This window comes from Triturus cristatus, chromosome 8, assembly GCF_964204655.1.
Source record: "Triturus cristatus chromosome 8, aTriCri1.1, whole genome shotgun sequence".
In the NCBI taxonomy this organism is placed as follows: domain Eukaryota; kingdom Metazoa; phylum Chordata; class Amphibia; order Caudata; family Salamandridae; genus Triturus; species Triturus cristatus.
The window spans coordinates 78,575,196-78,719,374 of record NC_140591.1 but is presented as its reverse complement, the minus strand read 5'-3'; the positions used below and the strand labels follow the sequence as shown (position 1 = coordinate 78,719,374).

At 47.4% G+C, this 144,179-nt stretch overlaps 1 protein-coding gene across 1 annotated transcript; it reads right to left on the bottom strand.

The window, feature by feature from the left end:
• Positions 1 to 79,454: 79,454 nt before the first annotated feature.
• Positions 79,455 to 128,008, bottom strand: LRRC58 (leucine rich repeat containing 58). The gene is made up of 4 exons (XM_085621047.1): positions 127,028 to 128,008; positions 104,126 to 104,254; positions 100,902 to 101,179; positions 79,455 to 84,608 (listed from the first exon to the last, which is right to left on the bottom strand). The coding sequence occupies exons 1-4, from the start codon at positions 127,645 to 127,647 to the stop codon at positions 84,409 to 84,411; spliced, it is 1,227 nt and encodes a 408-aa protein (XP_085477173.1). The 5' UTR covers positions 127,648 to 128,008; the 3' UTR covers positions 79,455 to 84,408.
• Between the last annotated feature and the right edge of the window lie 16,171 nt (positions 128,009 to 144,179).

Sequence of the window (144,179 nt, the reverse complement as noted above, 5' to 3'; positions counted from 1 at the left end):
TCAAGATCCAGCACTACGGCTAGTCTACATTTCATTATCAGCACTTTAATGGAAGTAAAATTGAGATAAATCTAACACACTATTCAGAAGTTGGTGGAAACTGCATATATCACCAGTATTCCCGCGATAAGTCCTCCAAAATGTAAGACCATGGTGGACTTCCTCAAAATAACAGTAATAAGAACAAGAAAGAGTTACACAGCAGCTAAGAAAACAACCAGAAATGTTATTATTTTTTTTTTCAAACTTTCGTTTTTTAACACATATCAACGATAAAGTAATAAAGAACATTTATCAAAAAAATACAAAATAACAAGGTGAAACACTGCTGTGGGGACCATGGATGTGGACGACAGAGCCTGGAAAATAAAGCACAAAATAAGGACGTGTGTAATGCGCATATCAAAGGAGAGAGACATAGAGAAAAAGAGAAGGAAAAAAAGTCAGAGAGAAAAAGAGAGGGAAGGAAAGAAAGGGAGTGAGAAAGGGAGAAGGAAGAGAGAGTTAGAGAGATAGAAGGAAAAGAAGGAAGAGAGAGAGAGAGTGAGGGAGAGAGAGAGAGTGAGAGAGTAAGAGAGAGAGAAAGAGAGAGGGGGAGAATGAGGGGGAGAGAGAGAGAGGGGGAGAGAGAGAGAGAGAGAGAGAGAGAGAGAGAGAGAGAGAGAGAGAGAGAGAGAGAGAGAGAGAGAGAGAGAGAGAGAGAGACACTGCCACCTCTGCGCATCCATGAGCAAATAATTACCTGGTGCCACTGGAGTGTGCAGCAGTGGGCACTCCACGTGCCCGTCAAAACTCATCCCAGATATGTCTCTGAGTCCTGAGTAATGAATGGCGGAGACCAAATCAGGTGCTTGGCGGATCGCACAGATGTCGCTGAGTCCTGAGTCATGAATGGTGGAGACCACATCTTCTCCACGGCCCAGCAGATCTCACACATGTCGCTGAGTTCTGAGTCATCAATGGCGGAGACCACATCAGCTTTTGGGGCCGCTAAGCCTGTGGAAGTTAAGTTCGTGCCACGTGGGGGTAGGCCCCTGATGGCCATATGTGCTTCGGGTGGCACTAACCCTGTGCATCTGAAGTCCACACCAAGGGGGTGGTAGGCCTCTGAGGGCTATACAGATTAGGGTGCGAGTAACCTTCTGCGCAAGTTTTGAAAGACTCTTTATGATTGAGACACGTGGAGCGTCCGGCATCTTGTCAGCACCGGCAATAAAGGATGTGATGTTGTCGATCTATTATATTTGCGTGGTCACATGGCCTGTGACGCATGTGCCGGAAGGGTGTGGTGTGTTGGTAAAGCTGCCCTCAGGGAGTGGGCGGGAGATGTGGAGAACTAGACCACTGACCTGCACAGGAACAGCGAGTACGTGGCGTACGATGGAACAGAGCAAGGATAGCTACAATGGCTCGGACGGCTTGTAGGACTGCGTCTGTGAGTGGGGTGGACAGGCCGCAGCTGTCCCTCTGCGAACCTGGGTGCGAACTGTTCATAACTCACACTACATAAGTATTGAAAAATCATTTTGTGATTCAGTCCGTCAGCTGGCATTTGTCCGAGGTATTTGTGAAAACATATCGGAGTTCTTTCTGTGATAGATACCCCTTTGACGCTGCCTCTCCCCAAATCAGCAGGTAACGCACCCTCTTCCCACATTACCATCATACCCCCAACAACCTTCTTGGGCCCGGAAGTGTCCCTGTGCGGTTGGACAAAGAACAGTCTTAGACATGTATAGATTTACATATAAAAAAAATTATTTAAAGAAAAGAACAACAAATAAGACTGAAGGGAGACTGGTGCTGTGGTCGCTGCCACGAAGTTGGGGTGACTGCCATTCAGGACTCAGGACACAGTTACACATGAGGGATCGGTTTTTGTTAAAGAGGGTTAGTGGCACGACGTGCTGTTGGCCTTGCATATGGAAATACGCCTCACTGATCAGAGGGAGTCTGGTGCTGTGGTCGCTGCCACGGACTTGGGGTGACTGCCATTCAGGACTCAGGACACAGTTACACATGTGGGATCGGCTTGTGTTAAAGAGGGTTAGTGGGACTAGGTGTTGCTGGCCTTGCATATCGAAATATGCCTCACAAATCGAAGGGAGTATGTTGTGTGGTTGCTGCCTCGGACTTGGGGTCACTGCCATTCAGGACTCAGGACACAGTTACACATGTGGGATCGGCTTCTGTTAGAGAGGGTTTGTGGCACCAGAAGTATTGAGAGTGTATGAGGCTGTGATGATGCTTGGTGTGGACGGGCCTCACTGCGAGCAATGTGTCTTGGCTATAGGACTGCGTCATGTGGAATCACGACTCTATCTGAATTGTGAGGCCTGCTGATCGTAGTGTAGGCCAGATGTAGCGGTGAGCAAGGGCCCACAGCCACGTGCATACGTTGGTGGCCTCACCGGCCTGCGTAGTGAAGGTTTAGTGGCACCACTTGTCGCCAGCTTTCAATATGAAAATACTACTCACTAATCAAAGGGAGTGTGGTGGTGTGGTCGCTGCCATGAAGTTTTGGGTCACTGCATATGGAAATATGTCTAACTGATCAAAGAGAGTTTGCTGCTGTGGTGGCTACCACGGACTTGGGGTCACTGCCATTCAGGACTCAGGACACATTTACACATGTGGGATCGGTTTGTGTTGAACAGGGTTAGTGGCACCACGTGCTGTTGGCCTTGCATATGGAAATATGCCTCACTGATCAGAGGGAGTCTGGTGCTGTGGTCGCTGCTACGGACTTGGGGTCACTGCTATTCAGGACTCAGGACACAGTTACACATGTGGGATCCGCTTGTGTTAAAGAGGGTTAGTGGGACTACGTGTCGCCGGCCTTGCATATGGAAATATGCCTCACTGATCAGAGGGAGTCTGGTGCTGTGGTCGGTGCCACGGACTTGGGGTCACTGCCATTCAGGACTCAGGACATAGTTACACATGAGGGATCGGCTTGTGTTGGACAGTGTTAGTTGGCACCACGTGTCCAAAATTCAAATTGCGAGGTCTGCTGCCAGCAGTGTAGACTGCTGAGTGTTCGTTTGTACTTGAAAATGAATTTGGTGATTGTACTAAAGGTATAACTGATATAAAAAAATTTCAAGAAGAAAGGATACTAAAGGGATATTATGTAGATTTGAGGCCTGTAATAGTTACTTGCCTAGTCGACTCTGTAGTGAATGAATGAAGAAATAATTTCCATTGGGAGCCCTAGTGAGTGCAGTGAAGGCATATGATGAAAAGATTAAATAAGTATAGAATACACTGACGAAGTGTTGTATTTTCTGAGTGCAATCTTGTTGTTAGAAATTAGCATTTAAAAATGGAATTGCGAGCTGTACTGCCTGCAGTGTAGACTGCTATTCCACTTTAGGTTTCATTTGAAGATTAATTTGGTCATTGTAGTAAAACTATAACTGATATAAAAAAAGTTCTTGAAGCAAGGATACTAAAAGGATAATATGTAGGGCTTAGGACTGTGATACTTACTTGCCTACTGGAGTCTGTAGTTGCATATGGAAATACCCCTCACTGATCAAAGGGAGTGTGGTGGTACGGAGTTGGGGGTCACTGCCATTCAGGACTCAGGACACAGTTACACATGTGGGAACGGCTTGTGTTGAACAGAGTTATTGGCACCACGTGTCGCCGCCGTTGCATATGGAAATATGTCTAACTGATCAAAGAGAGTATGCTGCTGTGGTTGCTGCCACGGATTTGGGGTCACTGCCATTCAGGACACAGTTACACATGTGGGATCGACTTGTGTTGAACAGGGTTAGTGGTAGTACATCTACATTCCTAGTTTGAATTTTATAATGAGTACGTTGGCAATAAATTTAAACATAGGGGCAGATTTATGTTCCCTGGCGCATCCCTGCAAATCAGCATGGATGCGCCAGGGAAGATGCATCACGCAAGTTTGCCCTTGCGCCACCGCAGATGCGCCGCATTTACAATGCGGTGCATCGTGGCGCAAGGACAAGCAGATACGTGACGCATCTGCCGGCGTAAGGTTGGCGCAGTGCTGAAGTTGTAAATGTAAATGTAAATGTAAATTTGATACTTGTATAGCGCACTACTCACCCGCAAGGGTCTCAAGGCGCTTGTACGAATACCGCAATGGAACCCATCCTGGCTTTCCCTGTGAGGCGTCCACTCCTGGGCACCCCCAAGGTGGAGGCCAGGCATCCTTAGCGTTGTGGGGGCCGTTGTGGAGATTAAGCAAGCTATTGCCCAGAGTTGCAGAGTGGGACTCCATGATTGGAATAAGCACCGAGGCGAGAATTATCAGGTCCGTGGATTTTTTGAGCCCAAGACCCGCCGAGGCGGGGAAGTGAACCCTGGTCCCGGGCTAGACCTCTGCATCAGGGTCTGCCACTCTAATCATTGAGCCACACTTCTCCGCAAGCGCGACGCAACTCCAGCACTGTTCCAACCTACCCTATCCCTAACATGGTGCGTCAAGCCTTACGCCTGCTTCAAGCAGGCGCAGAGTTTTGACGCATCAGCGTTGGGAAAGTGACTCAGTGAAATCTTATAGATTTCACTGAGTCACTTTTCAGGGGCGTTCCTGCGACGGAACGCCCCCCCTGAGTAGAAACGCCCACATGAAACCTGACGCAGGTTTCATGTGGCGCAGGGCTTTACACCATGACGCATCTCCATAGATGCGTCACGATGTAAATGGGGCGCAACATGGCGCAGGGTTTACGCCGCCGCTGCGTCACAAGAGTGACGCAACGGCGGCGTAAAAGTGGCGCAAGTCTGATATAAATCTGCCCCATAGTTGTGATTTTCACCAGAAACTACTTTAAACTTTATTTCTATTTCAAACTTCACAACAGTATTATCTTCCATTTGTTGATCAACACCTAGACATATCAAACTGTTATTTTCTGTACAGTTCTCTTGACTAGCAAAGAAACGTAAGTCTATATTATCACAAATTTGTTATATAACATTTATATTAAAACTCGATGTTGTGCCTCAGGACAACCTAGACTTATCCAAATGGTTCCTGTTGACTTTGAATATAAACTTGCAGATGTCTATCGATCCGAACATTGGTAGGATCCAATTTCTCGATGTGAAAGTATCTTCAAACTGAAGCTGTACATTTTTTTACTAAGTGTCTTCTCCTGTGAAATTTCTTCCCACATTTCTTTCAATTCTGTGTTCTCAGAGTTGGTAATATATGATGTGACATAGTGAGAAACAGCAATTGAGTTATGTGCATCATATTGTATGTTCAGATTTGCATTTCACATCTTCAAAAACTCCGTATTGTAATCATTTTTTTTTTTTTTTTTTAAACCGTTTTTATTGCAGAATCACAGGATTATCACTGTACATACATTACGGGCCTGCGCCTCAATCATCGGTGCCAGTTCTTTGCTAGGCCAGGAGGCATTCATACACAGCTTATTAGCCCACATCCCGGAGGCCGGGCAGCGTCAACATGTGGGCCAGTGTCCCCAATCTACATCAGCCGCTAGTGTCGTTAGTATCCTCATAGGACGTCTACATTCCGCTTTGAAGTTTTTTCGCCCCCCCTTGCCCCCCCACCCCAACAAAACCCTTCCCCTATCCCTAATCGCCCTTACCATCCCTCCCCACCCAACAGTGCTCTCGTCGACGACTGGTGGCGGCTCGAATAAGTGGTCTCGGGTAAATTTCTGCAGTGTATACCTATCTACTGTGTGTGTGCGACCGGAATAGTCCGGGGGCTATCCTCACTGTCCGATGGACTCACTCCGTCCTCATCCTCACTGTTGCGCAGGGCCTGCACCAACACCTCCCACGCTGTGGCCGCCTCCAACGCCTTATCGTCCTCCCTACGGCTCGCCAGCTGGTATCTGATTGTGCTTTCACTCGCCGCCCATTTCTGCAGCTCCTTAAGCCGTCTCCTATGTGTGGGACCCACCTTCGATTTCCACAGTCTCGTCACTTCCCTTTTTGCTAAGAGGAGGCCCATGTCTATGAATCTACTCGTGGTCTTGTTCTTGGGAGTGTGTGGGAACCAGTGCAGAACGCAGACCGCTTTACTATATTGCAACTCCCTGTCCGTTACCTCTGTCAGCGTCTTGCCCACTGCCCTCCAATAGTCGCGCAGGGGGGGGCAGTCCCACAGCATATGGCCTAGCTCCGCTCCAACCGTGCCGCATCTAGGGCACGCCGCATCCTCTGCTCCGAAATATTTCCGAATTTTACCTGGTGTGAGGTAAGCTCTGTGGAGGATATAAAAGTGGATCAGTTGGAAGCGTGCATTCCTTGTACTCTTTCTGGTCCTTCTAACCAAGCCCGCCCACGTAGCGTCGGGTATCTCTGTCTGTAGATCCGATTCCCATTTTTCCTTCAGGGCTGTCATCGGCTGTAATGTTTCGCTCAGCATTCTGGAGTACAGACAGGTAACCGCCTTGCGGGTGCCAGCCGACATCATAGCGTATTGGCAAGCCGCAGATGTAGGAGGCTCACGGAGCCCCTCCCCCCAGTACTCTTGCATCGCCCCGGTCACCACCGCGTGCAGCAGGTAGTCCCCCCTCGGAAGGTCGAACCGCTCCTGCAGCGTTTGATAAGGGAGCATCTCCCCCTCCTCGTACAAATCGCCCAGCATTTGGAGGCCCGCCTCCTCCCACACCTGTAGGCTCGACCAATCTCCCCCGTGCGGGTGCGCCGTCACCATACCCAACGGTATCTCCGGTGCATATGGGCGCCGCCCCCCGCTCGACGCTGCGATCGATTCCAACATTGTCGGAATGTCTGTTCCTCCATGAACAAGTCCCTAAGAACCAAACGCTACTGCAGCGTAATATATACGCTAGCACATGGCGGGGAGTGCCCCCCTCTCTGTCCCGCTCCGGGCCCCGGTATACTCTGGCCACCTCCTGCGTAAAGATCTGTAGCTGCGCCGCCAGATAATAGAATTCGAAGTCCGGGACCGCCAGGCCCCCCTCGTCCTTTGGCCTGGTCAGGGTTGCCAACGCGATTCTGCGCCGTCCCGAACCCCAGAGGAACGACACTAATAAGGAGCGCAGCTGCCGGAAAACCGGACTCGGTATCCACACCGGGAGCGTGCGGAAGTAGTATAAAAGGCGCGGCAAGGCGATCATTTTCAATAATGAGATGCGTCCCGTCACCGAGAGTGGGAGAGTGGCCCAAAAGGCCATGCTGCCCTTCAGTGCTCTTATACAGCGACCCACATTACCCTCCAGCATATCAGGAGCGGAGTGGTATACATGGACCCCTAAATATTTGAGGCAGTGAGGCTCCCACTTGAGCATTGGTCGGACGTCCGGCCTCGGTTCGCCCCGGCGCAGCGGGAACAAGCAAGTCTTGGACCAGTTGACCTGCAGTCCCGACAACTTGCCGAACCTCGCTAGAAGCCTCTCCGCGCCGGTCAGTGCGTCTGCAGCGTCTTCCAAGAACATAAGCAGGTCATCAGCATAGAGTGAAATGAACTGCGGGGTCCCTCTGTAGACCAACCCCCTGTAGCAACGGCCCAACTCCGTTTTGTAATCATTATTGTACTTCGATGCTTCTGTTCTTTTTAAATTATATGTATTTTTGGGTGATTTTCGACTGATGGTATGTCTCATTGCTGACATAAAACTGTTCACACTTCCTTTGGAAATTACTGGACGTGGAAAGGGAAATCGGCAGTTTGTGTAAAATTTATCTTTTGCGTTATCTTTTTGTCGGCAATACTTTCCACATTGATGACTTCGATATGCAAATACGCCACACTAATCGAAGGGAGTCTGATGCAGTGGTCGCTGGCAAGTTGAGGTCACTGCCATTCAGGACTCAGGACACAGTTCCACATGTGGGATTGGCTTGTGTTGAAGACGGTTAGTGGTACCATTTGTCGCCGGTCGCCCACTGTGTAGGGCAGAGGTAGCGGTGAGCTAGGGTCCACAGTCACATGCATACTTTGGTGACCCAAACAAACCTTGCGTAGTACAGGTTCAGTGGCACCACGTGTCGCCGGTCTTCCATGTGGAAATACCCCTCGGTGATCGAAGGGAGTCTGGTGCTGTGGTTGCTGCCATTGAGGACTCAGGACACAGTTACACATGTGGGATCGGCTTGTGTTGAACAGGGTTAGTTGACACCACGTGTCGCCGGACATCCACAGTGTGGGCCGGAGGCAGCGGTCAGCAAAGGCCCACAGGCAGGTGACGTTGACTTGAGCTGCACAGATTGGGAGCATTTGGTCTTGTTAACGCATTATAGTCTCTTACACAATTTGCGTCGATACTAATGTTGAATTGTGAACCATGTAAGTCCAGTGTAGGGCGGAGGCAGCAGTCAGGATGGGCAAACAGCCACGTGGCGTTGAGTTGAGCTGTACAGTTAGTGGCACCTGGAGTACTCCGCGTGTGCGCACCCTTCGATGAGACGTGGTCCCGGCGGGCCGCACTGGGAGCAATGTGTTTTGTCTAATGAATTCTGCGTTGATGAGGCCCTGTGGCTATGACTGATGGTGCAGTGAGCTAGTAGTACCTGAAGCACACAGTGTGTGCGCACCCTGCGATGATGCGCGGTCTGGGTGGGCCGCACTGGAAGCAACGTGTCTTGCGAACTGGACTGCGATATCTGCAATCGCCCCTACATCTGAATTGTGAGCCATGCTGTCTGTAGTGTAGATCGAAGGCAGTAGTCGGTACAGACATAAGTCTGCGGTGCTGTGCCGCTGGGTTCGCAGGGGCCCTGTGTCGACGAAGCCCGCGGTTATGGCGGCTGCCATGTGCCAGGGTGAGGGCTGCCGTTCTGACAGACTCGTTGGTCTTCCCACAAGTGAACCACGCCTATGGCCTGGTCTATTTATTCATACTCCAACGCTGGAGTGGCGTATGTTGGAGCAGCCCACTCAGCTTCCTCTTCCAGGGGGGACAACACAGCTACATGACCGAGATCTTCCCTACTGCCTGAGGTAACATGGTTGCGTCCAATGTGCACCACACTACAAGTATCAATAGTATATCTCCACATGGAGAGGCTTGCGCTTTGCATAGTGAGGTCTGTGCAGCACATGAGCGTTACACTTGGCATTGTGTGCTTTATCAGTGATGGGTGACTTGCCTCCTTCATATATAGTTGGTTGCTCATCTCCCAACATTCAGCTATTGTGTGGCTGAGGGGCATGGTGTTTTTGGGGGGTCTGTTGTTCTGTTTTGTTCAGCCTCGGTAGTAGTAGGGGGGGGGTACTCCGGGGGGAGGTTCTGGTGGTGGTGGGGCTGGGTGTTGTGGCGTTGTTGGGTGTTGAAGCTGCATGATCAGTAGCTGTATCACGTGTTGGTCTTTAGATGAGGCTGTGAGTTGGGTCAAAATAACGGAGTAGATAGTTGACCTCCTTACACCAGTTAAATGTTGATGTTAATTTGTTACTGCTAACTCGGCTTATCACCTGCTTTTTGGATCGCATTGCAGATTTGGCTGGTCGTTGAAAATATGGGGAAGTGGTGTTTTCCTGTTTTTTTTACACGGGAACGCCTACTGTGCATTTCATTAGCGTTAGATGTGGCTCTTGTTTGTGGCGATTTTGTTGGTGTAAGGTATTGATGGAAGAGTGGTGAGATTTGCAGTTTTCACAAAGTTGAGAATGGGATGATAATTAAAAAACACAGAAAAAAAGATAGGTTTAATGAACGTTATAAATAGAAATTAGCATTTAAAAAATCTTTGAAATTCACTGAAAAAACGATAGGTTTCAGGCACGTTATAGTTAGAAATTAGCATTTAAAAAACCTTAGAAATTCACTGAAAAAGCCATAGGTTTCAGGCACGTTATAGTTAGAAATTAGCATTTAAAAAACCTTAGAAATTCACTGAAAAAACCATAGGTTTCAGGGACGTTATAGTTAGGAATTAGCATTTAAAAAAACCTTAGAAATTCACTAAAAAAACATAGGTTTCAGGGACGTTATAGTTAGTTGGACATTTGACTCACATAAAACCAGAGAAATTTGCCTGTTATAGTTAGTTGAGCTAACTATAACTCGCGCCCCCACAATGCACTGCTGATGACGTCACATATTACATCACTCATGACATGGTCAGTGATGACATCACTGATGAAATCTCAAATTACATCATCCACGTGAAAATCAGATGCACCTGATCAGAGCCTAATATAACACTTGATCGCTGCTGGGGGCATTTGCATACCTGTGCTCTGTCGTATCTGGAGGGGCTGTGCTTGGAGCCGCTGGCCGCCGCTGAGGGTGTAAGGGGCTGCTGGATGGACTACAGCTCCCAGGAGCCCGTGCCTGACCGCACCTGAGTCGCGGCCCGCCCACCCGCCCACAAACATTTAAAAACGCTCGCGGAACCCGCTGGCGCGGGTCCCGCATCGCTGCTGGGGGCATTTGCATACCTGTGCTCTGTCGTATCTGGAGGGGCTGTGCTTGGAGCCGCTGGCCGCCGGTGAGGGTGTAAGGGGCTGCTGGATGGACTACAGCTCCCAGGAGCCCGTGCCTGACCGCACCTGAGTCGCGGCCCGCCCACCCGCCCACAAACATTTAAAAACGCCTGCGGAACCCGCTGGCGCGGGTCCCGCATCGCTGCTGGGGGCATTTGCATACCTGTGCTCTGTCGTATCTGGAGGGGCTGTGCTTGGAGCCGCTGGCCGCCGCTGAGGGTGTAAGGGGCTGCTGGATGGACTACAGCTCCCAGGAGCCCGTGCCTGACCGCACCTGAGTCGCGGCCCGCCCACCCGCCCACAAACATTTAAAAACGCTCGCGGAACCCGCTGGCGCGGGTCCCGCATCGCTGCTGGGGGCATTTGCATACCTGTGCTCTGTCGTATCTGGAGGGGCTGTGCTTGGAGCCGCTGGCCGCCGCTGTGGGTGTAAGGGGCTGCTGGATGGACTACAGCTCCCAGGAGCCCGTGCCTGACCGCACCTGAGTCGCGGGCCACCCACCCGCCTATTGGCTCCAGTATCCCTTAATTTTATTCGATTCCGCAGCGCGGGACGCACCGCGGGACGCCCAGGACGAAGCCCAGACAAAGGGCGGACAGTCTGTGACAGTCCGGGACAGGAGGGGGTAGGAGGGGGCCATATACAGGCTTTTTTGTATGTTGTGAACCTGCCTAACCTGTTGTGTGATCCGCCGCAACGTAACTGCTATCAGGGTAGGGCAGTGAGTTATATGGTGGTATAACGGGAAGTTATTATTTGTGCTAGGCAGCCATATACAGCACAAGTTTATAGGTTGTTGCATATTGTGGTGTTAATCTGTTCTTGAGTATTGGTACTGGTCTAGCCCGGCTTATAAATGTCTAAAGCCAAACCAGCGGTTGTGTCGACCACTATGGATAACTATCTAGTTAAGATGGTGGATAAAATCAACCAAGAACGGAGGAAGTCCTTAGGACGGCCGGGGCCACAAAGCTTGTGCCCTTCCTCTCTTAACCGATCGGCCACTCAGTCAATTACCAATCCTGATGTCAGTGTTTCCTTAGATCCAATGGATAGTCCCATCTTGGTTGATTCAAATGATACCATAAGCGAGGCTATTGTTATTTCCGGGCCCCCCAATGATTTAGAATCTGGTCCAGAAACTTTTATTGATCCAATAGTTCCAAATGTGCAGGCCCCGAGGCCACAAAGATTAATACGTTCATGCAGGAACAATAGCAAGATCAATCAGCCTAAACGAGGGGGGAATCGCCCCGCCAAAAGAGACGACCCTTCATTGTCTAATGCTCAACGTAACCAAAAAACGGTACTGGATGGTACCACGATCAGTTTAGACAATGAGCAACTTGATTTTTTGATTAATGCTATTGATGCCAAGCTTGATTTACTTGTTAAACCCCTATTGACCAAACTTGCTACAATTTCAGATGAAGTAGTCAGATTGGGAGGTTTAGTGGATGCATTCATTAATGCCGCCACGGGAGTAAAAACTAACGATAATGAATTTGGACCTGTTGAGGTTCCCTTTAATACTCCTAATTTAGTTCTAACGTCGGCCGTGAGCAGAAATTTTAGTTCTGGGAATGATTGCGAAGCAGTTCCTGCTGTCCCCAACCCTCTCCCGCAGTTGTCGGCCCAAACTAAACCTTCCTTTAGCTCTGTACTAAGGAAGCAGGTGGGTTCCAATGCAAATTTTAATAGTTCTAGTAGCCCTCAGCCGGATTTACCACCGATCTGTGCACCTTTTGTGGCAGTTTTAACCAATGTTCCTCCATTAAGAGTGTCCGGAAGCAAACACGGCTTTGATGAATCGCATTCATCACTAAAGAATAAAACTGTGGATTGGCTTCACCGGCAGTGTGGCTTCCCCGTAGCTCTATCAGGGGATATCTTAAGCACTAGAAGAACTAATTGGGTGGGGAAATCCCGCAAGACCTGTGGAGGGGACTGTATCGTTATCAATTTTCGAAACCCACAACTTACCTCCACGGTGTTGATCAAAGCCGCATCTCTTCCTATACGAGATCAAGGAATTTCTCTACGTCCCCTTGGGTTCTTTTATAGAGACTATGATATTCAACCTGATGTTGAGCGTCACCGAGGGAGGTCCAGAGATTTGAACATGTGTGCTGGTCCTACCATCCCCACGTCTAATAGATTCCAGCCCCTGAGTGGGCTTGATTGTAACGACTGACTGGTATTACCTTTGGTGGACCCAGGGACTGTGGTCGTTCCCTTGGGAGAGGGGAGGCGTAGTGTGGTCCCCGGGGCTCCAGAATCAGTGGAGGCTATTGGTATAAATGGTTCCAGTGTCAATCATATTGATGTCCCAGTCGATTGTGGAATTGTAAGACCGACCACTGGCGATAGGGATAGGGTTGTATCAACTAAGCCCACTGTACCAGACAATAGGGGCCGGTGTTCTATTGCCTGTTGGAATGTTGCTGGTCTCTCACAAAAGGATGTTTGTTTAGGATGGTTTGATTTTATTAATAATTTTAATATCATTTGCTTTCAGGAAACCTGGAGTCTGGACCCCATTAATTATATGGGTTTTGTTTCTTACCATCTGCCGGCTGTGGCTTCCACTTCGGGCAGAGCTAAGGGTGGGCTTTTGACTCTGATCTCAGTGGAAGTACCACTTATTGTTAAGAAATACGTACCCATTGGGGCCCATTCCCAGATTTTATGGCTTTATCAGGAGCTGGGTAGAAATATCCTTTTAATTAATTTTTATAATAATGTATTTGATAATACTAGGCAGCAGGTAGTGTTTGCTTTAGAGTCCGCTTTGGCAGATATAGTTACGGGAAACAACATAGTGTTTGATTTCATCTGGCTAGGGGATTTTAACACTGCTGTGTGTCCATCCCCCGCCCACAGGGTATGTGGTTTTGTAAATTGCTGGGGGGAAGGCGTCTCTCATTTTCCCCATAATCCTTATGGAGATTCATTAAACAAAATCTTGATGACTTATGATATGGAATTGTTGGAGAATTTGAAAGGTGCCTCTGGTGAAACCATCCCTACATTCACGGGCCGAAATGCAAACACGGTGATTGATTTTATTTGCATTTCATCTAGCCTTAACCCGTGGTGTACAGCCCCTTTGGTAGTTGATAATTTAATTAGCGATCATAACTGCCTAACTATGGAGGCCGTGCTCTGGAAGGCGAAACAAGGCCCCAATTTAAACATAATAGCTAATATTGAACCCCACCGACCAAATGGAACCAGAATTAGGTGGAAGGGGGATAAAGCTGATATTTTGTCCAACTTCATTATTATTAAATGTGTAAACGAAATTGCTGTTATTTTAGAGAGCAAAGAATTAACGGATGTAATTATACCCAAGTTTATAAACATTAATCTCATTATTGATGCTAAATTTACCAAGCTTCTTAAGGGTAAGTCGTGCGGGCAAAGGGGGTGGTTCGACCACGCTAGCACTATTGCCCTTAAGGGTCTCAAAGAGGCACTTGTAGCCAAACCAAGGGATATAATTTTGGTTAGGGAGCTCAGAGCCACCTATCAGGCTGCAGTTAAAAATAGGAAGGCCGAACTAAGACAAGAGGCATGGGACAAGTTAGACCAGGCGGCTGAAACTTCGGATTCCTCCCTTTTCTGGGCAACAGTTAATTGTCCCTTTCTTAAGAACGAGGAGACGCCTGAACTGACGGCAAATGTTAGTGCAGAATGTTGGGTCTCCCACTTCTCCATGATTTTTGAATCTTTGGATGTAGGTGGAGGTGACTGGCCTGTCATTCCTTTAGATATATCCACTTCCGAGGTTCAGGATTGTATTTCTGTTAGTAAGGGAGGAAAGGCCCAGGGGCCTGACGGGGTGCCCATAGATGTCTACAAAAAAGAACCAGAGATATGGGGCCCGTTATTAACTAATGTGTTCAATGCAGCGGTCTGTTATGGTGTCCCACACACCTGGGAGGAATCTATTATAATCCCTATCTATAAGAAGGGAGAGAGGAGGGACGTTAAGAACTACCGTCCAATCTCCCTTCTAGATTCCTCTGTGAAAATCATGAGCAGGGTGCTTCTGGTTAGACTAGAAGAATGGGCCGACTCAAACAACATATTGGCAAATTCCCAATATGGTTTTAGGAAGGGACGAGGGACAGTAGAACAGTGCCTCAACCTAGAACTTCTTATAGGGAAGTATACGAAGGCCAAGAAAGGTTCTCTTTTCCCCTGCTTTGCAGACTTGAGCAGTGCCTTCGATATGGTGAACCATAAGATCTTATGGGAGAAATTACTAGAAATGGGGGCACCGGAGGGCATTGTTTATTTCTTGGCCCGGTTATACGCTAACCTTAGATCAAGTGTTCGTTACGGCCCGGGAGGGGAGCGCACCCCTAAGTTCCTTATCAGACGCGGTATTAGACAAGGGTGTGTGCTTGCCCCTCTACTTTTTACACTCTTTATTAATGAGGTCGATTCTGTTTTAAAGACTGTTGTGGCTGACGCCCCAAAAACTCTTGATTTCCACGTCCCAGTTTTACTTTATGCGGACGATGCCGTTATTTTATCTAGGACCCCTATTGGCCTTCAACGCCTAATGGACAGGTTTTCTCTGTTCATTAAGGAAAGGAAGTTGAAGATTAATAAAACAAAAACTTTTGTTATGGAGTGTGGTAAGAGCTGTAAAAAACCGCATTCGTTTTTTATTGAAGGGCATAAGGTCCAAACGGTGGACTCTTTTAACTACCTAGGTATTACCTTTTCCAAGTCAGGTAGCTGGTCCAGTGAGATCAACCATGTCAGGGCTAGAATGGCGAAATGCGCCCACGGGGTGTTTCAGTTCGCATCTAAAATAGGGGATAAACGGCTTAAAGACATGCTGAAAATCTATCAAATGAGGTGTCTCTCTATTGCTCTTTATGGTGCTGGTATTTGGGGGCATGCTCCGAGTGGAAGTCTACAAGTGGAGGAAAATCTCTTCCTTAAAAGACTCCTAAGTTTACCCATATCGGTTTCTACCGATTTGGTGCACAGGGAGTTTGGAATTCAACATCTTTCAGATTCTGTCGCCCTCAGACCACTTATGTTGTGGCGTGCAATCTGGGCAAAGGAAGAGACCTCCCTAAATAGAGCTATCATTAAAGACTGTTTCTCTATTGATAATCATCTAAAGATTCCATGGGTCAAATTTGTCTCGGGTAGTTTTTGGGAGATCTGTGGTCTTAATGTAATAGAGGATTACTATGCAGCCTCTAGTTTGATCAAAAATGAGATGAAATCTGTTTTTATGAGCCATAAGACTGAGAGGCGTGGGTGGGCCAGTGGTAATTTAACTACCTGTTTGTTCTACAGAAGCTTCTGTGAGACAACAGGGTTCCAACCGTATTTGAGTTTTGTTACCAGACCCTCCCATCGGTTCGTACTGACAAGATTGCGTTTTGGGATTGTTCACCATTTGGTGGCATTTCCAAGTATCAAAAAACACCCGATTGGTCCTTGCCCATGTGATAATACTACCGTACAAAGCACCATGCATTTTTTATTGTTTTGTCCACTTTATGGCAATTTTCGTTCAGCTTTTTTTAAAACCTGTTTTTAAGAAGTATGGAGTTAGGATTGTAAAAGATACCATGAAATTGTTATTTAACCCGACACCCGATGTCTGTTTCTTTACTGCTACTTTTCTTCTTCGGGCCATCAAAGCAAGGCCTAGTATGATATTTTAAACTGTCTTTTAATGTATTTTTAAGTGTCTGATTGATTTTGTTAAAATGATGTTGTTTTATAATGCAATGTATGTGCTTTTATGGACTTTGTGTTTAAGCTCCGAATAAAGCCTTATGAAATGAAATGAAATGAAACACTTGATACACCCAGTCTAAAATACAGACTATAATTTTCGAAACCGTGAACACACCAAAACCAGTTAGTGCATATCCACTCTCTAATTTGTAGGTCTACACACATCCATTCATTCACCTATACACTCACTCATACATACAGTCAGCCATCAATACAGAATTAGCATATCCAGTCACATATCTATACACACACTCCCACACTGCATCTCATTCTTAGAGTTATTCACACACCAAGTCAGTAATGGAAATAATCAATAACACTTTCATTTACTCACCTGTACAGTTATACAAATACCACGTCACTTATTTAAACATATACTAACACATACTTACACTCCAATACAATAACTAATACAAGGACACACTGATCCATACAGGCACTCTCACAATCACTCATTCTCACATATAGTCATTTATATAGTCCAACACTCATATATACTGCCTTTCACATATGGAGTTACTCACATGTACCACTGAGGCGTCCATTCACTCACTGAGACACTCATACACACACTCACTCAGTCATACAGACCTTCACAGATACAGACTTGAACACATATACCTAGTGAATTAGCCACTCACACATCAATGCAGAGAGTCACACCCCCCCACCCACCCGCGCAGACACTCAGGTACTCAGACAAGCAATGAATAGCTCATATAGATCCTCATTTAGTTGCTAACCAAACCATGGAACTGCTTACACATCAACTAACAACCTAATCTGTGTGAATGTCTATATCAGTCACTAACACATGCATTAAGCAAGACACAATTAATTAGTCTCTTATACAGTTAGTCACACACCTACTTAATCATCCATCCTGAGTCTTATACACTCATTCATTCTTCAATACACCTTGGCATATATATATTTATAAAACATATTTAAATGTACAGACACACACATTCACTGGATGATGTCATCAGTGATGTCATCAGTGATGTCATTTGAGATGTCATCAATGATGTCATCAGTGATGTCACAGGGCTTGGTCGCCCCACTCACTGCTGCCGCTCCTGCCTGCCTTTGCCGCCTCCTGCCTGCAGATTCCTTCGCTCGCTGCCCGCTGCTCCTGGGAATTTCCAGCTGCTCCTGGGAATTTCCCGCTGCCCGCTGCTTCTTGGAATTTCCCGCCGCTGCCTCTCTGCGGCCCCGCCCCCGCCCCCCTGTGATTTCATTCGCCGCCCCGCTCCCGCCACCCAGCTGCTCCTCCCTCCCGGCTCCTTACTTATGACGCTCCCAGAGCGACTGCGCAGCGGACGCGCGCAGCGGGAGCGCCGATTGAGCGCCGAAGGTGCGCCAAAGGTAAACCCGTCTGCGCCCGTCCGCGCCTGGACCGCGCCCAGCGCCAGACCCCCTGGTCCTCGCCCTCGCCAGCACACCCTGCACATCTACGATGCCAAAACCCTCCACGCACTCAACGCTGGCCGAAACACCGCCTGCTACCGAGCCACCCCGAGACGCACCCACGGACCCTTCACCTGCCTGACCTGCCGCTTCACCGGCCTCCGACCCAACACCACACCTGCTAAACCGAGCCCCTGCAACAAACACCTGATGTGCATTCTGCTCAACACCCGCTCCGTTCACAGGCATGACGTCGAACTCTGGAACCTCTTCGACTCAACAGCACCAGACATCGCCTTCCTGACGGAAACCTGGATGAACGCCTCCTCAGCGCCCTAAGTCACCATCGCCGTTCCGGAAAGCTACAAAATCACCAGGAAGGACCGCGTCAACCAGACAGGAGGAGGCATCGCCATCATCCACAAGAACACCATCCACATCAAAACCAACTCCGATGACACCTTCACCTCCGCCGAACACCTCCACTTCCAGATACACACCGACCCCAAGACCACGCTCAGAGGCACCCTCGTCTACAGACCACCGGGACCACGCACACAGTTCAGCGAAGACATCACAGACTTCGTCAGCCCGCACGCCATCAATTCCACCGACTACATCCTCCTGGGGGACCTCAACTTCCACCTGGAGGACAACAAGGACCGCAACACCACTGCTCTGCTGGACAACCTGGCCAACCTCGGACCCAAGCAACTGGTAACCACCCCCACCCACTACGCCGGCCACACGCTTGACCCAGTCTTCTCATCCAGCAAATACGTCACCTTTAGCCACTCCACCAATCTCCAGTGGACTGACCACAGCTGCGTCCACTTCAGCTTCAGTAAAACGACGACCCACCACCACCCTCAACAAGCCCCCCGCAGGAGCTGGAACAAGATCACCGGCGACCAGCTCACCACCTTCCTCAGCCAGAACCCCCCCCACCAGCTCAACGGACCCCAACGAAGCCGCCAACAACCTCACACAGTGGATCACCAACTGCGCAGACGCCCTCGCACCACTGAAGAAGAACCCCCCCAGCAGACGCGGCAACAAGAAAGCCTCCTGGTTCACCGACGAGCTTATCACCTCCAAGAAGAACTGCCGCTCCCTGGAGAACACCTGGCGCACCAACCAGACCACAGACAACATGACGGCCCTCAAACACGCCACCCGCAAACACCACCAAGTGATCCGCGCCACAAAGAAGACAGCCTTCAAGGAACGACTGGACAACAACACCCACAACAGCAAGGAACTCTTCAGCATCGTCAAAGCGCTCTCCAACCCCGACGCTGGAAACAATGAAATCACTCCCTCGCAAGACCTCTGCGACTGCCTCGCAGCCTTCTTCCACGACAAGATCGCCAACATTCACAACAGCTTCGGCCCACCAACCACGAACCCCACCACCGAACCGATGCCCCCTACCGCCACCCTCCGCACCTGGACCCGAGTCAGCACCGAAGACACAACACGCACAATGAACACCATCCACTCCGGATCCCCTACGGACCCCTGCCCACATCACATCTTCAACACGGCCGACCACATCATCGCACCCCACCTCCGCGACATCATCAATGCCTCCTTCAACACCGCCACCTTCCCGGAGTGCTGGAAACACGCCGAGATCAGTGCCCTGCTGAAGAAACCAACTGCAGACCCCTCCGACCTCAAGAACTACCGCCCCATCTCGCTCCTCCCGTTTCCTGCCAAAGTCATCGAGAAGACCGTCAACAGACAGCTAGCCGCCTTCCTCGAGACCAACGGATCCCTTGACCACTCGCAATCCGGCTTCCGAGCCAACCACAGCACGGAGACCGCCCTCATCGCAGCCACAGACGACATCAGATCCCTAATGGACAACGGGGAAACTGCAGCCCTCATCCTCCTGGACCTCTCCGCAGCGTTCGACACTGTCTGCCACCGCACCCTGGTACAGCGCCTGAACAACACCGGCATCCAGGAGAAGGCCCTGGAGTGGATCACCTCATTCCTTGCCGGAAGAACCCAGAGAGTCCGCCTCCCCCCGTTCCGGTCAGCGGCCACCGAAGTCATCTGCGGCGTTCCACAAGAGTCATCGCTCAGCCCCACCCTCTTCAACGTCTACATGAGCCCCCTCGCAACCATCGCACGTCAACACAAACTCAAGATCATCACCTACGCCGACGACACCCAGCTGATCCTCTCCCTCACCAGCGACCCGGACGCCGCCAGAGCCAGCCTACACGAAGGGATGAAAGACGTCGCCGAATGGATGAAGAACAGCCGCCTGAAACTGAACTCAGACAAGACGGAGGTCCTCCTTCTGGGATCATCACCCTCCGCCTGGGACGACTCCTGGTGGCCCCCCGCCCTGGGAGCCACCCCCAAGCCAACGGACCACGCACGCAACCTAGGCTTCATCCTGGACTCCTCCCTCTCGATGACCAGACAAGTCAACGCCGTCTCGTCTTCATGCTTCAACACCCTGCGCATGCTTCGAAAGATCTTCCGGTGGATCCCCACCGAGACCAGGAAGACGGTCACCCAGGCCCTCGTCACCAGTCGGCTGGACTACGGGAACGCCCTCTACGCCGGCACCGGCACCAAACTCCAGAAGAAACTCCAACGGATCCAGAACGCCTCAGCACGACTCATCCTGGACATCCCCTGACACAGCCACATCTCCGGACACCTGAGAGACCTGCACTGGCTCCCCGTCAACAAAAGAATCACATTCCAACTCCTCACCCACGCACACAAGGCCCTCCACGACCTGGGCCCCAAGTTCCTCAACAGCCGCCTGACCTTCCACAAGCCCACCCGCCAGCTCCGCTCCGCCAGCCTCGCTCTCGCCACCGTCCCCCGCATCCGCAGAGCCACCGCCGGAGGAAGATCCTTCTCCTACCTGGCAGCCAAGACATGGAACTCCCTCCCCATCCACCTCCGGACAACGCAAGACCATCTCACCTTCAGGAAGCAACTCAAGACCTGGCTGTTCGAGCAGTAGCGTTCCCCACCCCCCAGCGCCTTGAGACCCTCCGGGTGAGCAGTGCGCTATACAAATGCCTATGATTGATTGATTGATTGACCATGTCATGAGTGATGTAATATGGGACATCATCAGCAGTGCATTGCGGGGGCGCGAGTTATAGTTAGCTCAACTAACTATAACAGGCGAATTTCTCTGGTTTTATATGAGTCAAATGTCCAACTAACTATAACGTCCCTGAAACCTATGTTTTTTTCAGTCAATATATATATATATATATATATGTATATATATATATATATATATGCACAAACAGAAGTCTTTCACCATAGAACCGCCAGGCAGGCAGCAACGAGGAAAAACCACGCAAGTCCCAGTCTTCTTTCGGCAAGTTTATTAAAAAGGCAAGTTCACCAAATCTGACGCGTTTCGGGCGTCCGCCCTTGGTCACAGATCGTCAGGCAAATGAAAGAGCATCCCTTTTAAAGGGTACATTGCACGAATTTAATTGGTGATTTTTTTCTTTTTGCAGCACCATGTGATTAGAAACTAAAGACTGAGGACACACTACATATAGCTAACATAGATAGTCTGTTTTCTAAATCACAATTTGATATATATAAATCGAATAACGGGAGGTATAATTACAGTATTTACATTTTGTTGCCCAAATTTGTGTTAACATTCCATTGTAAGTTGCCATGCTATATATTTTGTTAATTTTATATCAAACAATTATTGTCAGTGTGCATTGAAAATGGCACATGATATCCGCATAAATGCGCTTATTTAGTAGATTGCAAAGAAAAACACAGTATTACTGGTGGTCATTTGTCATGAAAAAGTGCAATGTGCGTAGATAAAGTGCAGATGCAATTGTGCAAATAATGCAAAATATTCTGTGCAAGCATAGCATATAAATAAATATAAATATTTATAAATAATTTCATTTTAAAATCATCTAAGCTTCTCAATTCATGAAACCTGATGCTAGGCATATGACCATATAAAAATATCATCTACGTTTTATTCTTTTGCAATCTCTCAATTAACTGCATGAATGCAATAGACATGTAACAACAATATGGATCGTAATGATGTACACACAATTTCTTTGTATATATTCAAATGAAGCAGCAAATATCGACCACCTCCCAAAAAAGATTTTACTCTATACGTGATTCCAAAGGAGGAAACAAACTAGAAAATCTATCTTGATGTCTGTGTCCCAAAAACTTAAATGGGATAAGTAATGTAAATCCATTGAACCAGTGAAAAAAATCAAATGTGCATGTGATAATAAAAAAAGGAATGATATACAGTGTGTGTAATAAAATTCATAATGAAATTAATAGGGTAAAGGCAGAAAAGGCAGAGAAAGCAAATAATGGCCCAAAACAAATCATTAAACAAGGATTGGTTATAAAAAAACATGTAAGTCTTCCGTTGTGTTCAATCCATTGGGGAATCTGCTGTCTAACTCAATAATGAATTGTGACTCAAGTCTTCTGAGCATTTTTTCCCTATCGCCACCACGTCTAGATTTAGGGACTGAGGCAATGACATAATATTCCAAGCATTGTAGGTTGTTATTGTGTCTTGCCTTGAAATGTCTGGCAACAGGATAGGTGCCATCGTTATTAACGATGGCACGTAAATGCTGGAGTATTCTGGCATGCACCTGTAGCTTAGTGCTGCCCACATATCTGAGGCCACAGGTGCATGTCAGAATGTAGACAGCAAAATCAGTTTTGCAATTGAATGTGCCCTTGATGTTTTTGGCAATAGGACTGAACGGTGTCAAATATTGGGAAGTATTTCTTCCAAATTTACAAGCTCTGCAAGTTGAGCAACGCTTGAAACCCGGCCGGGACTTTAACCAAACCTCTTGTTTTGCTAGCTCAGGGAATTCGTGACTGATCTGGGTTTTAAAGGAGGGTCCCCTCCGATAAGTAACCACAGGATTGTCTGGAAGCCTGGGGGCCAGAACCAAATCTGTTTTTAAAACAGGCCAGCGCTGTTTTATGATGGATTTAATTTGTCTGGCCTGTTTGCTGTACCCGGTGATAAGTCTGGGAGTTTGTTCCTCCCTTGAATCAGTTGATGCAATTGATTCACTGTTGGTAAACAGAGACTCACGGGTTCTAGCATTGGTTTTCTGGATGGCAGTTTTTAAGACTGATTCTTTATATCCCCTACATCTGAATCTGTCTAGGGCTTCATTTGTGCAGGCCTGTAAATCTAGATCAGTGCTGCAAATTCGTTTCAACCTGAGCAACTCCCCAAATGGAATGTTGTCAATCGTGTGTCGAGGATGTGAACTACTGGCATGCAAGATGTTATTGCCAGCAGTTTTTTTTTCTATGTAGTTTATTGACAAGACGGCCATCTTTAACATATAATTTGACATCCAAGAATTCAGCTTCATTTGCGCTTACGTTAGAAGTGAATCTTAAATTTTCTTGGTTGTTATTGATACAAGCCAGGAAATATATATATATACATACGTACATTACCATAGGAAAAACGCTTTTTGTTTTGCCAATAACTTTAGCGCCGCTTGACAAATCTACTCTAAATTTTTACAAAACCTCCCCTTTTTGGTTCAGCTGCTGTGTTGAAAGTTTCAGACTGATCTGTCAACAGGGGGCCAAGATAAAAGGGAGTCCCAAAACGCGTTCCACCCATGTTAAGTCTATAGGGATTTTTTAAAGACGACAACAGCCTGAACTACTGAAGGGAATTAAACCAAACATGGCAACAAGCTAGATGTTGGTCCAGAAAGCATGCGTTTTGTGCTTTGGTGTAAATCTGTTCAATAGTTTTTAAGATATCTATCTTAAAAAAACAGATAGAAATCTGGGGACGCGAGTCTTTGCAGTGGACTCACACATCCTATTAAAATTTTATTGGCTGCCAACACTTCAACCAGGAAGCCAAGTCCCAGTAAAAAAAGAGAAGGGGCAGGGTAGAAATACCCGGACCCCAGTTATGGTGGGAGGTAGTCCCTCAGAGACCATGTTGGGGGCAAAAAGTATTTTTCTTTTTAATTTTACCGCAAATCCGCGGCAAAAACAAAAGCATGCGCGGCTTCCGTGCACGCTTTAAATTAAAAAAAACACAGGTAGGCCAGGTCCCAGGGGCATATGGCAATTATAGGAGAGGGCGCACGGGACCCCCCTCCTAGGGTTTATCAAAGCCCCGGGGCTATTTTCATTATGAATGTGGGCTGGCCCACTGGACTCCCCACCCCACAGCCCCAGGGACTCCCAACTCCCTGGAGCTATTTCCTATTATGTGGGGAAGCTCATGGAACCCCCTACCCCAGGGACCGCCACCATCCTGGGGCTAATTAAAACAATATGGGGGCCTCACAGGCCCCTCCTGCCCTGGGACCACCACCTCCCTGAGGCTAATCTCAATAACAACAAGGGGCCCCCCTGGGACCACCTCCTCCCAGGGGCTAATTTCAATATTAAGGGTGGGACTCGCATACCCCCCTGCCCTGAGAACACCCAACTCCCCGGGGCACAATGTGTCATTAATTAATGCGGGGGAGGCCGTAAGGCCTTCCCAGCTGCCCCGGGAACTGCCACCTCCCCAGGGCACAAATACATTAATGAAGGGGGTCCGTACTGGCCCACCGGCTCTGGGGACCACCACCGCCGCAGTGCAAATTTGAATATGGGAGGAGGGCCGCACGGCCCCCCTCCTGGAGCCCTTGATGGCTCTGTGGACCGCCAGCCCCCAGGGCCTGCTCCTGGAATGTCCTGGGGTGCCCACCCATGAGACATTGCACTTTGCTATGGCATGGCGGGAGCCCTGCTCCCACCATGACATAGCAAACAGTATGCTCTCTCTTGCTCAAAGTGGAGCAATTTGCTATTACACACGGGGGAGCTGCATGTCAGCAGCTCCCTGTGTGTAAAAGTATTGCCGGCTCCCGCAAGAGGAGGGAAGCCGGCAAGACTGCGGGAGCCTTAAGGCTCACCCCGCAATCCCCAGGAAGAGGCCTGGCCCCGGGGGATGGGGTCCCGGGGGCGAAAATGGCCCGGGAGGAAGGCCGTGAGTCTCCCCTCCCATTTTTTTAAATTAAAAAAATGACAAAAGTGTCAGGCCCCAGGGGATGGGGTCTCTGGGTCTCAAAATGGGAGCAGGAAACAGGGCCCATGCGACCCCGTTCCAAAAATTAAAAAAAAGCCAGCAACTCACCGGAGGCACCGCCCCCTTTCTCCACTACTCTGCAAACGATCCTCGTGGCATGCTCCTGATTGGGGGATGAAGTCCCTTTTCCTGCTGAGAGCCATAAGGGCCAGCAAGATCTCCTGTTACCTCCAGTAAGGTCCACACAGTGGGATTGCTGAGAGGTGGTTGGAGGCCATGTCCTCTTTCTCCACCACTCTGCAAACGCACCTCTCAGTTCACTGCTGGTAGGGAGATGAGGTCCTCTTACCTCCTTAGGGCCTCAAGACTACAGTGGACTTCTTCCCCCAACGGGTAGATCGCCAGGATGCGCATTTGCAGAGTGGTGGAGAAAGGGGGCATGGCCTCTAATGACCTCTCAGCAATCTACATGTGTGGGTCTTACTGGAGATACCAGGAGGGCTAGTTGGCCCCAAGGACCCTCAATAACCAAGGGTACTTCATCTCCCAACTCGTAGTGTGCCAAGAGGTGCGTTTGCAGAGTGGTGGAGAAAGGGTGCACGGCCTCTGATGACCTCTCAACAATCTACCTGTGTGGGTCTTACTAGAGGTAACATGAGGGCAAATTGGCCCCCAAAGGCCCTCAAGAGCGAAGGGGACTTCATTCCCAACTAGTAGTTCGTCATGAGGCGCATTTGCAAAGTGGTAGAGAAAGGGGGCGTGGCCACCAGAAACCTCTGAGCAAACCCACTGTGTGTGGGAGTGACTGGAGGTAAAAGGAGGGGTAGTTGGCCCCCAAGGACCCTCATTAGCCAAGGGGACTTCGTCAGCCTACTAGGAGGCACGTTTTATTTTTTGTTGTTTGATATAAATTTTTTAACACTATCAAAAATGTGATATATATATAAATATATATGACCAAGACCGCGAGAGAGGTCGAAACGCATCTTTGTTTGTGCCATCAAACCCTAATTTTGCATCTCTACAATCGGAGTGGCTCGTTTCACTCACTGGAGCAGCGGGAGGGAAATATATATATATATATATATATATATATCAAAACACCAGTCCATGTACATACCCCGCACAAAACTGGTACGGACTCCGATATTTTGCTGTTCTTGAAGTTAGAAGTTTATTTTTCTCGTGCAGCCCATGATGCTTTTCGGCCACGTCCTGTGGCCTTGATCACATGATCAATAGAGATATATATATATATATATATATATATATATATATGTGTGTGTGTGTGTGTGTGTTTATATATTTTCACTGAAAAAATCCAAAATTGAAAGTAACGCTATAGTTAGGTAAGATAACTAGATCTATTTTTATTTAAAAGCAAAAAACCTTCGAAATTCTCTGAAAATACGAAAGGCTAAACTAATTGTCTAGGTAGGCGGAATTGTCAGATACAACAATAACACTTTGAACTAAAAGAAAAACTGTAACTTGGGTCCCTGCCATGCACTGCTAATGACCTCACATATTACATCACTCATGACATGTTCTATGACATCATTTATAGCATCACTGATGACATCATCCAAGCTTCTTTTGTAAACATTGCTCTATAAATGGGCATAGCAATAGAGCTCTGAATGTAAAAGCAAAATAGCACAGAAGAATATGAGGCATCATTAATGCCATCAGAGAAACAACTCCCGTAGGTGTAGAAAGCATGGGTTATGTGCCACATTGACTCTATACCATAAACACAGAGTTCAATATCAAAGATCTATGACGTATTCAATACCTCTGTACGCCTACGATGCATTAGAAGCGCATGCGTTTTGTAAAGTAACACCGATTAGCTCGACACAAGCTGTATAAAGTTAGATAGAAAAGAGATTTGGTAGTTACTCGCCATTATGTAACCATAAAAAACTAGGCAAACACGAGGAGATGATGGACGGACTGCTGAAACTTTTCAGACACTCACCCCCAGTCACAGCCACCATCGTTCTTTAGTTCACCTCACCATCTCAGTTCAGACACAGCTATATGCAAATAAATAATAAATAAATCCAGTATTTGTAAAGCGCACAGCTACCCATAGGCATACCGGCGCGGGGGGCCATCGGGAAGATTAAGCGAGCTATTGCCCAGAGTCACATGGTGCTGGGCTGACCTGCCGCCGGTGCCGGGGATAGAACCATGATCCCCAGCGTCCAGCGTCAGTCGCCCTGGCCGCTGCGCCACACCTCTTCTCAGTCTTGACCCTGTGTCTCATGGGAACAGTCTAGCCCGAAGAGCCAAACCAGCTCTTCCCTGAACCGGAATCAAGCACACATTTGATGATGTCATCAATTATGTCATCATTTTGGCCATAGTACGTCATGAGTGATGTAATATGTGAGGTCATAAGCAGTGCATACTGGGGACCAAAGTTATAATTAACTCTAACTAGATAGGGTGAATTTGTTTTTGTTTTTTATTTGAAAACGTTAATGTTGTCACTGACAAATTCACCTAACTATAACGTTACTTTAACCTTTGTTTTTTTCAGTGAATTTCTATGTTTTTTTTTAATATAAAGTAATATTTTATTACCATATGTAAACCCAACTCCCGGCCATGCCCGAAGAGGAGTTGGCCACAGGGCCTTATGTTTTATAAAGTAAAGAGGGTCCCTTCCTCTAAGCCTAATTAGGCCCGTTAGGCCCTGCGGACACTAGGGCATTACGGTTTTTATAAAAGGGAGGGTGGCAACAGCCCTCTCCCCAAGCCTTATTAGGCCCTGGGGACACTAGCCGACAGAGCCTTTTTTATTTAAAGGGGAGGGGGACTGGGTGACCCATTCCTCAAGCCTTATTGGGACTTGGGGACACCATCCCCCAGGGCCATACATAAGTCAAAAGGGGAAGGGGGCTGTGAGGCCCACCTCACCGAGTCTCTTTAGGCACTGGGACCCCATCCCTCAGGGCTTTTTTTTTAATGGCTCAGGGAAGGCGGACGCAGGGCCGCCATCCCTATTTACATTAATTTTGGCCCACGGTGTGGGCTCCCTTGGCCTTAGGATGGTTGGAGAGGGGGGGCCAAGCAGCCCCCCCTATGTTAAAGAAAGCGGCTCCGGGGGGGATCCTTCGGACTTCTAGAGGCCCCTCCCCTGTCTATAAAATTTCTCCCTGGGGTGGGCTCCCCATGGCCTTAAAATAACGAATGCTTTTTTTTCCCGATCCCACAGGAGTCCTGCGGGATCGCTGCACATTTTCCCATTTTTTTTTCTTTTTGGTCCTGGGGCTTTGAGGGTCCTCCTTATGCTCTGCCCCCTGTATTTTTTTACCTGCAGCACAGGCAACTAAATCCCAGAGTCCTATAATGGCTGCCAGCAGCATTTTTCCTTATGTGGCTGTCAGCTAATCAGAGCGCTTGCCCCACGGGAGTCTGGCTCCAGTAGAAGCGAAATAAAGCCCCCTGGGCTTATCAGAATGGCTCTATTTTTTAAATTGGCCCTCCCGCAAGAGTTTCTCAAGACTCTCACTGACCCAACTGTCTAGATATACAATTATTTTTAACCTTCATTTCTAAAAGAACTACTAAACAGATTTACACCAAATCACAAAAAACACAATCTGAAGACCAAGGTCTAGGTTATAGCCAAAGTTAGTGTAATTCTGTTCAACAGTTTTTGCTGTAGAAGTCTACAGAAAATATATAGGGATTTTGTAATTTGGGACCCCCTTTTTTCCAAGCCCCTGCTTGATGGATCACCTCGAAACTTTCCAAGCACAAACTTGTCAAAAAGTAGCACCTTTTTGGAAAGCTTTGGGGAGATTCGTCAAACGGTACTAAATGTATTATCAACACAATACCCGGGACTCGTTATTACAATAAATCACCTGTTTTCAATCGGCCTGCTTCTTCCATCTTTCAGCCAGTGAACAAGAGCGGCAAACACGCTCAAAACGCGTATGGCCTGCATGGAGAGCTTTGGGGCATGCTGTCAACAGAGCTACCTGTGGCGATTTGTGCTTCAACCCCACTGTGTGCGGCAGGTTCTAAAAGGGCAACCTTGCGTATGGATATATATATATATATATTAAAGGCCAAATAATCAAATTTATTTGACATTATTGTGTATGGGGTTTCATTTTAACTCCCTGATTCAATTATTTTCTATGTGAGCGTGTTGCAGTACTTGTGAGTGGCCATGTGAGGCACTAGACTTACTCCAAGGCTGGGCTTTAGTAGTGTAGTTAGTGAATACCAATGGACTTACTCTTTTGTGGTGGGTAGTTCCACAAGCAGGTTCCTTTCTGAATCCCCATCTTACCCTTCCCTAAATCACTCTTATTTGTACCTATTTGTAGTAAGTATTTCCCACATTTCAACCACTTTTCTTAGCCCCCCCCCCACACATTTACTACAAAAATGTATACTTACTTGCGAGGAGATATTTGCCGATTTGGCGGAGGTCTCCACATAGAAAAGATAGGAGAGGTGGAGGCAGACATCTCTGTTTGCAGGTTAGTGAATATCATTTTGTAGTAACAAAGCAGTACTACTTCACATACTATAAAATGCAGTTTATAAGTAAATTCACATATAGGCAATGTGATACTAAGTCCTGCAGGTGGAGCACAAGTGAAGCGATGACCACCCCTTGCCTCTCTCGCCTTCAGATGCAGGAGCCCTAAATGAGAACCAATCAGACTTTGACTCCCTCATGACTTTTCTAGCACCTCAAGTACACTCACAGAAGAGAATGGGGGGATACTACAACTAAGTTAGTGATGTGCATTAGGAAAAGTTGCACCGCCATTGCCCACCTCCCCACTGATGTACATGGCATGTGCCCTAAACCAGCAGTTCTTACACTTTTGAGGTCCCTCTCTTAATCATTACTGGAATCCGGGCACCACCACTGAGTCATTAATGGAATCCCAGGAGGCCCACCGAGTAATTATTGGAATCTGGGGGACGCCCCACTGAGTCATTTTTGTAATTTGGAGACTCCAGTCTAAATAATTTAGACAATATGAAGCTCAAAATAATACACAAAACACAGAAAAACAACATTCACAAAACAAATACACAAATGATGAAATAGGTTATTCAATTCACACTTTTTTTTAAATCACAGTTTAACCTTAATGGGAAAGTTGGAGCTTTTCTGAATTCAATTGCTATCCTTCCGAATCCAAATAACTCACTAACCTATCCACCACTTAAATTACTTTCATATTTCACTATACTCATTCAACACTAATCCTTTATGGGTCCCGGAGTAGTGTGCTACTCACCGAAAAAGTGCTTCAACGCCTCGTCAGGAGTAGGAAGCACTATATAAATGCAATTACAAAACAATACAATTGGGGCCACCCATTGTCCATACTGTGCATTCTGATGCACGTGCTCTGCTCCCACGAACCAATCTGAGGCTACCAACTTAGGGTCTGATTCACAAAGGTAAGCTTCCACGTTTGTGTGTTTACTCTTTTTTGGTATTCATAAAACTGCATTTTAATAGTACGTTTAAGATTGTGGAGACTCCGCAGTTGGCGCAGAGAACACTGTACATAAAAATATAGGCATGCCCTGCAACCACTGCTCAAATTAAGCACTGTGTGTAACACATATTGCGAAGCTTAGACTGACGCCAACAGACTCATGATAATGAAACGTGCTAATCTCCACAAAAGTAGCACAACTGTGACAGCTAATAATATTATGTGGCTGGAACTGCTTGGCCCAGGACTCCTGGAGCTTGTTTGCAACTGATAGAGATGTCTAAAATAGTTCTTCTCTTGGAGGTTTTACATCCTCTTACACACCATATATTTTTTTTACCTCTTTCTACTAGCCTCTAGTCATGTTACCAATCTATGTTGAATTTGCTTATCACAGAATTGCTATGCTACCCGAGCCCATGGGGCAGTGCAAAAATGTTTTTGAGTTATGTATACATCTGTTGGACAAAAAGGAATAAAAACTTTTTTTTTTTTTTTTTTAATGGGCACCGATTCAAATTAGAATGCTTAGGTTTTATTTTTCTTTCATGAATAAATTGTTGGTAGAACAATGGACTACGGGGAAGGCCGGTGAATTTATGGGATTCTATGGCTGCAGCATTTACTGCATGAGTATGTGTTGAGCGTATTTGCTACATAATTTACAGATTTTTCAAAAAATGCTTTTTTTTAGTAGCTTAAATGCATGAAAATAATACTGCTAGAGAATGTGCTACATAATATGCATTTTTGCTGCATAATTTGGAAAACTTTGCTGCATAGTTTGGTTTTCCATGCAGCATAATCCTTGTAAACCGGACAATGGTTAAACTGTGAGGGGGGGGGGGGGGTTGGAGGCCTGTCATTATGCCTAAGAAATCCATAATTTACAGGGAAGTGTGAAATGTTTTCCATATTTCACTATTCACTGTAAAGTAGGGTTTGATATATATCTATCTAGATGTTCTCACAGGAAAAACAAAGGTTAAAGTGAAGGCATGGTTAGTTTTCTTTATCAGACCATAACACATGTTAAAAAAAAAACTTGGAACTCAACTGTAAGAACCACAGTTAGACTGAAGTTACGGTTAAAGATAAAACCGTAAACCACAGAAATTCGTCAGTTTTGGTTAGGTAAACAAACAAATTGCACTCTTGTCATGCACTACTTATAATCTCACATATGACATCACTCATGAATTGTTAAATGGCATCAAGATGACATCAATGATGATAAGTTGCATGACATGATTGATGCATCATATACGACAACATGCAATGGGTACTGCTGTTGACACTAGGTTTTTACTTTATAATGACAATAATGATGAATTTGCTTATTAACATTATGAGTAAAATCTTTTTTTGAAACAGTGAATATATTTATTTAAAGTACAGAATAGATTTGTATTGGATATGTAAGAACAGGTGAATGTTTGCATGTTGATTGTATAGGTATATCTCGCACTGTGTGTGATTAGATACTGAGGTGGGTGGTTGGGGTTAAGACGCTACTTTTGTGTTTGTTCGGTGATGTATAATTTATTGTATATTACTAGTGGTAAAGTCTAAAATATATATTCTCATGCTTGTCATAGACTGGTTGTACATTTGTTTTTGTGTCCTTATCAGTGGTTGTGTGGTCTTTTGGTATGGGTGGAATGGATAAGTTACTTACCTGTAATCCTAGTTCTCTTCCAGGGGTATACTCATCAAAGTCATAAGCACTGAATAATCCCCACCGATGTGCGGGACCCCGGAGCATATACAACAATACATATATATGTGTATGTTTAGAACAACAAATACATAGTACTATCCAAACACACATATATACATGTATAAACACATAAATATGCAGCCTACTATATATCCAATAGGCTAGGAAGCCAAAATTACATGTTTTTCTATAGTGTGAAAATATCACATACAAATACTGCAATAGAGAACATGCACTGCAATAGTGATCCAGAACAACCTTTTATTTTCAGAAAAGAAAACAGATAATAGCAGGCAATTAGTCCAGAGGCTGCATAGATAAATAACATCACTGTTTAGAAAACAACTGGCACCTTGCCTTTAAGGCTTTCAAGAACCTGGATACCGTGCCTTTAAGACCTCCAGGAGCCCCCTGCTCCCATCATGCACCACAGGTGACAGTTAGGTCAGTTCTTTTTTCTTTTTTTCGGTGTATAAACCTGTAGGAGCCAGCATATATGATACAAGTAACTCCGTATAGTACTGTTAATGCTCGTCCAGGGAGGCAGGAGGGTTGCTTATGACTTTGATGAGTATACCCCTGGAAGAGAACTAGGATTACATGTAAGTAACTTATCCTTCTCTTCCAGGGGCTACTCATCAACAGTCATAAGCATTGAATAGAGTAGCAAGCCCATACCCACTACCTCGCGGACGAGCAAACAGAAACAAGTAGAGTTAAAGAAAACATGTTACAAGACATTAACCAAATACATTTCTCAGAGAGGCTTGCCCAAAATGCCTGTGTGTCAGAGTCCAAACAATAATGACGAGTGAAAATGTAAACTGATCGCCATGTGGCAGCTTTACAAATCTCTGCAATGGGCCTTAGGTTTGCCCGGGAGGGTTTTGTTGGCCAGTTGGTATGACAATGATATGCAAGACACTATCCACCTAGAGATAGATCTTTTGGAAGCTGCAGAGCCGGTGTTTATGGAACCATAGTTAATAAACAGACAGTCCAATTTTCTCAGTTCCTTTGTTTTCTCTAAATAAAACTTCAGAACCCTCTTGGGTTCCAGAGAATGGTGTGACCTTTCCGGAGGATTTGAAGGATTCGGGAAGAATGCGAGAAGTGTGATTGCCTGATTTATATGGATATCCGGGACTACATTAGGTAAAAAACTCGGATGCGTTCTTAGAACCACTCTGTTAGCATGAAACACAGTGTAGGGCTCTTTACAACACAGCGCCTGGATCTCACTCACTCTGCGAGCAGATGTAATAGCCACTAGAAAGGCGGCTTTCCATGTCAAATGTTGCAAAGAAGCTCTATGAATAGGTTTGAAAGGAGCCCCCCATCAACTTTGTTAAAACAATGTTAAGCTCCCATGGAGGAGAAGGAGGCCTGATTGGAGGGTGAACCTTTCTCAAACCCTCAAGTAAATATTTGACCACAAGAATTTTGAAAAAGGAAATCAGAGTAGGGGACTTTCTATATGCTGTGCTAGCTGCAAAATGGACTTTAATAGAAGAGAACTGGAGACCAGATTTGACCAAATGCAGCAAATATGGTAAAATCACCTGTTCTTGACCCCGGACGGGATCATATACATTGTTCACACACCATAGGTAACAAGCATTGGCATAGCCAATAGGTCTCGCCTTTGGGACCTTATAAGTGTTTAGATATGCAGCACAATATCCTTGGTACAACACGTATAAGGTCCCAAAGGCGAGACCTATTGGCTATGCCAGTGCTTGTTTTCATCATGCCTCCTAATTTGTACTTTAACACTATGTTCACGTTTTGTTAATATTATTTGGCAACTGTATTCTCTAGGTGCATCATACCATATGGTAATGTGCATTTATATCTAATGTACAATGAGGTGTAAACTGTGATTATTATTTTTTTTGCTGAAGTAATTTTGCATCATTCATAGAACTTAATTACCGGACATCAGCACTTCAAAGCTTGACATCCTCGACTCGACAACGGCCTCGGTGATAAACTGCGCTATGAAGTCAAAATTTAATTTTATGAAAAGATGGTGCCATTTTAGTCGGCTAGTATGACCTTTTGTGTGCCACGCGCATCGCTAATGTCACTGGAGGCCGGAAAAGGCATTTTGTTCTCCGCCGAAGCAGGATTTTACTTTGCAGCATCGAAGACCACCTGCCTTCTACAGATTCATATGAATTCTCGATGCACTTTACACTCTGACAATTCAATGTAAAACATGAAGATCTGGAAAACTGCGGCTTTCATACATTGTTTGCAAGAAGGCGATGGATTCTGATAAGGGGTCTGTGGCCCTGGCAGGACGCAGAAGCACTTTGTGGGCTCGACAGGGAGCTAAAAAAAAAAAAGAAAAACGCCGATAACACAGCAGCCTATTTATTACCTCCCTCATGGTTAAAAGCAATGAAGCATATTTGACAGCTGCAATGAATGTTTCAGGGAAATAGAGGTGAACTTTTCGAAACAATAGAGAACAAGCAGCGGCAGAGGGGCCATTCAAAGTGTATTTTAAAAAAAATAAGCAGGATGTGGGATAAGGGAGGGGGTAGGGCACGTCACGCGCACTAAGGGAGAGAGGCACACAGGCTGGCAGAGCACTTTCGCGGCCGCTTTGAAGTTCTCAGTGGCCGCGCGGCTCACTGAGAACATCAAAGCGGCGGGGAAAGTGATCACCCAGGCTTCCAAATGGTGCGCGTGCCCGGCGCACATGCACTGTATTTGGAGGCCTGAAAAGCACTAGTTTACACTTCCAAATCCCCCGTTTACTAAAGCTCTCGCCAGACCAGCGCTAAAGCGCTGGCTCAGGCGAGACCTAAAAACGCTTCCACTTGAAGGCATACGATTTCCTACTGGAAGGTCTCTTTGAGAATGTCCATGCATTCTGAAGTCAACTGTAGATGGCCATACTGTAGGACTTCAGGAGCCATGCCGTCAACCCTAGGGATGAGAAATTGGGATGAAAAACCTTCCCTGCATGCTTGGACAGGAGATCCGGATGACCTGGTAACCTCTTGTGTGGTACTTCCGAGAGCTGAAGAAGGTCCGGATACCACCACTGACGAGGCCATACCGGGGCTATCAGGATCATTCTGGTGTTGGTCCTGTAGAACTTGTTGATTACTGTGGGAATTAACAGAATTGGTGGAAAGGCGTACAGTAATGTCTGAGACCATTCTATCAAAAGGGCACTTCCTTGAGAGCCTGGCTGGGGAAACCTGGATGCGAAAATGGAGCATTTAGCATTTACCGCATCTGCTAACAGGTCGATGTCTGGCACTCCCCAGGATTGAAAGATGTTTTGAGCGACTTCATTGTTGAGCACCCAGTCGTGAGCTTCGACAAAGTGTCTGCTTAGGGCATCCGCCTGGGAGTTGAGAATCCCCGGGAGATGAATGGCCACAATCGATAGGTCTCATGCGAGAAGACAGTTCTAGATGGTCTGAGACTCTATGGAAAGAGGTCTTGATCGGGTACCACCCTGTTTGTTCAAGTAATACATCGTCACTGTATTGTCAGTTTGAATCAGAATGGACCGAGACTGGAGCGAAGGGTACAGTGATTTGAGAGCTAGATGCACGGCTCTCAGCTCTAAGAGGTTGATGTGGTAACCTCGTTCTGTTTCTGACCACAGACCTTGAACTTGCAGAGGACCCATATGAGCACCCCATCCTTGGAGTGAGGCATCCATGACTATCGTCCGAGTAGGGGCATCCAGGTGAAAAGGAACTCCCTTCATCAGGTGGGATCGCCTCATCCACCATCTGATGGAATCCCTGGCTGATTGATGGAGAAACACATGATCTTCTCAGCGTCCTGATACCTGCATCCTCTGGTCTTCCAGACATTGTTGTAGAGAATGCATGTTTAACCTTGTGTTCGGTACGATGAAAATGCATGATGCCATTGAGCCCAGCAGTGATGACACCTGTCGGACTGTAGGACGTTGTGTGTAAAGGAGGTTCAGACATTTCTTGTGGATTTAGGATAACCTCTCCTCCGAAGGACACACGCTTGCTTTTTCGGTATCCAGGGAGGCACCCAGGTAGTGGATCCTCTGTGTTGGATTGAAGATCGATTTCTTGAAGTTGGCATGAAGGTCCAACCAGTTTAGTAGCTGAAGACAGCACAAGAGATGAGTCTGCAGCAGGTCATGGGATGAGCTCTTCAGGAGCCAATCGTCCAGGTAGGGATATATGAATATCCTGTTTGCGGAGAAAAGCTGCCACTACAGCTATGCATTTCGAGAATGTTCGTGGGCCCGATTTGAGCCCGAATGGAAGCACCATGAATTGGTAACGCTGGAATGAAACCTGAAATCTTAGAATTCTTGGACACTGGAACGTGGAAGTGTGCGTCCTGCAAATCGATGGAGCATAACCAGTCCCCTTGATGAAGTTGTGGGAAAATTTGATGCAGTGCCAACATTCAAAACTTTTCTCTGCAAATGAATTTGTTCAATAGTCTCAAGTCCAGTATTGGTCTGTATTCTGTGGTGGGGCTTCTTTTTTGTATGAGGAAATAGTGTGAATAAATCCACCGTTTCCTTTGTGGAATGGGAACTTTTTCTATGGTGCCTTTTTGAAGAAGAATGTTCACCTCCGCTTGTAACAAATGGTGGTCGTGGAGAGATTTCTATCGTGGCAGGATTGATGGAGGTGGAGATTTGAACCTGAACAGATACCCATTCTGCACAATATTGATTACCCACTTGTCCTTTGTTATCTTTTTCCACTCCTCCAGATGTAAAGAAACATTTCCTCCACCGGAGTGGTCAACGGGCATGGAGGAAGCCACACCTTCATTGTTTTGTTGGTGGTTTAGGAGCCGCTGACTGCTGCTTCTGCGTTCCTCTCCCTTGTCCAGGTCTCCTCTGTTGGTAGTGAGACCTTGATTGCATCTGACTGGTTTTGCGTGTTCCAGTGAGGGGTTTGAACCCTCTGCTGAAAGGAACGCCGCTCATAGGGATGGAACATTCGCCGGAGATCTTTCCGCTTTTCCAAGCCAACAGCCTTTAGAGTGTCCAATTCAGTTTTCATCTTGGACATCTCGTCATCCGCGTGGGACCCAAACAGAGAAGAGCCATTGAAGGGAAGGTTGACAATCTTCCTCTGTGCATCAGGTTTGAGACCTGTGAGACGAAGCCATGCTGAACGCCTTGAGCAAATGTCATGGGAATATCCATGGGCCGCTAAATCTGCTGTGTCCGCAGCAGCACTGATTACTTGATTTGCCACCAATCCACCCTCTTGCAGGATTTCCTGGAAATCAACCTTGGTCCTCTTTTGGTAGCTTGTCCGTGAACCTTGCCAAAGAGTCCCACAGTGATCTGCCGTATCTACCCAGCAGGGCGGAAGCACTAGCCACTTTCATGACTGACGCAGAGGTATTACACATTCTTTTCCCCAAGGAATCCATATTTTTACTCTCCTTTTCTGGAGGAACAGAGGAGGTAGAAGTAGCAGAATGTGCTTTTCTGGCCGCCGCCACTATGACAGAGTCTGGAGGGGGGTCAGCACAAAGAAACAACGGGTCTTGTTCTGGGGCCTTATACTTCTTCGAGATCCAAGCGGGAGCGGAGCCCACCGTGGCTGGAGTTAGGAAAGTCTGCATTGCTGGTTCTAGCAGACCTGGGACCAAAGGAAGAAGAGGTCTGGCCGAAGACCTATGATGCAGGGTTGCAAATATGACGGAATTTGAAACTGGTGGTGCAGTTATATTGATGTTCAACTTGCTGGCACCCCTGCAGAGCACTTCATTGAAGGTCCCGATATCGTCAATCGGGAAACCCTGGATGGCGGTGTAGAAGATAGGGTTGGTGAATAGTCCCTAAAGGAAGACCTGGCAGATGAGGATGTTGATGGAGACCTCCGTCTCCTCTTTGGAGTAGGAGAATGGCGAGATCTTGAGCGCCCTCTTGAATGTGAACGCCTTCGTGACATAGATCTAGATCGTCTCAGAGACCTGCGAGGAGAGGGTCTCGAGGATTCTGTAGGAGGAGGTCCCTCAGAAGACCTAGGAGGAACTTTCCAGTGCCTTACACTTTCCAGCCATCTTTGTGACATATGAATTGAATGAGACTTTTCTATGGGAGTTGGAGAGCCCTCCGGCATAACCTGGATGATGGTGATGCCAGGTGACGAAGATGCTCCTCTCGAAGTTGAGCGCAGGGATCTCGACACCGATCTAGGCTTCTCTGGTACGTCCTCAGCAGAAATGGCAGGATTTCTGTCCCTCGACGTCGAATGATGTCTCGATGACGACATGGAATGTGCCACCATCGACGTCGACTGATGCTGCGGAGATCCACTTAAGGATTCACACCGTTGTGGCGAAGCTCTTGACGTCGGTCTCTTCGACGTCGACCGTGAAGGTGTTCTCGACATCGACCGTCGGTGTACATGCGGCGTCTTCGACGGTGACAGTGCGCTTGACGTCGACCACCTGTGGCTCCGTGAGGATGATCTTGCCGTCAATCCTCTCGGCGTGACCTTCGGGAAAGAGGCAGAGACCTCAACGTCGACCGGTGTCTTGACGTCGAAGGAGGCTTCGACGATGACTTAGGTCTGTCGTAACCATACTTCGAGCCCAAAGTAGTGTGCCTCGATGTCGCTATACTTTTCGTCGACGGATGTTCTCTTCGCGTCAACGGCGATCTGTCCCTCGACGTCGAGGAGAGTCTCACCTGTTGTTCTGACGCTGATCTCGACGCCGACGGCTAACACTCAGGAATTTTCTTACTTTTGGAGGCTGGTGAGGCAGATCTTCGCCGCTTCTCCTGTTTTTACTGGGAGGAGGGCTTCTTAGAGGTAGGATTACTCTCTAGGCCACTTTTATGTTGTTTTCCTCTCTCCAACGAGGCAAGAAGCCTGATCTTCTCTCTGTCTCGCAGAGTTCTTTTTGAAAATTGTTGACAATGATAACAAACCTCTGGGTTGTGTAAGGATGGCAAGCACACAATGCACACAGAGTAAGGGTCAGATTTAGCCATCTTCTTCCCACAGGAGGGGCACTTGTAGTATAAAGCTGGCATTTCTGACCAAAAAATAACTGCTAAGTTGTCAGAAAAAAACTGGAAAATAATCCCAGCAGCAGAAAACGTTGAATAAAGTTGTTAGAAACCAATTTCTGACTAGAAAAGTCAAAAACTCACGAACTCAAGCTCCAGTATCCTCACAGAAGGAGCCGGAAAAAGGAACTGACCTAACTGTCACCTGTGGTGCATGATGAGAGCAGGGGGCTCCTGGAGGTCTTAAAGGCACGGTGTCCAGGTTCTTGAAAGCCTTGGTGCCAGTTTTTTTCTATACAGTGATGTTATTTATCTATGCAGCCTCTGGGCTAATTGCCTGCTATTACCTGTTTTCTTTTCTGAAAATAAAAGGTTGTTCTGGATCGCTATTGCAGTGCATGTTCTCTATTACAGTATTTGTATGTGATATTATTTTCACACTATAGAAAAACATGTAATTTTGGCTTCTTAGCCTATTGGATATATAGTAGGCTGCATATGTATGTGTTTATACATGTATTTATATATGTTTGGATAGTGCTATGTACTTGTGGTTCTAAACATACACATATATATGTATTGTCGTATATGCTCCGGGGTCCTGCACATGGGTGGGGATAATTCAGTGCTTATGACTTGATGAGTATCCCCTGGAAGAGAAGTTTATATTATATAGGAGTGAGTGTTTATATATCATGGGTGGTGTGTTGCAGTAGGATATTGAGTGTTCTAATTTTTTCATTTGTGTGGTAGATTGTGGTTGTTGCTTCATGCTGTGAAAGTACATGTACGGTGGTTAGATTGTTTGTCATTGTCTAGGTTTGCTCTTTTAAGTTGGTTTCTGACAGTCGAAACGTGTTTTAGAACAGTTTTTTGGTATGATTATAGTGGTTTAATGGCTGAAATAAAGTTGTGTTTCTGTAGTAGTAGTTATTGTATTATTACATGGTGTACTCATAGTACACTAATGAATGGTAGGCAGAGGATTGACAGTTATACTATGAGTTTCTCATTTGTTATAATAATATGCTAGGTTAGACATTTTGGGGCAGATTAAGTTTGGTGGCTAGGGTACTCTGTCAAAAATGTGACAGAGTAGTCTGTCTGCAAACCCTCAGCCCGCCTGCCTCATTTACAGACAGACCTTCCGCGTTCCCTTAGCGGAGCTCTCATTGGCTCCATTGACAGAATGTTTCCTCAGGTGGCCTATTGGAAAAGGGCATTACTCCGCCTGCCCTGTTTAGCGTGGCAGACGTGATGCCTTTTTTTCTATTTATCATAAAACAAACCATGACCCCCTACACCCAAGGAAACAACTTCCTGGGTGTGAGGGTCAATAGCTATTTTTGTTTTCAATAGCAAACTCAGACTTTGGGGGCGTATTTCTTTGTTTTTTTTTTAAAACCAAGAGTCATCCACCAAACATTTTGTGTCTTGAGGAACCGCCATGATGGTGGTTCTTATAAAGGTACAGAGATCACTGCTAGGCCAGCAATGATCTCTAAATTTGAAGAAACGGTACTCCGTCACAGTGGCAAACGTAATGTCCGCCATCATAACAGACTGTACTCTGTCCGTCAAACTTTAAATCTGTCTCTAAGTAAAGTTCTGCAGCGAGTGTATCATAAGTCATAACAGTATTGTAGGTGAGGGACTTAATAAATGTTAATTTCTTAAAAATACTTGAAGAAACGGTACTCCGTCACAGTGGCAAACGTAATGTCCGCCATCATAACAGACTGTACTCTGTCCGTCAAACTTTAAATCTGTCTCTAAGTAAAGTTCTGCAGCGAGTGTATCATAAGTCATAACAGTATTGTAGGTGAGGGACTTAATAAATGTTCATTTCTTAAAAATACTTTTCTTAAAGGGAAATGAGAAGAGTATTGGACTAAAGGATGCTGTTTTGATTGGAGTCATCAGCGATATTATCAATTATGTAATTTAACATGCCATGAGTGAGGTCATATCAGAGGTCTTAAGCAGTGGATGACGCAGGCACAAGTTATGATTAGTTTACCAGGGCCTAGCCCATGCCCATACTCTCAACCACACCTTCTGTGAGCGGCCAACCCCACTGCACACAGCATTTGGTCACGCACGGTTGGGTTTGACGTCAGGGACAAGCTCTTAGCCCGACACTGCGCCCAATACTTCATGAGCGGACAACCCCTGCAGCGAATGGCCTTCGGTGATCCGCGGTAAGCTGCAGGGCAGCACCTTCCCCACCACTCCGTTGGTGAGTGACCCCCACTGTGCACTGCCATAAGGCCCTCTTTTACTGGTTTATTTTTACTTTTTTTTGTGGTTTACGGACCCTAATCAAGGGTTTGCAAACCTACCAATGTCCTGGCCCCTGGTTGGACGCCAAAGGAGAATTAAGATTCATGGTTCAACTTTAGGGTTTGAGAATGACAAAGGGAGGTTCAACAAGGGACCAGGAGCTCTTATCACAGGTTTGCAAGCATGCGACTAGTTTTTAAAGACCACAAGCTCTCCAATAATACCTGTGAATCCTGGTACGAGGTCCAGAAGCCCCTGACCACACTTTTTTTTTAAATTGTGTTCCGTGGTGGGACTGAATCCCCGTGTGCTGTAGTGGCGGCTGCGGCAGATTTTCTCTGTGGTGGCCAGACAATCAGCTAGCTTTGGGTCCGCAAACCCTACTTTGGATTTTCAGAAATGAATGGACCATTTGGAAAAGAAGTTCCCTCATCTAATCAGTTGTAAATATGTCTTCAATTTTGGGCTTGCAGGAGTTCTCTGAACCCAGGATCATGGACCTTCCCAGATTAAAAGCCCATATATCGCTATGATTTAACCTCTTCGTGCCAGACTAAAAAATATTTCAATAAACAGATTTACTTTAAACCAAGAAAAGGCACTTCCTTGAATAAAGTTCTATTTTTGGGACTAGTTTGGTGTAATTTGGTTCAGTGTTTTTATTCTTTCCTGTACCAAAGAGCAAAGAATCCAATGGAAGTTAAAAAGGAAAATGTATTGATCCCCTTCCCTTTTGGCCCCAATACACAGATGAACAAAAAACATGCCATTCCGAGCCCAAATTGGATGAACTTTTGTATTGAAAGGTTTCATGCAGATTCATTGAACAGCACCAAAGTTAAGAAACCAAAAGACACATTTTTAATAGAAACTATGAACAAACCATTTGCCAAATTTGCACAAACCTTGGCAGACATTTGGCATGCTCAGATCTCTTAGTTTTTTCAGGTTTGTGCTAATTCATCACGGGGGCACGGTTAAAAGCGGGCGCAAAACAGTGATCACTTACTAATACCTGGGATAATGTTTCACAAATCAGCATTACATTTGGTAAATCTTTAGCACGTGTAGTTTCTGTTGACATGACAAGTTTTATGCAGATCAATCAAGTGGATGCAAATTCAAAAAAAGGGAATCAATTGATTTGCTAATAACGTTGGTGCCGTACCACAGATCAATGCGAAATTTGCAGATTCTCAGCACGGGACAGTAAGGCAAAAAAGTTGTTCATTTGCTAATACCTTTGTTTCCCAATAAGGAAAGTAAATGGTATTGGACAGGCTGAAAGCAAGATAACCACATAGAAGGGCTCCCAGGTTTCAACAGGATCTGACAAGTGGTGAAAAGGTAGAGAGAGCCATTGGCAGCAGAGGTTGGCTAGAGGCCGTGCAAGCAGACGTGAGTGAGCAAGTCCCCGTGGCACGCGTGTGGATCTAAAGACCTTGGGCCAGGCGCTGTGCTCAACCGGCCATTGGCTTTAAACCCCCGCTGTGCACAGCCTTCAGCACTATTTGATTATATTTTTAAGGTATCGTGGATCCTATTTTGGAGTTCAGAGACCCAACTATGGTGCCATGGACATAAAATGGACAAAGCCAATAAAATAGATGGGGGTTCAATAGGAGCTTTTAGTTTCAAATTTAGGTCTTAGGACAGTCTCCAAACTTTGGTTCAAGGCCTGTCCACAGACCAATGGTCCAGATATCTCTCACTTGTAACCCTTCCCACCCATTTTTATTAATAATGCTAACTTCTTGACAAGTACTGAGCGGATTTACACCAAATCAAGCAAAGGCATTTCCCTGAATAGAGTTCTAGTTTTCTGCACGTTTGGTGTAATTCCAGATTTTTGTTTTGCTGTAGGACAGAACAAAGATTACTATGGAGTCACAGTGGGAAATGAAGCTTCTTTCACCAGCTGCGCAGGTGTTTCCTGTTGACAGATTTGCATAAAACTCAAAATATCAAGAGTAAGCTAAACATGGTATGTTTCTGCCAAGTGTTGTACAAAGCCTTAAAAATGCAGATATTAGCAAATATTTTTTTCAACCACCCATGAAACGTAGCCCACCCCCTTTTCTGAACTCCCTGAAACCCAAGAATACTGCAAGGAGCTTGACATGCTAAGAGCCCCTCTGGAATCATGCAGCTTCATTAAAGACACCAAGGTTATTAGCACATCAACACGTATTCTATGGCAGGAACGGAGGCTTCGTATTATGCTTTCTCAATTCCTTTATTGAACTCAGCAGCCAATGAAAAGTGAACTACATGAGTAAAAAACATAACAACCTATGAGGCTTTGAACCACGCCTCCTCGTAATAGCCAATAGTAATCAGACAAAGCATACAAATCAGAGAGACACTTCCTTGTCTTCCTCTTTCTTTGCTGCTCCGCAGTCAAGATAAGTGTCTCTCTCTTTTGTATGCTTTAATGCTGAAATTTGTTTAGGATTGACATCGCTTTATGCAGGCTTTATTGTACATGCTGTATGTTGGGTTTTACCTCTCTGTCGGACGAGTGTTGCGGTTTTAGGCGCGGTGTCTGCGTGCCGCCTCACTCGCGTCTAGCGCTAGGCGCGCGTTGCCCTTGCCGGCGTTTCTTCTGTCGTTGTATGGTCCAGCGCGTGTTGCGCTGTAGGTGCTTCTTCACGTTCTTTTGTCTTGCCACACTGCCCCGCGCTGCCGCTGACACTGTTCAGTATTACGATCGCAGTACGCGATCGGAGGGGTTTGCCCCCACAGGGAGCGAGTCGCATGCCGAGGCCAGAACGGCTTCCGGCGTGCGTCTCGGGAGCGCGCACGCGAGCTTTCCTACGAGTGCCGGACTTGACGCCCTGCCCCAGGCTGAAGTGGGGGTTAACGCAGCTGGTGAATTAGGAGCGGAGTACAGGCCGGATAGGTGATTCATGCAGCGCTTGGGTTTCTTGCTGTCTGGTGCACAGTAGCCCTCAATACTTGGCCTGGTGGCCTCAGGCAATAATTTTTGGACCCTCTAACTCACCCAGGCTGGAGGGGCTCTCCCCCCCTCCATTACTCCTCAGTGGTGCAGTTTTTTCTTCGCACTCCCTTTGGGATTTTGTGTACTCCCTAGCTCCTTTTTTGCCCCGGCATTTGCTCCCACCTGACACCCTAGCCTTTGGAGGTTAGGGTTAGATAATTGAGCTTCCCTCTGGGGATTTACGAATTGAATACAAGGTATTCACCTGAGGCATGGCAGAATACGATTTCTACCAGGAGGAGGTGGCTGCGTGTGAGGACCAGGGTGATGATGACTATTATTACGACGATTCCATGGAGGATTTAATTGACAAAAAATTGGATGCCAAGTTAGACAAGGCGCTCTCCTCCGCCTTGTTGCCTATTGCTCAGTGGCTGGATCGTCTGGTTGCCCCGACCCCGTCCCCTGCTGGCTCTGGTCCTGCTCCGACCCCCCCCCCCGCTCCTTCTGAGCCCGTGGGTACCCCTTGGCCGCACGCGCATTCCTATTCCAAGCTTTATAAATCTAATGAACAAGTCCTCGCCGAAGTCCCGGCTTCCCTGCCCAAGCCTTCCTCTCCCATTCCGGTAGTAGACACCACTTCAGGTCCTGACACTGACACCGACTCTTCAAGGGAATCCAAGCCTCGTAAACGCGCAAAGAAGCGCAAACACTCTTCCTCCCCCGCCCAACCCTCTCCCTTCCTGTTCGACCCCATAGATATCGTCCATCCTCGCTCTGCAGACTGGGTCTCACCATCAGCAGTGGCTGAGTACATGCAAATTCATTTAAGAAAGAGCTTTGATAAGGAGGTGCGGGCACGCCTGAAATCTGAATGCCCTCGTCCCGACTTGCCCCATAAGGTAGCGATTACTCCCGACATAGATTCCTCCATGACCACTTTCCTTAAAAAGTATAAAAAAGACCCCAAGAAAGGGATCGATCGCGCCCTTTGGGCGTGTCAAGATAAGGTTCTTGACCTTGCGGGCCCCTTAGCAAAAATACTGGAGTTGGCCCTACAGGCGAAAGAGACAGGGGCAGCCATCCACCCTGAGGTGTTGGCTGGATGGGCTCAGAGGGCGATTTGTATGCTGGGCAATGCCAATTGCGCCTTGGCTTCCGAGCGGCGCAAGTCAGTTCTTTTAAGGATCGATCCACAACTGGTGGAATTGGCCACGGCGGAACCGGGCCCACTGGCAAAAGGTCAGCTTTTTGGTGACAAATTCGTGAAGGACATTGCTAAATTCGTGAACACTTTTGCCTCACTTGACAAGTCCCAATCATCCCTGAAGAGAGTGTTTCACCAGGTCTCTGGTAGGGCCGGACGTGGTAGAGGACGCTCGACCGGCCGCTACTCCAACCCCAGTCCTCAGCGAGGTTTCGCGCCTAGACGCAGGGGTTATACCCAAGAGCCAGAACAGGCTGGCTTCTATCCCTACAGATCCCGTGGATACAGGGGCCGCTTCAACCGAGGGGTCAACCGTGGCTACAAAAACTTTGAATCCCAGTCTTCTGGTAAGTCCTGTGTACCCTGATTCCCCTGGGGGGCAGATTGTTGCATTTTGTTGTGAATTGGGCTCACCTCACCACAGATGTTTGGGTCTTGCAGACAGTTCAGGGATACCAGATAGAGCTTCTGGAGCCGCCAGGTCAACTCACAGCACCTCGACCTCTCCCTTTTTCCCTTCTAGAGCAGAATTTTATAGACTCAGAACTTCTAGAGCTTTTGGACAAACAGGCTATTGCTGTAGGACCTTTCAGTCCCGGAGGGTTCTGCAGCAACGTCTTTTTGGTACAAAAGAAGGGAGGAGGTCAAAGACTGGTGTTGAACCTCAGAGATTTCAACCCCTTCGTCGTCTACAGACACTTCAAGATGGAGGGCATCCATCTGCTCAGGGACCTATTGCTGGAAAACGATTGGATGGTCCGTTTGGACCTGAAGGATGCTTACCTCACGGTCCTGATTTGTCCCTCTCATCAGAAATTTCTTCAATTTCAATGGAAGGGACAATGGTACCGGTATCGTACCCTGCCCTTTGGTCTATCGTCGGCCCTGTGGGTTTTCACAAAACTCCTGAAACCTGTGGTCTCCCGGCTAAGGGAAATGGGAGTCCGCATGATTGTCTATCTCGACGACATGCTCCTCATGGCCGAAGATCAGAATCTATTGCTCACGCACTTGGGGTGGACAATGTCCCTATTACAGAACCTGGGGTTTGTCATCAACTTCAAGAAGTCATTGATGACTCCAAGCCAACAGATGGAATTCTTGGGTTTCCAAATCGATTCAGTATCTGCCCAACTTCTTCTGCCTCTGCCCAAGAACAGGTCTATCAAACGGGAAATCAGATCCACCTTATCCAAGCAGAGGATTTCCCTGCGAGTTTTGGCGAGGATAGTGTGCCTACTGGCCTCCTCCATTCAAGCCATCTTCCCGGGCCCCCTACATTATCGAGCCCTTCAGAAGCTCAAGATACACTACATCCAGAGGCAGTTTCACTACGATCATCTCATTCCCTTATCCCCAGACGCTCGGGGGGAGCTGCAGTGGTGGCTGGAGCACATGTCGGCCTGGAACGGACGGGCGATTTTCGGCGCCGCTCCGGATGTCATTTTCGAATCCGACGCCAGTCGCTGGGGCTGTGGCGCACGGTATGGAGACTTTGCCACAGGAGGACAGTGGTCTGACGACGAGTTAAGGCTGCACATCAACTGCCTCGAGTTGTTAGCGGGTTCGTTTGCGATACGATCGATATCTCCCCTGAAGAGCAATTGTTGCATCCTCCTCCGGATGGACAATGTGTTGGTGGTGAGATACATCAATTGGTTAGGGGGGGACGAGGTCCCAGAGGTTGGTCAACATCGTCAAGGAGTTCTGGCAATTCTGCCTCAATCACAAAATCACGGTCATAGCGGAGTATCTGCCGGGCAAGCTCAACCAGGTGGCGGATTGGAACTCCAGGTTCCTGCACGATTACAGCGATTGGAAGCTTCATCCCTCGCTGTTCGCGGTGATCATGAGTATGCGAGGCCCCTGCAAGATAGACCTTTTTGCCTCTCGCCTCAACGCACAAATCCCGTTGTTCTTCAGTTGGAGAGCGGACCCGATGGCGATGGGAACGGACGCGTTCCTTCAACATTGGGGCCCACAAAGGAATTATGCCTTCCCTCCGTTTGCCCTGATCCCGAGAGTGGCGGCCTTTGTCCGTTGTCAGACGGCTTCAGTAGTGTTGGTGACGCCGTTGTGGAATACTCAGTCGTGGTTTCCCACACTATTGGAGTTGTCAGTGGATCTTCCTTTTCAGCTCCCGATTTTCCCAACGATTCTCCCGGATCCAGTGGGAGCTTGTCACCCGCTGATCCTGCAGAACCAACTCCCTCTCATGGTGTGGACATTCTCAGGAGACACGAGAGTATTGAGGGTCTTTCGCAGGCAGCTGCCGGTTTTATACGACAGGCTTGGGCTCCGTCCACCCGGAAACGATATTCAGCTTCATGGAAGCGATGGGTGGGTTGGTGCCTTCAACGGCATGTGGATCCCGTGGGATCGGATGTGACTACGATTTTGAATTTTCTTTCAGAATGCGCTGAGTCTGGGCTTGCTTACAGGTCAGTTAATAATTTTAGTTCTGCTATCTCGGTGGGCCATGACGCTATTGATGGTAAACCAGTGGGGATGCATCCCCTTGTGTGTAAGTTGCTTAAAGGGGTTAGAGTGGCCAATCCCCCTCGACCCAGGTACTCCACCTTATGGGATGTTTCGAAGGTACTCTCTTTGTTGGAGTCTTGGCCTGATAATTCAGCGCTCTCCTTAAAACAATTGTCAGCCAAACTCACTATGCTGTTGTGCTTGATCTCCTGTCGTAGAGTCTCGGATGTGCGGGCTCTGGATCTGGCAGGTAGAAGGTTTTCTCCACAGGGTGTCTCTTTTATCATATCACAGAGGACAAAAACTATGTCACGTTCGGTAGAGTATCCTGCTTTTCTTCACAATATTAAATTATGTGTTTAACAGTGTCTGAAAAGCTATGAGGAACGCACTCTTGCACATAGGACTGAGCCTATGGGGCAATTGTTGATTGCAATTCAGAAACCTTACCGACCGGTATCAGCAGCCACCTTAGCCAGGTGGGTTTGGTGGGTAATGTCAGAGGCTGGTATCGATGTTTCCATTTATGGCGCTCATTCCACTAGGGGAGCGATGGCCTCTAAAGCGTATATTTTGGGATCTCGTTTAGAGGATATTCTGAGGGCGGCTGATTGGTCCACGGACTATGTTCAAAATGTTCTATTATAAGCCTATTTCTCATGTTTCTTCTGTTGTTATTGAGGAGCTTTGAACCAGCATAATACGAAGCCTCCGGTCCTGCCATAGAATACAAAATTTTCTAGCTATCGCAACAAGAATTTTAGATTCTATTAAGGACACGGAGGCGAGGATTATCCCACCCATTGGGACTGTTGTATCAACTGTTAAGTTGTATTGTTGTTATATTTCTAACAAAGTATTGCCCACCCTTAAGGACTCTGGTTTGTGGGTTTTTTCCCCTTTTTTCAACCTTGTTTCTATTTTCAGGAAATGACTCTAACAAGAATTGAGGTGATGCTCTGGCTGGAGATGACTTTTCCCATTTACGAAGCGGCTGATCTCAGGACTGGGACAGGACCATAACAGGATCTGAAGTTCTACTTCAACGGAAGGCGGATTTCCCCCTTTGGTGAAGCTGATTTTTTCTATGGACTGGGTGACTATATTCTCTGTTGAGAAACCTAAAGAAACTGTTTTTTACTCTCCGTTGAGAGTTGATGTTTGTCGTTCGGACTTATAGACTGTTTTTCGCAAAGAAAGAGGAAGACAAGGAAGTGTCTCTCTGATTTGTATGCTTTGTCTGATTACTATTGGCTATTACGAGGAGGCGTGGTTCAAAGCCTCATGGGTTGTGATGTTTTTTACTCATGTAGTTCACTTTTCATTGGCTGCTGAGTTCAGTAAAGGAATTGAGAAAGCATAATCCTCGCCTCCTAATCCTTAATAGAATCTAAAATTCTTGTCGCGATAGCTAGAAAATTTTGTATTCACCCTCTCCCCTTCAACCTTGCCCCCCCCCGATGTATCAGCACAAAACTTTCCATACCTACAGAAGACTAAACATGCTAAACACCCACTAAATCCCATGTGGATTTGCCAAATGGTGCCACATTTATGAACATATGGTGCCTGATACAGGGTGCATGGGTGTTGGAGGGTGCCACGTGTGCCCCACGGAAGAGACAAGGGGGACGTGGTCCCTGCTTGGGGCCCCCTAAGTCCCTTTCCGTCTGCCTTTTCCTGGCAGTTGGATCGCCATGAAAAGGCAGAGGGAAACGGACATCGTAATCCCTATGGCAGTGCCTGAGCGGGCACCGTCCCTGTTGTGGGGATTACGGTCCCACCGCCGCCCTGAGAGGCTCCTAGATCCAGTCGGAAAAGCAGCGGTCGGTCCCTCTGCCCTATGCCACGGGCCGCCGGATCATAATCCAGTGGTCAGGCCGCTTCTGCAGATGTTGGTGGGCCCATCGTAATGAGGGCACAGGAATAACGTGGATGATCAGTGTGAGCAGCTGCTGTTTGCGGTGATCGTATTTTTTTTTAGCAGGAAATGTGTCCTCGCAACCAAAGTGGATGCGAGGATGCATTTGGCACTAAAATATTGTGCCAAATGCAGGTTTTGCTTTCATGTAATGTAATTTTATGTAATATTTCTTGAAGAAGCAAATCCGAAACGCAGGACTTTTGCATACCCTATAAAAAGAGCAGGTACAGCTTGTAGCCTGACACCGGGCTGTGCTGTCGCTCTTGTGAGATAAAGGGGCCATGGACTGCTGACTGTCCCCATACAGGGCCGTCACTGGTGTCAATCAGCAGGACACGCCCCTTTTGCTGTGGGGTGTGGTTCATCCTTCAGGGGTCGATACAATGAGTACCATTGAGTTGGGTAACAATAAACATCGGTTTTTCAGCGCCAAGAGGCCTGTGGGTGAACGTGCGCTGTACAAATCCACGCTAGGTTATGTAAAATGCACATTTGATATGATGCTGGCATCAGCCAGGCCTGACCTAGAGGAGTGAGAGGTGCACCCGGGCAGGGCAGTGGCTGGTGTGAAGTGAAGGCGTCCACGGCCAGGGTTGGCTCTGGTGTGAAGGGCACGTGCTGCCGTCAGTCTGTCGTGAAACGCCTCCATGCAGGAAGATTGATGAGACATTGTTCCCTGGCGTGTTGCTGTCTCTGTAACCGTGGCGCCTGAAACCAAACCCAGGGAGGCCACACGGGGCCTCTGCCAGGGCTCACATACTGGCACCGGTCCAGTTCCACTGACGACTGCCCCCGGTGGACTTAAGGCTCAAAGGCACCCACGCCGACAGTGCCAGGACACGGGTTCAGGATCCATTAACCTGGAAGGTTCTTTCACTGGACCCGTCACCGCAAACACACACAGAGACAGTGTCAGGACAGGGGTACACGGTCACACTGAGTGGCAGCTTCCTTCACCGGGCCTTTCACCTCAAGGACACACGGCCACAGTGACCACTTCCTTCACTGGACCTTTTACCTCAAGGACACACGGCCACAGTGACCACTTCCTTCACTGGACCTTTCACCTCAAGGACACGGCCACAGAGACCGCTTCCTTCACCGGGCCTTTCACCTCAAGGACACGGCCACAGAGACCGCTTCCTTCACCGGGCCTCTCACCTCAAGGACACGGCCACAGAGACCGCTTCCTTCACCGGGCCTCTCACCTCAAGGACACGGCCACAGAGACCGCTTCCTTCACCGGGCCTCTCACCTCAAGGACACGGCCACAGAGACCGCTTCCTTCACCGGGCCTCTCACCTCAAGGACACGGCCACAGAGACCGCTTCCTTCACCGGGCCTCTCACCTCAAGGACACGGCCACAGAGACCGCTTCCTTCACCGGGCCTCTCACCTCAAGGACACGGCCACAGAGACCGCTTCCTTCACCGGGCCTCTCACCTCAAGGACACGGCCACAGAGACCGCTTCCTTCACCGGGCCTCTCACCTCAAGGACACGGCCACAGAGACCGCTTCCTTCACTGGACCTTTCACCTCAAGGACACGGCCACAGAGACCGCTTCCTTCACCGGGCCTCTCACCTCAAGGACACGGCCACAGAGACCGCTTCCTTCACCGGGCCTCTCACCTCAAGGACACGGCCACAGAGACCGCTTCCTTCACCGGGCCTCTCACCTCAAGGACACGGCCACAGAGACCGCTTCCTTCACCGGGCCTCTCACCTCAAGGACACGGCCACAGAGACCGCTTCCTTCACCGGGCCTCTCACCTCAAGGACACGGCCACAGAGACCGCTTCCTTCACTGGACCTTTCACCTCAAGGACACGGCCACAGAGACCGCTTCCTTCACCGGGCCTCTCACCTCAAGGACACGGCCACAGAGACCGCTTCCTTCACCGGGCCTCTCACCTCAAGGACACGGCCACAGAGACCGCTTCCTTCACCGGGCCTCTCACCTCAAGGACACGGCCACAGAGACCGCTTCCTTCACCGGGCCTCTCACCTCAAGGACACGGCCACAGAGACCGCTTCCTTCACCGGGCCTCTCACCTCAAGGACACGGCCACAGAGACCGCTTCCTTCACCGGGCCTCTCACCTCAAGGACACGGCCACAGAGACCGCTTCCTTCACCGGGCCTCTCACCTCAAGGACACGGCCACAGAGACCGCTTCCTTCACCGGGCCTCTCACCTCAAGGACACGGCCACAGAGACCGCTTCCTTCACTGGACCTTTCACCTCAAGGACACGGCCACAGAGACCGCTTCCTTCACCGGGCCTCTCACCTCAAGGACACGGCCACAGAGACCGCTTCCTTCACTGGACCTTTCACCTCAAGGACACGGCCACAGAGACCGCTTCCTTCACCGGGCCTCTCACCTCAAGGACACGGCCACAGAGACCGCTTCCTTCACTGGACCTTTCACCTCAAGGACACGGCCACAGAGACCGCTTCCTTCACCGGGCCTCTCACCTCAAGGACACGGCCACAGAGACCGCTTCCTTCACTGGACCTTTCACCTCAAGGACACGGCCACAGAGACCGCTTCCTTCACCGGGCCTCTCACCTCAACAGCACCGACAGTGCCAGGACACGTGCACATATGTCATTGACAGCTTCCTTCACTGTGCCTTTCACCTCAAGGACACGGCCACAGAGACCGCTTCCTTCACCGGGCCTCTCACCTCAAGGACACGGCCACAGAGACCGCTTCCTTCACCGGGCCTCTCACCTCAAGGACACGGCCACAGAGACCGCTTCCTTCACCGGGCCTCTCACCTCAAGGACACGGCCACAGAGACCGCTTCCTTCACCGGGCCTCTCACCTCAACAGCACCGACAGTGCCAGGACACGTGCACATATGTCATTGACAGCTTCCTTCACTGTGCCTTTCACCTCAAAGACACCACCATCTGCCATGGCAGCAGACAGGCTCGGTCATAACATAAAACATAACATGTGTATTTGTAAAACGCACGTTCACCCAGATGGGTATCTTGGTGCCGAATTACAGATGTTTATTGTTACCCAACAAAAAGGCACTCATTTTATCGACTTCAGAAGGATGAAAGGCCGAGTGGACCCACCGGAATTTAAACCAATGACCACGAGGTCAAACACAGGCCCCTACAGAGGACGCATTTGTCCACTGAGCCACCAAACCTGGCATAAGTGCGAGAGCTTCTTTCAATGTACCTCTCACCTCAACACAGTCACACTCACTGATGGCCTTCCCCTAGCGGTCAAGACTCCCCTCTCTACTACCAGCATACGGCACATGGCCACACTGCCAGCTGCGTCTGCTGCACCTCACCATGAAGGCGCCCACGCCGCCACTGCCATCACACAAAGGCAATGGCGGGCAGCCCCGCCGCGCTGCTTACATCAATCAATCAATCAGGGATTTGTGAAGCGCACTACTCACCCATGAGGGTCTCAAGGCGCTGGAGGAAGGGGGGGTCGTGCAGCTCCGATTCAGCCAAATAGCCAGGTCTTGAGGCTCTTCCTGAAGTTGTGCAGAGTGAGGGGACGTCTGATGTTGAGCGGGAGTTCGTTCCAGGTCTTTGCTGCGATGTAGGAGTAGGCTCTTCCACCCATTCTGGCTCTGCGGATGCGCGGGGTTTCGGCCAGGGCGAGGTCAGTCGAGTGGAGGTTTCTCTTGGGTGAGTGGAAGGAGACTCTTTCGTTGAGGTATTGGGGTCCGGTGTTGTGGAGGTATTTGTAGGAGTGAGTGAGTAGCTTGAAGGTTACTCTCTTCTCGACGAGGAGCCAGTGGAGGTGTTGTAGGTGCTGGGTTAGGTGTTCATGTCGTGAGATGCAGAGGACAAGCCTGGCAGCGGTGTTCTGGATGGTCTGGAGTTTCCAGAGCAAGGATTTGTTGATTCCGGCGTAGAGGGTGCTTCCGTAGTACAGTCTGCTAATTATGAGTGCATGGGTGACAGTCTTTCTGGATTCGGCGGGGATCCACTTGAAGGTCTTGCGAAGGATGCTGGGGGTGTTGTAGTACAAGGAGAAGACTGCATTGATCTGTCGGGTCATGGTGAGGGAGGAGCAGAGTATGATGCAGAGGTTGCAGGCGTGGTTGGTGGGAGTAGGGGGGCTGCCAAGGGTGGGGGGGTCACCAGGTGTAGTCCCATGCTGAGGGGGTGGGTCCGAGGAAGAGGACTTCTGTCTTCTCAGAGTTGAGCTTCAGACAGCTGCAGCTCTTCCAGGTTGCTACGTCTTTCATTCCTTCCTGGAAGCTTAGCCTGGTGATGTTGGGTTGCCTCGTGAGGGAGAGGATGAGCTGGGTGTCATCAGCGTAGGATACTCTGCTGAGTCCATGTTGTTGGACGATGGCAGCGAGGGGGGCCATTTAGACGTTGAAGAGCGTGGGGCTGAGCGACGATCTTTGGGGTACTCCACAGCTGATCTTTGTGGGTTCAGAGAGGAGAGGCGGGAGTCTGATTCTTTGGGTTCAGCCGGTGAGGGAAGAGCAGATCCAGTCTAGGGCAGTCCCCTGTATGCCGGCATCACGGAGTCTGGCGGTGAGTGCGGTGGGAGACCGTGTCGAAGGCTGCAGAGAGATCAAGTAAGATGAGGGCCGCCATGTGGCCCTGGTAGAGGAGAGTGCGGATGTCGTCTGTGGCGGCGAGAAGGGCAGTCTCGGTGCTGTGTTTGCGGCAGAATCTGGATTGGGAAGAGTCGAGGATGGAGTTGGCTTCGATTAAGTTCGTGAGCTGGCTGTTGACAATCTTCTTGGTGACTTTAGCCACGAAGGGGAGGAGAGAGATGGGTCTAAGTTTTTAAGGTCCGTAGGTTCTGAGGAGGGCTTCTTGAGGAGGGGCTTGACTTCCACGTGTTTCCAGTCGTCGGGGAATGTGCCTGATTCAAAGGTGGCGTTGATGGGGTGTCGTAGGTTGGGTGCTATGGCGGCGGCTCTATGGAAGATGTGCAGTGGGCAGGGGTCCGTGGGGGCTTCTGAGTGAACGCTCTTCATTGTCGTGGGGGTGTCTTCGGTGTTGACCAGGGTCCAGGCGGCAAAGGTAGGCTAGCTGGCGCTGCTGGGGGGTGGGCATGGTTTCGGCATCAGGTGTCTGTTCGTTGAAGTTGCCGTAGAGGGACTTGATCTGGAGATGGATGTAGGATCCGAGTTTGTTGCAGAGGTCCTGGGAAGGAGTGACATCCAAGGCTTCGCTTGGAGGTTTGGTGAATTCCTAAATGATGCTGAAGAGTTCCTTCAGAGGTGCCCACACGTGGAGAGATGGCTCCCAGCACCGACCGCCTGCTCCCCTAATCCTTTCATGCTTGTGCTGTATTTAAGAGCAGACTGCTTTACGGTTATTTAAATTAAACGCAGCATCAATGTATTTATCTAACGTGGTGTTCTTTATCAGGTCCGCCATGTTTCCATGCGTGTGAACAGCCCTCAATGACTGGTCTTTCCTCCCGTTCCATGAACAGACCCTTCTTGACCTCGACCCCAAGTGTATGACGGTAGTGAGATTTATGTTTGGGGGTGTTGAGGCTTACAAGCAGGACCAGGACCTTGGCCAGAGTCAATCCTCTTACTGCTATCCTTGACTCCCCCCTCGCCCCCTTCTCTCGTCATGAACACATGCCTTCCACATATGATCCATTTGTGTATATTGAAGTGCTTTTGACTTACATGAAACAATTGACATTGTTTCAGTCGAAAAGTCCCACATGAAGTGGGCCGGCCTTCGGCATGGGTGAGCTGGGCCCAGGCCCGGGGAGCCAGTATTCGAAGGGGCGCAGCAGGGAACTGCCCGACTTAGTCATGCAAACAGCAGCTCTCCATCCCACTTGGTCTCAAGTGGATCCGTTAAAGACTTTGTAATCAGCCCTTTATGCACCTCGGCATAATTGTTAGAACCCCATCAACCCCCTGCCCTTCTCCCGTCTTCCTCACACCTCCTGCCAACACACCACAACGACCTCCAGTAACAAACACCACATTTACTTTTAGTCCATGGTGCTGTCCCGGTCAATTCGATTTAGGGCTGGCCCTGCTTAGGACCACCCACAATGCCAGGGTAGACTTGGTCACTACTTGCTGCTGCATCCAGTGTGAGACCACCTCAGTGCAGCAGAAACTAGAGAGATGATCACGGAGATTGTATTATAGTATTAGAGTAGCCCGTGACCCCCTGGTCTTGCGCCGCGCCCCGCTGCCTAGCTCCTCACTCGGTCGCTTCGCTCGCAGCCCAGAGACCACTGGTTCCAGTCCTGCAGTCCCACTGACAGGTGACCGCCAATCACCGATATTGCCCTTCTGTTGGCTTTTGTCTAACATTCCAGGGACTATTATTCCCCTGGGCACGTCTTAGGTGGTAATTCTCTTTTTAGTGTTTTTCACTGGTGTAATTGTTTTTTTTTTCTCTCTTGTTTTTTGTGTTCTGTGCTATTTCCTGCTGTTTTCTTCCCGCTCACGCTGTATCTTAGATTAACACCCTCCCGCCTACCAGCCAGCCTCGCCCAAATCCCAAGACTACTTATGAAGGCCGCTGCGAGGCCACACCACTGGGTTCCGAAGGGAAGTCAGTCTGCCTCCGGGCTGTGTCCAGTGCCAGGAACTCTGGCCCTCTGCACTCCCACGGGTACTCTGCCACAAATCTCCATGCCCTGCACCCCAGAAGAAACAACCGCTGCTGCCTCGCATCGCCCCACAGTGAGACCTTTCACCTGCAGTCGCTGCCTGTTTACCTCCACCCCAGCGCCAACCACCATCACAGCAACCAGTGCCACGCCAACCACGGCGGGCGTGACCTCCCCTGAACAACTCAGCTGCCTCCTGATCAACACCAGGTCATTCTGCAAAAACCCCACACAAGTCTGGGACACCATCTCCACACTCGCTCAGACGTGACCATCACAGAGACTTGACACCCCCTCATCCGCCCGGACATTGCCACTACAACAACAATTGGCTACAGGATGAAACACCGCGACCGCGCAAACAGACCGGGGCGGCATCGTCAACATACACAATGAATCAATCACCTGCACCACCACTGATGAGACCATGCCGATCATGGAAAACGAAGAGTTTCTTGCCTGTCGGGGTAGTTTTGCAGCTTGAAGAATTTTCTGTATTCACTATGCTGTGCTTTATTCTGCCATCTAGTGGTTGGGTCCGGAATTGTATTTCTTCCCTTTTGTTTGCTGTTGGTGGGCGTCGACGACGTAGTACCATTAGGAGCCCTTCTGTGACATCGACGGGCTTCCTCCGGAAGCTCCCATCTTCGGATTCTTTTTTTCTTCTTTATTTTTTTTCTCTTTCCTCCTCTTAGTTATCTTCCTTCGCCGAGGAGGGTGGGTTTGCTAGTGAATCCAGAAAATTCTTCAAGCTGCAAAACTACACCGAAAGGTAAGAAACTATTCATTTTGCAGCGTGACTCTTTTCTGGATTCACTATGCTGTGCATAGACTTTGTAGCGGTTTGCTAGTCTTGTGGTGGCTGGGTGGAAGATGAACTTTGGTTTGTAAATAGATGCTGTAAGACCTTTTGTCCAACTTGTGCTTCTTTGCTCATTTGAATGTCCACACAGTAATGCTTGGTGAATGTGTGTACAGAAGACCATGTTGCAGCCATGCAAATATCTTGAATTAGTGTGTTAGCAAGAAATGCAAATGTTGCTCCTTTCTTCCTTGTTGAATGCGCCCCTTGTAAAGTCTGTCCTGATAGCTTGTGGCACAATTGTATGGCTTGTGCTATCCATCTTTCGATTGTGCTCTTGGTTTTTGGTCTTCCAAGAAAACTTTTTGCAAAGGATACAAATAACTGTTTTGTTTTTCTGTATTCTTTAGTTCTTTCCACGCAATACATGACTGCTCTTCTTGCGTCAAGTGTGTGCAAAGCTCTTTCCGCTTTGTTCTTAGGAGTTTGAAAGAAACTTGGGGTCATATTATCAAGACAGGCGATAAAATTATCGCCGCTTTAGCGGCAGAAAACTGCCGCTAAAACAGCGATAATAGGCTTGATAATATGCTCTATGGAATTCCAATTGAAGCTCAGGTTAGATGTCCTTCACATCTAACATGGGCTTCAATTGGAATTCCATAGAGCATATTATCAAGCCCATTATCGCTGTTTTAGCGGCAGTTTTCTGCCGCTAAAGCAGCGATAATTTTATCGCCTGTCTTGATAATATGCCCCTTGGTATTTGTATACTCCGATTTATGTGCAATCTTAACACAACCTTTGGCATGAATTGCGGATCTGTCCTCATGACAATCCTTTTACTATATATTTGAAAGTAGGGTTCTTGTAGTGTTAGTGCCTGCAATTCGCTAACTCTATTTAAGGATGTTATTGCCACCAAAAATGCAGTCTTTATTGTAAGCATTTGTAACGTTGCTTTGTGTAGCGGTTCGAAAGGTGCTCTCATCATTTGTGCTAGAACTATGTTCAGATTCCAAGTTGGTGCCATTTTTGGTGGTGCAATCCTCTTTGCACCCTCTAGGAACTGTTTGACCCCGTTTCCCCTCTTGTGTACGCCACAATTGCTGCTAAATGTACTTTCAGTGATGTAAAACATAATTTACTTTGTAGTAAATGTGTGAGGTATTTTAGCACTGTTCTTTCTGTTGTAATCTTTCTTGAAAGACGCCTTTCAAGACACCGTTGTGTGTACCTTTTCCATTTTGCTGTATAAATTTTTCTTGTTACTGGTATCCTAGCTTCTCTTAGAACAGCCATTGTGCTTTCTGGTAGTTTGAGATGTGCAAATTCTAAGTCCTCAGGTCAGGAGCCATGCCGCTAGTCCTAAGCTCTCTGGTTCTGGATGAAGCACTTTCCCGTTTTGCATTGTTAGCAAATCTTTTCTTTTTGGAAGTCTGTGCATTGTTCCCTGTGAAATTTCCATTAGTTCCGAGAACCATGTTTATCTGGCCCACTGTGGTGCTATGAGAATCATTGTCATTTTGCTGATTCTGCATTTGCTGATCACTTTGTTCAGTAATGGTATTGGGGGGGAAGCGTACCCAAATATCCCTGACCAGTCTATCCATAGCGCATTCCCTAGGAACTGGTTGCAAGGTAGTCTGGTTGCGAAGTTTTGGCATGTTGCATTGTGGGGCGTTGCAAATAGGTATATTTGTGGTGAACCCCATTTGTTGAAAATTCTTTTCACTTCTGTTTGATTCAGTTCTCACTCGTGGGATGATGTTGTTTGTCTGCTCAGTCTGTCTGCTTCTACATTGTCCTTCCCTGGTAGGTGTATTGCTAAAATGTCTATTTGTTTTGGGATTGCCCATCTCCAAATCTCTTGTGCTAGAGTTGAGTGCTACAGACTGAGTCCCTCCTTGTTGGTTTATGTAAAACATAGTTGTAGTCTTGTGTGTTTGTTCCAACACCCTTTTCCTGTATAGCTCCTTCTGAAAGGATTTTAAGGCTAACAACACAGTTTTCCAAGATATTGATGCGTTTCACCAAATCCTGTGGTACCCACAATCCCCTAACTTTGAAATTGTCCATGTGTGCTCCCCATCCTACTACGGACACATCTGTTGTTATGGTCACTGTTGGAGTTGGTGGTGTGAAAATTCTCCCCTGTGCTAAGTTTGCTTTGTTCCACCATGCCATCTCTTGATGAACTCTGTTTGTGACAACCACTAGATTCTCCCAACTCCCTGTCGCTTGTGACCATTGTGTTTGGAGCCATTCTTGAAATGGTCTCATGTGTAGATAAATGTTGGGAACTAAATGAGTGCATGAGGCCATCATTCCTAGTAATTTCCCCACTGTCCTCACGGTCATACGATGCCCCTTCTGGTATAGATGAGTCTCCTTCAATAGAGCTGATCTCCTTTTCTCACTGTGGAATGCTTTCCCTAACACAGTGTTTATCTCTGCACCCAAGAACACCTTTTTGAGTTCCGGTTCTATTGATGACTTTTCCCAGTGTATGGAGAAACCCAGCTGAACTAGTGTCTCCATCACTGACCCTGCTCGCAGGCAGGTCGCCCCCAACGCCACCACACAGCCGCCTCGTTGCTCCTGCCGCCACAGTCTCCCGCTCCCTCATTCCCGCCGCTGCGTCCCTGCGGCCCTGCCCACCTGACACCCATTGGCCACCCCGCTCCCGCCTCCCAGCTGCTCCTCCCTCCCTTTCTACCTCTTAAGAGGGCTGTGCAGTGGCGCAGGAGCGACCTCTGACCCTGCTCACAGGCAGGTCGCCCCCATGCCACCACACAGCCGCCTCGTTGCTCCTGCCGCTGCCGTCTCCGACTCCCTCGTTCCTGTCCCTGCGGCCATGCCCCCTTGACACCCATTGGCCACCCCGCTCCCGCCTCCCAGCTGCTCCTCCCTCCCTACCTCTTATGGAGGCTGCGCCCGTCCGCGCCTGGACCACGCCCAGCGCCAGAACCCCTGGACCCCGCGAACGCCACACCACCAGACTCCGCTACGACGCCAGCACCCTCCACGCACTCAACACCGGCCGAAACCACACCTGCTTCCAAGCCACACCAAAACGGACTCACGGACCTTTCACCTGCCACACCTGCAGCTTCACTTGCGACAGAACCACCAAACCTCCAAGGACCGGACCCAAACACCTCCGCTGCATACTCCTCAACACCCGCTCCGCAAGCAAACACGCCGTCGAGCTTTGGGATCTGCTCGACACCTCCGCCCTAGACGTGGCCTTTCTGACCGAGACCTGGTGGAACGACTCCTCGGCGCTCGACATCGCCACAGCCATCCCGGACGGCTACAAGATCACCCGCAGGGATCGCACCAACGGAATCGGAGGAGGAATAGCCATCGTCCACAAGTCCATACTCAAGGTCGCCACCCACACAGACACCCTTAAACGGCCGAACACCTGCACTTCCGGATCCACACCGACCCCACCACCCTCAGAGGAACACTCATCTACAGACCACCCGGACCCCGAGCACAATTCAGGGACTCCATCGCCAACCTCGCCAGCACCCACGCACTCGCCTCCACAGACTACATTCTCCTCGGGGACCTGAATTTCCACCTCGAGAACAACAACAACGCCAACTCCGCCACCCTGATCGACAATCTCGCCAATCTCGGCCTCAGACAACTCGTCACCGCACCCACCCTCGCCGCTGGCCACACACTGGACCACCATCTTCTCCACAGGCACCCACGTCGTCTTCAACCACACCACCGAACTCCACTGGATCGACCACCGCTGCATCCACTTCACCTTCAACAAGCCAACCACGCACCACCACACCCAACAGCTGCCTCGCTGCTGTTGGAGCAAAGTCACCGAAGACCAGTTGATCACCACCCTCGCCCAGAACACACCCACCGACCCCACCAACCCAGACGCCGCAGCCCGCAACCTCAGACAGTGGATCGACGACTGCCCAACACCCTCGCCCCGCTCAAGAAACCCTCCAACAACCACGCCAGCAAGAGAGCCACCTGGTTCTCCAACGAGCTGCAGACCTCCAAACGCGCCTGCCGGAAACTGGAGAAGATATAGCTCCACGAACACACTCCGGACAACCGTGCAGCCCACAAGGACGCCACCTGCAGACATCACCACCTCATCAGATTAGCCAAGAGAGCATCCTTCAAAGAGCGCCTAGATAACAACGCACACGACAGCAAAGAGCTCTTCAGCATTGTAAAGGAACTCTCCAACCCCAGCGCCAACGACATACCGCCCTCACAAGAACTGTGCAACTCCCTGGCCATCTTCTTCCACCGCAAGATCGCTGACATCCATGACAGCCTCAACACCATGACCACCCCGACTACGCCAGACCCCACCTCCCCTGTGGACACCACCAGCGCCAACCACCTGACCTCCTGGTCCAACGTCAACGACGACGAGACACGCAAGGTCATGAACTCCATCCACTCAGGATCTCTGTCAGACCCGTGCCCACACCACGTATTCAACAAAGCAGATGCTGCCATCGCACCCCAACTACGGAAGGTCATCAACATCTCCGTCGAAACTGCGACTTTCCCGGAAAGCTGGAAACACACCGAAATCAGCGCCCTCCTCAAGAAGCCCAAGGCGGACCCCAAGAACTTCCGGCCCATCTCCCTGCTACCGTTCCCGGCAAAGGTCATCGAGAAAATATTCAACATGCAACTGGCCCGCCACCTGGAAGACAACAACATCTCGGACCCGTCCCAATCCGGGTTCAGACGAAAGCACAGCACCGAGACAGCCCTCATAGCCACCACAGATGACATCAGACACCAACTAGACAACGGCGAAACATCAGCCCTCATCCTCCTGGACCGGTCAGCCGCCTTCGACATGGTCTGCCATCGCACTCTAAAGACATGCCTCCTACAAGCCGGAATCCAAGAGAAGGCCCTTGACTGGACCAAGTCCTTACTCTCCGGCAGAACCCAGAGCGTCCGGCTCCCACCCTTAAGATACGAGGCCACCGACATAATCTGCGGCGTCGCCCAGGGCTCATCCCTCAGCCCGACGCTGTTCAACATCTACATGGCCCCCCTCGCACAAGTGGCCCGCCAACACGACCTCAACATCATCTCCTACGCCGACGACACCCAGCTCATCCTCTCCCTCACCAAAGACGTGCACACCGCCAAAACCAACTTCCACGAGGGAATGAAGGCCGTCGCCGACTGGATGCAGAACAGCCGCCTGAAGCTAAACTCGGACAAGACGGAGGTACTCATCCTCGGACCTACCCCCTCAGCCTGGGACGACTCGTGGTGGCCGGCCACATTGGGAGCAGCACCGACACCCACCGACCATGCACGCAACCTAGGATTCATCCTCGACTCCTCCCTCTCCATGTCTAAACAGGTCAACGCCGTCTCCTCCTCCTGCTACAATACCCTCCGCATGATCTACAAGTGGATCCTGACCGAAACAAGAAGAATGGTGACACAGGCCCTCGTCAGCAGCAGACTGGACTACCGCAACGCACTCTACGCAGGAATCCCAGCCAAACACCTACGACGACTACAACGCATCCAAAACGCCTCTGCCCGACTGATCGCCAATGTCCCCCGCCGCAGCCACATCACCCTCCACCTGAGAAACCTACACTGGCTCCCCATCGACAAGAGGATCACCTTCAAGCTCCTCACCCACGCACACAAAGCACTCCACAACGCCAGACCAGCCTACCTGAACAGCAGACTCAACTTCTACACCCCGACCCGCCAGCTCCACTCCGCCAGCCTCGCCCTCGCCGATGTCCCCCGCATCCAACGAACAACCTCCGGCGGCAGATCCTTCTCCTACCTCGCCGCCAAGACCTGGAACACCCTCCCTACCCACCTACGACAGACCCAAGACCTACTCGCCTTCAGAAGGCTCCTCAAGACCTGGCTCTTCGAGCAGTAGCGGCTCCCCCTCCCCTCAGCGCCTTGAGACCCTCACGGGTGAGTAGCGCGCTATACAAGTACTCTGATTGATTGATTGTATATGCTGTTTTCATAGGCTGTAAGAGTTTGCTCTTACTAACCAGTCGTCTAAGTAGGGGTAAACATAAATTCCTTGCCTTCTGAGATGTGCATTAACATTGTTTTTTTTTCCATTGGGATGTGTAAATACGCATCCTTTAAGTCTATTGTTGCCATGTAATCTCCCTTTTGTAACTGAGGTAACACCTCTTGTAGTGTAGACATCTTGAATCTTTGAGTTTTTATAAACTTGTTTAGAAACCTTAGGTCTAATATTGGCCGTAATGTTCCATCCACCTTTGGAATTAGGAAGTATGTTGAATATACTCCGTTGTTGTTTTCTCTGTGTGGTACATGTTCTATTGCATGTGTTTCCTGATGTTCTTTCATCTCTGACTAGGTGAGATAATTCTCTTTTGAATGTGTCCTTTGCTTTGGCCTCCTGTGTGGAGACTGTTTTGTTAACTCTATACAGTAACCGTACTGTATTATTTTTAAAATCCACTTGACTGTGGTTATTTCCATCCATTTTTTGCTGGCAAAATCTTAGTCTGCCTCCTACTTGGGTGGTATGTTGGAGGAACTGTAAACTAGTTTTCTTTTATTTGTATAACTGCTTTTTTGCGTGTACTCTCATTGCTGTTGTTTGTGAGTACCTCCTTGTGAGTGCAGTCACTTCGTAGAGGTTTGTTGTCCACCTCTTTGTGGCCGACCTCTGCCACGGGGATGCCCTCGAACGGATCCTCTTCCTTGATATTGCCAGCTTTGTTGCTGTCCCTGTTGTGTGCCCTGGTTTCCAGCTTAGTATGTCTGTTGGTAACCTTGATGTGAGGTAGCAGGTTGCTGTGTACCTCTTCCAGCTGGTCTTCTTGATGGTGTGCCTTTACGTATGCCTCTGAACTGTAGAGCCCCCATAGATCTTGCGGTTTCGTCGTCCTTCTTGAGTTGATTTAGCTTTTCATCAACCACAGTACCAAACAATTGTTCTCTGTTGAATGGTGAATTAATGATGTTGCTTTGTACTTCTGGCTGAAGCCTGAGATTCTAAGCCATGCCTTCCTCCTTTACGTTATGCCAATCACCATTTGCCTGCTAGACGTTTCAGCAGCATCAAGGGCTGATTTAAACATGTATTAGCAATGTTTTTACCCTCTTCCACCAGGTGGCTAGCTCTTTTCAGGAATTGTTCTGGTAGGTTTTGCAACAGTTCTCCTACCTCCTCCCAATGTTGGTACGCATGCCTGCCCAATAATGCATTTGAATTTGCTATGCGCCACTGATTAGCTGCGCTTCTCTCCACCTTCCTTCATACGAGGTCCAGCCTCTTGCTTTCCTTGTCTGGAGGTGGTCCCACTGTAGTTAGTACATTTGCTCTCTTTCTTGCTGTTGAGGCATGTTGGAAATGGCCCTTTTTGCAGGGCTGTCCCCAAACATTTAGCTTCTTCCTCCTATATTTTCTTGACCTGTTTGTGTTGGTTTTAGGACACTGGGCACTTTACCACTACTGATCAGTGCTAAAGTACATATGCTCTCTGTATAAAATGTGTTAAGTATTGGTGTATCCATGATTGGCCTGTTTGATTTATGGGTCAGTCCCTAGTAAAGTGCACTGCATGTGTCAGGGCCTGTAAAACAAAAACTGTTGGTGGGCTGCAGCACTGGATTGTGCCACCCACACAAACAGGCCGTAAAAGGTAACTCGGTCCTGCCATTGCAGAGCCTGTGTGCGGTCTGGTACCACCATGTCGACTGGCAAGTACACTTGCCCGCACCTAACCTTCCCTTTTACTACATGTCAGGCAACCCTAAGGTAGGCCCAAGGTACCCCTGTGGGCAGGATGCAGTGTATGTGAAAGGTAGGACATGCCCGGGTGTGTGGCATGTCCTGATAGTGAATTACTGCCAATTTCGTGTTTCACTATTGCAAGGCTACCAGTTCCCCATAGGACAGAAGGGGAGTTTGTTTATAATATCTTATAAACATAACTGGCCCGGGGAACTAGGTAGGAAAATGACGTTTAATACGCCTGAACTCAGAATCTAAAGATGCATCTTTTAGTAAAGGTGATTTTTTTCTGTGTTTGAAAATACCACTTTTAGAAAGTAGGTATTTTCTTGCTCAGTCATCCCGTGTGCCTCTGTTGGAATGTGGATTGCCTGTCTAGGTTTTGGTTGACAGAAGGCTGGGGAGCAGGAGTGGCTCCAGATAGTCTAGGTAGGTCAGGAAAAGGCTGAATAGACCTGGGCTGCAATTGGGGAAGGGGGAGGAGATTTCCTTGCACCTCAAAGGGCCTGGTCTGCCTCTGACAATGCAGTCTCCACCTCCTGCCAGGAAGTCACACCAGATAGGGCAGAACTGGCCTAAAAGATCAAATGATTTTGGGATACAAGTATTGGGGCCCAGACCCCTAAACTTTAGAACTCTTTTGGACCAAGAAGACGGACAAGAAGAGCTGGAGAAGCTGTGAGGAGGGTGTGCTTTGCTGTGTTGGCCTGCAGTGGCTGCTTCTGTCTAGGGCAGTGAAAGGACTGGACTGAACTTTCTGCAATCTACTTTTGTGAGTTCCTCCAAGGGCTTGAGGTAGAGCTCGACCCCTGTTCAAGAAGTCCCAGGAACAGCAAAGACTTCAAGTTCTTCTGCTCTCAGCACTGGGGACTGTGTGTGTTTTGTGCTGCAACAGAAGAGAAAGCAACCCGATGCCATGTACGACGCCGCAGCAGACTCCGTGTCCTGAAGGCACTGCAGAGGGCACCGCCGGAATGCGCACCGCAACCCTGGTCTCACCAACGCCGCCTGCTGACGCCACCACCGAGCCGCTGCTCGCACCGCGACCTGTGAGCACAGCACTCCTCACCGCCTCACTTCACGACGACGCCTTGGTATCCCCGACGCTCCACACCAAAATCTACGCTGCTGCTTGAACCGTGGTTCGAGGGCACCGCTCGTAAAGTTACACAACACACCACCCTCGTCCTGCCCTGCAGCCTTGGCCTACCGACACCGGCGCCATCAACTCCAGTTTGCCAACCGGCAACGGCGCTTCAGCAACGACGCCGCTCCTTGCACCGCGACCTGCCAACACCGCGACGAGCACCGCATTCACTTCGCACCGCGACCCTGGTCTCACCGATGCCACCATCTGACGACGCCGCTGCTCGCACCGCGACCTGAGGGCACCACACGCCACACCTCAGCACCCGACACCTGCGCTCCTGACTCCAACAAAGAGGAGTTCAATCTGCAACGCGTGTGACTTCGAGGGCCCCAACGACTCCCGCACCGACCTCCGGAACAGATGCCTGCGGACGCTGTGCTTTTGGAAGCTGGAAGCTCAATGAGAGGTTGCAGACGCCCTGCATTTCTAAAAGGTACTGTTTGCGGGTCTTCCCAACACCATAGCTGGCCTGCGACGCAGTGGTCAGCCAGAACGGTTTGGATTTGTTTGCTCACAACGCCGTGATAGCCCCGGATTGAGCTGTTGACATCAAGGAAATTTCTTTTTCAAGCATATTTTGATAACTGAGGATTTTTAAGTACTGTATTGTGGATTTTTATCGTTTTTGGTCTTGTCTCAAGTACATAAAAATATTGGATATTTTTCTAAACTGGTGTGGTGTCCTTTTGTAGTGCAGACACTGTATTACTGTTAGTTCTGTGCAAATGCTTTACACACTGCCTCCAAGATAAGTCTGACTGCTCGTGCCAGGCTACCAAGGGGGTGAGCAGGGGTTAATTTAGGAGTGTAACTCCCTTTTCCTGACTAGAGTGGTGGTTTCTGCCTGGCTGTGGCACATGCCCTAGCCTACCAGAAATCCCATTTCTAACAAGGCAATGATAGAGTCAGATGGCACTGATGCCCTGATGTACATAGGGTCTTTGGAGTGTTTATACTTCTCTGCCCTTGGTGTTATAGTCTTGCATGTAGCAGGTTCTTTGAATGCCTCTTTCCCCTGGTCTAAGACACTAGGCAGCATTGGTAGGAATGGATTCCTAGATTGTGGAGGCATCAGAATCTGTAATAAAAAAACATGACTTTCTCTAGCTGAACCCCACAAGTTTCTGCAGCTTTTTTTAATCACCTAATTGTACATGCCAATGTCATCTGGGGGCGATTGCCTCTAAGGATATGATTCCACAGCCTCCTCAGGTGATTCGGCTTCAAGATCTTGCCATTGGAGGTCTTGATTCTCCGAGTTCGCCGATTCTGCGTATGGTGGTTAGTCTTCTTCGACGTCTTCCCCGAATAAGAATGAAACTTCCTCTTCTTTGACGATCTGTTCGGGGGTTCTTGGTGGAATTGGTTCTTGGTGAAATTGGTTCTTCGGCAACCCTTTCGGCTTCCGTTCCGGCGGTATCTTAAATTGCTTCACGCTTTTGTCGAAGTCTTTTTTGCGTTGAAGGATATTCGCCATTTCGGCTTCGAGCCTTCTTCTCCATCTCAGCAGCGTGTCTTTCGGCGTGGAGATTTTCCGCTTTCCAGCTGACGATGCCGAACCGGTCGTCAAGGTTTGTTTCGGCCTCTCTTTCTTCAACGCCGAGGCATCCTTTTCCAGACTGTCGTTCGACATCTTTGTCTTTTCGAGGACCTTTGCCGTTCCGGAGTCCTTATCCAAGGATCCTACGGTCTGTTTTTATTTGAATGCAGCTGCAATCGCCAAATGCTTCGACGCCGAGGATCCCTTCGGAGGTCTAGAGTCTGATTTTTGATACTCTTCTAGTTTTTTCGAGTCGACGACTCTTACCTCCTTTGAAGTCTTCTTCTTGACTTCCACGACCAAAACTTCTTTCCTCGTCACCTTCTGGTCCTTCGGCGACGTTATCTACCTCCTCACTGGAGAGGCCCAAGTCTCACAGCGATGGCCCTTAGCCTTGCATGTTGTAATTGGCTTGTTGCTGCCTTTCTCTTACCCTCAACGTCTTCGTGGTGAAGAGGGAGCAGGCGTTACAGTCGTCACTTTGATGATCCAGCAGCAGGAACAGTTTGCAGACCGGGTGAAGATCCTTTTGAGTGTATTTGTGGTGGCAGTTCTTACAAAACTTGAACGGTGTCTTGTCCATTACTGAGCCCAGGGAGCCCCCTGCATGCGCATTCTCCGATCGTCGACAAAGTTCTTGATTTCTTCCCTTCGAACTGCGGTCGTCTTCGATTTAAAGTTGAAAGTGGAAAACACCATTCTACCGATTTTCTTTGATTCTCCTCTCCGATTTTCCACGATTCTTCTCTCCAATCTTGGGAGCTTCTCCATATCGATCCAGACCCAACGGCGGAAAAAAAGAATCTGAAGATGGCTACCAAAGATGGGAGCTTCTGGATGAACTGTAACACTGGACAACCTGGGTCTAGTGCTGAGTCAACAAAGATAAACAAAAGGCATATCTACTAGTTCTGACATCTCTAGTTAGAGAAGAACCCTTTAGGGAACAGAACCCATCAATCACCGAGGAGTCAGTGTGTTGTCATCATCTGGGTCTGTTTCTCTTGATACACCGCACCAGGTCTAGATGGAACGACCTGATCGCGAGTAAAGAGAGGTGGCATACAAGGGTTGTAATCAGATCTCCACCAGATATGACGAAAAGGTGAATTCTCCTTCGCGTGAGAGGGGTTCAAAAAAGTGCAGCACTAAATCAAAAAAGTGTGAATAAAAATGGCTAGAGAAACTCAAAAGTGCTTTAATCGATAGAGTACCTCTGCCAAAATTAAAAAGCAAAATGGCAATTTAGCATAAATACATCGTCATTATGCTCATTGTCCATAGTATCTGGTCGACATGTTTCTGCCCACTGGGATCTAAATAGTATCAAGGGCATTCATCAGGACCTCAATTTTGCTGCTACTATGAAAAAGTGAAAGTGTAAAAATATTTATTGTATTACAGACATTCCTACCACCGGTTGAACTCCGTGGATGTCAAAACCGGGTACCTAGGAAAGTGGAAAAACATAGATAAGGAAATGCGAAGAGCTATCAATGTTAACATGACCAGCAGACAACAGTATAAATATACCGTCATAAAAAACACAAATTAGTGTTGGTTACATCCAATAGTGTATTAGATTGCACTTACCCTACAGTTCTAGGTGATACCCTCACCTCAACCTGGTTTCTACTCAGGGAAGGGGGCCCCGCTCTGATAAAGGGGAGAAGAAAAAAGAAACAAGGCTGTTGAAAAACATGCCTAAATCTTTAAGCTCCCCATCATAAATGACTAAGAAGTATAAAGTTTATCCATGTCTCTAATCTGTTTAGTCAGATTTGGCCCCCCTTTTCATTTGCCTTATCTGTGAAAATTGCGTATATAGTTTGTGATACGGTCAACTCGAGGGTCTTCAACACATACATAATCTACTATATCTGTGAATCCTTCGTTGAACTTGTTGCACTTACACATTGAACCAACCATAAGGCTACCGCGACATGCCAGATTAAAATCCAGTCATAATAGTTCCTCATCTTTCTGTTTCTACCGGTCTGACAAAGCCCCACCTGTCTTTGCTGAGATTGACATGAGCCCATGCTCATCGATTAAAACACGCTTGGGTGAGGGGTTTAGTTCACATTTTTATAGAGGTTGTTTGATCTATATGATGTCCTTTCAAAAGCCCTCACGTTTTGTTTTAAAATTACAATTTCCATCGTGAATATAATTCTTACAGTGACTAAAGCGGTTATCTACTTCAGCCGCTTTTGAAACTAGAAACTGCCGAAATCCCTTTCTATCTATTTAGTGTGGGAATCTAGTACAGGCGCTCTACAATATTAGAGATGTACTACCACATCGTCTCTAATATAACACATGCGCACTCTATCGCGCTTTCAATGCATGCGCAGTACTCGATATCGGCATTAGAGATGTACTAGATCAGCGTCTCTAATACAACACATACGCACTTCATCGCGCTTTCAACGCATGCGCAGTACTCATTATCGGCATTTGGGTCCTCACGCTGTTACAAACATTACAGGCTTTACCAAAGCCACCCCGATGTAACAGACCCACCTGTTTGCATTAGAGATGTACTAGATCAGCGTCTCTAATACAACACATACGCACTTCATTGCGCTTTCAACGCATGCGCAGTACTCATTATTGGCATTTGGGTCCTCACGCTGTCACAAACATTACAGGCTTTACCAAAGCCACCCCGATGTAACAGACCCACCTGTTTGCAATCTAGTACACTATAAAACACTCCCTCTCTGCTCGCGTCGGTACCTCCGGTCTTTACTCATAGACCGCCCTGGGGTACCGACGGAGAGGTAAGCTTAGCTCTTACTCTGGGAATGCCTCAGAATCTTTTTCTGAATCTTTTTCTGACAACATAAGAGTCCTTAACACTAGCGTTTTTCATAAGAGCCTTCTGGGTCTTTCAATGGCTTTTTAACTATATCTATCTATGAATTGTTAGGGCTCTTCCTTTTTTTCTGATTAGAAGGCAGGGGTAATTTACCCTTATAAGGACATCACTGCCATGCTTTGTGCCTCCACTTATTTTTTAGAGACATGGATAAACTTTATACTTCTTAGTCATTTATGATGGGGAGCTTAAAGATTTAGGCATGTTTTTCAACAGCCTTGTTTCTTTTTTTTTTTTTTTTTTTTTTTTTTCTTCTCCCCTTTATCAGAGCGGGGCCCCCTTCCCTGAGTAGAAACCAGGTTGAGGTGAGGGTATCACCTAGAACTGTAGGGTAAGTGCAATCTAATACACTATTGGATGTAACCAACACTAATTTGTGTTTTTTATGACGGTATATTTATACTGTTGTCTGCTGGTCATGTTAACATTGATAGCTCTTCGCATTTCCTTATCTATGTTTTTCCACTTTCCTAGGTACCCGGTTTTGACATCCACGGAGTTCAACCGGTGGTAGGAATGTCTGTAATACAATAAATATTTTTACACTTTCACTTTTTCATAGTAGCAGCAAAATTGAGGTCCTGATGAATGCCCTTGATACTATTTAGATCCCAGTGGGCAGAAACATGTCGACCAGATACTATGGACAATGAGCATGACGATGTATTTATGCTAAATTGCCATTTTGCTTTTTAATTTTGGCAGAGGTACTCTATCGATTAAAGCACTTTTGAGTTTCTCTAGCCATTTTTATTCACACTTTTTTGATTTAGTGCTGCACTTTTTTGAACCCCTCTCACGCGAAGGAGAATTCACCTTTTCGTCATATCTGGTGGAGATCTGATTACAACCCTTGTATGCCACCTCTCTTTACTCGCGATCAGGTCGTTCCATCTAGACCTGGTGCGGTGTATCAAGAGAAACAGACCCAGATGATGACAACACACTGACTCCTCGGTGATTGATGGGTTCTGTTCCCTAAAGGGTTCTTCTCTAACTAGAGATGTCGGAACTAGTAGATATGCCTTTTGTTTATCTTTGTTGACTCAGCACTAGACCCAGGTTGTCCAGTGTTACAGTAATTCGGTTAAGGGGATTCACAACCTGCTGGTCTTTAAAATCTCTCCCTTGGACCTTCTCCCACGTTTTCTTGTTGTTAGCTTCTGGATGAAGCCCGTCGACGTCACAGAAGGGCACCAAATGGTACTACATCTTCGAAGCACACCAACAGCACACAAAAAAAAAAGAAGAAATACTACAATTCCGGACACAACCACTAGATGGCGGAATAACGCACAGCATAGTGAATCTAGAAAAGATTCACACTGCAAAACATGAATTTTCAGGAAAGCACAGACAAAACAATGATCAAAAGGTACCCTCATCTACAGACATTACCCAGGACCACAAACCGGACTCAGCAACGCCATCGCTGAACTCATAATACCACTCGCCATCGAATCCGAACACTTCATATTTGTGGGAGAGCTCAACTTCCACCTGGACGACCCCACCGACACCAACACTACGACCTGCTGGATCGATTGGACAACATCGGTCTCAAGCAACTGGTCACAGACTGCATGCACAAAGCACGACACACTCTGGACTCTGTCAACAGATCCAAGTACAGCCACACCACGAAACTCACCTGATCGGACCACTCCATCTTACACTTCACCATTGCTGGACCTCACCACACAACATCCAACCACTACAGAGCCCCCTTACGCAGCTGGACCAAGGTCACTCAGCACCAATGGACCAATGCCCTCAACATCAAGCAGCCCACTCTCACCACAGACCTGAACCAGGCAGTTGAGAACTTCAAAACTTGGATCACAAACACCGCTTACAGAGTCGCTCCAACCAAACCAGCCAGAACACAGATTCACCAAACGAGCCAGTTGGTACACCCCAGAACTTAACACGTTGAAACGCAGATGCAAACAACTGGAAAGAAAGTGGTGAACCAGCAGGAACAACCCTGACCGAGCCACTTACAAGTTTGCCCTCAAAAACTACCACTGCCAGCTCAAAGCCATGAAAAAGGAGGCCCTGGCACTGGATCGAGACCAGCGTCAACCAAACCAAGGAACTCTTCACCATCGTCAGAGTTTACTTGCCCGTCAGCCACCGAAAACTCGATCCCTTCCTGACAGGAACTCTGCGGTGCCCTCGCCAACCACTTCCACAACAAGATAGCAACCACCTACAGAAGTTTTGTTCCCTAGCCTACCGACCTCCTCAACATTCCATCAATCACTGCAGCCGCCATGGGAACAGCTCAGCACACCGAACACAAACATGCTAATGAACTTCATCCACTCGGGAGCACCCACCGAGCCATGCCACCACAGACTTTTCTACCTCGGAACAGAAGAGATCAGTCGCCAGCTCACCACCATCCTCAACACCTCCATCGCCACTTTCCCCGATGCCTGGAAACACAGAGGTCAGACCGCTCCACAAGAAACCCTCTGGAGACCCCCAAGTGAGCACCAAAACTACAGTCTCATCTTCCCGCTTCAGTTTCCCGCCAAAGTCCTGGAGAACATTATAAACTAATGGTGTAGCACAAGGTAAGCCACAGGACCTGTGTAACGTATGGTACATGCAACAATGTGGTCAACTGGCAAATTATTTAAAAGACAATACAAGATATTAAAGAATGTATTGTAGTCATGGTGCGAGATAAGTAGAAAAAAGACCATACAAGGAATATTCAACTCAATTAAATTTATATTTTTCTTTTCCGAAACCTTCCTAATTAATGCATACTTATGTTTAGATAAATCATATCACGGTTGCTCCAAAAGGTGCATAAAAAAAGGGATCATAGAGATAGGTGCTCATGTGCAAGGTGACGTAAAGAGGAGGAATAATGCTTCACCCAAAAGGTTCAATAATACAATTTGCAACAATGGCGAACGTGCCTCAACTAAGCCACTATTATGTGCCTGTTTGAAAATACAATTATCTATTAAAAAATTAAAATCCATTGCCAAGAGTCAGTGGTCATTCAATCCTAACACACCATTCGTAAGGATCTACGTATTCAAACCAGGCTAGAAAGAAAAGATCAAAGTTTGGACCAGACTGTTTCATGTGGTGAATTAGTAATTCACCACATGCAATCTTGTAAATAATTTACCAGTGGATCACAAAGTCCTGGAGCAGGCCATCACCCTCCAACTCACCAAACACTGGGAGAGAAACAACTTGCTGGACCCTTCCCAATCAGTATTCAGAGCCAATCAGAGCACCGAGACAACCCTGATTGCCACAACAAAAATCCACACCCTACTCGATAGAGGAGAATCAGCTGCCCTAATCCTACTCAACCTCTCCACAGCCTTCAATAGCCTTCAATACCATCTCCCACCAAACACTCAATCGACTGCGCCAGATCAGAATCACAGACGACGAGCACAAACGGATGGCTTCCTTTCTCACAGAGCACACCCACAGAATCCGTCTGCCTCCCTTCACCTCTCAACCCAAGCGCACCATCTGCGACTTCCCTTAAGGCTCATCCCAACCCTCTTCAACATCTACATGACACCACTTGTGGACAGCGTTAGAACCCATGACCTCAAAATTGTCTCCTATGCCGTTGACACCCAGATTGTCTTCTCGCTCTCAGCGGACCCCACCGCGACGAAGACCAACTTCCACAGCTGCCTGAAGAACGTCTCAGCTTAGATGAAGAATAACTGCTTGAAGCTCAACACGAACAAAACCGAAGTACTGATCTTTGGCCGACACACCACCCTCTGGAACGACTCCTGGTGGCCATCAGAACTCAGAACCACTCCCACTCTGAAAGACCACGCTCGCAACATCATCATCCTTGACAGCGAACTCTCCATGAAACAGGTCAACACTGTCTTCTCAGCCTGCTTCCAAAATCTCCGAATGATTAGCAAAGTCTTCAAGTGTTTCCCCATCAGCAAAACTGTGATTAAGGCCGCCATCACCAGCTGGCTGAACAGCAACACACTGTATGCAGGCGGCACAACCGCTGAACTCATGCAGAGACTCCCGACGATCCAGAACGCAGCAGCCAGACTATTCCTCATGCTGCCAAAGAGGACCCACATCACCCAGCATGAGAAAGAAAGACCTCTACTGGCTCCAGCTCCACAAAAGATGCCAATTCAAGCGCCTGACCCACGCCTACAAAGTCCTTCATGACCTATGTCCTGCCTATATGAACCACTGACTGAACTTCCACCCGGGAACCTTCGCTCACCCCGCCCAGGTACCAAGCATTCACCGTTGCCGCACCGGGGGATGCTACTTCTCCCTCCCCGCCGCCAAGTCCTGGAACACTCTTCCCCTCCACCTCTGCACTTAACCCTCGTTGACCCACTTCAGGAAGGGACTCAGGACCTGGCTCTGCAGTACAGTGCCTGGATGAAAGCTTGGGCGCTAAGCAGCGCTTTATAATTACCAAATGATTGATTGATAAACTTAGATTGACAATTGACACAGTATGCACTACAACATTTTGGTACTGAAATAGTAGGGGCTTTGCAAACACCTATACAGACACAGGCTATGACCATTAATCTGCAGACGATAAATATATATATATATGGGGAATTGCCCAGCCAAATGAAATCAAATACCGTTTTGGTTTGCAAGAAAGACTAAGGAGGAGGAGTGTTTTTCTCCTTTTATTCTACATGATAATCGCTGAATTTTAAGTGTATACTCTGATGGGTATGGTACTGAATGTATAACAGTGTCAGTCATGATGAAGTGGATTTACTATCCTATACATGACTATGCATGGTGTGCCTTTGATTGTATTCGAAATTAGCATCCTCCCAGCTTACAAAAAGGGGATGGAGTAGAAAAAGAGATAAGCCCTATACTTCCGCCTCACCCAGAGGTGAGAAGAGGAGGAGCCTCTTTTTTTAGTTATAACCCTCACCCACCCTAGTAGTGGCATTCTTCATCATCAGGTTCACCCTGACTCTTAAAGGTCAACAATTGTGAACAAACATCCTCTCCTCCAGCAAATTAAATTTAACAAAACCTATGTTTTCATTCAAACGAAACAGGAGCATATGTGACACTCATCCATAGTAAACTTCCATCCGAAGAGGACCAACCACAGGGCACACTTTGGAGTCTACCCCAAGTGAAAGGGGTAGACTCCAACTGCACTTCATGTGCCCCTACTACATATACACGTACTCTCAACTTGGGCTTGATAATAGTCTGGGAGCAAAGACACCACACTAACTGCAACAGCAGTAATGTTGTACATATAATCACATGCCCCTGTGGCTTACGCTACATCGGCATGACAACAAGGAAAATCAAAATACGAAGCAGTGAACTTAGAAGAACAATACGCTGCAAGAAACAAGCTAGTAAACTCACTGCACATTTCATCGAAAACAATCACTCCGATAAAGGCCTCCATTGGTCCATTATCGAGAAACTGACACCATTTCACAATACAAGTAAGGGACTATTAGAAAAAGAGCAAAGATGGGTATACAAGCTATAGACAAATATCTTGGGGATTAAATAACTATATCCCATGGCACCAACTTGACCGTTGAGCTCTTTAAGCACATATCCAAAACTATACCTACAGAAAAAGAGGGACAATACCTGGGAGGCTAGTAGATAACAACAAAGCTTGGAGAAACTTAGGAACCTTGCACATATAAGAAATGATGTGCCCGGAAAGTACGAGACACAATATAGGTCAGCTGCCCTCCCATAATAACTTGAAAACCCATACATCGCTGTACAACTCATCTAAATATACAGTAGACATGGACATGTGGATAATTTCCCATACAAGATCAATAAGGAATGGTAGTCATTAAATAAATGTGCTTATGTAAAAAGTATGGTTTCTCTGCAGACGTTCACACTGAGAACTACACTTCCCATACTTCACTATGTAAGAATCATGTTTTTTAAATAAAGGTTTCCTCCAAGTTCGTATTTCTGTAAAAAATAAAATTAAAAAAAAGTGTAATGGTCATGTATGCACGACTACGTCACGCATGCACGATTACGTCACGAGACACGTGACCAGAAATCCGGCATTGGAACAACAGAAGCGGGATGTTAAAATGCGCTCTGCTCCAACTCCATACCACCAGGCTAGGGAGCGGTTCGGTAACATAGGGTCACCGGCGGGCTGGGACCCTTGGAGTAGTAAGTATGGCTTCCCCAGCCCCTGTAATACGAGTGAAGGCGACCTGAGAAACACGGCTGCTCGGAACCGAATAACGATCGGTATGGCTCACTCTCGCAAACTTTTTTTCCATTTCAATACTGGAGTGAGACTACGGGACCTGCCACCGCTGCTCCCCGACAAGTAATTCTTTATCGTAGCTGGGGTAAGTCAATCAAGTGTATGCATCTGAAGATACTCAACATCGCAAAAATGCTTAGATCAAAAATGTAGAAAAACGTGCACGTTATAAGTCTTCATGAGTATATCGCTGCTATATTTCTGCACAAAACCTTTACATTTCACTTTGGTACCACGTTTTTATAAAGCCTGAGACACTAAAGAAAAACCTTTCTGTCTAGGCACAAATCATGACATAGGGACATGAAAGCAGGTTTATAAAACATGCTATAATCACAAAAAACATTGTTACATTATAATTGCAAAAATACATGTTAAAAATCTATACACCTAGCATGGGTGTTGAGAGTGTGGCCGAGAATGATTGAGTGAAGTGAGATACTAATTAGGTTAATGTCCCTACTGTGTTTTCATTCTACAGGAAAATCCAGAAAACGCAGCAAGTACTTTTTCTTTCTTTGTTGATTTGGTTGCCACAGACATCCTTTGGCACCAAACGTTCGCTTTGGTAATAATCACAAGGTGACGTTACTGGGGGATCTCTTCTCAGGTACCGCCCTAACGAATGCCCCGGTCCCAATGGGTCAGTAGAATAGGGCAGAAACATGTTGGCGATGTTAGAATAAGGGTCATAGGACCACAACATCCTTATTGCCCTTTCCCATAGTTTTTCATTTCCCCACTCTCCCAACTAATAAAGGGATACCTGTGGGGTGGACGAGGGCCTTCTACTGTAAATGTAAAAAAAAAATTAAAAAAAAAAAACACATCACTAATTGTCTTTTAAGTGCCCCCTGGAATACGGTTGAGCCCAACCTGACCTTTAGGAGTAAGGGTGAACCCGATGATGAAGCATACCACTACTGGAATGGGTGAGGGTTATAAATAAAGATGTTTTTCCTCTTCCCACCTCCGAGTGAGGCGGAAGTATAGGGGCTTATCTCCTTTTCTACTCGATCCTCTTCTTTTTGTAAGCTGGGAGGGTACAAATTTTGAATACAATTTCAGCGGGAGTGTGTATCCCCTCGCCTTTCTTTTTTTAAAGGATCCCTCCAACCTCTATGGGTTTCTGAGGTACCTTCCTCAGACCTTAAGTGTTGCATAAGTGCCTTTGATTGTGCAATTGCCAGAAGTATTGTAACCAATAAAAGAAGAGCGCGGAGTTTCACCTGCAGTGGATGTAGGGATCAAACTTGTAGGTAACAGTAGCTGAGATGGTTCCTGGTAATGTCAAACGCGATGCAGCATTATTAGCTATTCGCCGAAGATACACTGCTACTCCACAACTTCAGAAGGAGGGGGCGCTGTCAAAAATATCTCAAGTTTGTCTCTGTAGGGAAAGATACCTTAGGAGTGAGTCCACAGACACCCCTATGAAGCGCACACCTAGTAAGCTATGCAGCTGCTAGTGTTATGCTCATGCGTCATGTCATCGTACATTTTTAGGGGCTACCAAGAACATACAGGGGCTTGCAGCCCGGCCTGTGCTTACTATTGGATAGCTTTTCTGTCACACATGTGACTGCTGCTTATTAGTGTACCAGTTTGTCAGTCTGTTTGTTCTTCCATGGTGCATAGCCTCAAACCTATTGATTGGCTGGATTCTATGCTTCCTCTGCTTGCTGTTCAGGCACCACAACCTTTTTTATTTTGGTTAAGCACTCCAGGAGACATACATGTGTTTTACAGCGGTCTACCTCATATTTTTCCCTTTCCCTACACTTCATGTTACTCAGTCACCTGTCTGGTTCTCCTCTACCCTCTCCATGTTGCGCTCACTCGTGACGTTCTCCTTCGCTTTCTCACCCATGTGCTTCTTTCCCACCCACTCCATGTTGATATCTCAGTGTCCGCTCCCCCAACATCGCCTCGAGATCCTCGAAGCACCCGTGCTCCTCAAATCACGATTGATAGAGCGCACGTCTACAAAATGACCCTGCCCTCTTAATTTTCTTATTTAGCTATGCTGCACAGCACTGAGGATGCTGTGCAGCATGGCTAAAAACCATTGACAAAGCTAAGGCGTTGCCAAGGCAAGACCTTTGCCAATGCTTGTAATTTTCTTTGCTGAGGCTGCAGAGCATTAGCAAAGAGCATTTTGCTGATTAATCAGTGTTGCACACAATCGGCAAAATGCACTGGCAAAGTCAATAGGTCACAAAGGCGAGTGTGGTTGTGGGTGTCAATTATTCTTGAGTGAGCGCTCCACATAAACTAACGTGCACCTCAAGAAGGGGGAATGGTGGTGGCTGCCATAGGGTAACTTTCCACAGCCAGTGCTGGAAAAGAGGGAAATAAATTAGATAGAAAAAAAAAATGGCTGGATGATTCACTCCGCTAAAAAGAGTCCGTTTGCAGCTTTGGACACACCACATAAAGCTGCGCAGCAGTAATAAATGAATAACACCATGAAACCGACTTTGAATTCTCGCAGTTATAAAGTCTGAACCTTACTTGCTACCCATGGACGCCTAGCAGTCTGCTCCTTGAGGCAGGCAGCTTTCAAAAAGTGGAGGTTATTTGAACGTTTTTTCTGGAAACTAACCTCTACAGATCCACTCAGATATTAACAAAAAACAATGGAAAGCAGTTGATAAATACCTTATTTTTTATTTATATACATAGTACATTTTAAAATAGCATTTAAACTTTCTGCAGAAAAAAACCTACTTCAAATGACATTTAGAGCTTACTGAACTGAAAAGCAAGAGTTTCCTTCGACACCATAGAAGGTTGATGAATTTCGGGACACAAGCCTTAAGTTAGAGGGTGCACGTCTCAATTCTAAATGAAATGCAAGGGACTGTGCTACTGTTAACACCTCAAGGCCCCCAGAAAGATCCCGAGGCTCTGGTACCTATGAGATTACACAGCAGACTTCTGTAAGCAGCAACACAAACCAAAAAAATAATTTAAAAAACACACGCAGACCTGCAGCAAGAGGTGGGCTAAGAAGGTGCATGGTGCAGAAGGCCTACACTGCATGACAAGACATAAAAAGGTATATACATTTTTCACTACAGGGCATGGGAAACAAGCTGCAGGGCATGAGCACCTAGCGTCTGCTGTACAAGATAGAGGTGTCTTCAGCAATTGGGACTGAACACATTTGCAAATACAAAAGGCACAAAGTCGAGCTTTGTTCTCAACAGCCATCAGGCTAACAAGTAAATGGGAGAGGAAGTATGCTGATGGAAAACTGCACATATTCAGGCAATACAAGGTCAGCTCTAGATTACTACCCTCTACGTGGTTTGGTCATTTAACTTGGTTTTGGTTATTCAGATGGACATTAATGCCACGTACCACTTCCTTTTAATTCGGTAGCAAAAAGGATAGGTTTTCCATTACTTAAAACAATCTCTACTTAAGTAAAACTAGTTTTGAATCGGTTATCCCACATTTATTAATAAGGAAAGCAGAACAAACCAAGTAGTCCTGATTCGAGAGTTCAAGTGAATACTGTTCATAAACCCAGGCTGCGAGCACCTCCCGTTCTAACAAGCTGGCATGACCTAGAAGCATAGACGCAAGTACTGTTTCTAGCCAACTGCATACGTCACTCTAGAGGAGCCATTTAAAATCCTAGACACCAACTCCCTCCACCACTCTAGATGGCAATAGATCACAATAAAAATATATACCTGAATGCTCAACTGTGTCTGAAAGTTTACATAGTGCTACCAAATGTGTTCTGAATAAGGGAACATAAGTGTAGACTCATAACCAGACATGGTGACCAATTGGAAGAAAGTCTGGAGTTCTGAAGCAAAATATTGCCTGAGCATGTAAATAAGGAAGCCAGAATGCTGGTTCAATAGCTCGATGACTTGTATATTTCCTGGAACTATAAGAAAACAGCCTGGTTACAACTACTCTGAAAGGATTAAGTAATGAAAAACTACTTGATTCAGACCTGTAAAATGTGTCTTACGAGCAGTCTCAATTGATAACTTAACGGTGTCAGACAGCATAGCAAGAAAGTTGTGTATAGACGGGCAGTGAAAAAATAGTATTATTTTCCATGCCACCTCTTACCGCACTTGGAACACAGACCTACATTCAGAATTCAACAACAAACAATACTTGCTATGGTCTGCAATGCTGTGCTCAAACAGGAGGCCCAATTGAAAACAGAACTTAAACCATTGACCACCATAGGCTGGTATGCAAAAAAGCATAAATGAATGCAAGGGTCTTCATTGTCTCGACATAACGTGCACCTCCAACTCGTTCCCCAATAACACAAAACAGGATACTTGCATCACAAAGAGCCACTTACACATGACTACATGAACGCAGGTAGCAATTAATAGAAAGGACTAACTCCAATATTTTTGGCAATTACATTTTAAGCTCAGTTTCAACAGTTTGGCACAAGTGAGTTAAGATGCATGTTAGTAGTAGGCGCAGTGTTATTCCAGATTTCCATTTGAAATATGGCAAACTATCCCTCTGCATTTACAAACAGGGTTGGGTTATGGATTCAGATATAGAACGGTTATTACAGGACAGAAACAGCAACAATTGGGGTATAAAAGTCCCAAACCTCACAAAGCACCTGTCCATGATGAGATCAGAGGTGTAATAACGTTTGAGGCTTATTACGGAGTGAACATTCACAAAGAAACATTGAAGTGAGTATCAGTAGAAACCAATGGAGAGATTTTAAAGGTCCACGGGCCATCACAATGATGATTTCAAGACCAGGGGGATTCATGAGGATATATTATTAAATAAGACCTACAGATGATGCACACCTGAGTGTACAGCTCAAACAGGAGTGAAAATGGCAAATCACTTTCCATAAGATTGTGGTCAGTGCATAACACCACCACACAACACAACCCAATACTCAAAACAACGACAATAGGAAACTCTGAAGCTGTGGGGTGGATGGTCAAGAGCAGAGGAACAAACTGCTGTACTCGTACTGCATTACCACAGAAGGGAACATGGACAGTCCAGCCAAAGGGCTTCATGCTCCCAACGTGGCCCTAGTTTAATTCTAAGCCAGACAGCTGTGCTCATGATGCATTACCACGGAAGGCAACATGGACAGTACAGCAGAAGGTCTTCCACCTACCAATGCCCCCTCCCCCCCCCAGTTTCATTCTAAGGCAGAACAGACAGCTGTGCTTGTATTGCATTACCATGGAAGGGAGCATGGATAGTCCAGCAAAAGGTCTCACAGCTACCAACGGGTCCGCAAATTAGTTCTAGGGCAGATTACTGTGATTGTACTGCATGACGGGGAAGGGAGCGTTGCATTACACAATTAAAGGAGGCAGCAAATGAGACCAGGCTTGATGTCTTCAGGAGACTTTTCAGGCGGCTGCCGGTGTCAAAATATATAAAATGCAGCGAATTGTCTCCTTGTGAAATACAGGACAATGAAGAACATGTACAAGTAGAATTGTGGAGAACATGGACTGAACATGCCTAGTGTAAGGTATTAGTCACACTACCAGATATCATCTCCTGTGTGCAGAATCCCAACCTCATCCACTGGAGATTCAAAGGTTGGCAGAGTCAGTCTTTCTTCTGAATGCCTGCAACTTTGGAAGTCAATTCAGACCACGTCAAAGGACACTCGCTCACTTTTACTTTCATCCAAGAGACCAAAAGGAGGAGGGAGACATTCTGAGGATAAAACACTCAACTATACCGTAAAAAAAAAAAAACTCTTAGAGGAAGGAATGAGACCCAATGCAGAAGGCATTACAAGGGAGGGGGATCTAGTCCTCTATAAAATAGGCTGACTGGTGGTGTTGAGGTTTAATGTGAATATGTGCACACCGATGCATTCACATCACAGTAACAGACTGATACAAGGAGAAACATATCTGGGGCGGGGGGTACATGGACGACATAAGAATGCAAGAAGTCATAGAATAGCATGGAAAGAAGGTGTGCCATATCAAAATGAATCATGGCTAAAGAAGCCACTTCGCCATAGAGCAACGCTCATTTCCATAGTTGTCAGAAGAAACAGACAAACTCCCACAATGTGATATTTTCCTTAAAAACGGACAAATGAGATACAACTTTCCTGTATGAGTCCACTAACATTGCTCGTGAAGTTAGTGAATTCTCTGAAACAATGACCTACGGTACATTTGCATCGCCGCATATAGAAACTGATTTGATTAGGTATTACCTATGTACATTCACTACATACATGGGCCACCAAAGAGTTAGTCTGTGCTGATTCCCATAACATAACTGTCACATGGCCCCTCTTTATGGGAAGAACAGCCGAGGTTACCTAGTCATTTGAAAGTTTCATTCACAGGCAGAACAGTGCTCTCCAGCAGGATCACAGGCGGTCCTCGTAGGCATGCCGCTGGAGGAAATAAACATTTAGTTATTGCTAGAAATACTGACTATGACTGACCCAAGGCTGGTTCTGATTGAAATATGCAGCACAGAAAGCAATGTGTCAGTCTTCCTTCGTTGGAAGAAAGCAACCCCTAAGTTCCAACAACTCATTATTTGCATCTCTGGTGCACCAAAAGGAAGGCGAACAGAATCTGTAGCCCTTCTGTCCTTCACAAGGAAGATTCAAGTCTTTGCCAGTGAGGGAAGTGTTATTTAGGATCAATTCTTAGGATCAGAAGTGGAAAAAAAAAAAAAAAAGAGGAAGCATGTCAGCTATACATGCAAACGAATGCATAATATAATCGGGAGTGGGTAATCATCTAATGAAACCGTTACTAGCTTCTAAATGTTCATGGTATACCCTATCTGCAAGTGTATGAAGGAAAATTCGTCCATTTCTCTATATATTTGTTTAGCCTAAACTGCACATCATCTCAGTCACTTGGGGGTGAGGAGAGAGAGAGAGAGAGAGAGAGGGAGGGATTCAGTATCATATCCTACTCCAGCCAAACTAAACCGGGTCTCAATCCAGAGTCGTTTTATTTGTGCAGGCAGATATTTATTGTTAGTGGACTTCTTTTCAACACTAGTTATTGCAAACCCCACATATTAAAGTGAATAAAGCCAAGTAAAATCTCCGGTCAATAAGCTTTTTTTATACAAAGAAAAACCTTTCTTTCTTGATCTATTGTGGAACTAGAAAAAGGCAAAAGGCAGCATGGTGACTTAGACAATAAATAGGAATCCATCACTTGGCGAAGATCACAGAACATGTGATGCTCTATGTCCTCGAGTCCAGGGCGCAGTCTACTCCAACCTCGCACCTCAAGTTATGGAACGGCATTGGATTTACATCAGAGCGTTCAAAGTAAAGTAAAACAATATCTATAGTTAGCAACACGGTGGCCATATTTTTTGGAGCCTGTCACACCCAATCAAGAAAAGCATTATAAGAAGAGTCACATAAGAGGTGTGTCATCTTGTGCGGTATCCGATCAATGCTTTTGTCATTTCCCTAACAGCTGTATCGCCGGAAGTGAAGTGCTCTCCCCAAGGGTCTGCTCCCTGCTTCAGCAGATGGAGCTCAAGATAGGTTCTTGCCTTTTAGCAGTTCTCCAATTGCTGGCTCAACTCTGCAGTTCATCTCCTTGGCTTGGGTTATCTCAACCCAGAAGAACCTTCTGCATGCGGCGAGCTGCCTTGCTAGTCTCGTCCTCTGAGTCCGACTCGCTCTGCGAGGTTGAACTGTTGCTGCAGGGAGAAGAGCATTCCGGGGAGCACAGGTAGTGCATCAGGGGGAGCCGATACTTCCCACAGAAATCCACAAACTTGATCTGTCGGACACAACTGTCGAAGTAGACCCCTGCAGGATGGAAAGGACAGGCATTTAGTGAGAAGAAAGTTCATTTTACTAAGACAATGTTTACTGTCTTGGTTGCATCCCCAGTAGTACCCTCTACAGCAACAAAGGACCAGAGATAGAACATAACTGCTAACAGAGTAGCATCGGACAGAGGATCGCAATGCACTCTTGCATGCAAAAGCCTGTTGTGTTCTGTAGCAGGGAAGGTGTTAGTCAACTACCGCTTTCAGCTTAAAACAAGGTTAATGAATTTGTACCCAGAATCTATCTGCACATTAACACATATATATATATATATATATATATATATAAAGTCCAGCTCCAAGAAAGTCCTCTTAAAACAACCCTGCACACTGTCCATCTATGTTCTACCATGACCAACTAGAGTTTGAGCTTAATGTACATCTTGTATGGATTAAACCGACCAATGAACATCCAAAATTGTAAAGATGATGCATGTATGCTGCCCGTTATTGTACCTCTGGAAGATGGCTAATAAGACCCTTGGAGGAGGATGCATGTTCAATGTCAACAAGAACATCTGCAAATAAAAGGTTAGTACCCATTAACAACGGTGTCTCTAAGGGTACCATTTGAACATCTCCTGTAATTAGGCATTAGTACTTTGCTAAAAAGCCTTTAAGTGGGTTTGTAGTAGACAAGCTTTCTCAAAGTTTGATCAACCGGAGCATTCAAACTTGAACTTTGTAGCAGCATGTAGTGCTGACATAAGGGGTGTTAAGCAGTCAACACGTAGAGCCTAAACTAGTGTAAAGTAACAATTGTTATTTACAACACTTTGGTGTGGTTTGGAGTACTGTATAAAAAAAGGAATTTATCATCTACAGGGACAAGATGCAGGAAACCTATAAGCCTCCTTGGCTCAGACAGCACATGCTTACAGAGGTCGTTCATTCCGTTGCTGGACTTGCTCATATTCATTCATATGTCAATCCATTCCAGCTTTACAGTGCTAAATAATATTTAGAAGTATAACCTGCCTTTTTATATAGCACTTCACACCACACTTCTGTCATTTCTGCACACACTAAATAAGGATTATGTTACTTACCCTGTAAGCATCTGCTTGCGACATGTAGTGCTGTAGATTCACATTCTTTGCATACTCCTGCCATCTAGTTTTGGATCCGGATGTGTGCATGGTTTTCTTTGAAGATCTCTTTCGAGTCACAAGTTCGAGTGGCTCCTCCTCTTGGTGATAATGCGTATGGGCATCAACTCCATTGTAAGATTGTTTTTTCGGAGGCAGGTGAGAATGGTGTGTAAAGTAAGTTCAGTAAGGAGATGTCCAATAATTGCATAAAAAATAAGGTAAATGTAACTGCAGCGGTCACAGGTGTCCGGGTAAGTGTGTGGGCGCATGTGAATCTACAGCAGTACATGCCACAAACAGGAACGGACGCCCTCTGGACAGGTTGTGTGTGTTCCACCACTGCAGAGAGCGATGTGTGCGGCTGTCCACCAACACCAGATCCGTAAGTTGTCCTTGGACCTGTTTCCACTGACGCGCTAGGCATTCCTGTAAGGGGCGCATTTGAAGTCTTGCATGAGGTACGATAAAGATGCATGAGGCCATCATTCCTAGGAGTTGCATGAATATCCTTGCTGGGAGGGAGTGCTGCTGTTGAAATTTGGTGATTAGGGCTTGCATACTGGCTATCCTGGCTGGAGTGGGATATGCTAGAGCTCTGGAAGTGTCTATTGTGGCTCCTAGATATTGATGTATGTGGGAGGGCTGAATCTGTGACTTGGTGTAGTTTACTGTGAATCCCAAGTTGTGTAGTAGCTGGATGGTTTGAGGAGTGTGATGAACACAATGTTTGTGAGACTTGGCTTTTATTAGCCAGTCGTCGAGGTATGGGAAGACATGGATTTGTTGTCTTCTAAAGTGGGCTGCTACTACCGCCAGACACTTTGTGAACACCCTGGGCGCAGGGGTCACCCCGAATGGAAGGACTGTGAACTGGTAGTGTTGTCCGTCCACCATGAATCTTAGGTATTTTCTGTGAGCGGGGTGAATGGGAATATGAAAGTAGGCGTCTGAGATCTAGTATGGCAAGAAAGTCGCCTTGTTGAAGTAGTGGAAGGACCTGTTGAAGAGTGATCATGTGGAAATGATCTGACTGTATGTAAAGATTGAGAGGTCTGAGGTAGAGTATTGGCCTGAGGGTGCTGTCCTTTTTGGGGATTAGGAACTACAGCGAGTAAATCCCTGTTTCTTGATGCTGTAAGGGAACTGGTTCTATTGCCTGCTTTTGAAGCAGTGAGAGAACTTCCTGCATTAAGAGAGTGAGATGTTCTGTGGACATTGGACGCTGTTTGGGTGGGGTGGTATAGTGGGTGGGGTTGCTGTAAGTTCCAGGCAGTAACCATACTGGATACTCTGTCTTACCCACTTGTCTGTTGTGACGGAGTTCCAGACAGGCAGGAACTGTGAAAGCCTTCCCCGACCGGAGTGGAATGGTCTGGGGGGAGAGGAGGGAAGTCACTGTTTATTAGCGGGGGAGGTGCAAGTGTTATGGTTACCTTGGCCTCTCCCTTTGTAATTTCCCCTGTATCCTCCTCTAAAATATCCTCTGTTGGGGGATGTTTGTGTTGTGTTTTTGAAAGAAGAGGAGGCAGTGTCTGTTTCCATGTTTTTGGATGCTCCACTATAAAAGGAGCGACGAAAGGAACCACATGTAGATGGACTGTAAGGCTCCCATGGATTTAGCGGTCTGTGTCCTTTTTCATTTTCTCCAGAGTGGTGTCTACAGCCGGTCCAAAAAGCTGTTCCTGATTGAACGGCTGGTTGAGGATGGTGGTTTGTACCCCCTGTTTAGAGCCTGAAATGCGTGGCCAGGCATGTCGTCTGAGTGGCACACTAGTGTTAATGGACCTAGAGGCTGTGTCAGCTGCATCAAGGGCACAGTTGAGTGAGGCGTTGGATATTAATTTGCCTTCCTGAATTAGGTCATTTGCCTGCGTCTTGTACTGATAAGGTAAATGTTGCAATAGGGTTTCTAGTCTGTCACAATGAGCCCTATCATACCTATCAAGTAATGCTTGGGTGTTAGCTATGCGCCAGCGATTGGCTGCTTGGGCAGCAACCCTCTTGCCAGAGGCATCTAGCAACTGATTCCTTATCCGGAGGTGGTGCGTCACCGGAGGTTTGGGAATTGGCGCGCTTCCTAGCTTTAGACACTACTAGTGAGTCTAGGGGTAGCTGCCCTTTGATGTAGGCGGGATCATCGGGGGCAGGTTTGTATTTCTTATCAATCTTAGGATTGAGAATTCTAGCTCTCACTGGGTCTTTGAATAGGTCTGGGGCATGTTTAATGACCCCTTTGAGCATTGGCAGTATTTGGACAGATTTCTGTGACCGTTCAAAAGTGTCTAGGAGGAAATCCTCATCTGCAGGGTCTGATTACATGTGAACGCCATGGTAAGTAGCAGCTCTATTAACAAGCTGCCCAAATCCAATATGGTCATCTGGGGGAGATGGTTTTGTTGGATATGGCTGGGGATCTGGGAGGTCTGTGGGATCTATTGGGTTATTATAACCGTCCCAATCCTCCTGTGATGTGTCCGCATCATTGTCAGGGTCATTGTTGCCTCCCCCTACATCGTCCTCATCATCATCGTGTGGTGGTGGTGTATGTGGTGGAAGTGTTCTAGGCTGTGGAGGTGAGAGAGGTATAGGAGGAAGAACAGGAGGAGGAAGAACAGGAGTAGGAAGAACAGGAGAATAGGGTCTTATAGGTGAAGTGGCAGAGTCTTTTTTCTTCAGAGGCACTAGGAGTGTCTATTTTGTCCAGCTTCCTCTTCTTGTGTGGCACAGCGTCCACACGTCCTGTTTTGGGGTCAATATGGAGTTTTCTGTTTGGGATCGGCAGGATCTGGTTGAAAAAGTCCCCCAACCCATAACTGCTTTCTGCGCAGACTTTTTCGGGTCCGGACGGGGTCGAGATTTGTGCTCAGAGGCCTTAAGAGTTGTTTTAGAGTCCTTTGGCTTGGCTATGGAGACTGAAAGTCTCGGTTCCGAATGGTTTGGTTTCGGATCCGAAGGTTTTTCTTTCGGCTTCGAAGTGGTCGGAGCCGATTTCTTTTTGGGAGTAGGTTGTTCTCCTGGCTTCGGTGCTGAACGCACTTTGGGGACAGGAATATGCGGTTTGCTCGGTCCCGAGCTACCGGAAGGCTTGTCCTTTGTCTTCGGAGTTGAGCCCGAGGGCGAGGCTTCTGAAGTTGGTGTTCGGTCGCGACTGGGGCCAGCAGGCGATATCTTGACCAGGGCCTTCTTTTTTTCGGGTGGAGTGGGGATGGGGGCAGTTGTACTCACTCGTTGACCAGGAGTGATGTGGTCGAAGTCTGAGTCGTCTGCTTTGGACATGATTTCCAGATCTTCGGAATCTTCCTCGGGGACATCTGGGCTTTCGTCGAAGATGTCATCTGGTGCCGGAGCTGTTCTCTGGGCCATGATGCGTCATCGAGCCCGGCGATCACGGATGGTCTTTTTCGATCGAAAGGAGGCGCAGGCCTGGTAATTGTTCTCGTCATGTTCTGGCGAGAGACACAGGTTACAGACCTTGTGATGGAATTTTTGCTCCACACTGGGGGCATTTTTTGAATGGAGTCCTTTCCATGAGCTGTATTTCCAAACGGCGTTGATAGGCCCAGCGGCCCGCGTCGAAGATCGGAATCGAGTAGTTGAGATGCGCGAAGATCAAGCAATCGAAAACAATACCGGAGAGTTCTAGAGAGCTTGCGCTTCGAAAAAGTTTGAAAAGCAAAGGTTCTCAAACCAGAGCGCAAAAGTTACATCCAAACCCAATGGCGGAAAAAAACAATCTGAGGATGGAGTCGATGCCCATGCGCACTATCATCCAAGAAAGAAGTCACCTATCTCGCGACTACAAAAGACTTCTTCCAAGACAACAACAAGGTACAAGCATCCGAGCCCAACACCAGATGGCGATCTAATGCACAGTGTACGATCTGCAGCTCATATGCCTCAAACAATGTTTTATACTGCGGCATTAAATGGATTAATTTGTTTAGTGTGACAGTAACAAACAAATATTTTCCATGTAGCTGAATAGCATGCCCTTTTGCTAGGTCTACGAGCTTCTTTGAGAATGGCCATACATTGAGGTGGGAGATTGAGGTAGTAAAATTCTATGACCTCAGGAGCCATATCGCTAGGTTGAGTGTCTTGGGATCTTGGTGCCAGATTTCTCAATGGTTCAGCGTGAGAATGTCTGGCCTGTTGGGAAGTTTCTAGTGAGGTTTTACTGCCCAGTAGTGTTGTAAACCATGGCTGTCTGGCCCATGTGAGAACCAGAAACGGAAGGAAAGAGGTGGAAAAGCGCAGGCAAATACCCTTCACCAATTCATCCATAGAACATTGCCCTTGGATAGTGGGTGTAGGAACTTGGAGGCAAAGTTTGGGCATTTTGCATTGTTTGCGAACAAATCTATTTTTGGAAAGCCCCATTTATAGAAGTAGGGTGAGGAGGACTTGGAGGTGGAGTTCCCCTTCGTGGACTTCTTGACGCATCCTGAGGATGTCCGCAAAATCGCTGTCTGTTCCCGGGAGATGTTCAGCTAACAGATGAATGTTGTGATGTAAAGCCCAGTGCCAAATGGTCTGATACATGTGAGAGAGCTGTGGAGAGTGTGTCTCTCCCTCTTTCTGTAGATAGTACATGGTTATATTGTCCATCTGGACTAGGACAACCTTGCCGATTAGGTATGGTAGGAATGCTTTCAATGCTAGAAGAACAGCTTGAAGCTCTAGGTAGTTGATATGAAGAGCTTGCTGCTTGGAATCCCAAAGGCTCTGGACTGCGAGGTCTTGTACGTGTGAATCGCAGCATGTGAGGGATGCATCCGTTGTCAGTGTGATGTGGGGAACAGGGTCTAGAATAGGTTGTTGGTGTTCCACCGTTGCAGAGAGTGATGAGTGCGGCTGTTTATCAACACTAGATCTTGTAATTGACCCAGTGATTGAGACCACTGTTGTGCTAGGCATTCCTGCAACAGGTGCGTGCGTAGCCATGCATGGGGTATTATGGCAACGCATCCATCATGTCCAGGAGCCACATGATTGTCCTTACTGTGACCTGCTGATTGGGTTGAAATTGGGAATTGAAAATTTTGAATTCTTGCTGTATTGGGATAAGCTAATCCGATTTGTGAATTGAGAATAGCGCTCAGATACGGGTGAATTTGTTGAGGTTGAAGGTGAAATTTTGTTAATTTGATGCTGAAACCTAACTGATGAAGCTGATCTATCATGGCTTGAAGGTGTTGCTGGCATAGACTGCGAGTACTGTCGTTGATGAGCCAGTTGTCCAGATAGGGAAAGACATGGATGTTTTGTCTCTGCAGATGTACTGCTACAACTGCTAGGCACTTAGTGAATACCCGAGGGGCAGTAGTGAACCCAAAAGCTAGGATGTTGAATTGGTAGTGTTTTCCAGCGATCACAAATTGTAGGTATTTGCAATAGGCTGGGTGTATTGGAATTTGGAAACAGAAGTCCTTGAGAACAAGGGCTACAAGAAAGTCGCCATGTTGGAGAAGTGGGATCATGTCTTGGAGTGTGACCATATGAAATCGCTCTGACACGTAGTAGTGGTTTGGGCCGTAAAGATTAATCCTTTTTGGGGATTAGGGAGTATACCCCTGACCCTTGGTGGTGTAGATAGACTGGTTCTAAAGCTTCTTTGGGAAGTAGAGCTTGAACTTCCTGTTTGAGCAGTGTTTGATGTTCCAGTGATAGCCTGTGGGTGTGAGGTGGATTGTTTGGAGGTGTGCTGATGAGCTCCAGATTGGCTAATGTCCTACACCCACTCGTCAGATGTTATTGACTGCCATGTGGGTAGAAAATGTTGTATACGACCACAGACAGGTGTTTAATAGTCAAGGGGGAAGGTGAGGCAGTCACGTTGTTGGTGGGGGTTTCGTCGCATGGGGAAGCACCTTTGCCTCTACCTGTGGTATTGTTGCCCCTTTAGGAGCATTTGTAGTAATCTCTGTTGGAGGAGTACTGATTTTGGCTCAATGTTAAGAGGTGGAGGCTTCTGGAGTTGTGCTTTTTGGAGCCCCCACGATAGCTGGAGCAGCAAAAGGAGGCCTGAGGTGTAGATGTCTCGCCGTTTGTGTTTTTTAAAATTTTCTCTAGAGCCTCATCGACTTGGGGCCCAAAGATGTTCCTTATCAAAGGGTACATTTAGGAGAATTTGTTGTACCTCTGGCTTGAAGCCAGAAATATGCAGCCAATCATGGTGGCAGAGCAGGATGCTAGTGTTAATTACTTGTGCCGCTGTGTCAGAAGAGTATAGGGCACAAAACAGAGGTGTTAGATATAAGTTTGCCCTCTGCAACAAGTCCTTGTCCCCTTTTCCTGTGGTCTTCTGGGAGATGTTGGAGGAGCAACTCCATTTAGTCCCAGTGGGCACGGCCATACCTGGCCAGCGAACCCTGTAGTTGGCGATCCCCAATGGTTTGCAGATTGGGCTGCCACCCTTTTCCCTGTTGCATCAGTGAGTTTGATTTCCTTGTCAGTGGGGGGGCATCACTGCTAGCTTGAGAGTTTGCTCTTTTACGAGCACGAGTGACTACTAGCGAGTTAGGTGGTACCAGTCCTCTTAATATATATATGGGATCTGAGAAAGATGGTTTGTAGTTTTTTTCTTCTTTTGAAATTGACCATGCGTGGTCTTATAGGAGCCATAACAGGGTCTTTGAAAAGGTCATCCGTATGACGCAACATACCCTTCAGCATAGTAATGTATTGGGTGCCCTTATGTGTAGATAATTACGTTTCGAAAAGGAAATCCTCTTCTAGAGGTTCTCTATGTAGTTGGGTGTCATGAAAAGTTGTGGCCCTCCCTATTATCGCCTAATATGTGGTGAAATCATCAGGAGGTGACGGACGTGCAGGATTTAGGTCAGGATCAGTATCCCCTAAAGGGTCCACATCGTATGCGTTGCAGGGGTAATAATGTGGTGGTGTTCCAAATGTGTCATCCCCTGCATTGTGTCCACCTATGTCACCACTGGGGGAACCCTGAGGTGAGAAGTCTTGGAGATACTCAACAAACTGTGGTGCAGATGGTTAATCTGGTGGAGGTGGTGATGGATGTGGTAGAGGACTAGTTGCTTTGTCCTTTTTTGGTGGAGTAGGTAAATCAATTGACTCTTTAAAAGACCGCAGTCTTTTTAATGATGGCAGTGTTGTAGCTGGAGGCCTTGTGAGGATGCATCCAGTCTGAGGCTGAATCTGGATCTGCCTTTGTTTAGCGTCCACTTTCTCCTGTAGTTTACGGAGAACTGGTTTGTCTGGACTTCTGGCTATCTTTTTCGGAGTCATTCTGGAAGCGTTCGGGTCCGAGCCATGTTTGTGTTTCGGCGCCATAGTTCAGCTTGGTGCTGAAGCGGAAGATGTGGCAGGTCAGCTCGGCACCGATGGGCGGGTAGGTGCCAGAGTTGTCTGTGCCGAGCCGGAAGGCAGGGCTTCTGAACCAGCCGCTCGATGCGGACCCTGGCCATGAGGAAGTGGTGGTCGAAGGCCTCTTGTTCTAGATGGGTTGTGTGTGTCTTTTTAAGTGTTCAACACAGGGGTGAGGGGTAGGGGCTTCACTACTCACTGCTTCGGCCTCCAGTTTGGAGTCAGTTACCTCAAAGTAGAGTTTGTGTTCGGATTCAGAACTGTGTTCAATAGAGAGTGCCTCTTCTTCCGCTACGGAAAATTGTGGGTGGTGTTCTTCTGCACTGAAGAGTTCGGAAGTGTCTTCACTGCTCCTCAGCTGCATCTTGGGCTGGTGTGCTAGATGCTTCCGAGTGTCTTCAAGCGGAAAGAGTGACAGGCCTCGCAATCCACCTCCTGTGTACAGGTGACAAACACAGGTTACAGACCTGATGTTAGCCAGTTCGTGGGTATCTGCGTGGCAGTGGGGCACAAAAGGGAAGGCATCCGTTCCATTGCTAGAAGGTCCTTTTATAGAGGACGTGGTGGATATAGAGTTCAAAGGCCCCAAAGGGAGAGGCCCTGAAGGGGCCAAACAAGAAGCATGTCGACTCAACAAGTGATTGCCCCTTAATATACAGAGTAGTAAAGTGCGATCGAACACAATACCGATGCAGGTTAGAGTGGATTGGGAACCGAAGAGCGATCCAGAACAACCTCGATCTGTAGTGCAAGTACACATGTCCGAACCGGAAGGGGAAAGAAAACAATATAGGAATGGAATCGATGCCCATGTGCATTATCACCAAGACGAGGATTCAGTCGCACTCGTGACTCGAAAGACTCCTTCGTAGAAGAATTACTTGCACACATCCGGATCCAACATTAGATTGCAGGAGTATGCAAAGCATGTATATCTACAGCCACACATGCCTCAAACCAGACGTTACTATTTCTCAATATAAGGAAATCACTGGGACAGTCTCTTTCCATAATTCTTTCTATAATTCAGCACTATGACCTTTTGATCACCACAGTTAACCGAGCCATGCCCTGGCATATTTGGTAGTGAAGGGGCTAAAAGAAGGAAGGGCCTTCCCAAATTAAGATCATACAATAGAACAAACCACCCTTTCGGCTATGGGTTGATCCGCAGCCAGTTTCCTGAGTGAGGCACCTCCAATGCCGTACATGCCTATGAGTGTAGGCAGACATGTTTATACACTGCAGGGAAAGCAAGGATTCATCCAAATTTCAAAAGGGGGGGGGAACTATAGGCTCGGTAATGGGAAGAAAGTATGGATGCCAGTGATTTACAATCTCAAAGTCCTTATGGACTTTAACATTTGTGCAAAGTACTATCAGCTGAGTCAATCAGTTAATGAGGTTAGAAAAGGCAAATAACCTCTATGCAGCATGATTCAGGAGTGGAACAAAAACTTCTCCTGTCACTTTATTTTCCAGCATGATCCAGTGGAAGGATTCCCGCTTCGATGTCCAGCCTGCCCATTAACTATGTGCCCCCTAAACTAGTACCCATGTGTAGTTTCTGCCAATTCTGGCATGAGCATGGAAAAGCCTAACCATGTGAGCGCTTGGTTTGGTGTTGAGAGGGAGGGAGAAACTGAACTAAAAACTTAGCACAAGGATATTGTATATGGTTGTTTGCACTCTAGAGGTTCTTTGAATGCAACAAAATAGAATAAGGAAGACAGAAGCCAAAATCGTCAAGAAGGAATTATTCCATACTCTTAGGTTTGGGTGCCATGCTGCAGTCTCACTATGCCTGACTGGGGAAGACAGCATGAGCCAAACCAGCCATCAAGGAAACAGGCTGCCAGAACTTCCATGTCAAAAGCTGAACCTTCTGAGAGAAAATAAAGTCAGTGAGTGGTCGCTCAAATACCTTCCTGACACATTCCTGCAATGGGAACTGGTGCAGCTTTAGCTCTGGTGGAACTGACCAAATCGTTAGAGTTTGTTTAACTCTTCACACAAACTTTATATATATAGTAGATAAAAACAAATGGGGAATTCTAACTTTGTTGCCAGAAGTGAGAACACTATAGGATTATAAAAAGAAGATCCAATTTCCAAACGTCAGTCACTCTTTCAAGGTACAACTTGAAGGTCATGAAATTATTTAAGCTGCCAAAAGTCACATTAAGCAATAAAACATGGTTTTGTCTGGGGACAAAACTGGCTTAGAGGGCAAGCCAAAGTCCTAAGAGAATCTTTGGAATGAAAGAGTGGCTGTTCTCTGCTCCTCTGTGTCTTTATGGAAAAGACCAGGTCTTTTGTGGAAAGGGTTTGAAGCTCTGCCATCGTTCAGAATGTTATAGCAACTTGAAAGGGAGCTATTCTATTTAACAGGTGAGCAGATCCCAACAAAAAAAAGGATCTTTACTTGCAACATTGGTCTGTTAACCCCTTCAGCACGGCGCGGATTACCGCGCTGTGCTGAAGGTTCTATTGCGCGGGCGGGGCCATGACAGAGCGGTTCCGTCATACGCACAGCGCAACCAATGCGCAGGACGGAACCGCTCCGTCATGCGCATCGAAGGGGTTAAGAGTATTTGTACATTTACATCCGCCAAAAGAAAAAAAATTCTCCTGGGCTATGAAGTTAAACAGCAAAAGCAGCCAGGTATGTCACAAATGTTAAGGTATCATTTAAAAAATGTTAAGGTATCATTTAAATGTGCTACAATACGTTAAGACTGTAATCTGGGGCCCAAAAGCAAATGAGGAACTATCTGCCTTATACTGACACTAGTGGAGTCTTTTTGGGCTGTATGCATGACAGTACTGTCTGGGTCTGAGAAACCTAGGTTTGCAAATACTATTTCTAAAGCACAGCAATATCAGGATGTCCGGAGAGCCGTCTGCCTAAGGAGATCTGGGATCCAATGAAGCTTCAAGAATTTGTTAGTGGAGAGGCAGGATCAGGTCTTTACTTTCTGGACATTTCTGTGAAGCAGGTGGGGAAAGGTACAGAGGAATTTGTTCTGACCAATTGAGATGAAGAGCATACACCAGGCAATTCTCTCTTTCACCCAGGCAAGATTCAAGTAAGAGGTGGTGCTGGGGGAACAGATCAATCTGAGGAAGCCCTCTCTTGTTATAGCCAGACCACAATATCCGCCGATTTATATGCCATTTATGAGGAGTTGGGTATCCCCTGCTCAAGTTCTACACTTGCATACTGCTTTTCTCCTTTAGATGAAAAGCCAAAAGAAAGATGCTGCCATGCATCATTTTGTTCCATAGCTGAACACTCAGCTGAAAAAGTGAGTGCATTAGCTCAACTTGCTGAACTGTAAAATTACTGAAGTTTGCCTGCAAGGACTCTGACAACTTTTCCTGCAGAAGGGAAAGAAATTACATTAGCCCCAGAAATGCAGCTTGTAGCATCCATGGGGGTTTTATTTCCTAAACTGACCACAGTCCCCATGTGTTCGACGTCAGTAGGGTGCCTTCCAGCTATACTGACGGGAGTCAGATATCAATTATTTGTTTGACTGAAGGCTGAAAGGACTTGCCTTAAACATTTGACTCCTGAAGACAATATGATCTATAATATTGTTAGACATTGTGCTGCAAGTTTTAGAGTTGGTTGCAATGAAGCATTCGAGAGAGTTGTAATGCTCTTGTTTTCAGCTAGCCAAGAGAGACTCACTACATGAATGCATGAAGTCACGAGACCCAAGAACTCTGAAACTACCAAGGGCAAATCTGGGATAGAGCACAAGTGGGTGACTGTGTATCACCCTCCCCCTCCTTGGCAAAAGAGGTTTTTTATACAGCAGGGCCTTGAATAAACCAATGCTTTCAGCAAGGACTAGCTCTGAACTTCTCCATGTTTATGACGAGTCATTGACAGGGCAGCAAGTCGTACATCAGCTGAAGATTCTTGAAGCGAATAATAAGCCAGTTGTCAAAGTAAGGGTACTAGTCTTCGTCTGGACTTTGAGGAGACTGTGTACAAGCCCATAGAGGCAGCTTCCAGGCACAGTACACAGCTGGTGGTTGTGTCTTCTCCAAGACCCAAGAACAAGACCTAGTACCTGGAGCAGCTCTAGTCTGGGTTCCAGAGGAAGGATCTGTGCTGCTCAGTTCAAGGAAAAGAGCTACCATGTGAAGATTAGGATCAACACGCAGTCCTGCTAACTGAAAGCCTTGGAGGAAGTTGTGAGAAAATGAGACACATAGGGAGTCACGTGGATTCTGCAAACCAGCTGGCAAAAAACAACCAATAACCCAAACAAAAACACACGGGGCAAGGCGCCATGACTTCAAGAAGCCACAGACGACTTTAGGGATTAGGAGAATGCACAGTGCCCAACATCTCCTGCACTAAGAGTACTACTGAGGTTGCATTCCTTAACACTACAGCCCAGAAGACTTAGAAGGCTTTGCCTTTTCCCATGAGGTAGTCATTTTCATGTTTTACGTGCTCATGCATGCTGCTCAGGTTCTCTCTGTTGTCTCAAAACTCGCTGATGTGTATTTCTTCTTTTATAACTGCTTGAAATGATCTATTAAGATCAGTTTAAAACAGAGAACTGGTTCCAGAAGAAACAGGGTAACCTGACAGATGAGCAGAGCTTCTTCAATTTACAAGACTGACTAGGGATTTAGAAGGGTTACTTTAGAAACTAAACCCAGAAGCTGTCTCAAAAGACATTTGAACACTTAAATTTATAGTGCTATAAATGACATAAGTACACATCATAAAAGAGTGCTCAGAATAAGCCCTTATGGTGTATATTTTCTGAAAGGTCCAGTGCCACAAATCTCAAGTGACTAGTCTCAAATATGTATATACAAGGTCAGCGCAAGCATATGGAAAGGAGCTAACATGGGGATGCGCAAACACCCCAGAAGTGAATAAGTAAACAAAAAACAAACAAAAAAACGTGTTTCCACCCAGCAACGTATGGGACTATGGAAGATAAAACTGGAGTTACGTTCTATTGTAAACATATGATCATAAAGGTGGAAACACGCGTTCATCCTCCATAATAATACATTCTTTGGGGGAAGCTGAAGAGCAACCGACTAAAGAGCTTGACATTTGTGGCTGAAAGTAACACATTTTCAGAACTAGTTAGCCATGTGGGGGAAATAAATGTGCCGCAGGTCACAAAAACATATCCTTGTGTATCCGAGGTCCCTATTCAATAGTCCAAAAATCTCAAATTTAAAGTGTGAGGAAGTGGTCACCCAAAGGCCATTAACATGGCCAAGTCATGAGGGCAAGAGGAGACCTCAAATCCGACCATGGCAGAAAGACAACATGCAAGGCACTAGTTCAGACTGCAGGATGAAATAGATTGGAATGACGCTTCCTTTGAGACACAGATTAGTTGCCCACAACAATGTTCAAACCACGGGACAGGCTACCTAAGCAGCAAAGGTCCTGGAAGGTAAACTATCCACCCACTGGAAGCCACATTTAACAAAAAGGACATCAGTAGGTTGCACAACATGCAACATGAAAAGTGACCTTATGCCAGAGACGGAGAAGATAGGAGAGGAGAGACAGAATTAACTCAGAATCTAGGTCCAAGACATACATATGAGTGGGCTCTTGGTGGAGGCAGGATTTTAATTGGAAACAACAGTTTGCATCACAGCGGCTAAAGGGAAAACCACGGGTGCCAGTGTCCTAGTTTTTCTGGACCTTTTTCACCACAGTCAACAGGAGGTGGTAAGGGACCTCACTGGAGATCGGCAGTAATGATGGAACAAAACAGTAGTGACTAATGGACAAGAAGGTCAAAGCCAAACAGAAAAATCAATGCTCAATATCCTGGCAGCAAGGCAGGACTCACTTCGCTGTGGTGTAATAAGGGACTACATAGACAAAAGAGATGCAAATCCTCCAGCCTGTACTCTGAGGTTCAAATTTTACAAGCATGATGCTGCCTAAGCACATACAACACGGATAGACAATTCAAAGAAAAACGAAGTCACGCATGTACGTAGGAAAAGGGAGCCGGGGGAAGGACTGTGCAGAAGGCCTGCAAGGCGTTTCACCCTCCTTACTAATTGATTCTCACTGATTCCATCAGGGGGAAAACCCTAATACTTATAACTCTCACTGAATTAATAAAGAGCGGCGCCCTAATATCAATACTTCTCACTGATTCCACCAAGAGCGGTGCCCCAATACTAATAATTCTCACTTATTCCTTCAAGAGCAGCACCCTAATATTCATACTTCTCTCTGATTCCTTCAAGAGCGGCGCCCTACTATTAATACTTCTCTCTGATTCCATCGGGGGGGTTGGGGGGAGGAAAGGGGGGGGTTGGGGGGAGGAAAGTGGGGGTGAGGGGGGGGGGGGGGGTTGAGAAGTGTGCCCAAATATTCTCACTGACTCCATCAAGAGCGGTGCCCCAATACTAATAATTCTCTCTGATACCTTCAGGAGCGGCGCCCTCATTTTTATACATGTCTCAGATTCCTTCAAGAGCAGCGCCCAAATATTAATTCTCACTTATTCCTTCAAGAGTGGTGCCCCAATATTAATAGTTCTCACAGATTTCTTCAAGAGCGGCGCCCTAATATTAATAATTCTCACTATTCCTTCAAGAGAGGCATCCCAATGTTAATAATTCTCACTGATTCCATCAAGAGCGGCGCCTTAATATTAATAATTCTCACTGATTCCTTCAACAGCGGCGCCCTAATAATAATTCTCACAGACTCCATCAAGAGCTGCGCCTTAATATTAATAATTCTCACTAATTCCTTCATTCAAGAGCAGCCCCCTAATGTTAATAATTTTCACTGATTCCTATCAAGAGCGGCACCTTAATATTAATAATTCTCACAGATTCCTTCAAGAGCGTCGCCCTAATGTTAATAATTCTCACTGATTTCATCAATGGCGCCGTCCTAATGCTAATAATTGGCTGCTTTCTGAAATCAGACTTCTAAATTAAAAACGACACCTGTAGGAAGTGGATTCTCTGCTAGAAAATAAAAACACATGTCCCCTCACCACATCAGAGGGAGTTGTGATGCATTGTTGGCATGATAGAAATTCATGATATCAAAAGCAAGAAAGACCGCTAAGACACAGCGGGACTAACTCATCTCCATTTTGATAGGTCCTTGGCCTTTGGATAAGTTTTCCTACAGTTTGATATTTTGTGCAATAATCTAGCAAGTTATCGTTCGTTGCGAAGTGCTATAAAGGGAATAAATAAGTCACAGTCTATGATTGCTTGAGAAAGCATTAATGGGGTAGAGCATGCTGTCTGCAAGGATAGTTAACGGTCTGCAGTATATGTTTTGATGTAGCTAGGGTTGGATGTGTGTTGATGTGCAGAATACGCGAGGCAGCGAAAGAGGACACTAGTGGACCGGGGCTGCCCGGACTCCAATCGACTACCCTACCCTGCCTGTCTCTATCTCATATTCTCTCTCCTGTACAGGGACAAAGCCCTGGGTGCCAAAAATGAATGTCTGTGCCCCCTAACTGCAGCGGCTCTGCAATAAATTTAGCACTCAACTTGGGCAAGGTGCAGGTCATTAAAGGTCTCCAGTTGACTCTGGACAAGGATTGACAATTGAAGGGCTTCCTCTGCTCCCCTCGTTGTGAGATACTTAGCATGGAGTGCATGTAGATTGCCTACTCATTGGTCACTGAGGCAAGTACGAAAGTGAGCACTTTCCGTCGAAATCCCACTACTTTTGAGGAATCCAACATGCTGAAGGGAAAGGCCAGCCACCAAAAGCAGTCAACACTTCTTAAGTGACACACAACTATTGACAAGCACAGAAAGAGGAGCCAAGGGGAGGCACTCACCTGCACACTTAGGGTTGGGACATTTACTGGCGAGCTTCAGATAATGTACAAGGTTATCCGGAAGGTCACAGAGAGCATAGGGGATGTTCCGGCTCTTGATGGTGCGGCCCGCCAGCTCAAGAAGGCTTGGTGGGGCATAGACGAGGTCTCTAACAAAGCGCACAACAAGTGGGTTCCCACGTAGACTCAGCTCCTGTAACTGCACTAGGCTGAGGATCTCCCGGGGCAAATAGCTGAGTAAGTTATTGTGCAGACTTAGAGAACGCAGTGAATGCACCCTGAGAAAATATAAAAGGTACACAAAAGAACAAGTCAATCAAATTAAAAAAACAAATACCCAAGAACAAAAGCAAAAAAGTCACGGGAAATATATAGGCACATTAGCAGCTTATATTAATGCAGAGAACACATTTTAATGTTTTTGCTCCAGAAAAAATGCATGTTTAAAGGTAGAAAACAGAAGGGAGAAAGACCTTGAGATACGAAGATGCTCGCCTGACTCTGGCTGCAAGAGAAAACATCATGTTTAGCCATCAATGGGTTTCCCGGGTAATAATCCTTGGGGCAGCAGCCACTCCTACTTTGGGTGAACTCCCCTCCATTGCATTTCAGAAAAGGTTATCAAACCTCTGGCCCTACTCTTGAAATTAGCCATCCCCCTTCCTCCCTTGTGCCCCTCCTCCTTTTCCCCATGCCCCGCTGGCTTTCCCCACTACCCACCCTTCCCTCCTAGAGCCATATTACAAATAGTGCCCGGGGTGGGGGAGCTTTACGGGAGGTCAGGGGGAAATGCAGCGGGCATATGCGCTCCCTTTTTCCACTCCGGACGCACTATAGTACTAAAGAATGGGCCGTAGACGCTTGGGCGGATAATACAGATACATATGTGTCAGTGCTATCTTCAGAGAGGGTTCTCTCGTTTATATGGGGGATTTGGTCCAATACAACTGCGGGAATCACTTGGACTCTTTGCCCGCGCTATATAATGGTTGGGGGGCACAGGGGCAAACATTCCCTTAGAAGGCGGCGCACTCTCATTACGCCCCTGAGGCAACCCATGTTTAGGCTGAAAAGGGGCCCCATGGTCACTTAACCAACCTGCAGAGGGATCTCTCTCCCCTCTTCAAAGTGCTGGATGGTAGCCACCTTCACTCAGAAACACAGAGCGCCTTGAACCAGCCGCTCTATATTTCAATAAATCGGCTGCGCAAGCTCGGATGCCCTGGGGGAAGCGCATTCATTGTAAAAGGGCGCACTGTCCCGGTCTGCGCCTGACCCACCGGTTCAAACTCAAGCAAAGACAGTGCACCCTTTGGCTATAACGGGCCGTGGCGGATTCCCATTAGGCCTGCAGGGACTGTTATCCTTTCATGTCCTAATAACAAAACGACTGTGTCTATTGAAGACTCCCTGCCTTTAATACAGTCCTCTTTATTCCCATGCCAAATGAAGGCAGGGTAGCAAGGACGTTTATTACAGTCCTTCCGTTATGTCATAGAAATGGAAGTAGGAATATAATAAAAGCTTCCATTTGCAGCACACAAACCTGTATAGTAAAATCCATCTCCAGAGGCATTTGCAAAGGAGGGACTGGCAGCTCGCCCTTCTTGAGAGGATGGCTACCTCGAATGCCAATGAAGTCTCGACAAGTAGAACCTCCCCTCAGACTACAACCCACCCAGCGCTGCCCCGCGACAAGCGACAAGTATTCTAGAGTGTATCTTTTCTGCTCTGTACCTCCTCTTATTTAGCCTGGAGACGCTGCTCTCTGAGCAGCGCTGACCTGGCCGCCACTGCTAGAAAGGGAGAGTGGCCATCATCTTGCACTCCTTTCAATCTGTGGACGGATACATCTCAGCAGAGGCTTCACTGCCACACACCGGCTCAAAAATGGAGGCAGCTAATTAATAGATTTATGGGCATGACAGGCGCAACTAGTGCCAAGTCTCAAGGTCCATTAGGGAGAGGAGATATGCTTTTGTTGTGTAACTAGCCCCCAGTCCTACTGCTTCTCAAATCTAGAAACTAAATGGACCTACTTTGGTGGTGGTGTCACTGTGCTGCCCCAGTCTGGGCTCAGGAGTCCCCAAGTGACCATGTTCTTTTCTGGAGTGTGTTTTTCACTGGAAGTGGATTTTTGCAGTGACCGGCCATGTACACCCCATTGCAATATACTTTGTGAGTAGGCATCTTAGGTCAAATGAGCAGGGAGTACAGAGGACAACTAATATGGTAGCGAACTTCTTTAGACACACTGGTGCATCAAAGTTAGAGTCCTCCTAGAGAACATGAGTAACACACATCAGCTGCTCTTTGCTTAGTAAGTCAGCCGACCTCTGGGTCTCATCAGACCTGTGTGCACTTCTGCCTTTGTCTCTTGTTCCTTTTCACTCTATCACTTCATGGCATGCTGCTCAGCTGCCCTGTGTGTGACTTCTAGACCAAGGGCAAATTTATCTCTTCTGTTTGTTGCACAAGGATTTAGATATGTCCTATGAGAAGCACTGAAGTCTGCAACCTTTCGATGACATAGCCCCTTGGACACTGTAAAGGAACTGCTGTCTGCCCAAACCAACCAGAATATGGTAACGACTGTAAGGTTTCTAAAAGCCCAGTCTACATAAAACGTTTTTCATTCCATCCTTAGAAGGATGGAAGGCTGTGCTGGCCTTTCCAGAATTCAAACTAGTGACCAGCAGATCACCCAGATGACAGTGGTTTTCATTCAACTCATTGAACAAACATCTAACTTTTATATTTGGTTTGTGTTCCTTGTGACAGAGGAGGCAAGAAACACTAAATAATAAACGCAATAGAGTGTCTGTGTACCCACTTCACTCTAAAATATTTTCAGAGTCCAAAAATGGTCATCTAAAATGTAATTCTTTAAATTCGAATGTCAATCAGATTCTCATCTTTTTTACGTTTAATGGACAAACGCTCATTTAATATTCTAACACTGATTTCGCAAGTCAATTTTTTTTAGTGTCGAAAACTAGCAAACTGCTTTAGACATGTGTATCGTTCGGTACAGACAGCGGCTCGCTCTGGTTATTCAGTGCTGCAGCCCCCTTTGTGAGATTTATTGAGAATGGCTGCTCAGATCTAGTCAGTTGTCCTCCTTAACTTGGAGCGATACTGAAGATCAGTCTTTAAAATCAGGAATTTTAAAAACAACATGCACAAGTGTCCTGAAGAAGTGATAGAAGGAGGAGGTTACTTACTGCGCCAACTGTGGGGGTACGCTCTGAATCTTGTTATCACACAGGACCAGGTAGCTGAGATGAGCCAGATTCGCCAGCTCTGGTGGGATGGAGGAGATGAAATTACCGCCAAGGTACAGAAATTCCAAGCTGTAAGAGCAGAGAAAAGGATTTAATTTTCACACGGACTTATGCTTAGATTTTATCAAAAAAAGTAATTACCAGAAATTGCATAACTCTTGGCAGGTACAGTAGTGGTTATAAACCTTGTGATCATGTGTGGACTTTGTGCCACGTCATTCTTGTCGGCAGACATTTGTCCACCTGCACTCCAGTGCCTAATTAAACAGTGCTCCTGTTTTAGGTGGTGAAATGGCAGTTTGCGGTATGGGAAGGGTTGCGGGCCACTGGGGGTGTGTGATGCAAAAATTACTATTGATGGACAGAATGCAGAACAATATCATACATTCACCCCAGTACAGAGATCTGGGCCTAAATCCATAGTTTTCTTGCTCACCATGCCATTCCACTTTGGACCCAGCGATATGCAAATCAGTCTTGACCCTACACCCAATGGGAACAGTTCAGCCCGAACTCCCAGGCCAGGTCCTGCCTGGACTGGAAACAAGCATCCTAGGGCCGGTTTCCGAGTTTCACCCCTCTTCAGCCAGGATAGCTTGATTCCAGTGGCATGGAGAGCACGGGACTCACGTCTGAGCATACCCGTCCCACTCGAGGGTGTGTGGGCCACATTGTTGGGGGTAGTACCCTCCCATATTTTTTTTTAAAAAACGTATTCAAGGGGCAAACATCAGCGTCAGTCAGTGTAAGCCTTCTGCTGAAATGTCTACAAATCCTTGAAATCCACTTGCAACCACAATTATACAGGTGTAGGACCAGAAGCAGCGGGAAAGTAGACTGCGAATAACAAGAAGTGGATGTGATATGCTGTAGCCTTCAGTGGTCATATTGCATAAAACTGTACACTATCCCAGCCCGTGCCTAGCTGGGAGGGCTTGGGGCACCCAAGGACAAAGCAACATGCCACATAAAAAATTAAATACAAAAAAAAAAAAAAAAAAAAAAATACACTGCCCCTGGTACAGGTGTGAATTCAAGTCTACACAGGGTCCAACAGTACTGCCTTCAAAGTCAGACCAACGATCTGAAACCACTGTTCTAGGGGCAAACAGACTGTTCCACTTCATATATGGTGCGCAAAGAATATACCTCGGGGTGACCCATGAGCTTTCACACCTGTGACTGATACAGCGCAGGGGCAAAAGAGTTCCCTCATTTGCACTGGGACGCCTCCATGAAAAAGAGGGGGTGACCCCTTGGATTTTACTAATGAGAAGTGTGCACCAGGACTCCTACAATCACAGCATGAAGAGCATTGGTCTTCAAACTTCATAATGCCAGGCCACACGTGTAAAGGGGAAAAAAACAAAAAATAACCACTTGAGGCCTCCCCTTGCCCCAAGTTTTTACAATTACTCTGTTAATTTGGCAATGTTAAAAAGTGTCTAAAGATTGGAGTTCTGTTCTGTTCCCCCTTTTACACATAGTATGTCAGGATATAAATGACAAAAAAGGTAAGTGGTGGCCGTTACAAAGTGGCTTACTGCCGCTCAGTTTTTAGGTCGAGCCTAGCGCAGCGCACACGCGCGCAACTATGGGAGGCTTCTTGTGAGCACTCCAAACTTCCCCAAAACTTGTCCGTGTGCGTTTGGCAACTACCACGCATTTCATTGGCCTTTGCGTGTGTCTTTCAATATAGCAAGCATGCAAATGGCCATTTCTCTAAATGTTCACTCCCATAGCGTTTTGGTGTCGGGAGCGAACAGCGGTGTGAATTGTGGCAGCTGCATTCCTCCCTTGTTGTTGTGGATCATGTTACTAATGAAACACAGAGCGGTCGCTTTCACTTTCGCGGCCGCACTTGTTTTCTGTTTCCATGATTTTTGTCCTTGTTAGCAGTTCTGACTTGCACACTCATTATGGCCGCTCTGGGTGCCTCTCCCCGCTTTAAACCCCCCTCCCCCCGCCACTGAGAGCGCTGTACGGCTAGCAGGACCGGCGAGCCGCGAAACCATCACGTGACCCATGGCCTCCTAGCACCATGCTGCGCTTTGTTTTCAAGAGCTGCTTAGTCACCAGCCCAGCCTGTAAGACTTACAACCAATCATGACTAATAGTATGAAAGCCGTCCCGCAAATCACGTGCTGGAAATGCAGTATTCTCATGCTTGCTCCAAACAATATACGTAGACCATGGAATGGTGCTATCCAGACATTTGTACTCTCACTCTAAGCACAAGAGCTTAGACATAAAAGAAGGACTCAGCCAAGCCTGCTGCTTTAAATGTTAAGAAGAATCTGCCTGCCAATTTACAATTGGATCTCTAAACCCAATATTACAGCAATGTATGGCTTCATCAAATGCAACCATGCCAAGCAACGCATACTTAAGACTTACAGAGACAATGAAAAGCTCACCAAAAGTCAGTGTGTGGTACTTACTGTGTTGGATTTTTTTTTTTTTTTTTTTTTAATCAGAGTTAGGGTAATGCCATCTGTGTTATGTGATGCCACTGCTCGCTCACGCCTACGTTGCAGATGATGTTAAGCGTTACATAAAGCACGGAAGCCACCCACTGGCACCACTATTAGTTAACATCAGCACAACACTGTATTTCATTGAAATTGGATGTATACAACCCTTACTACCGTATTTGTTCAAACCTATTTACCATTAGAATAGTGTCCCGTCTTGAAAGGAATCTTACGCTTGGTCCCTGCATACCCTTTTACACACAGTAGGTTGGTACACCATTCTCTGCGCCCCTAGCAACAGCACCGACTTTTTTCTAGTTACTTTTCCCCCCAAATTCAAGCCCTTTTAACCGGGAGTCCACATTAGCCATATGTCTATCAGTCATATTCAGCCAAACACTGACAGGAGAGGAGAGTATAACTCGTATGGTGGAAGCTCTGCATTTTGAGGTTCCGGTTGACGAAGTAGCGTTTTTTTTGTGTGTAGATGAATGATAACAGACAGGAAAGGGTAGGTTGTGTTTGTGCAGGTCCTGTTTTTGTCTTTGTCGCATGGCATGGAGCTTTTGTGAGATTGCTCTGTGGGGTGGGTTTGTCTGGTTGGTGGTCATACTGCTCGCTATGTCTCTTGAGCTACCGAGATTTCTTTTTTGTGCCCTTGTTGTTGTGATTAGTCAACCGTGGAAAGCACCATCCTTATAACAAAAAAATTGTGACTTGTGTTGAGGTTTTACATTATTTTAGGAGGGACAACGTAGGCTAAATCCAATTCACTGTTGATAAATGACCAGTTCACTTGTGTGACATTTCCATACTTTGTGTCGCTAGGTGTGACATTTCCACATCGTGTGACCATATGAGTGACACTTCCTAACAAACTGAACCAAGTCCTTATAATACCGTCAATGTAAGTGTTTAGCCATGCAACAGTTGATGTTGGTGCACCAAGGATATTGTGCTGCATAACTAAATACTTATAAGGTTCCAAAAGCGAGACCTATTGGCTTTGCCAGTGCTTGTTATCCCTTAAAACAAAGCATGTTGCTTCTCTAGGCCAGAGACTGGCGCTCCCCAGGGATCAGATGAAGGCCTCTCCCCCCAGTTTGAAGACCTTTGATGTAGAGTAAGGGAAGTACATATGAGCAAAGCTGGTACCACATTGCACAAGTGAAACAGGCATTTGATTCCGTTTGTGCCTGTCCACCTCGCCGGTGGACTGCGTTATTACAGAAGAGACTGCGGATGCATTTATGGCTGTTTTTGTAATACAGATGGCGCAGGCGCATATTCTGCAGCCGCGTAGCAAGGAGGCGTTTCTCCATTCTCAGGGTGGCTTGGCCCATGTAAATGAGGGGACACCTTCCCAGTGCCATGAAAGAGAAAGCCTACACAAGCCTTTGGGAGGTGCTCCGATTGTGCGCCACCCTGGAGGTGGCGCACGGTCAGCCTACCCCAGTGTTCTGGGGAGTCACACACGGAAGACAGCCGTGCACCCATCCTGAACTTCAGTCCAGATCCGCTGTCAGTGTGAGACAGACCCACTTAGAAGGAGTGGACCTCTCACTGCTGTCTCTCTGCAGTGCAAGCACTAGCGCCGGATGTTCCTATAGTGCCGTTTACGGCCTGCCAAAGGCACGCCAATGAAGATGCATTCAGGGTATAACATGGCCGAGGAACGTGTGTGTGGGGGGGGGGGGGGGGGGGGGGGTGAATTGCACTGACCTTAGCAATAACTTAGGATTTAAAAGCGCCTGAAGCAGAGTTCCTAGTTGTCGAGCTTTCAGGCAGCAATTCAAATTTGATGATAACTCTTGTGATTAATGTCCCTGCTGCAGAGAGAGAGAGAGAGATAGGAGTTTTGTCAAGTGCAGTTTTGACTCGCCATAAATTAGTGCAGAGTCTTTACCAGCAAGTCTTTACCAGCGCTTTAAAACAAATGAAATGTATGAGCGAGAAGGGCTATGGAGAGATGAGGGGCACTTTTTGTCCGGTGGTAGTGAGGGAATCCTAGAAGGTCGTGAGGGGCGTCCAAAATGACTGTGGCACGGGGCGGCGCCAGCGCTCACTAAAGCCAGCCTGAATCGGACACCTCGTGTCTATCGGGTTGAGATGTCCAGCACAGACCAAGCCGGGCCCGATCCCTGCTGTGTTCAAGATATCCATAGAGTACGTGTACATACACGGACTCAATGACGCGCATTCACGAGCCGCGGTCATCCCGGCCGTCCAAGTCCTACAGTGGCCGGTCCCGATGTAAACAGGCTGTGTACAATAAAAGCCGAGCCTTGCCAGGCGCTCCAGCGACGGGCACACACAGACTGTGCAAAGGGCACCCGTCCACGCCAGGCAGACAGACAGGCGGGCGCGCCGACGAGCACCGCGGCTGATGAAATCCGAGTGGTTATTGCCTGGTGCGCTGAGGAGACCGCTCTTATGGGACGCAGAGCTGCGAGTCCAGCAGGCAGGCAGGCTCTGAAGTCACACACATGAGACGGAAGCTTAGGTGGGCAGGGGACCTGCCAGATTATTAGACTACCTATAGAACCCCTTGGTCCCAGAGACCTCTTAAAACGTGGGGAAAATGGGCTCTGGCCCAGGGCCCCAGCCTTTCAGGGGGCCCCGATAGAGCCAGCTCTATTCTGCTGAGTCTTTTGCCCTGGTAACCTTGCATCATTTTACAACCGATTTCAAATATCGTTTTCCTTGAATTTATTTTTAATTTGGGTGATGTGTTAGATTCTATTACAGACATTTTGCAGACAAATGTTTGTTTTGCAACACCATGCAACATCCTCCCCAAAAAGGATTTGAGATCAAAACAGGACCTCACATATGAGAAATGGGAGGGGGGGGTGTCAGGGGTCACATTTTCCAATAATATTAGTGAGGTTCTGTTGAATTGTAATATTGAAAACATACTTCACTATCCCTGAATATTGGATGTAAACATATTTAGAATTTGGACCAGTGCGCCTTCGCATGGTCAGTGACCTACCCAAAGAGAGCATGAAAAAGCTGAAATTGAATAAAATACAAAGCTGTTCCAAACAGGGGCCACGAAATATGTTTAGCCCCTGCTGGACTCGGCGGTCCCCGAAAACACTCGTCAAAATGAGCTGCCCCTCGGACAACGCAGCTGGGAGCAGTCAAGAGGCCGCCATATCGGTCACAACACGTAGGTCTTCACACGCAAGACTTGTAGGTCTCACCCGTCTGCGAGGCGCGGTACAGCTACCGTGTCAGACTGACTTATGACTGCTTCCGTCAATGATTAAACAATTGGTAAGAACCTCTGTGAAGGCCACTGTAAATCTTACATCATTAAGTTGAACTCTACAAATACCTGCCAGGGAGCTCAAATTAGGTGTTCAGCCTTTAATATACGTTTAACCGATTTGAAGGTGGTAAGGATGCCAGCCAAGAAAATATATACACTGCCAAGAAAGATTAGCAATCTCTTAACAGTTAAACGGTCCAAGTACAAGCGTCTCCTCAAACACATCATCTCTGGCATTAAGGTACTGCACACAAAAAACCATAAAAAATACATATTGTAATCACAAACTATAAAATGAAATCAGAGTTAACATGTTAACCCCTTCGGTGCTCATGACGGAATGGTTCCGTCATGACCCACGGTTGAGCTGTGCTCATGACGGAACCATTCCGTCATGACCCCGCCCGCGCAAGATTCCGCCAGCACAGCGGCGGAATCTGCGCAGCATCGAAGGGGTTAAGAAAAGTGTGCATTCAAACCGATATTCCCACCTATTGGTTTACAGTGCTTAGAAACAGTGAGTGTGCCAGTAAACTCATTGTAGACAAAGCATGCTAATTTCATAATTGCTAAACGTTAGAGAACACGAGATGGTGCAGCCCTTGGCCCCCTGGACAAAGGGCTTTAATTTTTATAGGAATAGGCAAAAAGCCCGACCACCAAATGGCGGCCAGACACCAAAGATGGGGAGAGTCGTGTGAACTGATGACAATCAATCCTTGTTGCCCAGAGTCCTCATCTCAAGGGCTTGCACTCTTGGGGTAAATGCTAGGGTCAGTGGCTTAAACCAATCCCACGCTACGTGGCATATGCCTTTCCAATCACCAGCTTCACGCTCAAGGACTTCGGTCTTGCATTTGCTTTGTTATTGGATGTTGACTAGTATCCCTTCCACACCTCAGATTCCAATTCCTCTCTAATCCAATTCTGGATCTATGATGGCCTCTCCATTGTAAACAACGGATCTAGAGAGGACATCTCTGCAGTTAATGTGCTTAAAGGATTGAAGATGGATGTGCCACTTGTGCTCTGCCAGAGAACTCACAAAGCCATAGTCCAGGTTGCACACATTAAAGAAAAGCATTGTTTGTTGAGCTCCCTAGGGCAGGATACATGGACCTCTGGTCACCATCTTCCATGTTAAAACATGCAGACTTGTCAAGCTTCTCTTGCAGAGTTCAGCCCACGTTTTATAAGAACAGTACAATATACACAACACAAGCTATCACTGGATGAAGGACCTGCAGTCTGGAGTATGAACTTGTGAAAAAAGCCTTCAGGATGCAAACGACGATGGGCTATCCTGGGTATATTCCAAGGGCCAAAATAGAAACTACAGGCGGCATCGTCAGGGAACAGCACCACGGCCCTCTTCCCAACATGCGTGGTTGGATTAGGACCGGATCTTATCACTATTCAACTCCTCAATACACCCGTCTCTCCTAACCTCGCCCAGCGGCAGGTGCTATTTCTCTGCATCGCTTCCATCTGTGCAGTGGGATTGCTTACTTAATACAGTAGTACTGTCAGGAAGCAGCGTCCAGTGGTCCAGCTCCCTATATACCTTGCAGAACCCAGCCGTCTAACTTTTGCTTTACTCTCACAAATCTTCTCACTCTGTGAACAAAGACTTAGTAAAACTGAGCTCTCTACATATTAATGCCAGGGCTTAGCAAAGAACCCATCAGCATAAACAGAAAGCATAGCAATTATATATTTTAACGCAACAGAAATACGTCTTATACTGCATAGCGGAGGCACACACGATGAGCCTTCACTCCGTCCCTTACTACGAGCCGGAGTTAATACAGTTACCACTAGTCATAATGCCTAAAGTCATTTAAAGAACTAATGTTCAAGCCATAGAGATGCAACACATTCTATTTATGTTAAACCGAACACGTACATGAAAGGTCATCCAAAAGTTAGATACGTATTTTTAGAGACCTTTCCTAGGATCAGAATATCGGCCGATTACACCCGTATTTAACGCTCTCACCAAAATAGCCTCTTTTGCTAAAGCAATGCTACAATGAAAATGCATGTCACTGTGACAAAATACATGATTAAATCTAGAATTCTAGTGGAGTAATGTTACTGATACCAAGGTTAAATATGTGCAGAACAAGAGCCATACAAGTACTCTTTATTTGTGCCAGTTTTTAGCAAACGCAAGCACAATTATGTACTAGATAGCGAGCAAAATAGATTATTAGACTAGATTTGAATTGAGCAGGGGGTGTTGTGTCATCTTTCACCAACCACTGGCCTATATAGTGAATAATTAAATGTTTTAGTCTTTATTTTCGTATTGCACCTGAAGCATTTGAATCTTTATAGAACGGTATCTTATTTTAGGTGAGCTTTAGAGTTCTGTTAAGTGATACTGATCCGACTAACAACGACAGACTGATATTTGGATTGTTAAACTGGAAGTTGGATTTAGCATCATGAAGACAAAACACATCACTTAGTATATGGGACGCGCATGGTCAGCATTTTTCATCTGTAGTAAGTGCAGCAGAGATTATATATTGTGCATCAGATTTTTCGGTGGGTCTAGCGAGGGTGCACACTAAAGTGAAAGACAAAAGGCAGTAGCTTCGAGGCACACTGTTGAATTATCGGTGACAGAGAAATTTGTCGGGAACAGAATCAGTCCGGGCATAGTTTAGCTGCATCCGAGACTCAGGTGTATGCATTGGCATCTTGTCTGTTGCAATGCTGTGTGCTCTCCCTCAGGGGTTTATTCTAGAGCCAGCCAGAAGCTCCAGAGCGGCAGCAATCTCACCTTGGAATGCCGAGGCTGGTCTGACTTAATGCTGTTTTGGAAGAGTCTCGTCTGTGGGCTACTGACTGGTGTGCAGGGAGAGAAAAGCTATCCCCAGGTATCATGAGAAGCCTTTATGGAGGTAGTCTCCGTGAAGCTTCAGTGTCTTCGCTCTACTATGCATCAGGGGCACCGGAGTGGAAGCTGTGCTAGAGTGTCTTCAGTCTAGGATGCATCAAGAGCACTAGAGTGGAAGCTGTGCTAGAGTGTCTTCGCTCTATGATGCAGCAAGAGCACCAGAGTGGAAGCTGTGCTAGAGTGTCTTCGCTCTATGATGCATCAAGAGCACCAGAGTGGAGGCTGTGCTAGAGTGTCTTCGCTCTACGATGTATCAGGAGACGCACCAGAGTGGAAGCTGTGCTAGAGTGTCTTCAATCTATGATGCATCAAGAGCACTAGAGTGGAAGCTGTGCTAGAGTGTCTTCAATCTACGATGCATCAGGGGCACCGGAGTGGAAGCTGGGCTAGAGTGACTTCAATCTACGATGCATCAGGAGACGTACCAGAGTGGAAGCTGTGCTAGAGTGTCTTCGCTCTACGATGCATCAGGGGCACCGGAGTGGAAGCTGTGCTTGAGTGTCTCTGTTCTACGATGCATCAGGAAGCGCACCAGAGTGGAAGCTGTGCTTGAGTGTCTTTGTTCTACAATGCATCAGGAGGTGCACCAGAGTGGAAGCTGCGCTAGAGTGTCTTCGCTCTACGATGCATCAGGAGGCGCACCAGAGTGGAAGCTGTGCTAGAGTGTCTTCGCTCTACGATGCATCAGGAGCACCAGAGTGGAAGCTGTGCTAGAGTGTCTTCATTCTACGATGCATCAGGAGGCGCACCAAAGTGGAAACTGTGCTAGAGTGTCTTCGCTCTACGATGCATCAGGAGCAGTGGAAGCTGTGATAGAGTGTCTTTGTTCTACGATGCATCAGGAGAAGTACCAGAGTGGAAGCTGTGCTAGAGTGTCTTCAATCTATGATGCATCAGGGGCACCGGAGTGGAAGCTGTGCTAGAGTGTCTCTGTTCTACGATGCATCAGGAGGCGCACCAGAGTGGAAGCTGTGCTAGAGTGTCTTCGCTCTACGATGCATCAGGAGCACCAGAGTGGAAGCTATGCTAGAGTGTCTCCGTTCTACGATGCATCAGGAGGTGTACCAGAGTGGAAGCTGTGCTAGAGTGTCTACGCTCTATGATGCATCAAGAGCACCAGAATGGAAGCTGTGCTAGTGTGTCTTCGCTCTACGATGCATCAGGAGGCGCACCAGAGTGGAAGCTGTGCTAGAATGTCTTCGCTCTACGATGCATCAGGAGCACCAGAGTGGAAGCTGTGCTGGAGTGTCTTCGTTCTACGATGCATTAGGAGGCGCACCAGAGTGGAAGCTGTGCTAGAGTGCCTTCGCTCTACGATGCATCAGGAGCACCAGAGTGGCTAGCAAATAAAAGAGACATCATAAACAGAGGGGGGAGAGTAAAGCACCCTTTTTCATAAATGGGGAAGGAGAAAATACATATCACAAAGTGTGGCTGCAATCCCCCACTAATTCCGGACCACCCCACCGCCTATTGACTGGTGTAGCTATGAACTGCTAATGCAGCGTTCTTGGCGACTCCTTTCTATGGGGCTCCTATACCTCCCTTTTCATGAAGTTCTGCAGAATAATAATCTCAATCTTGGGTTGCTTGAAATAAGAGTACTGCAGTCGCACAAACATTGTAATCAAACAGTGCATGAAAGACTCAAATCTGGCGCCCGCTGGGTGTCACCTTGTATCAGCTTTTCACCTTGCATGAAGAGATTTTTAGCACAATTTTTAAGAAGGTGTGTGTATATATGTTGAATAAACTGAATACGAGCTTCCAACCAAAAGAAGCTATTTGTTAATACATCTAACTGTTTAAATCATAACCTTCAAACTCCACAGATCCAGCTTCTTCATGCCAGGCGGGTGTCTGATCATTTTAATATCTGTGATATTTCATTTTTTTTAATGTTTAAATCTTTACTAACATTTTTTGCATTTTGCACAGTTTTAGGAAAAAATCCTGACAACGTAGTGTGTATGTGGCAGCGTTAGTCAATAGAACATGTACAAATACGCCAATCAATGTAAGACTTTTGAGTTACATGGTAGTCCACTGCAAGAGTCCAAGAACCACGCCCCCTGATAGAAGGGGGTATCTAGAACCAAAGACCGCATCGCCAGAGTATATGAACACAGCTAGAACATGGTGCATTATGCGTCAACCGTGGACATAGGGTACAACTTAATGAGGACAACATAAGATAATGAGGGGTGGGATGAGTTGCCTGTGACTTGTTTCTGCGCCTAGTAGAACCCCCCCGGGAGGAGGGGTGGGGGATGGAGAAGAGGACTTGAGTTTGCCAAACCCACTGATACGGACAGGGTTCAAGGCGCTTGGAAACAAGTGCTCTTCAGTCTATGTGAGGGCCAGAGACGAGCCTTGAGTACCAGCCTCCATCAGCTCGGACGATCCCCCTGCGCCAGTGACCATCTCCTGGAGCTTCAGTACCATAGCATCCCACTGATGCGCTATGGGGAGTTTGCGTAGGCCAAGGAGATCTTCCTTTGGAGTGCCATCCCATTCACCCTAGCCCAATTCAGTAGAGATCGTCGCCAAGCAATTGTGGGGGGCGAGAGAGGGGACTTTCATCTCTTGGTTATGAGACGCTTCGCTGTTATAAGTCCCAGGTCTAAAAATCTAGTGGTGGCCTTATGCTTCTCGTTTCTGCTGAATAGATGCAGGAGGTGGAACTCCGAGAGGTACAAGCCGCCAGGATAGTGGATACGTGGGACCAGTAATCGTGCAGGATAGGGCAAGACCATAACATATGGAGAATGTCAGCGTCTATGTGTTGGCAACGGGGGCAGTTCGCAGCATTTCAACGGAAATACCTGTTGATTTGGGCGGGAGTGAGGTAAGCTCGGTGCAAAACAAAGAATTGTATCTGTTTAAACCGTTGGTTGCGCGGGATGTATGTGGGGCTGCCCCGAACAGTGGTCCATTCTTTATCTGTGAAAGCCCTGCCCAGACCCTCCTCCCAGTGTGCTGTCTAATGGAACCTGTGAACCAACGTATAAGGTGTCGCCCTGTCCCCATCACATGAAGGTATTGTAGTGTGTAGTGCATGGGTGGTTCTTGCTCAAGTGCCCACGTAGACGCCAGGAAAGCAATAAGTGCTCGATGTAGTAGGAACTGCCCAGGGCGTAGGTCCCCTTCCGATAGGAGTTCCTGATAGGCGACTTCTTTCAGGATGGCTCCCTTATCCCCTATGTCCACAATACCCTCCGAGGCCCAATGTTGTAGCTCAGCTGTCGAGGTCTCCACGCGGACTTAGTTCCCCGCAGTGGGATGGCAGGGGCGAATGGAATAGTGGCCCTAGTGATAAAAAGACATCTTCGGAGGCATTGGTATGCTACGTTGAGCAGGAGCACGTCAGGGGGTTTGAGTTTGGAGCAAGGATGGAAGATCCGTAACAGGGAGCTTTGGGACAGCGGGGGTTGCAGTGAAGCGTGTCTAGGAGGTATCGAGATGACATGCATCTGGCAACCCACTGCAGCTGGGATGCCAGATAATGTTCGAAATTAGGGTCTGCCAGACCACCTTAGGCGGCAGGGAGGCAGAGTTTCCTCATGGGTACTCTGCGACGCGACGTGCCCCATATGAAATCCCTCACTGTCCTTTCCCACTGCCTGAAGAAAGAGGGAGGGATGATAAGTGGTAAGGTGGTAAAGCAGTAAAGACAACGAGGAAGGGCCACCATTTTTACAAGGGCAATCCTTCCACAGATCGCCAGCTGGAGAGTCTTCCAAAAACGTATTTGTGACCGGATTGCCGTGGTAGCACAGAGGAGGTTACCATCAAAAAGATCAGCTTTAGTTCTGTATATTCTAACTCCCAGGTAGCGGAAAGGATCTACACACCAGGTGATCGGAGTGGCCCCCAGGACGTACCCTGGATCCGGTTTCTCCCTTATGAATGGGGAGAGAATAGATTTTGCGCCATTGACCCGAAGTCCCGATGCACGCACAAAGTGGCTCAGGGCCAGGTCAAGCGTGTCGGGAATGTCGTGTAGATCTCGCGCATAAAGCAGCAGATCATCTACGTAGAGCGATATGGTGGGCTTGTCGTCCCCTAACGGGATTCCCATGTCTACATGGGTGCGTATGGGAGCAGTCAGCGGCTGCACGGCCAATGCAAATAAAAGCGGGGAGAGAGGGCAGCCCTGCCGGGTCCCGCTACGCACCCGGACGGGGTCAGACAGATAGGGCCCTGTGCGAACCCGAACTGATAGTCCGTGATATATCAACTGCACCATACTAAGAAAATATAGCCTCAGCCCAAATCGGGCCAGCACGGCGAACAAGAAACTCCAGGCCAGCGAATCAAAAACCTTCGAGGTCCAACATCATGCAACCTGATCGGGGCCAGACTGCCGGGGTATACTCCGCAACCCGGAAGTAACATTGAAGGTTTAGGGCAGTGTTACGTTGGGAGACAAAGCTGTTCTGGTCTGAGTGCACCAGCTCAGGGACTAACAGAGCTAAACGGTAGGCCAATATATTCACGAGGATTTTGTAATCTGTGTTTAGAATCGCGATCGGACAATTGGAGCTTGGGGACGTTGGATCTTTGCCAGGTTTCAGCATTGAGACCTTAATATCTGTGATACTTTATGATAGAACAGAGAGAGACAGGGCTGCTGCTTCCAGGGCATGAAGGGATGTGGATGGATGTTGATGTGCCTGCATCTTCAAGGAGAGGACTCCACTGGATGGTACCTAAAAGACAACCTGCATCAGGAAAGTACAAGGACTGGAACGTTGCAGGCTTTCAACAGAGGATGACGAATCGATCCATGGAAACATACCGCTTTTCTGCGTGCCAAGAAAAGCGGCTCCTACCAAGATAAATCCTTTTCTTGATGCAGATATGCTTTTAATGTCAACAAGGTAATCAAAATATTGCTTTACTGATACTATTTCATTCTGCCTCCAGCTAATAAGCTTTACCAATAAGCAGCCTACTTGAAAATTACGAAATGACAGGCAGTGTTTAAGTCCAGCAGGATCTCTTCCACAAAGCATGGGCAGGGCAACAGAGACAAATGTTGGCTCTAATACTATTGAACAATTCTGATCAGTAAATATGAATTTTACTGGTAAGACACAGCAAAGACCGTGAGGCACTGCAAGCAACAGCAGAGTAAACTAAATCTCAATAGGCTGCAACTGCTTGCTGGGATCTAGGGGAAAGTTTGCATGGGCCGACATGGCTAGCAGGAGAATGGGCCCTATGTCACTTCGCCCAGGCCATCAAAAGACCATTGTACTTGCTAAGGAAAGACAAAGAAGTTACCCGGGATGTGACACTGCAATGGCGACCTAAGCAGTGCACAAGTCCTTCAGCACTCGCAGCATTTATTGCTTTGGCAACTGAATGAAAAAGACAAGAAATGTTGCATTATACAATTTGTCCGGGAGTGATCCATTTCTGATTCAGAGTCGCCGGTACTCTCCCGCCAGGTCACCAATCACTTCCCACCACAGACCAGAATAGTGTATTGTTTTCACACGATCGGAGTGGTGGTTCGCCGACACCACGGAGATAAATAGAGTCCTCAATATTAACTGAAGCGCTGAAGGAACCACACTCGCAGCCAATTCAAAGCGCGGCGTGGACCACTGCGGACAATGCTTCTCACTTGGCAGGTCTTCAGATTGGGCAGGCAACAGCGAGAGTGTAAACAAAAGAACCCCCTTGAGCTGCCATCATTTCATGGGCATGCGAGGATCAGACACGCATGGACAGTGCCAGGGGACACAATATCCATTGGCACAGCTGTGGAAAGCCTTCCCTCCTCCTCACAGACAACTCTCCCCAGCCGATTCCCAGCAGTGGGAGGACTGGGACATCAGCCATGCAAATCGGTCAATGTTGTCTTTTTCATTCAGGTTTAATCTTTGCTTAAAAAACAAGTTTGTTCAACTTTTTAAAACTGTTCTCTCAGTATAAAAAGAGTGACATGTCTTCACAAACCCTGCTGTTATAGGGATAGGGCATAGAGACGGGTCCACCTCAAGCCTACATGGAGATATCTCAAAGACAAGAGCCCTGAATGCTGGCTTTAGAAGCCTACGAAGCAAAGCAGCAGCATTCTTCCATAAAAAGAGAAGCTTAACTGCTGGCCACACTTTAAACACAGCAAGAGAAAGAACAGTTACATTAGACACACTGAATGGTGTGATGGATAAAGACTTTGCATGTATACATAGAATGGACCTCTGAATCCTGGGAGTGAAAAAGATAAAAGGAGTTTGGGCTGCCGAAACCATATCAGAAGCTCTTGGGATGAAGAAGCTGAGATTTGACAAGATGAGAGTGGGACTGTGACCGGCCTTGAGAGCACATTAGTTCAGGGCCCAGAAACAATCTGCAGCCTGTCCCAGACGTTTAGTCTGCATAGCGAAGGATGGAGTGGAGAAATATGCACCCAGTGTCCAAGAGACTCCGCGATTACGACACTCCTACACAGCTAAGCACGATACCAGGCCTCTTGGCAAAGCAAATGAGACAAAGTCAACAGGTCTGATCTCGGCGAGCTGATGTAATATTTAATTTTGTTTTTAATTTCTATTGCAAGCAAAAGCATTAGAAATAGAAAAAAATGATAAGACATGGCATCCTCAAAAGGTGTCAGTCATATTCTTGAAATAAAAATGTTAAGGTAAAAAAATAAAAAAAAACCTGTTGCATAGTTTGAATAAGAAATGGTGCCTTGTAGCAGGCAGCTGTACTTTGAACAGGTATAGAAACCCTTTTTAGGTCTTGCCACATAAAGCCATTAGTTGTGTGTTGCCAAAAACCTATATTGAACAATACAGCAGACTTTGGGCCAGCCAATTACTGGCCATTTGACAGCTTTCTTGTGAAGCAAGCAAGCTTATTATTCAATGGCTTTCCTTCCTCTTCTGGTGTTTATCCCTACCCTAGAGCACAGCTTCTTTACCCTACTTTTAACTGGATGACTTGTAGCCTTCCACTGCTTACGTTCAGGGAACTACTTTTCTTATTTTGTATTTCGTCACTGTAACGGGAACACATTCTTTCTTATTCTCTCCCTCGCATAGTGCTTCCTCCTTCAAATCAATCAATCAATCAATGCATTTGTAGAGCGCACTTCTCACCCGTTAGGGTCTCAAGGCGCTAAGGGGAGGGTGCTGCTACTGCTCGAACAGCCAGGTCTTGAGAAGTCTCCTGAAGGTCAGCAGGTCCTGGGTCTGTCGCAGGTGGATGGGGAGGGTGTTCCATGTCTTGGCGGCGAGGTGGGAGAATGATCTGCCACCGGTGGTCGATCAGTGGATGCTTGGAATGGTGGGGAGGTCAGCGGAGCGAAGCTGGCGGTTCGGGGCGTAGAAGGTGAGTCGTTTGTTGAGGTATGCTGGTCCGGCGTTGGGGAGAGCTTTGTGAGCGTGGGTGAGGAGCTTGAAGGTGATCCTCTTATTGACGGGGAGCCAATGCAGGTCTCTCAGGTGGGCAGTGATGTGGCTGTGGCGGGGGATGTCGAGGATGAGACGTACGGAGGCGTTCTGTATGCGTTGAAGTCTTTTCTGGAGTTTGGCCGTGGTTCCCGCGTAGAGGGTGTTGCCGTAGTCCAGCCTGCTGCTGACAAAGGCCTGGGGGACCGTCCTTCTGGTTCCGGTGGGGATCAATCTGTAGATCTTGCGAAGCAAGCCACCCCTGCACTTACTACGCTGCTCCACCCCACCCAGCTCACCTGCTGCTTCTCCCATCTCTTCCAGAGAGTTTCTTACCTTTTTTTAATAGGGCCTGGAAGCTCCAGCTTCCAACCATGCGGCTGCTTTTTTCTGAACTGCACATTTTCATGAACATATATATTTTTATTTTATATTTTATTGGCTGCGAGAGGACAGGGTAGGAGGCATTTTGGAAGTCTAAGGGGCAGTTTTACACGGAACTGATGCATCTGCATAGATGTGTCAGTTTACTTGCGCCAGCGTCAAATGTCCTTGCGCCACCATGGATTCACTGTTTTTACAATACAGTGCTCCATGGCGCAAGGATTACCAGATGCGTCAGAAATTCTGATGCATCTATTGGCCCAAAAGTCACGCATTGCTGGAGTAGTGTCCCAAGCATGACGCAACTCCAACAATGTATTTTGAGGCCTATACTTGCTGTACTACGTCACTCCTTACGGCTGCTCCAAGCATGCGCAAGGTTTTGATGCAGTGGCGCCTTAAAAGCGGTGCAGTGAAATTTTGTAGATTTCACTGCGTCACTTTTACGAGGCCTTCCTGTGGGGAGATGCCCACCCTGCATACATTATACCTGATACAGGTATGTGACGCAGGTCTTTACAACGTGACGCAACTCTAGATGCATCATGTTGTAAATAGGCCGCATTGTTTGTCTGTGCCGCTGTTGCGTCAAAACAATTGACAATGGTGGCGCAAGGGGCTTGTAATTCTGCACCCAAGTCTTTTGTACTCTGCAAGTGCGGATATGGGGGAAGGGGTGAGTGGCAGACAGGGAAAATCAGCTGCTGCTATGCAGCTCCATTTCTTAGGTGTAGTCGGAAATTCAGGTGGTGGCAGGCATTTAGAGGCCAGGCTGGAGATCACGCACATTCAACAGTGATCTCCCGGCAACTGGAGGCCAAAGTAATTGAGATTCACTAAGTTCGAAAATTCAGTGTCAGCAGAAGCAATGTTGCTGGGTACTATTCCGGCTGAAATGTGGCCTTTAGATGCCAACGTATCATACTCAGATTCACTGAGTTCTAAGTAAAGTGCTAAGTCACAGTCACACGCCAAATACGGTCATTTTTAATCTCTCACTTGATGCAAAGCGCCGATTATGCACATTCTCTCTCGCACCTAATCCTGCTTAATATCACAAAACCTCTCATTCTAACCCTCTAGTCAGGGGCACACTATCAGAAAATTCAATCTGGATCGTGTCCTCAAAAAGCATTTATTATAACGAAATAACCTCAAATATGAAGGCGGGCTCAGAAGAGGCCAATAGAGACGGATGAGATTTACCTCTTCAATGGAGTAACATTAAATGCAGTGTGAGACGCCATGCTGAAAGAAACAGCCCCCCCCCCCCACACACACACAAAAGAGGGTGTTTAACTCTTGGTAGAAAGCCTCTGCCATGCTAAGACGCTTCTCTTGATCGGATGGCTCCATTGTGGCAGAAACCAGGCCTGCCATGCAAGTCAAAGTACTGAAATGTTAAGATTCTCCGCCCCTTTCATATAAAATAAATGTTACCTGATCCAATTCCCATTTACTCATCTACTTAAGGCTTACTTCAGACTTTTAGAAAGTGGGCTAGTAGTTCGGCCTAGTCTGTGGATTACAAATACTGCGGAGTCCCAGCTCGATGCCATGTTAAAAGCATGTCTCATCACAACAACATTCATGAAACTACAATCCTCTTAAGGACCAGCTGAATCACCAAAAGGGCCATAGGACACAGCACCTCTGCATCGCTGACCGAGAGTGTATCCACCTCAGCGAACAGCGCAATTGCACTGCTAGGCTGGAAAAAACGAAACAGTATATGAAAGAAGAAGACTTTTCAGTCTATGCTCCCAGGATCTGGAACAATATCGCAGATACCATCAAACTACCTCCATCCTACAAAGTCACTGCACTTTAGCATTCAGCCCACAAACACCCATTTTCCCCGCTCATTCTGGAGCTCACTCCCAGGGCCCTTCCCATGGCCAGCACTCTTCTGCTCTGTAACCAGGTCTGCGCTTCACAAGTCCAGTTTTCACATGTGTGAACTAATGGCACTATACTGTCGCCGAAGTGCCAGGATTGTAGTGTGTGCAGACATTCTGGAAGTGGGACAACACATTAACAAAACATCGCCGATGCTATCATGTTCCCCAAATATTTGGAAGAAATCCGTGGGCCTCATACTTACAGGACGCTTATAAAGTTTGTTTGACAAACCTGCCTATCAGCAACACACTTGGTCACTAATTCAAACGTACACGTAGATGAGAGGACACAGAGAGGAACACCTGGCAAACACATCAGTCATTTCGTGGAAAACAGGAACACGAGCTATTTGGCTGAAATCCCAGAGTGCTACGATATCTTCCAAGGAGGAGTTCAAAATAAGCATGCAAGCTCACTATACACACAAGCATAGCCCAATACACATGGCGGTATAACAAACAAGCATTGGCAAAGCCAATAGCTCCAGCCTATGCTAGATGTAAATGTCCAGTATTTGTAAAGCGCGAATAATTACCCGAGGGCGTCAAGGCGCTGGGAGCCATTGGGACGATTAAGCGAGCTATTGCCAGAGTCGCATGGTGCTGGGCTAATCTGCCGCCGGGGATCGAACCGTAAGCCCCCGGGTTCCGGAGTACGCTGCCCTGGCTGATGCGCCACACCTCTTTCTAGAGCAATTGGATTTGGCTTGGATGTGTTTTAGCCATTATGTACATCAGCCTGGCTGCTTTTCAGCAAGGCAAAACATTAGTGGCGTGGGGTAGAGTGGATTGAGGTAGATTAGAGGAGGGTAGAACAGAGTGGGTGGATTATAGTGGGGTAGAATGGAGTGGGGTAGTTTGGGGTGGATTGTAGAACATTGGAGTGGAGTAGATTGGAGAGTGGGATATATTGGGGTAGACTGTTGTGGGATGGGGTAGATTGGGAACAGTGGAGATGGGGGAAGAGTGCAGTGGAGGGTGGGTAGTGTGGAGTAGATTTGAGAAGGGTACAGAGTGGGTGCATTGGAGTGAGATTAATAGGGGTGAGGTAGTTTGGAGTACAGTGAGTTGGATTGGAGTGGGGTAGACTGGGAAGGGGTAGATTGGAGTGGGTAAGTTGGGGTGAGGTAGATTCAAGTAGGGAAATTGGAGTGGGGTAGGTTGTAGCAGGCTGCGATACATTGGTGTAGGGTGGAATGGGGTGGATTGGGGGTATAGAGTGGCGCTATGTGTGTGTCGTGGAGTGAGTGGAATGGAGTCATATGGCGTGTTGTAGAGTGTCAGAGTGATGGAGTATGTTGTGGAGTGGCATAGAGTGGAGTATGCATGGGGTTGTAGCGCACTGCCATAACAAACCACACATTTTCAATTGAAATCGCCATTACATTTGCACTGAAAAACAGTTTTACTACACACAAATGATAATGTGTGCAAATGCCATCACATAGTGTACTGATGGGTTTTGATCGTATTCACATATTTGTTTCCACCATACCTGAGAATTACACACAAAAAAAGGAGCTTTATTTGCACCAATTCTGATATATTCTGAAACATTAGCACAGTTTTTAGTGTGTAGTAAAAAAACAACCTTTTACACCCTCTCCTCTTACATGGATACTCAGGACTGCCACATAAATTCTTCCACTTTGAAGTCAGAGAAACGAAAGTAGACATCAAGCCCTGTCTGAAGACAGAGCTTGACATTTGACCTCAGTCTTTAAACGCACAGCAAATGTGATAAGACAAGAACAAGATTTAAGGGCCGGTTTACAGAAAGCAAGTTTATGGAAGAATACAGTAAACAAGGTTTGGGCAACAGGAGGGACAAACACCAGCAGGACAGCCTTAAGCTAACAAAGCCAGCAAATAGAAAGTCAGAAAATATGAGTTACAAACCACAAAGCCAATGGTAAGCAACGGGTGGAACACGTTCCAAGGTAAGCTTTCTGAATGCCCCAAGATGTATTTAGCAAACCAAACTGCTGCGCTGTCTGGTAGGCTTCGACCAAAGAAAATAGCACAGGGCTTGACCAGGTTCTACTGAATCCTTACAGCCTGGGGTTTATGATGGACCGCTTTAAGATAACTTCTGGTATATCATAAGCACACCAGATAATCTGCTTGCATTACATAAACTTGGTATACAGGCCCAATGAAGCTTTGGAGGCTACCCACGTTTAACGAACCAGCAGCAGGAGAGAGCGATATAAACATGGTTGCACTCTCCATCTGCAGGGGATTCTTCTTAACATCCCTTGTGAATGGGATCCAGCATATTAAAATGTCGGCTGTGCTGGTCCCAGCCTGTAGTTACGAAAAGAGGTTCCAGTAATGTAAACAGCGAAAAATCCAGTGAGGAGTGTTCAAGCTGGAAGCTATTTCCGGGGTCCAGCGTGTCACAGAAGACTGCGACTTTAGTCCCCGAATAGACTAGAGAGAATCAGAGTGAAGGTTTGAATAATACCAGGGCTAACAAGCTGGATAACTAATGGGAAAGACAGAGGGGAAGGTTGTTCTAATTATTTACCAATACAAAGGGTGCTTCAGTTATTTACATGGCCCATAGCTTACAATGGTCTACAGGCCTCGAAAAATGATAAAAATCTTACTACACATGCAGGTCTAGTAACGTGAATAATCTACTCAACCTAACGGTAGTGTACTTGACCCATAAACTGGACGCAATGTGTCATCCTGGGAAAATATTTTATTCTTTCCTTAGTAACAACTGTGCCCTCTGGGGAGCCCTTCACACTTATTACAACCACCTGCACCCTCTGTACCTGCTCAGAGGCTCTATCCACCCAGGGTGCCCTTCAGATGTTGCTTACTACCACCTGGGCCCCTTGTACCCTCTCAAAGCCTTTCTTCCGTCCAGATGTTCTTCGTACACTTTTTACTACCACTTGTGCCCAGCCCATATCTGCTCAAGGTCTCTCTCCACGTCGAGATGCTCTTCAGATACATCCGTGTCTCACTGTGTGGTCTCGAGACACTCCTTACTACCACATGTGCCCCCCAGGTGCCCTTCACGTACTCCTCCCTACCACCTGTGCCCCCTGGGGTGCCCTTCAGGCACTCCTCCCTACCACCTGTGCCCCCTGGGGTGCCCTTCAGGCACTCCTGCCTACCCCTGGGGTGCCCTTCAGGCACTCCTGCCTACCCCTGGGGTGCCCTTCAGGCACTCCTGCCTACCCCTGGGGTGCCCTTCAGGCACTCCTGCCTACCCCTGGGGTGCCCTTCACGCACTCCTGCCTACCCCTGGGGTGCCCTTCACGCACTCCTGCCTACCCCTGGGGTGCCCTTCAGGCACTCCTGCCTACCACTGGGGTGCCCTTCAGGCACTCCTGCCTACCACTGGGGTGCCCTTCAGGCACTCCTGCCTACCACTGGGGTGCCCTTCAGGCACTCCTGCCTACCACTGGGGTGCCCTTCAGGCACTCCTGCCTACCACTGGGGTGCCCTTCAGGCACTCCTGCCTACCACTGGGGTGCCCTTCAGGCACTCCTGCCTACCACTGGGGTGCCCTTCAGGCACTCCTGCCTACCACTGGGGTGCCCTTCACGCACTCCTGCCTACCACTGGGGTGCCCTTCACGCACTCCTGCCTACCACTTGGGCCCTTCACGCACTCCTCCCTACCTCTGGTGCCCTTCACACTCCTCCCTACCACATGTGCCCCCTGGGATGCCCTTGACACATTCCTCCCTACCACTTGTGCCCCCTGGGGTGCCCTTCACGCACGCCTCCTTACCACTTGTGCCCCCTGTGGTGCCCTTCACGCACGCCTCCTTACCACTTGTGCCCCCTGTGGTGCCCTTCACGCACACCTCCTTACCACTTGTGCCCCCCTGGGGTGCCATTCACGCACACCTCCTTACCACTTGTGCCCCCTGGGGTGCCCTTCACACACTCCTCTTTACCACTTGTGCCCCCTGTGGTGCCCTTCACACACTCCTCCTTACCACTTGTGCCCCCTGGGATGCTTCACACACTCCTCCCTACCACTTGTGCCCCCCTGGGGTGCCATTCACGCACACCTCCTTACCACTTGTGCCCCCTGGGGTGCCCTTCACACACTCCTCTTTACCACTTGTGCCCCCTGTGGTGCCCTTCACACACTCCTCCTTACCACTTGTGCCCCCTGGGATGCTTCACACACTCCTCCCTACCACTTGTGCCCCCTGGGATGCACTTCACACACTCCTCCCTACCACTTGTGCCACTGGGATGCCATTCGCACACTCCTCACTACCACCTGTGCCACTGGGATGCCATTCGCACACTCCTCACTACCACCTATGTCCACAAAGGTGCTCTACAGATACTCCCTTACGACCACCTGTGCCCTACGTAACTGCTCAAATCAGGGCCTGTCTCCAAGTTGAGATGTCCTTCAGACACTCTTTACTACCACCTGTGTCCCCCTAGGTGCCCTTCATAAACTTCTCACAACCATTTGTGCCCCCCACCCCTCCCCCCCGTACCTGATCAGCGCCTCTATATCGGCCGGGATGCTCTTCAACCGGTTGCCTCCGAGGCTCAAGGAGCGCAGCCCCTTCAGCTGGAGCAAGGAACCCGGGATGCAGGTGAAGCGGTTGCCGCTTAGGTTGAGTACTTCCAGGCGCTGCAAGCGGCCCAGCTCCTTGGGCAGCGAGCCTTCGTGCAGTCGGTTGTTCTTGGCCAGCAGGGTGCGGAGGTGCGGCAGGCCCAGCAGCTCGGGGCCCAGTAGGGACAGTGCGTTGCCGCTCACGTCCAGCAGCCGCAGGTCCCGCATTCCGCCTACCGCCGGTGGTAGCGCCGGGAGCCGGTTATAGGGGAGCAGCAGCCGCCGTAGCGCCCGCCGCCTGTCCACGGGGCCCAAGAGCTCCGGGGAGAGCGTGCGTAGGCCGAGGCGAGAAAAGTCCAGTACCAGCCCCTCCGAGGACTCGGGCCCCCCGTCTTCCGCCTCCGCCGGCTCCGCGACACCCATAGGGAGTCGCGCCGCCTCCGCTCCAGGGGTCTCCTCCTCAAAGACCTCGTTGGACTCGTGTTCTCCCGCTGTCGGAGCCCACTCGGGGTCCTGCTCCGGTGACTCTCCGGGAGCGCCGCTCTCGGGATCCTCCATGGCCCGTGACAGGACGGTACTGTTAGTCTCTCTTCAGTGTCTATGCCCTCTCTGCCGCAGGACCAAAGTACAATGCTCTACGCCTGCCAGCGGCAGTCCCTCATCTGTGTTCATGCCACGCCGTTTCCTATAGGCGATCGTAGCTAACTTACAGTCAAGGACGCTTGTTCATTGGTGGCTGCTATATGTCTTCTAGCTCTTTGTGCCTCTCGACTTGGCAGCAATGTTATATGATTGTCCAGTTTCTATGTCGATAGTTAATGAGCAACTTATACAACTTTCCAACCCCGGAAACTGCACGGAGTATAACATAACTCGAAAATGTAGGTTGTTCCGCGCGAGCAGCATCCGGAGGTAGACCTGTGCGTCGCAGATGCAATTATGTATTATACAGCTTACGGGGCCTCTCCATCCCATAATTGGATGTCCACCCGCTGGTTCGCTTTGTCGGCTGTGACGTCAGAAGGGGGTGAGTCCAACACCCACATTTTGCTGAGTCATCCCGTTCCAGAGCTACACAGGGTTCGCAGAGGACACTGTGTGCATCACAATGACGCTGCGGGTTCTGGCTGTACTCTGGCCCGGTTACGCTCGGTGTTTTTTTGCACGTAAAAGAACAGCATGTCCTGGCTGTTCATCGAAGTTGCATTTTCTAACACCTTTGAAAACTGTATCTAAAAATACAGTAATTGGAAGTTGCTGTATGTTTCTTTGTGTGCGCTCACCTCATTTTAAAGTGTGTTTCATTACTTTATTGTTACTTTGGTACATATTAAGTTCCATTTATTATGGTTATCTTTGACTCCTTTCTTATCAAATCATAATCTTTAACTCTGTGTAACATTACCCTATTTCTCCTGTCTCGTCTTCTTTTTAATTAAAACATGATTTTTTTCATCATGAGTTTGTTATTCCTTCATGGCATAACATATCGTATGAACTATGAAATGTTACCCTATACACTTCTGATGCAAATATTCTTATCTACATCTTTATGTAAATCAACTGTACTATGTTTTTCTTAGCCTGAACAAAATCTTTTTAAACTGAAAAAGTGCGTTTTATTGTATACTTCAAAAACCTTTATTCAAATTTACATAAACGCAGCTGAAGACATTTGTGGAGGTGCAAAGTTTGCTGACGAGCGTTGCCATTGTGAGGGTGGTAGTTTTAGTACTCGAGCAAGTGGCACACAAGAGGCTTACGTTGGGGCACAGTGTTTATTTAGGTTGGTGCAGCTCTGTGTAGTACTATATAATTTTCTAAAACGAAGATTATATTTCTCTGTTAGTGAAGGAGATGTGGCCTAACACCAGAACTACCGACTTTGGAACAGGGGAACCAGTCCTGGCATTAAAATAATCACTTAATCTCCCAGTGCCTAAAAAATGATTCAGAACTTGTGTTATTTAATCTAGTGCTCATTGTTATAATGTGCTGTGTTTGCAATGCTTTCCTTGCTCTGCTTAGCCAAGCTTATGTAGAATGTTGGTGAGTGACTGGAAGGATAGACGGCTATTAAAGAGTGGGTTGGGTAGAGAGGATGCTTCTACTTGTGGGGTGTTCCACTAAGTAACCAATAAACCTACAACAATCTACATGAACTGACTACCTAACTCCTGCTTACCAAGTAGGCTTCATCAATTATAGCACTGGTGACGACCAGAAAGCAAACCTACATCAGGAACTAATGAAAACAAAGAAGAGACGGAGATTGAAGACGCGGGAAGACAAAAGGAGAAGCCCTGAACGCCCCACCAGTGTCTTTTCCAACAGACAGCCTGCCCACATTGAACGCAAACACTGACAGCTAAAGAGTGTGCCCTTCTGAGCTCTGAATGTGCTCAGAATGACAATGATGATCGTTTAACCAGTGTCAACATTGTAGTTTTAAAGGTTCAATCTGGTATCAAATGCTGGCTGACATCTTAGAGACTGGAGTGCTCTGACAGGCAGCCACTGCTTTTGGGTCAGACCTGCTGTGCCTGGTACGAGCCACTCCAAATGGATATTTATTTGGCGGCAAGGAAAGGAGGTCAGAGGTTGACTAGCGATAAGGATTTATAGCAGTGAAATTACATGACATACGGTGCCTTGTTGGAGCTGTTTGTAAATGAAGTTCAAACTGCTGTGGAGTTATGTGACCAACAAAAGAGAGAAGACCCAGGTGCTGATTCAGGAATTTATATTTAATATGGTAAATGGGGATGTGGTGTGTTTCTCTTTCTTAGACTTTATGTGTCAACCACCCTTGCATATTTGTCCTGTTATGTATTGTAGACGGAGAAACCACACAAGTTGTCGGTGCTGGTAAGTATTGTGGTTTATTACGGCAATGCAGTAATGGCAGACCCCAGCACTTGGCCGGTACCACAGCCCGCAGCAACCGCTTCCACCAGCGCGTTCAAAGCCACAATATTCCATAGTATTGTAGCCCACGAGACCGCGAGGTGTCCTCGAGCTCTCATGGTGCGGGGAAGGTGAGCCAGCATGACATCCCCTTTCGTTCAACAATAAAACAAAGAGCTGAAAACAAAAGGAGGGAGAGGCAGAAGAAGGAAAAACAAAAACATTAAAAAGAGAATAAAAGAGAAATTATCGGTCAAAGAACACAGTCAGGTCTTGACACAAGAAATGTTACAAAAACTCGTCAAGACACATAGTCCTTCAAATACATAGGAGGTCTACAAATCCTCCCAACGCGAGAAGTGGTACTCCTCTCACAATTGTCAAGAGTAATGCCTCTGCCATCCAAACTCATAGGAGGGACAGGTTCACCTGTCACAGCAGAAGCACGCCTCCCTTTCCCAAGATGATCGAACTCAACATAATCTATAAAGAGATAGCCACCACACTCTCTCTCCTCTTCTCTTTCACACACTCTTCCTCTCTGATATAGAGCAACTCTGCGCCGATTCCAACGTTCACCATTCTCCAAAATGACATAAAAATCAAAAGCACGCACAACTTTGTATGGTCCTTTAAACTTAGACAAGCCCCTAACAATACGACCAGACTTGATCTTGACCCATTCACCAACCCTCACAGCACTCTTGGAGATCACATCGACCCTCAACTCAGAGTTGCAAGAACTATTACTCGATACCCACTCTTTTAACCAAGCAGGCACTAACTTACTCCCCGGAGATCGACCTCTCATGATCTCTAAGGGTGACTTAGATGTAGCCTCTTGAGTGGTAGTGCGATAAGCCCAGACAAGATCCTGGACAGCCCTCTTGACATCTATTCCAGTAGACACCGCCATTTGTATAACCCCCTTCACCATTCTGTTGACTCTCTCAAGGATACCATTGCCTTGGGGATTACGCAATGCAGTGCGATGATGAATAATACCATGTTTTTTGAGAAAAGTTTCCATGTCCAGGGAAACTGTGTCCCGTTATCTGTGATGAGGATGGATGGAGACCCCTCCTCCTGGAAAATCTTGGTGAGACATACTATGGTAGATATGGTGGTAATTTATCGTAGAAAATACACCGAAAGCCACATGGAAAACACATCCACCACAACCAACACTAACCTGCAGTCCTCATCCATCTCCGACATGGGGCCAATGAAGTAAATGCAGAGACTATGCCAAGGTTTGCCAGGATCAGCGATGTGACTCATGAGCGCTTGTTTACCGACTTTGAGTCTCTTCTCGTTCTCCTTGCAAATCTTGCAATTGACAACCCTATTCGAGATTTGACCATCCATTCCTGGCCACCAAAATTGAGTTTTGACCCTGTGCTGAGTCAATCCTTGTCTGAGATGACCTTCATGGGCCATGCCAAAGATTCTGTTTCTTAACCAAAAAGGTGGAACAAACCTGTCCCCTCTCATGAGTACCTTGCCACCACAAGTAGATAACTCATCTAAGACTTTCAGAAAGGAGTGTACGGATGTGGGAACACAACTCTCTCTCCTTTTGCCAAGGTTAACCAGGCGCTTCACTTCTATGAGGGTACAATCTTTAGTCATCTCATCGTTCCACTCATCCAAGCAGAACGCACCTGACCCCTCACACACCACATCCTCAACAGACACCCACTGGATCATCACATGTGTCAGAACCTATTCTGTCGTCAACCAGAGAACTATCTAGCGCCAATCTGGATAGACAGTCCGCTTGTTTATTTTGCCACCCTGAAATGTATTCAACAGAGTACCGATATTCCTGCAGTCTAGTTGCCAACCTGGCTAAACGAGCTGATCCTTTACCCACACCACCAGAGGAAAGAATAGTTAGCATTGGTTTATGATCTGAGCGCAACGAAAATTCAGTGCTCCATACAAATGTGCAAAAATATTCGACACTCCAAGCAGCAGCCAAGGCCTCTCTCTCAACTACAGAGTAGTTCCTCTCAGAGTTGGATAGAGTCCTTGAAGCAAAAGACACAGTCTTTTCAACCCCAGCATGATTCTGAGATAATATTGCACCCAGACCCGTTGCACTTGCATCCACTGTGTTAATAGATCGTAACTTGATGTCAAATAGAGACAAGATTCCAGGATCACAAATCTCTTTCTTGATGGCCTCAGAACATTCCTTTTGTTCCGAACTCCAAACAAAACTCTGACCCTTCCACAAAAGAACCTTGAACCTTTCAGTGTTGGTGGCAAAACACTTGACAAACTTTGCATAGTATTCAATTAGGCCCATGAAAGACCTTAGTTGGTCTTTGTCAGTGGGTCTTGGTGCTAGTTCAATGGCCTTGAGAAGACACAATTTGGGTTTGACACCTTCAGAGGACACTGTGTAGCCTAAATACTCCACACTCTCAGAGAGAAAAGAGCACTTCTCCTTGCACAAGTTGATACCCAACTCTGAAATCCTTTTCAGAGCTTGATTCAACACAGCATTGTGTTCTTGGACAGTTGCACCAAAGATTAAAATGTCATCCTGGAAAAACAGAATGTTAGACATAGCCTTGAAAATTTGTGACATAATACACTGGAAAACGCTGGCCGCAGAAGAAAGGCCAAAAGGCATACGTGTAAAACAAAATGTTCCATCCAAAGGAATGAAAGAAGTGAAAGCCATGGAATCCGGGTGGAGCTTGATTTGGTGATACGCACTCTTAAGGTCGAGTTTGGTGAAAATGTTTCCACCTTTCAATAACATCACTAGTTTGTTGATGTTCAAGCAACGAGTAGATGTCGGCAATGATGTTCTGATTAAGCGCCCTCAAGTCCACGCAAAACCTAAGGCAACCATCAGCCTTACGCATGATCATCACAGGTGAAACCCAGACTGAGGCCTCCACCGGCTCAATGATCCCCTCTTTCAACATATCGTGTAACAATTCTTTTACCCCATCTCTGACTATAACAGGAACCCATCCGAGCTTCTGTTGTACATGTATGGCTCCCTTCTTAAGAACAATCTTATGGACGTAACCTTTAAGAAGACCCAATTTTTCATTGAACACATTCTGATGAGAATTAAAAATGTCTTCCATGGATTCATCTTCTACAACCATGACTTGTGTGGGATCTCTGGGATCGATTTTCGTGTGAAGACCATACTAATGTACCCATCCTAAAATTGCAAGCCCACTTTCTGCCACAAACTTTACCATGGATGGACCTTCCTTCAAACTCAATAAGGGATTCCATAAACCCTACAATGTCAATAGTTCACCCTGATAACTCGTAGGTGTGATGTCTTTGAGTTTGAGACTGGTATCCCTCCACATGCGTGTAAAAATGGATTTTGGAACAATGGTGTACTTAGACCCTGTGTCAACCATAAGTGACATCTCTATGCCATTAACCTTAAAAACTGCTTTGGCCTGTTAAACCTGCGCAAATCATTCTGAACATCAACAGGCATTTCATCATTAACACAAAAGATTTTGTCAGGGGTCTCAGCCTGTTGAACAGTCTCCTCTGCTACCCAGGCAACTTTGCCCCTTCTGGCTATCCTACACATTTTAGCGAAATGTCCAATACACCCGCACCTCAAGCACTCCTTGTTCTGAGCAAAACAAAACTTGGACTCAGGCCCATGACTGAGACTGCCACAACGGTTGCAACACTTACTCGGGGCAGAAAAGGGTAAAACCCTACCCCTTTGGCTAGGGTATCTTACGCGGGAGATACTAGACTGAGCACTAGATTGAGAAAATCTGTAAACAGCACCCACTTCAGAAACCTCCCCTCTTTGTTCAACCTCCTCTAGTTCTTTCATGGACAGGTTGGACTGTTCAAGGACCTTGGCTATCCCTATGGCGTCTGTTAAGCTGGGATTATTAGCCGCCCACAACCTCTCCCGAATATTCTTGTTCACACTTTGGACAATGAGCTGATATCTAATAAGTTCATCTGTCATTGCACCAAAGTTGCACTTCATGGATAATTCACGAAGTCTAGACACAAACTCGTCAATGTTCTCATCCATTTTCTGGTGTTGGGTATAAAACTTGTATCTAGACATACCTACATTTTCTTCCTTGGCGTAGGACAACTCTAATCTGTGCCTGGCTTCTAAATATACATTTTGAATAATTACTACATTCTCACCAACAGCTTGCCATAAATACCTAAAGACTCTCTGGCCTTCCTTACCCACAGCACTCAACAGTAAAGCTTTTTTCCTTGAAGGTTTAAATTCCCCCCATCCAATGCTTCTAAATAATTATCAAACATCAAGACCCAATCATCCCAGGGCATGGGTGGAGAACCTGGCTGCATTAGAAAAAAGGGGGGTGGTATGACTGATACCTGTGCTGATAACGTAGGTTTTGGTACAGCAGGAAGAGGAGCACTACTATCCCCAGACGCCTCCATAATAAACTGCTACTATGACCCTGCTTATTAAGTAGAGAAATAACAACTTAAAATGAGCCTATTGCACCACACAAGCACTGTGAAGATATGCACATTGCCATTACCAAAATGAATACTTAACATGGGTAAAGTACATAAATCACTTTAACACGCCAAGAACAATTTACAACAGGTGAGCGTGTCACCGAAGAAGTCAGTAAGATTAGTACAAGAAAAGAATGAGTCTCAACACTCAAAGTACAATATAACAGGTGTGCGTATGACCAAAGAAGTCAGTGAGAGCAGACTGAAACCAACGAAATAACACCAGGTGTGCGTGTCACCGAAGAAACCAGTAAACGCACTATGGAACATTCTTACCAGGTGTGTGTATCACCAAAACTTGTCAGGAAGCAACCTCCACCGGAGAGAAAACAGCGTAATGTTGAAGACACCATGCAAGGAAACTCTGTCTGAATAGCTTGTGCAGCTGGTACCTTCCGTACTCCACCTAACAGGAAACCGTGGGATGAACAGCAGAATGCAGGGTGTAATACGCGTGCGTGAACAGCACTGGGGATGACGTCCAAACTCCACCCACAGCCAAATACCGGAACGATGAAGGAGGCACTGAAGAGAAATTCTATGTCAGGACAGGAGGCTCCGATTATGCTTTCTCATTTCTTTAGTAGAAATGCTCAGCAGCCAATAAGAACACAGTATATGTAACAAAAAACTATAATACCCATAAACACTAGGGTATGACGTATATAACCATAGAGTCCACCGTATAAAAGCTAATATGGCAAGTACAACATCCTCTTTCTTTGCTGCTCCGCAGCCAGTTAAGTGCTTATTTCTTTTCTTATGCATTACGCTGTGAAATTGCATGCTTGCTGATTACTGTTGCATTGTGCTTTCAGGGTTTCGTTGCTTCGTAACGTTCACCTTGTTTGTTTATGTAGCCATGGTTACGACTTTTCAGCACGCTTGAAATTTCCGTTTCGCTCGCCGCGCTTGTCTTTTCTCGTGCGGGGAGCGTGTGGTTCAACTCCCGTTGTCGGGCGCTTTGCGCTCGCGTTTTGTAGGTGGAGAGGGAGACAGGGGCTTGGAGGCTCGCGCTAGCGCTGCGAGTGCTCCGTATCTCAAAATACCAGGCGGCCGTTACCGCGCATGCGCGGCGGCCATATTTGTTTATCGAATCAGGTGTTTCTCGCCTGTCAGAGCGGTCGCTTCGCACCGGGAGCCCACAGCCTGAGTATTTGCCCCTATTACGCCCATTTGCTATTGAAAACGTTTGGGCTGTATTAATAAGCATAGGCATTGCCTAGAGTGCTAGTTTTTTGCTGACAGCAAGCCCTCCCTCCACATTTGAATTTATTTGATTAAGTGTTCAGATTTATCTACACTTTGGCTTGCTGTGGGTTTTTTTCACTCCCCCTGCATTGTGCCTTTGGCCACTATTGATTTGTTTTTTCTTGTGGGCATTGATTTCTGTTACACTCTGTTAAATGGTAGCGGCAGTTTCAGTCGATAACCTTTCAAGTATTGCCCGGCGGTAATCGCCTCTTATACCATTCGATGATTAACCAACAAAAGAGGCAGGCGCCGGAGACTGGAAGGCAGGAAACAAGTTTTATTCCGTCGGAGCAGAACACATCAGATCGGACAGCAAGGTATCGTCTCGAGGTGCTCTAACCACATCTCTGAGGCCTGGCCTCTTATACACAGGTTTATTGCTTTATTACCGGTTTATCGTACATGGCACATTCTTGAGATTGCTTTGATACATGAAAGAACATCCTCGGAATCCCCGGCTCGGATCCGCTCCCACACATAACTACAGTGGAAGTCCCCACCCCACCCACAGTAGGAGATGGCTATCACACAGCTGGACATTTCGCCAATTCCCAGGGGTGTGTGCGACTGGTCGGGTCTCGGGGGGTGGGGGCCTTAATCTACTGTAATCCCTTTGATGTGAGGTGTTTCCTTTACAGTAGGGGCAATAAACTGCATCCGCAGGGCTAGGTGATGGCCTGGGATCGGTTCGGACAATCGGGCGCAGAGGAAGGGGGTTATCAAAAGGATGTATGACCATGTATGGGATGAAAGGAGGTGTTGGTCAGGCGCGGGATGTGGTTCCATGGCAGGGTCGCGCAGAAAGGAGAGGGTTTATGGCCCATGTATGAGAGAGCGGGGGTGGCCGGCGCGCGGGGGATGTTTGCAGCGCCTGAGGGACGCGCTGGCGATCGGCAATGAGACCATGGTGCCTAAAATGGCCGTCGCGCGTTTTCTGCGTGTGGCGCTTGGGGAGAGACAAGATGGCGCAGATAATGTTCAGATACGAACTAAATTTCCACAGTCCTCCCTTTTAACATATCTCGCCAGCTTGTTTAGTTCGGATCTATCTCCATAATACCACGTACTTCTACTTCGTGCAGGGCTTTCATTCGTTCTGCTTCAAAGTTCAGAGTCTTAGGGCAGATGTAGTTCGTGAAAAGTGTCAAAAATCAACAAGAGAGGAAGGGATCAACACGGCTAGTCCCCTCAGTAGATTATCCACAATCAACAAAGCCAGTGTACAGTAATTCAAATCAAGGGGCACTGTAGTCAAAACAACACTGTAGTCAAAAGAGCACAGAGCCACGGATTCCATATGAACCGTTATGTTCATGGAAAGAAAGTGGGCCACTATGGAACAATACCCAGTGGGTATAAAAAGCCCTCACTCGCCAACCTGGTTGGTGACATGCTTCATCATTGGGCTTCCACTGGGACGACCGAATGTCATCCCAGTGTGCTGCGACGCCAGGTTTCTGCGGAGCGGGGTGTTGTTGTGTGGGGAAAGTGAATTTAAAATCTCCAATTGAGTCAAAAATAAAACTTTAATAATTTTGCTTAATTGGAAAAGAATAAAAAGGAGTGAGGGTCAAAAAAATAAAAGACCTGGTTCACTCCGCGGCGGTCAACATGTTTCTGCCTCTAAGAGTGTTAATCGGGCATTCTTCAGGACCAGAGTGGGTGTGCGGAGCCCCGGTGGTGTGAACTCACTAAGGTCCACCCTACCGTGGGCTACTTATGTGAAAATCAAAAAAACACTAAATAGTGAAAACTCCGCCAATTAATGTAATTAATTAAGGGGAGAGGAACGAGTTTACTAGAGAGGCCAGTCCGTTAAATGCCTCATGGATCCCGGGAGGGGGGTGGGAGCAAATTGGCACACCGCCCTTGCTGCTCTGCACCCGTGAAAAGCCTACACAGCCTCTTGCTGCCGGGTCCGATGTAGTTCGTGAAAAGTGAACATAAAGGTGGCAAGCACTGAATCCCCAGACAACACCCACACAGTATCACAATTGGTATCATGATAAATGTAAACAACCTCCACCCCCAACATTTAATAGTGTCCCAAAACCAACTCCCAAGCGACCATCCTTCTTGCTCCTGATGAACCTCCGCGGAAAGTCTGTGGAGGTGTTCAATCGCCTTGTAGACTGAGGGTGAGTTATCCGGTACGTAGGTACAACAGCTGGACCCAATGATGCGGCATGCTCCTCCACGATCAGCCAGAACCACGTCTAGAACGAGGCGGTTCTGAAGAGCTACCAGGCGGACGGCCTGAAGCTCAGCGGTGTTGTTGGTGAGGATGCCGGCTGTAATGTTCATTGTGGTTTCGACTGCCTGGGTTAGGTGCCGGATGGCACGGCTGTTTGTCATTGGACCCCATAGTGGAACAAGTCCCTTTACTGCATCCATGAACTGTGCTCCAGTGGAGTCGGCTTGTACAATGTCCTTTGCACGTTTCTGCCGGTGATGGTTTGCTGGAGCCACATATGTTGGAGGAAGGATAAAAGCGATGTAGCAGGTGCCTCCCCAACCTTTCGGAAGCCAGGTGTAGGCCTTAGTACCACAGACAAAGTACATATTTGGGGAGGTAACAAAGGAGGGTGGGTCAACTGAGTCCAATGTTCGGGTGATGAGACAGGAACTGTGGCCTACCGGCTGTGTTCCTAGGCCTTCGAGGCACACCAGACCTGTGATGTTGACGACGGATAGGTGTCACTGTTAGGATGACGGCCGTTCGTTTCCGGAGGTAAGAGAAGGTGGGTCTGGCTGGGTTGTTGAACACCTGCATTTCAACTCGCTCCTTGGCAGGGATGTCCATATGGAAAGAGGTGTTTGATCTCAGAGGACAAAAGGGGGCAGAGGTTTTTCCAGTTTGGTTCAGCCAGAACCCATGATAGAAGTGCGACACAGTTTTGCCGGAAAGGGCATTGTCCTTGTAACTTTCTTGCAGGAGGATTAGCCAAGCGAGGCAGGAGCCATGGACAGAGAAGGGCGAAGGGATGAAAGGGATAGAATGTACAGTGGCATGTGGTAGCAATCCACAGATCCAGCAGTTAGTGGCATTGGCGGCAAGATTGTGTTGGTGGAGCAGTTGCACAAAAGAGTTATTCCAGAACTCCTTACGTCTTTCTCGGAGTTGGGGTGAAAGAGAAATCAGATGGTGTTCTTTCATGGTGGTGGGTTGAGCAGTGATCAGCAATGTCTTATGAGCGGGTGCGTTTTCTTCCATGATCCAGAAAGTGACCATGAGAAGGAGGCAAAGGAGAAGGGTAATAAAAAGTGCAATAGTCTTTGAGCGGTGCATTTTGTCAGTCTTTGGGTTTTTGTAGTGGATCTTCGGACGTCCGGTTGCTTCCATCATCTTCATGTCGGGCGCTTCCATCACCTTCAAGGGACTCGGTAGCGGGCAGAACCACAGGCTTTGTTTAGTTTCTCTCCTGGAGGCCTTTGAGGTGACTAGGCTACCGCTCTGAGATTTCAACTTTAGTTCATGGTCTGCTTAGCTGAAGTTCCCTCCTTTCGTCGTAGGGTATACCCTTCTTTGGATGGCACAGTGGGATCGGGATGTTCAGTCAATTCAAGTGTCTCTGTATTCGGGTAGCAGCTCAGGGATGGTCGGTCTTTGTCCAGAAGTTCCTCTTGGGCGGTGATGTTGTCGGTGGTCGTCAGGGTCGATGATACCTTCTTGCAGTGGTGTGCATGCAGCCAATTACGTTTCCCCTCCACTCGAAGAGCTGTTCGGGTGGTGATCAGGACTTGCAGGGGGCCCGTCCACCGGGGCTCCAGACTCTTGGTGCGCTGGAAGTTGCGCACTAGGACAAAGTCACCGGGTTGGATGTCGTGTCCGGGGCCCCTGAAAGCATCGGGAATGGCTTGCAGCACCTGCTGATGGATAACAGACAACGTTTTAGTTAGATTGTACAGATGGTCAGACATGAGGACGTCCGGGACGTCGTGAATGGATGCTGGTTTTGGTGCAGTCCAAAGGTTCATGGGTCGCCCGAAGACGACCTCGTAGGGGGTTAAGTGGTGTTTGGTAGGAGTGGAACGCATTGATAGCAATGCTAGTGGGAGGGCGTCTGCCATTTCAGTCCTGTGGTGGCAACTATTTTGGCTAGTTTGAGTTTCAATGTGGCATTATGTCGCTCAACCAAGCCTGCAGATTGGGGGTGGAAGACCGCATGAAACTTCTGTTTTACACCCAACCCTTTTAAGATGAGTTGGATAACTTCGGCTACGAAGTGGGGGCCGTTGTCGCTCCACAAAATTCGACAAAGGCCGTAACGGGGGAAGAATTCTTTCAGTAGTACTTTTGCGGTAGTCATAGCAGTGTTGTCGCGGGTTGGGTAGGCTTCCACCCATTTGCTGAAGGCGCACACAACGACAAGCACGTACTTCAGGGTTTGGCACCTTTCTAACTGAATGTAGTCCATCTGTAGGACCTCAAAGGGGTGACTAGGAACCCCAAACCCTCCCCTGGGTACAGCAGTTCCTTTACCAGGGTTGTGTTGGAGGCATATCAGACATTGTTGGACTAGGCGTTTAGCTGAGTCTGGGATTTTGTCGTTGTGCCAGATTTTGGAGATGAGTTCAATCATGGGGGCAGACCCTATGTGTGCGGGGGAGTGTGTCATGGTCAGCATGGGAATCAGGTATGAGTCAGATAGCAACCATTTGTTCGTGTCTCTAGTTCGCCTGCAACCTTCATCGTCTTTCAATCCCACCCGTGCCCATTCAGTCAATTTGTGTGGTGAGCTGGCCAATTGTATGTCTCTAATGGTTTCCCTAGCATCCTTCCATTTTTCAGTTTGTGATCTGGTCACGTACATGCGTGTTGTTGACCTATTCTCGGCTGTGGTTCGGGCCGTGATGTCAGCCAGCGCATTTCCCTGTCCTATAATGTCCGTCACCTTTTTGTGTGCCTGGCATTTGATCACAGCTAGCCGTGTGGGGAGGAGGACTGCTTCGGTCAGAGCGGAGACTAGATCTCCATGTAGGATGGGTGTGCCATGGGAAGTCAGGAATCCCCTCTCCCTCCATAGGAGCCCAAAGTGGTGAACCACCCCGAAGGCGTACTGGCTGTCGGTGTAAATGTTTGCGGTTGTCCCCGCTGCTAGGATGCATGCTCGTGTGAGAGCAATCAGTTCAGCCGCCTGTGCGGATCGCTGTGTGATGCGGGCTGTCTCAACAACTGTTCGGGCCGTGGTGACTGCATAGGCGGCTGAAGTGGTGCCGTCGGGGAGCTTGATGCATGAGCCATCTACCCACAGCTCTCCGTCAGGATCTGGGAAGGCAGTATCTCGGAGGTCAACCCTACTCTTGGTCTGTTCGTCGGTGAGGGTCACACAGTGATGTATAGGGGACGCATTGGGGTCATTGTTAGGGAGAGGTAGCAGAGTGGCTGGGTTCAGAGTGGTGCATCGTTTCAACGTGATGTGGGGTGCAAGCAGAGTCAGTTCATAACCAGTCAGTTGTGCGCTAGTCAGGTGTTGAGTCTTAGTCTGGTTCAGGAGGGTGTCAACTGCATGGGGTACTAGCACGGTGAGGGGGTTTGAAAGCACGATCCCCTCACTTTGTCGGATAGAGACAGCAGCGGCGGCTACCGCTCGAAGGCAGGCGGGCAAAGCTCTGGCTACAGGGTCAAGAGTGGCAGAGAAGTAGGCACAAGGGCGTTGCTTGGGACCTATGGACTGGGTTAGAACAGACAACGCGCATCCCTCTCTTTCGTGGGTGAAGAGGGAGAAAGGTTTAGTGTAGTCTGGGGTTCCTAGGACTGGTGCTGAGCAAAGGGCATCTCGTAATTCTTTGAAGGAGGATTGGCATTCGGGTGTCCAGGGGAGGGGGAAGGGGACATCTTTAGCCAACAGGGAAAGCAGAGGTTTTACAATAAGACTGAAGTTTGGCAACCACTGTCGACAGAAGGAGGTGAGGCCTACCAGAGACCGCACTTGCTTCTGAGTTTTGGGAACAGGGGTTTCTAGGATGGTCTGAATTCGGTCAGGTGTAAGCTTCCTCCCATCTTTGGATAGGAGATGGCCTAGGTATGTCACTTGGGGTTGGCAGAATTGCAACTTCTTCCTGGAGACCTTGTGACCGTTCTCCGCGAGGAAGTGGAGGAGGTGGATGGTGGCTGTGACAGCAAGTGGAGTGGTGTCGGCCGCCAAAAGAATATCATCGACGTACTGTATTAACACCACTCCGTCCGGTAGTTGAACTGCATCCAGTTGTCTCTTGAGGGCTTGGCTATATATGCTGGGACTCTCAGTGTAGCCTTGTGGTGCCCTACAAAATCTGTACGAACGGGCTTTTAAGGTGAAGCCGAAAAGGTAGCGGCTGTCTGGGTGGATGGGGATGGAAAAGAATGCGTTCTTGAGATCAATAACGGTAAAGGTAGTGGCAGTGGACGGAATCAGGGTGAGGATGGTGGTGATATCTGAGACTACGGGGTACTGAGGTATGACTACTTTGTTAACCTCTCGTAAGTCGACAATGAAGCGGTATGCTTTCTCATCTCCCTCGCCTTGCTTCTTAACAATGGGTAGGATAGGGCTGTTGCAAACATTACTAACTACTTCTTCTACCACTCCTGCATCGACTAGGGACTGGATGATTTCCACCAACGCCTTCTCGCCTTCGGGCGATATCCGATACTGTGGAAGCTTTGGGAGCACTGCGTCCGGTCGGACAGTTATGTGTACAGGGTCGATCACCATGCGTCCTACGTCTGAGTCGGTTTTAGCCCATAGATGTGTGGGTAACGTGTCAAGTAGGGACAGGTCAGCATCGGTTATGGAGAGCATACGTCGTGCGAGACAAGGCCTGAACAGATCTGGGTTATCGTGCAGTATGACTTGAACTCCGTCTGGGGAACATCTGATGGTAGCCCGGAAATGTTTTAGTAAATCAAGACCCATAATGGCGTCGGGGGTGTTGGAGGAGAGCAGAAATGTCGTGTCAGTGGTGTTATTTTCCAAGTCAAAGGAGATTGGTGCGGACAAGGGATTAGTGGAGGGCGTTCCATCAAAGCCTATTGAGGTTACATGTGAGCCAGACAAGGGTGCCCTTGGGATCAGCCGTTTAGATAGCGCACTACGTGTGGCCCCAGTATCTACCAAAAATGGAGACTTTGTGCCCAGGACCTTAGCAGTGACGTAAGGACCTTGCTGGTCAACACGGAGTTCGACTGGATCCCTCCCTTGCCCCTGGCGGTCCTATGCAAAGTCATGGGCGTTTTCGTAGTCGGACTGCTGGCACTGGTTCTGTCGGGGGCGGTCGAAGGTGTTTGGTCTGTCCGGCCTGTCGTTGGTGGTGTCGTTCGTGTACCCTCGTCCCTGTCCTCTATTTCTGGGGCTGTTTGCTATGTCTCTTGTGTCCCTATTCTTGTTCATATCCAGAAGGACCGGGCACTGGGATTTCCAGTGTCCGAACCCTTTACAGAACGCACACTGATTCTCGTCTAAGTCCCTGCGTCCAATGTAGGGTGTGGGTGCATGGTCTCTAGGGGGTAGTTTTCTAGGAGCAGTCGGTTGGTAGTTTCCCTTGGGAGGTTCCCTTCCTATGGTCACCCCTTGCAACTGTGCGATCATTACCCTTTCCTTCAGCTCCTTTTTCTTTCTCTCGGACGCCCTATCGTTCTCATTCTTTTGGTGTTCGTAGTACTGGGCCATCTGGAGGATAGCTGCGGGTTTGGAGGCTGCCCAACTACTCTCGCTGGTCTGTAACTTCTGGGAGACTTCCTGTGACAGACCCTTCACATAATTCTGGACAAAGAGGTGATGTCCGGTTGCAGTGGTCATGTCCTGGCCACTATAATCGGAAAACACTGTCTCGAATCGAGAGAAGTATTCGGATACATCCTCCTGGGGTTTCTGGTGGCAAGCTGTCACTATCGACCAGTCTACCTTCCTTTCTGGGATTAGGGTCTTTAATTTCTGAACAATCTTGTTTGGGAGTTCCAATATGGCCTTTAGAGGTTTCTGTCCAGGTTCTCGATGCTTGTCTATGGTATCGAGTTGTACCCAGGTATATCCGAACGGCTCAGCGTGGTCGACTTTCCGGATTTGCTTCCACACATCAGCCGGCAGACATAACCTGAAGAACAAATCGATATCCGCCAAGGTCATTATAGTTGAACCTAAGGCCGTACCTAGTTCTGTGTAAAAGGCAGTCGGGTTCTTTCTTAAGTCAGGTAGGGTTTTTCTAAAGGTCAGGATGTCTTGTCGGTCCCATGGCTGATAGACCCAGTTATATACAACCCTTCCCTTCGCATCTTGGTGGTTGATGTCATCGTGTGTTCCCTGACCTCGTGGGGGGACCCAGTAAGGAGCGGCTTCCTTGATGGACATCATGGTATCAGCTTTTCCTGCCTGGGGTTCAGTCGTTATGGGGGTTTCTGTCTTGGTCGTCTGCCTGTGTTC

Excerpts from the sequence above, each read along its gene's own strand:
- LRRC58 (XM_085621047.1), bottom strand. The coding sequence starts at position 127,647 with ATGGAGGATCCCGAGAGCGGCGCTCCCGGAGAGTCACCGGAGCAGGAC. Across the intron at positions 104,255-127,027 it reads GATATAGAGGCGCTGATCAG|CTTGGAATTTCTGTACCTTG; the intron begins GTACGGGGGGGA and ends CTGCTCTTACAG. Across the intron at positions 101,180-104,125 it reads GTACCCCCACAGTTGGCGCA|GGTGCATTCACTGCGTTCTC; the intron begins GTAAGTAACCTC and ends ATATTTTCTCAG.